The 121896-nt window shown below is 40.9% G+C and overlaps 1 protein-coding gene and 2 pseudogenes across 1 annotated transcript; all 3 read left to right on the top strand.

Moving 5' to 3' along the window:
* The first annotated feature begins 46547 nt into the window (after positions 1 to 46547).
* Positions 46548 to 116915, top strand: ARHGAP20 (Rho GTPase activating protein 20). Its single transcript, XM_032472423.1, is given in 19 exon segments — positions 46548 to 47356; positions 58996 to 59078; positions 73289 to 73450; positions 77169 to 77318; positions 82015 to 82056; positions 82971 to 83055; positions 85928 to 86005; positions 91409 to 91475; positions 93845 to 94033; positions 101151 to 101323; positions 102730 to 102891; positions 106192 to 106275; positions 106277 to 106302; positions 109034 to 109223; positions 110389 to 110503; positions 111659 to 112143; positions 112145 to 112312; positions 112314 to 113168; positions 113170 to 116915. Coding segments are annotated over 19 exon segments (3558 nt in total). The 5' UTR covers positions 46548 to 47254; the 3' UTR covers positions 113512 to 116915.
* Positions 59133 to 62069, top strand: LOC102524250 (annotated as a pseudogene).
* On the top strand, positions 87397 to 89658 carry LOC102518909 (annotated as a pseudogene).
* Positions 116916 to 121896: the final 4981 nt, after the last annotated feature.

Here is a 121896-nt window from a genome sequence, read left to right on the forward strand (position 1 = left end):
CCCACTCCTGGGCATATATCCAGAGAGAACTGTAATTTGAAAATATATACACACCCAATGTTTTCATAGAAGCACTATTTACAATAGCCAAGACATGGAAACAACTCAAATGTCCACTGACAGATAACTGGACACAGAAACTGTGTTATATTTATACAATGGAATACTACTCAGCCATAAAAAGGAATAAAATAATTCCATTTACAGCAACATGGATGGACCTGGAGATCATCATTCTAAGTGAAGTAAGCCAGAAAGAGAAAGAAAAATACCATATGATATCTGACAGAAGACTGAAAGACTGGAAAAGACTGAAAACAAAAGACAAATGAACTTATTTACAAAACAGAAACAGACTCAAAGACATAGAAAACAAACTTATGGTTACCAGGGTGGGTAGTGGGAGGAAGGGATAAATTGGGAGTTGGAGATTTGCAGATACTAACTACTATAAACAAAATAGATAAACAACAAGTTTATACTGTATAGCACAGGGAATTATATTCAATATCTTGTAGTAACCTATAATGAAGAAGAATATGAAAATGAAAATATGTATGTATATGCATGACTGAACTATTATGCTGTACACCAAAAATTGACACAACATTGTAAATTGACTACAAAAAAAAAAAAGAAAAAGAAAAAGGAAAAAAAAAAAGAACTGTGGGGCTGGCTAAAAATCTAGTAGGCACTCAATAAATACCAGGGAGTTTGCCTATGTGATAGAACACTCCTGAATTTGACCACTACCCACAGCATTGCTTTTAAACACCACCTCTGTTCCCCTGCCATCTTCATCCCCACCCACGGCAAATTGAGCTCTTAATCAAAGAGCCTGAGACAGTGAAGAAGCCATTTTTATCTTTTTTGTTTTGTTTTGTGTTTTTATCTTAATGTGAGGTTTTAAGTTCTCCAGATCTGAGGGATCTGACATACTGTTTCTTTGTGGTAAGACATTGTTTTAAAGAATGTGTACACTGCATACCCCACGGCAAGGAAACATCCTAGGATACGACAGGAATAATTCCTGATGTCAGTAAAAAGCAAAAATGAATAAGCCAGAGAAGAAAGCCCGTTCCGCAGAATATGTGCAAGTTACTCATCGGCTTGATGAGGTGGCCTTTCCTATATTATTTTAAAATCTTAATTTCATGCCAGGCACATCAAAGTTACAATTTTGCTGTAATCTTTAACTGAGAATTTATTTTTCAAATATCTTCACTAAACTATTTAATTCTCTCATGTGTGGAGACTTTGCTAAGTCCAATTTAGCAAATTTTTAAAGGTTAGGGCTTCAGAGATAGGCTATTGTTTAAGTAATAGGAACCAAAATCTAATTTATTGAATCCAAATTTTAAAAATAAGGGTTAACTAGAAAATTTGACTTAATTTTTCTAAAGTTAAAGAAAATAACTAGAAAAACTTTTTTTCTGAATTCTATATTTCAGTGAATTATGCAAACGACAGCAAAACACGGTGATATAAGACATTTGTTTTTCAAAACAGGATTTTTCAAACTATAGGTCACAGTCCATTGATAGGTCATGAAATCAATTTAGCAGGTCACAGACAGCATTCTTTCTTAAAAAGGAACTAGAATAGAACAGGATAAAAACAATCAGAATGCATTACAGCTGGTAAGTATTGTTCTGCAAAATTTTTCTTTCAACTATTTACGTGGATATGCGTGTTTATTGGTAATGGGCTGTAGTACAAAATGTATTCTTGACTGTGGGTTGCTGTAAAAGTGTTTGAAAGCTCCTAGAGCCTGTCCTGGAATTAACGCATCTCCCGCCCATTCCCCTGTCCTGTGTACGTCCACAGTTTAGTACAGTCAGTAAGTATTTCTTCATGCCTGCATGAGAATTGACATTCTTGCTCATGATTCGAATTATCTCAAGATTCATTTAAGTTCACCATCTTATAGTGAATTTTAACATAGATCAAAATAAAAAAGGTATTCAAGTTAATTCTCAGGTAAGCAAAAAATTAACTAGAAAACACCATTGTTCAAACATACTGGCTGTTATTTATAATAACCCTTTGGAAACACAAAGCTGAAAACTACTTCCTTAGCTTTTTTTCCCCCATCCTGTGCACACACTGATAAGTCATTGCAGGGCAAGGAGTGTTTGGGGGAGGATGTGAGTTAGCATAGAATTTTTCATTCAAGGGAAAAAAAATCTGTTTGTTTTGAGAAGAAATGTCACATAAAAATTAAACAGATTCAAAACGTTTAAGCAGTGTATGCTTCCTGAAACTTGACAATGTCTCTTTTGGCATAATTTCCCAGTCTATTTAAATACCATGAACTTTTACCATTGTTTAGAAAATTATTTTCAAGTAATTCCACCTAAGTTACACAGATTCACCATCATGAACTTTTTAAAAAATTTCCTTAGCCTATAGCTTACAACAGCACCAAAACTCACTGATACTGTAAGATTCTGCATTTGTGGGGGAAAAATTTCAATTAAAAAAAATTAGCTGTGTAAATTAGATAACTAAAACTTTAATTTCGAGAATTATAAATTATTTTTGGGGTGCCTCAAGTACTTTAATGAAATATCTCACACAAAGTAAGCTTTCAGAAAATGTTGATTAAATGGTATGTTTGGAAAATTAATAGTCAAGAAATAACATTAAAAATCCACTAAAGCATATTAAGCGCTTGCTGTGGGCCAGGAGCTGGGTTAAGCACTTTACATGTGTTATCTCATCTAATCTTCATAAATCATGGAGGTAGATACTAGCATTATGCCCATTATACAGATGAAATAACTCAAGGTCTCACAGCTGGTAAGTGGCAGAATGAGATCTGGGATTTGAAACAGGAAATGAAATTCAACACTGGCTTTAAATTCTAACAGTCTTAGGTGAACTCCTTTGAGATGCTTTGTGCTTATAAAAGAGCCTTCCCACCCCACCCCCAGAACCAGAACTTTTCCCCTATCCCTTTTATGAATCTTGAGAAATTGAATTATATATTTGAGAGAGAGAGTTGTGTCTTATCTAAAGGAATAATTTTGTTTGTGTAGAGGTGGGAGGATGAGCTGTGAGACTTGGAGAGGTGTTCTCAAGCTAAGACATCGATCTGCTCAAAGCAATCTCCCTCCCTCATGCTCATAACACCTTGACACTTAAGTGTTCAGAATCTGTTAGTCATTCCTCTTCTCCTGGAAACCTGCAGACCCTCAGTGCTGCCAAGAGAGGAAGAGCCAGGCTGTTCTCTGCAAAGTACTGGCTGCTAGTTGACTCAAGGGTAGGTGGGCTGGACCAGTAACTCACTAGGTGGATTAATTCACAGAGCCTCACCTGGGGTAGTAATGGTTAGCTAAACCCGCCAAGCTAAGCTCCTACAGGATTTGACCTGCAAAGAACAGAGAAGAGAATGGAGAAGAATGTGGAGAGAAGCTGAGACCAAAGAGCCGTAATTGTAATTGTAATTGTAATTGTAATTGTAATTGTAATTGTAAGAGCTGGTTTTCGGTTCCACCTCCAGTCCATGCACTTATCCATGTTTAATTTAAAAATAAATTTTTTAATACTTTTTTTCCCTTAAGGGATTTACTAAGTTTCTTCTCCTAACCAATCCACTGAAATTCTCACTGTGGCTACGAAACACGGAATTAAAACCATAAACACTACCCCATAAGTATTTATTAACAATGATCTCATATTAACTGTGTCACCCAGACTTTGTCAAAGGTTGAGAGAGGCCTGTGTTTTTTCCAGAGGTTCCTGGTATATATAAAAAATGTCAAAACACTTTTGGGCAAGTTGCAGAAAAGTTAACGCTTCCCACTGGACTTTTTCTTCCTCAGGCTTGTCAGTGGCTCTCTGTGACCATACAAACCCCATCCAGAGATCACAGCAAAACTCAGGACTTGGGGCTCTGAGTGAACAGGAAGCCAAATAATCTTTTGGTTTCCCACTCTGCTAGACCTCTTTGGTATTATTTTAGGAAGGAGAGGACAGAGCCAGTACTGGCGGGAAGGGAACACAGGATGGACATGCAGGACACAGGGGTATCTGGTTCCAGGTCTGGGTGCAGGAGACCCTCAGCCGTGGCTAAGCACAAGCACTGGACATCCGTGAGAAAGACAAGGTTAGGAAGGACAAAGAAATGCCTAGTAAAAGCTGTTTGCCTCCAACAGGAAGCAGGGAAATTGAAACTGATCCTTCACATTTTTGTCTGGTAATCATAGCACAAATATACACCTTTGCCTTCAGTTTCAGTCTCCTGACACAATCTCAGAACTCAGATCTTATAACAACAATATCATACTTTACAAACAACTTTCACTCACACACGATCATACTTAATTCTTACAACCTGCAAAGTGGGATCATATTGCTATCAACTCCATTTTACAGACGGTGAAACAGAGGCCCCCACTATTAACTTTGGACAGCACAGGGTTGAGCCAACTCCACATCCTGGGACCTTTTCCATGATGCCACTCTGGACCCAGGAGGTTGAAAAGCCTCCCCTAGACGTCATCACCTCTGCCTTTGCCTGTCTGAGATCAAGACAAGAAAAAAAAAATGGAAATCTCATTTCTCTGGATATAGAACCTTAATTCAATGTAGATGGATATTTCTGCTGCAGGCACTTAACATCCAGGACCTTTTAAGGACTTGCCCTCAGAAAACTCCATCCCTTCTTAGTGCCTGACTATATATATCGATTCTTATTTTGACATGAAAGATGAATATTTCACTTAGGTAGGATGATTGAAAAGAGTAATGCACTATCTTGGTTGCCCTACTTTAAAAGTGAATTTTTTTATGCTTTCTTTAGGTTAAAAATAGCTTGATTTTGCAGCTAAAGCTTGATGCAGCTCATCCAATGTAGAAAGTGCATCGGATTAGGTCCCTGGAACTGAGTTCTCTCTTTCCCCAGTCTGGTATTTTCTTTCTGAATCTCTACCCAACTGCAGAAATTCTTGATACAAAACAAATAAATGTATCTTGTGCTCATTTTTTTTTTTTTGGAATCTCCATAAAAGTATGTGGGATTTTTTTTCAAAAAGAATGACAACTAGCATATATTTATAAATTCAGGGTTTATAAAACATTTTTAAAATACCCAGAAAGTATTATTTCCTTTCTAATTGTTGATACTCAGAATTAGGAAGGTTGAAAAACTTGCCCAAAGTTATTGGCAGATTTGGGATCAGAACCCAGAATAGTGTCTGTCCAATATTCATGCCAATTTCTGCATCGGTAGGAAATCCAGACAGGATAACTTATTAACAAACAAGCAACAAAACCCTATTCACTTATTAATCCATTAATTCATTCATTCAACAAATATTTTGAGTCCTTGCTATATGCTCTTTTCTAGGAACTGGGGTATGGCATTGATAAAATAGAATCTCATTTTCCAGTTGTGGATACAAATAATTATCCAGGGGTTTGTGTGTGTGTTTCTGTGTGTGTGCATAATGCTAAACAGTGATGAATACCAAGGAGAAAAATTAGGCGTGTATATAAGAGGGACAAATTCTTACTCATGTGCACCAGGAGAATAAAAGGCTGCTCATGTCTGCTTTGATTTTATGGTTTTAATGTTTGTTTTCATGAAAATAGATACTGTGTAGCATATTCAGAGAATGAAATACTATACAGTAGCAAAAATGAGTGATCTATCCCTAAGCTACAATATTTATATCATAATTAGTATATAATTTTATATTATAATTTACATGCAATTATATATGAATATAATTATATGCAAATATAAAATATATTACCCATAAATCATGTAACTATCATATAAATTATGAGATATATTAATATTTAAATATGTAATTAATATATAACATTGTGATTAATGTTGTAAGCTAGTAATACTAATAATTAAATTTTTAATTTTAATAATAAAAATATAATATTAAATGGGTAAAACAGGAAGTTTCACACTACACACAGTATGATGTCATTTTTATAAAACCAATAAACAAGCAAAAATGAACATTTTGTTCAGGGCAGGCATACATACGTGGTAAAGCGATTTTTGAAAGTTAAAAACACAAACTCTAATGAGAAAGCAGAGGGTTGAATCAGAGAAAAACATACAAGGCTGTTCCCATTATGAATTATGTTGAGAATGTTCTAGCACTTAGGATAGATGGTGGATTTGTAGATGTTTATTTTTATTATTATGCTTTAAAATTTATGTATATGTTATATATATTACATATCTATCAAAATTTATATAATAATTGACCATGAAAAATAATCTTCCTGGTACAGGAAGAATACTGAGAATTATGTCATTCTTGATAATTTCAGATTGTTCATATCACCAAGTAGCATTTTATGTTTGAGTAGCAGAGGTCCAAGGATATTTGTACAGTACATTGAAATTCACAAAGGTCTTCCCCATTAATCGTCTTTTAAAAATCTTGTACAGTAGTAATTATTGTCCCTACCTTACAAGTGAGTAAACCAAGAGAGAGCTTAAGTAATTTGTTTAGTTTCACATAGCTCGTCAATGGTAGAGGTGTCTTAATGGTATGACATTAGTCTTCTTGTAACCATTAAGAAGTATAAGGCTTTCTTGTTGAATAAATGACCAAATGAATCCTAGAATGATACAGCTGGAAGCAGCTTAGAGGTCAGCCTTTCTAATCTCTTCATTTCACAGATGAAGAAACTAAGACCAACACATATTAGGGATTTGCCCAGCATCACATAGCTAGTTTAAATGGAAGAAAGGATCGTTGACTCATGTCTTCTGACTCCAAGTTAAGCCATTTTTCATTCTATCAGACCATTTTTAAGCAGATAAATATTATTACTTTGCAGCCAATTGGCTATAAGAGAACCGAAAACTTGAACTGTGAGGGGTGCACAAGTGTTGTTGTTCTAATGGATGCTGGAGAACTGTGACACACAACAGAAGTGCTGTAACAAGGAGCCTCCTGGATTCACCAGCATTCTCCCTTGTAAGTCCACTTATCCCAAATAGACCATGAGTTCTTTGAGTGCCAGGATATCTGAGAGTCCACGGCAATGGGGATTCGGTAAATGAGTTGCTGGCATATTTTGAAGGATGGCTCATGTGTGCTTTCCACATGAGAGGGTGGGAATAGACAAATATCTGCATAGAAAATTGCTTTAAATTAACAAGATTATTGGTACATGGTAGCCAGTATGTTTTCCCACAAACTTTGCCATTTTCCCATAAATCCTGTGTTTTGTATTTTGTGAAGCAATAATTATTTTAATTTGGTAAGAACACACACACACATACCCCACCCAAGAATGAGAGAGCAAGACTTAATCTCAAAAGCTGATGTGTGACTAGTGCTCTGGATGCCAGTAATTGCCAGAACAGAAAAAACAGAAACAAAGTTTTGTTCAGGGTTTTAAAGATTCTTTCTTTCTCATCAAGAACTTTTTAAACTGAATTCATAGATACCCAGAGCAATAAACCTAATGCCAATTTCGCAGATATTGAAGTTTATGACAGCATCTTTCTCTTGGTTTTGGTTCTTTTCATAATTACACTGCATTATTATTAGATCTTTGATCTAGTCCATGTCCTCTAAGCAAGAAAGTTGAGAGTAAATCGTAACATTAAATCCAGAACACATGGTTTGAATTAGAAGCCGTAGGAAGATTTTATCCCCAATATAAAGTCATTTGTAGGAAAAATATTCCAAGTACTGTATGTGTAAATTACTAACAAATGCATTCCCAGTGAATCTTTGTCACTCTTTTGGTTCAGTGAAACAGCAGGAAAAAAATATATTGCCAATAGAAATATTTTTGTAACTTTATTTTTATTCACTTTGAGATATATCTCAGAGTACAAGTTTTTGAGAAGACCTCCAGCAAAACAAGGGCTATATGTATATGATAGATGCTAACAATTATTATATGCTTTGATTTTGCACAAAAGAGGGTAAAACCCACATATCGGAGAGTTGGCATTGATATTTTTGCAAAGAAAAAAAAAAAAAAGCCAAGTGGTTATCCAATATTACTCTAGGAAAGTTTTCTGGCCTGAGGGTTTAAAAATATTTTTATTTGTATAAAAGTACAAAGTAAGATCAATTTTGTTTCCTTTTCATTAAATAGCAGTAGGCAATTTGTCTGCATCGCATTTAAGAGATACTTGCCTTCTTGCTTTTGGCAACATATGAAATTGTCTTTAAAAAGATTGCAATGGCTAGGAAAGATGACATCTTTTCATATTTGCATCATATGTTGGATTCTAGAATTGACTCAGAACTGATTTTTGACTTTCTAAAAAGCAATCTTCAGTGCCAGCACAGAGTGGAGGACTGAAAAAGTATCCAGTAATTTGAACTCCAAATAGTTGGCTTGGATAATCCAAGAAGAAGACACTTCATTTACTCACTCTTCCATTCATTCATCCTGCAAATGTTCCCTGAGACTCGCCAATACCAGGCAAGTGATATCAGCCTCAGAGACACAGTGAGAACAAGATGGGCACAGCCCTGCCCTCTGGGTGTTAAATGTTTCTGTTAGGACTTTCGCTCTTCCCAGTCATAAGAACATCATGTTCCATTCAAGGATGGGGAAAAGGCAAGCCAGAAAGCCAGCCAAAAAAAAGATAATAATAGTAACAGTTCTGTAAGGCGTGCTTGTGCTTTACGTTCTAAAATCACTTCCATAATTACATTACTAATTAAATAAGCCTGAAAGTTTATTGCTTCTAAATCAGGAGACTTCAAAGTCAATAAAGCTTTTTATTAAATGACTGTACTAAGTACAGTCACCATTAGCATCAGTTCAAGTTTCCAAGGAGAGCCTTATAGAATATTTTCTTGTAGACAGAATCCTTCCTACTGGGGCAGCTGCCTGCAAGGCAAGGCATGGGAAGCCGAGCAGAGCATCCAACCTGCTTTTCTTGATTCAGAATATATGTATCACTTAAGAAAGACTGCCATACAGCGCAAGATCGAGGCAACCTATGTAACGTTTCTCTTTTATCACTAAGCTGTAATTGATGGTAAATTGTAGTTTATCTCTATTCAATTCAATCCCAGTCTTCCCTGTTTCAAAGAGAAAATGCTGGCCTTAACTTTTCCTTACGAAGTCCAAAAAAATCCTGTTTGTACCCACCCCCTGGAGTCTGCAATCCGAGGGCTGCTGCTCCCTTTGTGAGGCTGGCTCTGACCGCCCACACGAAAGAAGCTTACTAGTGACTGCCAACTGTGTCTCCAGTCTCTGTCCTCATCACAATTTCTTCCAGCCTGGTAATTAGCCTGTGTCTTTTTGCTTCCAATGGCAGAAACATGAAAAGAAAATTTCCCTGTGCCTTGAAAGCCTCATTTAGAAAATGGGATTAATGCGGATTCCTACTGCACCATGTGTGGCTCTCCTAAACATAGTAAGTACTGGTGAACTAGAAAATTCTTATGTACTTGGAGTAAAAGGTTGGCTTACACCTCTCCAATAACTTTTTTTTCAGGGGGATATTTCTCTATATAATTTTTAAAGGTTACTTTTCATTTAGAGTTATTACAAAACGTTGGCTGTATTCCTGTGTTGTACAATACATCCCTGAGCCTATCATATACTCGATAGTTTGTAGCTCCTGTGTCCCCACCATCTATCGCCCCTCCCCCACACTGGTGACCACTAGCTTGTTTCTGTATCTGTGAGTCTGCTTATTTGATGTGAAATGCTGAAATATACCAAACACCTACAGCTAAATTTTTAACTATCAACATGGGATTTTCCTATTTCGGCATTAGCACTAGTAAGTTAGCAAATGTATTTGTCATAAAGTGTTACACAGGAATTGGAGAAAAAAAATGCATTTAGTTAACACATTTCTCATACTGATCTCAAAGATGCATGACCTGTTTACACCTGTCCTAAAGTCAAACATTGTAGAGCAGTGCTGATTCAAAAGAGAACAGGATGACTCACTTCAGATAAAGCTGGACAAATCTTTACATAAAAGAAAGATTTATAGACCCTAACAACTGACTCCTTAAAAATAATAATAGTAGTGGTATGTAGTAATAATATCATATAATGTAATATAAATATAGCAATAGCAGCTAACATTTTTGAGCAGAAAATATACACCTCACGTTCTATGCATGAGATCATTTAATAAGCACAGCAACCCTACTGAGGAAAATACTACCATTGTCTTCATTTTACATATAAGTCATTTGTCCAAAGTTATGCAGCTAGTAAGTAATGGATTCAGGACTCAAACCCAGGCAGTCTATTTTCACTATGCAACAAAACAAACACCCAGAAGAACAAAAAATTCTGGTACTACTATAACATTTATTATAATTGAAAGAGGCAGGGTAAAAACTAAGTTAAAGAGAGCTTACAGTACCTGGAGGTGAGGAAAGAACTAAATGTAGCATCTCTCAAACATTGCTTCATAGGAAAAACTCAAAACAGTTCCATGATTTGATAAGTTTGTGAAATACTGGATTAAGCCAAGTGAAACAATGTTTCTTGCTAGAGTGTGTCTCAGAGTCTAAATAAGCAGATATACACTGAGAATCTCTGAAATGCAGAGATGGAAGGGAGAAGTCATTTAATCGAGAACATTTTTTTTTTAAATGGGGCATGTCTGAAGAATTGCACTGAAGTTTTCCAACTCAGGTTTGAGAAAAATTGATCTGATAGAGAAACTAGGGAAGCAGAGGCTGGGTGAGGGGAAGGGCAGTAGATGCCAAGTAGAGAGTTTAATGGAGGGTCAGCAGGGGAGCTCAGTCACAGTCAATTTATGGGTGGACTAAACAATAGGTATTACTGAAATGCGTAACATAACATAACATACATTACATAATGTAATGTAATGTAACGTAACGTAACATAATGTAATGTAACATAACATAACATCACTGAAAGCTCTGTAGGAATCCAGGAGGTCAAGGAGTCACTCTTTTGGCAGTTTCTTCTCTAAGGGGGAGGGAGGGAGGCTGTTTACCCACTTGAGCATGATGATGACATGCGTCTACCTACTGACAGCCAAAGAGACAGCAGCCTGGTACCTTCCGTGCTGGAGGGGACAGATCAGCCACAGCAGAGGACTGCAAAAGCAGAGACCACTATCCAGTTAGGCTTGCTGTTTCAAAGGATCCATGGGACCAACATCAGAGGAGATGAGGAGGCAAAATGGGAGGATTGCTGCTATTTCTGGTGGATATGAGAGGTACCAACTGGAATGTGAATATATATACAGAACTCTCCTGAGGGCTTCCTGAACTGGTTCAGAGGAATGTTGAGTGTGGCTGGAGTCTCCTCAGTTCTGAAGCTGAGCCAGAAAAATGGTAATAATTGTAGATACTAGTCGTTGAACCCTTAACCAGGTGCTGGGCACTATTGTTAATAATTTCACTTTATTTAATCCTCAAACAACCCTATGATGTAGGTACTATTATTATTCTCACTTTACAGTTAAAGAAACCAAGGCAGAGTTCAGTTTGCTTGTACAAAGCAGAGAGCTAGGAAACCAGGACCAAATAGCCAAGTTTAAAATGTAGCCCCTACAGCTCTTGCTTAAACCCCTCCATGGTACCTCTTTCATCTCAAGTCAAACTCCTTATCCTGGGTCAAGGTCAGAGTCACCTGGCTCCAGCCTGTCTCTCTGTTCTGGATATCATTTGCTGAGATACAAAATATCCCCAAATGTAGTGGTTTAAAACAACCACCATTGAATCCTATCTCACGATTTTGTATGTCAGGACCTTGGGCAAGGCTCAGCCAGATGGTTCTTCCGTCTCATGAGGCATTGACTGGAGTCACTCAGTGGCATTGAGCTGGCAGCTAAGCTGATCTGAGATGCTTTCCCTCATTTGTCTGGCACCTTGGCAGAGACAACAGCTGGAGGTTGGGTTCTGCTGGGCCCCATCCTTTCCCTGTATTCTTAGAGCCTCTCCACGTGATCTGTCTAGGAGGTGGTCAGCCTTCTTACATGTCAGTTTAGGGCCATGGAAGATCTAAGATGGAGTGTCAGTCATCCTAAAGTCTAGCTCAGAACTTGCCCAGCATCACTTCGGCCACACTCTGGAGTTCAAAACAGTCAGAGTCCAGCCCAGATTCAAGGGGAGGAGAAACAGATCCAGTTCTCTATGCAGGGGGTGCATCTCACAGTCTGGGTGGTCATCCTTCATCTGCCATACTCTCCAATCTCACCTCTTCCTCCTCTTCCCTCACTCACAGTGCTCTAGCCACACGGGCTGTCTTGCTGCTCCTCAAATGGGCCAAGTTTATTCCTGTCCCAGCACCTTGCACGCCTGTGCTGGGAGGGCTCCTGTCCTCCTGCTTTCTTCTTGTCGATCAGTTCTCAGCTTAAATGCCACTTCTTCATAGCGGCCTCCTCCTCACCATTTTGTGTAGCCTTCCGTGGTCACCCAGTCCAGCTTCCCGATTCACTTTCATGGCATTACTGCCATAGCTATGAAATAATCTCTCTGACTTTTTGCTTTTCTCGCCCCCATCTCCTCTCATTAGAATGGAAGACCTGGGAGCAGGGGCCTGTCCATCCTGCTGACCCACTTGTTCTCAGCACTTAGAACCATGCTTGGCACAAAATAAGTCTTTGGTAAATATCTGTCAAGTGAAAGCATAGTAGTGAATTGGGATTCAAAACTAGCTCCGATTGACTCCAGAGCTAAAACCAAGCTGTCTTTGTAACCCTTTGAATTCCAGGCAGATGTGGGCAGCCTAGGCCCTCAGGCAAAATATTACATAAAGAAGACAGCTCCATGGACACAGGTAACAAAAGAGCTTTACCAGCAAGGAGGCTGCAGCTAGGCCCAGCTACACTGCAAATTCAAAGAGAAAACTCCATCCCAGCAAAGCCCAAACATTTCTTTACCTGATTTCATTTCAGTCATTTTTGTTTTGACTCTTGGAGATGAAACATCCCCAAGGTGTGGTGTTGCCTCAAGGCCTCCCGCAGCCCAGGTCTTGTTTCTGGCTAGGGCCCCTCCAACAATCCACTTCACTAGGGCCACATGACTGAGCTTTGCCCCATTCCATCTGGAATTGGGCCACAGCCATGTTTGTGCTGAGGCTTCAGGGAAACAGGGTTTATAAATGCTTGTTTCCTCTGAGTCACTGCACAGACTTGTCCCTTCAGTACAAACATTCCGTTTGGTGTTATAATTGGGGAAGGAGGAGGTGGGAGCCAAGGCTAATTGGATCGAGTTTGAATGGAAAGGGGAAGTGAGAAAATTTAAATAGATTTTTCTATATTGGTGAACATCACAAAGGAACCCTTATCAGGGTTTCAGAGGCATGCACAGAGTTTCATCTCTATTTATTTATTTGCCTTAGTGAGAGAAAAATTTCACAGAGTAACTTTTTCCTCTTAAGCTTCCATAAAAATGCTGGAAACATGGCAAAAATTTTACAAAAACAATTTAAGAACAATTAATGCATGTACAACCTTTTAAAAGTTTATATTAAAGACTCTTTACTAAACAAAAAAGAATTTTGCTTCTAATTTCCAGGCATTGTTGACTATACTAGTTTTTCAATAACCACCTATTAGTTTTTAATCATTATTAAGTTTTCTATGACATGCATTTCAGATCGGAAAAATTAATTCTTTATTTCCTGCCTTTTAAAGAAGTCATTCTACCCCATAACTTAGTGCCAGGCTTCTCATCTGTAGAATTTGGCTTATAACAGTAGCATTTGCCCATAAATAACTCAGAAAGTGATTATGAAACTCAGGTATAATTAATTAAATAATGGATATAAAAATATGACTTCTAATTCATCCATTGAGGGGAAATGGTTCCCACACCACCAAGCAATTCTCGGGCACCAGTTGTGTGTCCTACAAGTCAACTCAATTCTCGCACCATCTGCCAGGAGAGAGCATTGAGCCCCACAGCTTAAGGGCTTAGTCCTGCAAGTCTGTCCCCACAACCCCCACTTCAAATGCCAACCGCAAGTCCAGGTTGTCGCCTGTGCCACCGTTTCCTGGCATTTCCCCATGGGAATAAGCTCCTGTCCCCCACTTTGGTGGCTGGTATGGTAACACACCCCTTCCTCACTGCCTTCCCTATTCCTTTATCAATTCCTTTCCACCTGCTGGTGCTTCATGGAATCACCTCCCAAACGGAGTATCTGCATTTGAATCCTTGTGTTAGGAATTACTTCCAGAGAAAAAACCACACTGAGGTAGTTTTCTTCCTTACAAAGTTATGCTTATAAGGCCCAGACAAGCCAGATAGCTTTGTATAAAATAAAAACTCCACTTTATTACACATCTAACTACCTTATTCATCTTGGTTATTGTTGTTACCTTATAGATATCTAAAATATAGTAAGAAATTTATATTTTTATAAGTTTTTTTAACTTAAAAATTTTTTTTATTTTTATACGATTTTTAAAGCCTGCTTTCCATTTACAGTTATTACAAAATATTGGCCACATTCCCCATGTTGTACAATACATCTCTGAGCTGGTCTTACATCCAGCAGTTTATAACCCTCTACCTCCACACCATACCGTTCCTCCTCCCTCCCTGCTGGTAACGACTACTTTGTTCTCTACATGTGTGAGTCTGCATCTTTAACATGCACTGCGTCATTTATCTTCACGCACAGCCCTAAGAGATAGAGAAAAGGCTGGACGAGGTTAAAAGGACTTGTCAGAGTTACAGTGTCAGTAAGAGAACTGGACCTTAAGCCATAGTCTTTTTTAACAACAGATTCTGAGCTTTTCCCACACCCCCTAGACTGCTGGGTGAGACAACGTATGGGGTTGAGAGCTGACTTCTCTCCGTTCATGGCAAAGTGACTCTAAGTGCATGTCCTTCTCTTAGGGTCAGGAGTACCATCTCTGTATAAAAAATGTGAACTTTTTAAGCTGTCTTTTTATATGAGAGAATGGTCATCCCTTAACACCCCCAGAAAGGGCTTGAACGGCAGAGTTCTGAGGAAAGAGACGAAGCGGACACAGAGCATAGTAGTCTGATTTTCACTGTTAACACTCAGGAAGGCTATGGAGGTGGAAGGCGTCTTGGTCAACTCTGAGGGCCTGCAGTCAGAGGCATTGACAGGTTTGGGAATGTGGGTGAACTTGGCAGCTCCCGATTGTTCAGGCATTCTCCTTTTTCTTCTAAGAAAAGCTCTAGTTTCTCTTCCGTGAAGCAAGGCTGGTGTCATCAACCTCTGTTACCAATGTTTCTTGCTATGTGAGAAGATTTAAGAGAGAAATGCTTGTCCTTTCTTCTTAGTACGATCGCGTACCCACTCTGCCACCGTTGTAATGCTGGTGAGCTCAGCTGCAAGGCAAGCAAGACGCTCAGTCATGTGAGTCAGTGAAAAAAGTGAGATGCTGGAGTCAGGACTGAGGCAACAGGCCCCTGACCCTTGGAGCTGGCTGTCTCAGTGCCAGTGTCCAGAACTACAGGATATTCCAGAACAAACCAGTGGATGGACCCAGTGCTGAGGGGGTCTGGGTAGAACTAATATCACACTCAACTGGAAAGGGGCAACATGGCTCAAGTCAACACAGACTTGCATTCAGAAGCTGGGTGAGGTGTAGATCAGAGTCCAGCCTGGCATGGATTCCACAGGCCGTCAAAACTAGATTTCAGGAAGGGGATTCAGCCCTTGCTCAGTAGTCAAGTGGACTGTTGGACAAGAAATCAAAGCATATACTTAATTTTTCTGATGGAGGAGGACTTCAAGGAAGAGTATGGCCAGGTGGGCAAGTGTCCAGAGTCCCCTCCAGGCATATCCGGAGGGTCGATGGGTTGATGTCGATGGGTCAATGTAGCACAATGAATTCTAGAATATAAAACTTGATTGAGATGGGATGTAGGGCAGTAGGGGCAGGAAGCCTCCTAAACTACTCTCTACTTTGGCCTAGGTCATTTCAGGAATCTCCATGGAGATGAGCTGGTATGTTGCTTATGGTGAATGGGATGGGGGAAGGAAAGAGCTTTGTGAGGACAACAGAGGAATATACGCTGTGGTCCCTGCCCTCATGGAGTTGGTATTCCTGTTAAGGAGCCAAGCTACACCTCCATTAAAGAGTCAAGAACAGTTTCAAAGAACTCTGTAATTGAAGGACAAAATTGAACAGCAAGTGAGAAAGTGATTACTCTGAGCTGGAGTAACTGGCAGTGGCTTCAAGGAGAACACAGCCCTTTAGGCTGGGCAGTCTTGGAAGCAAAAGGTGCAAAGCACATGATGGTTACACTAAACAGCCTTATTTGCAAGGCTTATTGACTTGAAGACCTTTGGAAAAGTAATTGACTTGGCTCATTAATGTTTCCTACGAATATGAAGGACCACAGTCGTTCCCACCCGCAGCTTCCTAAATATGCAAAGTGTCATTTAATACATACCCTGTCTCTCCATCGTCTCCTCCCCTGAGATCTGAGGAGAACTGCAGTGGGATGTGGGCTCTGAAGACTTCTAGATTTGGCCTTAGATCACTACTTTGGGGTGTTCCATTGATTGCCCAGGAAAGACTCTAAGGATGCACTCTGGAACAGCTCTTTGAGGAGGAAAGTGACAAGAATGCTATTTCCCTCACCCATGAGAAGACCTGGCACTCGGAATTTGCCAGGGGTTTCTTTGGGTTACTATGGAGACCCAAATCCCATCCACCCTGCCTTCTCCCTAGCATTCTCATATGAACACAACATAGAGGAGCCTTTTTCATTGTCATCTGAGCCATCCCAAGACTTTGGAGGCAGCATAGGGAAATGGAAACCTCAGGGGGAAATGGAAATGACAGAGGCGCTAAAGTTCAGAGGCCGGAAATAAAGTTTCTGCTTAGCTGAGTGCCCTTAGGCAAATTACATAATGTCTCTGTAAAGTGAGGAAATTATTTACATTTGAAGTTAGGAGAATTAACTGAAATAATTCAAGTAAACATTACAGAGCAGCTTTTATGTTACAGATTTGGAATTAGACACTGAGGATGCGAAGATTTATTCATTCATCCATTTACTCTTTCACTCATTCTGAAAATGTTTACTGAGCACCTACTATCAGCCTCGTGAATAAAATGAAGCTCCAGCTTATGTTCTACTGCAAGACATAAGCAAAAACACAGAACCTTATAGATGCATAATGTGCCTGAAGCACAATTAATTAGTGCTATAAGGAAAAACAGAGCAGAATAAGGGGACAGAGACTGATGGGGAGGCAGGTAGAGAGTAGGACTATTCTAAACAGAGTGCTTAGGGAAGGCCTCTCCCAGGCCGTGACATTTAAGCAGAAGCTGGAATGATGTAACGGGGCAAGCCAAGTGGCTACCTGGGGGAAGAGCATTCCCATAGAGGGGGTGAGGAGTTGTAAAAAGGCCAGACTGTGTTGAGCCTTGGGGGCATTGGGAAGAAGTTCTGAGTGTCCTGGGAATCTACCAGAGAATATTGACCAGGGGAATAACAAGATATGGATTTATATTTTCAAAGCATAACTGACTATTGCTAAGAGGATATACGTGAGGATGGCAGATGAGAATGGAAGAAGGAAAAGTTAAGACAGGCTAGGAGAGAGAATGATGACTAGGACTGGGAGGTAGTGATAGGGGAGGTAGTAGATAAAATTTTAAGATAAAATTAATATAATTTTCTGATGTATTGGATGTGGGTACAAGAGGACTCCATAAAAGTCAGAAGGGACTCCCAAGATTTTTGATATGAGCAATTGGATGAACATTAGCATCATTCATTATGATTGGCAAGAAAAAGATTTCAAGGGAAAGGAAGTCAAAAGTTCAGTTTTGTACAGGGTGGGATTAAGACACCAAGTAGAGATGTCTGGTAGGTGTCTGGATATGTGAGTGTGGAGTTCTGGGGAGAGATCTTGGCCCGTGACATAAATATGGGAACCAGCAGAATATAGACGGCATTTAAAACCATGAGCTCACCAAAAGTTAGTACAGATGGAGAAGGAAAGAAATGCAAAAAATCAAGCCCTAGGTAACTCCACTGTTTAGAATTTGGGAGAAGAGAAGAAAGAGACAAAGATGAGTAAGTCTCACCCTCAAGGAGCTCGCCAGTATATAAAGGAACTAGCGCCGTATCTGGGACGTATCAGAGGATCAATACACATTGGTTTTCCTTTCTTTACCTTTGATAGAGTCACTGGACTTTAAGGAGAGGCAGGTAACCATGTGAATTAAAATGACAACACCTAGAGAGAAGGGTATAGCTCAAGTGTTAGAGCGCATACTCAGCATCCAGGAGGTCCCGGGTTCAATACCCAGTACCTCCTCCAAGCGGAAATCAATGAACAAACCTAATTACCTCCCTTTCAGAAAACAAACAATACAAGTAAAATGACATCTATTCCTCCTGGGGCATATCTGTGCTTTGGGGGAAGAAAGCCTGTGTGCCTTGTTAAGAGTCATGCTCTTTGTCTTAGGCAGCCCAGTAGTTGACAGCCATCTCAAGACTGCTTGGCCATCTCACTGGAGCATCCATTCATTGCAGGGCAGGAGAACAAGATGAGGTGATGGTGGGAAATGGATTGAAGGTCAAAATGCTTGCTGATCTGTTCACAGAAAACATTTCATTTTAATATATGTTTCTTCTTAAGGAGCCACAGAAGTGTGTAGGAAAAAGGGAACATATTTCATATTCTTGTGTTTGTTCCATAAGGATAATGAGGTTGGAAAACAGAAAGTAACACTGGAGGATAATACAGAGCACTAGGTTTGGAGTCAGAGAAATTAGATTTGGCAAGTCTCTTAAGGTCTCTAAACCTCACTTTCCTTCTTTAAAAATGGGGGTAAGAATAGTAATATCTACTTGGCAAAGCACTGATGAAGCTCAATTGAGAGATTGTATATAAAATACATTAGGCAATATAAAATGCCAACTATGTGCTTTTTAGAAATTTCTCTGCTTATTATGTTTTGAAGATATGAAATGATGGTTTTCAAATATGTCCAAAAATTCTTTAACATTCTTTCTTCAAAAGGTTGAATCTAGTCCTCCCCTCCTTGCATGTGTGCCAGATTTAGTGAATCACTTCTAATAAATCAAACACAATGGAAGTGACTCTATGTGAGTTCTAAGTCTAGATCGTACAAAGGAGGGATTCTACCTGTTTCTTATTTTTCATGGTTTGGGAGAAACCTGCCACCATGTGATTAGGATACTTAAGCAGCCCTATGGAGAGACCCACATGGAGAGAACAGAGGCCTCACACCAACAGCCAGCACCAGCTTCAACCTTGGAAGTGGTTACTCCAGCCCCATTCAGCCACCAGATGACTGTAAGTCCAGCCAACATCTTGGCTACAACCTGAGAGACCCGTGAGCCAGAAATAATCAGTCAAGAAGCCTCTGAGCTCCTGATTGACAGAAACTGAGAGAAATCATCAATGTGTTTTAAGTCACTAGGTTTGGGGGTAACTTGTTACACAGCAAGAGATGATTAATGTACATGATCACATCAGCCAAAGTCTTGTTAAAGAATGAGGTGTGACATTTTTCAACAGTAGCTTGAATACATGGGTGATGAAAGTGAAGTAGAGAGGAAAGAACACTGAGTGAGAACCAAAGCGGTATGGATTCTGGTCCCAGCGCAGCCATGAGGTAATGGTGCCAAAGGCAACTTCACATTTTCATCTCCAGTCTCTTCATCTCTAATAGAAGGATACTTTCTGGGACGCTTCTAGCTCTCTGATTTCTCATTCTCGGAAGGCTAATTTGACTCCTGGGGTTAAGATAAGCCATTTCCTGATCAGAATACCATGTGCACACGTGAACAGGTTCCATCCAAGTCCTTCTAGTACTTTCTTGTCTTATAACCTGTCAATGTATTGACCAAGGTCTACTTCCTCCAACCAGCTTACAGATACACTTGAAATTCCACAACCAAGAATTGATTCCTTGGCTTTGTCTAATATTAAAATGTACATTCCAGCAAGATCCCTTTACTGAACAGAATACTGTAACAAATTATCACAAACTTAGAGGCTTAAAAGTACCCACCTTTATTACCTTACAGTTCTAGAGGTCAAAAGTCCAAAATTAGTCTCAGTGTGCTAAAATCAAGGTGTCAGCCAGGCTGTGTTTCTTCTGGAATCCATTTCTTTGTGTTTTGTGGCTCCTAGAAGACCCTGCATTCCTTGGCTTCTGGCTGCATGTTACTCCAGCTGCTGCTTTGTTGTCGTATCTCCTTCTCTGATTTTGACCCTCCTGCTTCTTCTAGGACCCTTGCAATTACACTGGACACACTCCAACTGGAAAATCCAGGATAATCTCCACATCTCAAGATGATGAGCAGCGCATCTGTAAAGTCTCTTTTGCCATGTGAGATAACATATTCCTAGGCTCTGGGGATTAGAGCACGGACATCTTTGGGGACCATTATTCAGCTTCTGCTTTCAGACTCTTATTTTGAAGTTATTTATCCGACGATCTCAATTATGCAAGCCCTAGCCAAGAACTTGAAATTAGTTCAAAGGAAGCCTTTAAGACACCAAAATATAAAGTCCATACAATTTAATCATAAGAGAGCTCCCTCAGGCTTTCACTCAATTAAGTTCAATGAATAAAGATAAACCATTTACTATATATAATATTACTAGATGCTCTAAGGAATACCAAGAAGTCTAAAAATTAGCTTCTGCCTTTTGAAAGACTTGCTAGCTAAGAAGCATACAACAAGAGCATAAGTAACTGCATTACACGGCAAAATGTGGTCAAGCTGCCTCCTCAGTACAATATTAAGTAGGAAAGGGAACATAAGGAAGACTACTATTAGACGGGGATTTGAAGGAAGACGTCAGGGGGAATGAGGGGAGGAAACAAAGATGACATTAAGCATTCATGCCCAGGCAAGTAAATAAAATGAAGACGTTGCCATCAATATGATCACAGAAGTCGAAATGGTTACAAGGAGACGGGTGGTGCTAGTCTCAGGCATGTGATGGGCACAGACTCACAGACAAAGTAAACAATCTTATGGTTACTGAGGGAAAGGGGGTGGGAAGGGATAAATTTGGGAATTTGAGATTTGCAAATGATAACCACTATATATAAAAGTAGATTAAAAAACAAATTTCTTCTGTATAGCACAGGGGACTATATTCAGTATCTTGTAATAACCTTTAATGAAAAAGAATATGAAAACAAATATACGTACATATATGCTTGACTGGGACATTGTGCTGTACACCAGAAATCTGACACACTGTAACTGACTATACTTCAATTTTTTAAAAAGCCATACTTTCTAGCAGGAATTACAAAGAACTCCATGAGCTGGTCCCGCCATACCTTAGCTCCTATAATACTCCCCTACTCTGCATCCACCTGGTAGTAAAATATCATGATTAGGGGCACCAGCTATGCAGTCAAGGTGGACCTGGGTTCAAATACACATTCTGCTGCTTATCAGTATTCAGTAACTAAGCAATCTTCATCTGTAAAGTGGGACTAATTATACCTACCTCACAGGCTGTTGTGAAGCTTGATGGAGATGATGTCTACAAAACATTTAGCAAGTACTCGATACCTAGTTTGCAATACATTGTATGAGCTGTTCCTATTTGATTGGCCATTGTGCTCAAATGTGCTTATGGTTTTCTGGGCACAATGTGCTTCTCCAGGATCTGTGCCTTTGCCAGGTGGGTGAATTCCTGCTCATTCTTTAAAATTTAATCCAAACATCTGGTCTCCTCTGTCAAGTTAGTCATTCTGTCCTCTGTGTCATCACCAAGTCATACTTCATCGTGGCACCAATCACAGGATAACTTTGAACTGAGGAGCCCTTGAGGGTGGGGACCATGTTTTATTCATCTTGGCCTCTCTAGTGCCTGACACAAAGTAGACACAAAATAAATGTTCAATTGGTGGGCATATTAAATAGGAAAAGATAAAAATTTAAGTGAAGGAAAGATTTGAGATTCTAGAGACTTCAAGTTTTTTAAATGTTCTTGCCATTTGATTCAGTAATTCTAACTCTAGGAGTTAATTAGGAAATAATCCTAATTAGAGAAAGCATGTAAATATAAAAGGGTGTTTTTTTTTGCAAGGCTATTTACAATATCACAAACCATAATAATGAAGCTAAATATCTAATAATAGAGACATGATTAACATTGAAAATATTCATAACTACTTGACAAAATATTATGCACTCATTACATATATTGAGTATAAAAACTACACAATGACAAGGGAACACGCCACTGATATAAAAATAAGTGAAAAAGGAAGAATGTAAAATTAAAAGTATTATCTAAATGCACACAAACATACATGCATGTGCACACAGAGGAAAGGACTGAAGGGAACCACACCAAACTGCCAATCAAAACATAGGTTTTTAGTGACATTTCCTTTACTGGGAAGACACCATTTCACAATTCAACTTCTACATTTCTATAAATAATGTATTACTTTTACAAAAGTTTTAAAATTATAATGTGTTATTCAACATGGATTTCTGAACTTCCCTAGGAATGTTCAGCAGGGGCAGGATCAGAGGAACCTGATGGTCAGGCTTCCTCAGAAGTGAAGAAACTGGGGGGATCCTAATTAAAGAATCATAAGCTTGGCTCACCATGAGGTCCAGTCTGGGTAGGGAAGCATATTAAAGCAGAATAGGGTCATGGTCTGAGAAAATGTGGTCAGAGAGAATTTTAAAGCTTTATGCCTTGGAAATAAAATCACTCTGAATGCCAAGCTGAAATAAATGGATAGCTTATTTGGTCTTATTTTAAGACATCATTTTAATAAGCTAGTTCATCTGGTTTCACAACCCACGGAAGGTTAGAAGCAGCTAGTTGAAGGAGGAATAGTAAACCAGGTTGGACGGTCCAAACTGCAGGATTGTTCTCCAGAGATGAGGAACAGGAGCTGACTCTACAGAGGTGGCAGGCACAAAGACCCAGAAAGCCTCACAAACAAACAAGGACTCTGGGGAAGGACAAATGACTTACACTCGTGAGTGGGCACGAAAGATATCACTGCATTACAGCGCAGTATGAATTACAGTGTGGCAGCTTGTACTTGAAAAAATGATTCCTATAGTCGAAACAGGAACCCAGTATCTTCCCTTTAAAAATGTCGAAATCAATGAGAAAATGTGAATGAAAGCGCTTTGTAATGTGTAAAATGCGACACAATTGGTTAATTATTTTTTAATATCCTCAGCATAGGAAGATAGTGGAACACAACATTTTAAATGCATCTATCCAAGCCAATTAATTTATAATTGGTGCTTAACAGTATAATTGTCATTTATCTGGAAATTTTATTTATGTAGAATGCCTCATCATATAATACTGCTGAATAAAAAAGACATTATTGTCCCACTGGGATGATGTCTCAGAACTTAGAACAAATGAGTTATTCAGATTCTTTCCAGAACAAATTTTGAGAGAGAGAGAGAGTGAATATAATAGCTCCGGGCATCTGGGGGGAGGGGATGCCACAGATGTGGAGAGAAGGAGCAGAAAGAGGCAGTAGGGTTGTCTAAAATAAACTTTCCTTACTCCCCACTTTCTCTAAATGTTGGCCAGTGACTGGCTGGCAGGCTGCAAGCCAAATTCCAAAAGGACAACTAAATAAACAGTTAATGCGAGTTCTTCTGCAAATTTGCACATGTCCACCCACACAAGCACTAAATCAAACTTTCCCCAAGTGAGATCAGGCTGCAGGCAAATTAGAATTGTTACCTATTCTTTCCTCATTAGGTGTCCTTACTGTGACTCTGGCTCCGGAGAACAGTTTGGCTGTCAAGCAAGCCAATGGCTAATTGGATCCCTAAGTCAGATCCCTTCCTGAATATGGCCAACAATACCTACTGTCCTCGAGGAAAGGCTACAGTCAGCGTGACAGCGGTGTAGTCAGATTTATGCTCGCAGAAAAGAAAACAAGCCCGTGTTCTCTGACATATGTCTTAACTTCGACCAGCTCAGACTGGGTTGGATTGCTGTTTGATTTCCAGAGGGCCATGTGCCTGGCCGCCCAGGGGAATAGACAGTGCTCAGAATGAATATTGAAATACCGAGTCATTATTTGCTCTGGGGGACTGCCAGAGCAGCCTGCTGCCTGGGTTTTAGGGGAGCAGAATAAAGGGTTCCTATTTTAAAGACCCAGAGTAAAAGAATTCTCTGTAATCCGTCCCAGAAAGAACAAAATGAAGCCACAGCAAACAGGAATGAATCAAAATAATATGTAGGATGAAAAACAGCATTATTTATGGTTAGCAAAAAGTGAGTGGTAGGGCCTGAGATCAAGAATTCTAAGTGGGTCCCTCACCTGCCCTAACACTTGTATGCAGATTAAACTAGCTCAAAAAAAAAAAAAAAAGCCAAGGGCATATTTGAAAGGGGACAGGGAGTACATATCAGCCCTACCAACAATCTTCAACCCCTGTCTGAGTAGCATGAGTGGAGGGGTAGCCGACTGTGGATGTGTAAAGCTTATGCCTGTTTGAAAGCTCACAGCATCTGAGCCGGTGCCTCTCTGAATGCTTAATTTATCAAAGGCAGAGGCAGCAAGGCATCTGATCAGAAGGATGGGCTAAGACTTCCCCAGGCACTTTTCTGAAGGCTGGCCATTCTGAAGGTCATCCTGCTACAGTGTGGGAAGTAATTTCACAGGCTGGTGGTGATTCTGCCTTGGGTTATGGTAGACAAAGTCGAGACCAACAAAGATGTTTGGGATCCTCCACTGTGGCGTGATGAAGGAGAGTAATTCTGTTGAATTCTGATAACTTTGGAGGCACAGTGCAAAGAAAACTAATTTTCCCCTTGGAGGGGATGGGCTCACCGTTTGAGGAAAATGGCCCTCGCTGGAAGTGGGTCCCGAGCTCCTGTTAGGAATGAATATCCCGTTTTCCTTTCAGGAGGTGGCATTTCACTTAATTATAAAAGTATATCCTAAAACATTTTTTTTAATAGGGCATCCTTACCCAACCCCCGGCCCTTGAAGACTACACCATAAAGTTATGGGTCCCTGCTTGGATAGGACCAGCTTGGAATGCTGGGTCAGAGGGCAGCATTCACTGTGGCTAAAAGATGGGACCTTTGATTTGAGTGAAAGCCAATTCTGGAGTGTCCTGGAACCATAGGAACCAAATCAGAAGCACATACTAATGATAAGCAAAAAACAATTGGCCGCCTGCCTAGACATCACTTAGAAGCATTAGCTTCCTGAGGTAAGTCCCGCACATAAAGAGTCTTCAGGATGACGGGTGTGCAGCAGGCACCCAGGGCAGCAGCATTCATTTGTTCTCCCTGAGAAAACCACTTCCCGGGTGGCCATGCCGCAGGGGGCTGCACCAGGGGTTGCAGATACAGGAGCATTATGTGAGAGCAGGGAGCAGCACCTATCCCTGGACTGATTTCTGAGATTTGGGGCCTCTTTCTTAGTGTATCCCAATTAAGGATTTACACATCCCTAGTATGGCCTTTATTGTAATCCAGCTGCACAAGTCCACTGATAATCTAATTCGCACTGCAAGTCATATCAGGGTAGGTCCAGACCCATCAAAAGACAAGGCACTGCTTTCCCATAGAACAGGTGGGGTTTCAGGGGCCCTACAATGGAAATTTACAGATCCCCAGTCAGATTAGGACCAACAGCAAGATGTGTGGAACAGAACACCAGCTTTAGCTTTGGAAGACCTGAGTTCAAGTATAAGCTCCCTCACTTACTTCCTGTTGATGTGCTCAGAGGATTAAATGAGATACTGCATCCCAGGACACTTGTCTTGCCCCATCAGAAGGCATCACTTTCCTCTGTGCCCACATAGCCCATTTTATTTATGTCTCTTATAAGGCACCTTACAGTTTGGCCCTTAACACTCATATGTAAGCCCAACGCATTGAACTGCGAGCTCTTTGAAGGCAGAAATAATACCTTATACCGATTTCTTCACATCCCCGATCCTGAACATAGCTCACTTATATGAATTAGCACATTTATGTAACTTATATTACAAAGCAGTCAATAAATACATGTTTAGCCGAATTTAATTCAAGTAAGTTGAGTTGAATTGAACTTGTCCAATTTGCCCCTCAGCTACCACTTCCTACTGGGAGTATGTGGACTGGGCAGTAGGCAGTGCTGGGCAGCTTGGGCAACGGGGACTCTGGAGTGGATTCTAATCTGAGCTTGGGATGGGGTTGAAGCAGCAAACCATGGCACTGGAGGAGTTGTGTCTGCCATGACTTTCTGTACAGGCTGAGGGTGTAGAGTCAAATCCAAACATTGGAGCCATGCTTCTGGTGCCATGAGTTCTTCTTACCTAGCTGAGATGACCCTTTCAGTAGCTCCACTTTCCCTAATTTGTTTCTCCATTTCTAGATCCAGGATGTTGTCTCTAAGAAAAACTGTATCCATGGCTAAGACAAGAAAGATGGGAAATGACTTTGGGGGTGGTAAGTGAATTTGCATCATCCTCTTAATACTTATTTTGATTTTATGCATTTTTAAAGACTATATCTGCCCTTGATCTTTCACAGGCGAAATTACTGAGATTTTATATTGGAAAGAGTATTTGTAAACTTCAAAAGATTTTGCCGAATTAAGTTGCTGTTATAAGAATAAAAATGGAACACGGCTTCAGTTGCCTCTGTTCCATCACTTTTAACTTAAGGAATTTGTAAACTTGGATCCATGTCCTGGAGCCAGCTCCTGTGTCCAGCTGTCAGGAATGTCACAGCTGTGGGGCCATCCTTGCCACCCCAGGATCTCCTCTCCATTGCCTGGGCCACCCATTAGTTGGACTTTTGCCTGCCTCATACTAATTATGCCCTCAAGCATAGGATAAATCTAAACCAAGTTCCTTTGGGTGTTTCTAGGGGTTAGACATTCTTGACTTTGAAATCATGTGGTACTTCATTATCTTCTATGAGCATTGCTTCTGGGGCCAGCATCACTCCAGGAAGTGTAGAGCACCCTGGCTAAAAGTGAGTCCTGGAGTGTTTCCAGTTCTTCTGAAAGAGAAGTTGATGTTTGAGTAGTATCTGGCATTCAAGACTTTGCAATACAAGAAATTCAATCTTTCAAAAACAGGGGTCATAATAATATCAAACACCTTATAGTACTTTCCATGTGCCAAGAACCATTCTAAATTATTTCTGTCATATGTATTTAGTTAATTCATACTATGGACCCTGTGAGGGAGGCATTTTTAGTAACCCAGCTTTACCACGAGTCAAGGACACAGAGAAATAAACACCTTGCTCATGGTTATACAGCTCTGCGGTAGTACTGGTTGCATCTGAACCCAGACAATAAGGTTCTAGACTCTTATTTACTAGGCTATTCATTGGAAGGGAGCATAGAAAAGCAAAAGACACAAATCCCAAAATCTCATCACAGCAAGTAATTTTAACAATTTTCCCCTCATTAAACTCTTCCAAGATGTAAAGTTTTGTCACGTAAATTTTTTTCTCCTAACATCTTTATGATAATGATCAGCAATCGTATGTTTCTACTGAAGCCCAGTATTTGCCAGGAATTGACCTCATAGTGGAATATGAGCATAAACAAATTATGTTCACAAATAATTCACAACCTATAAGGGAAAACAGACATATAAATAGTAGGTCAATGTATTAGAGTAGAAATAATAAAGAAAATTGTTCTTTGCAGGAACACTGAAGAAGAATTGTTAATTTTGCCTGGAGGCCCAGGAAGTCAGAAAGAGAAAGAGAAGAAATGAAGATTTGAAGACTAGGAATAGACTTACCATATGACCCAGGAATCCCACTCCTGGGCATATATCCAGAAGGAACCCTAATTCATGATGACACCTGCACCCCAATGTTCATAGCAGCATTATTTACAATAGCCAAGACATGGAAACAGCCTAAATGTCCATCAACATGTAGCTAGATAAAGAAGATGTGGTATATTTATACAATGGAATACTACTCAGCCATAAAAACCAACAACGTAACGCCATTTGCAGCAACATGGATGCTCCTGGAGAATGTCATTCTAAGTGAAGTAAGCCAGAAAGAGAAAGAAAAATACCATATGAGATCACTCATATGTGGAATCTAAAAAAACAAACAAACAAAGCATAAATACAAAACAGAAACAGACTCAGAATATAAACTTGTGGTTGCCAAGGGGGTGGGGGTGGGAAGAGATAGACTGGGATTTCAAAATTATAGAATAGATAAACAAGATTATACTGTATAGCACAGGGAAATATATACAAGACCTTATGATAGCTCACAGAGAAAAAATGTGACAATGAATATATACATGTTCATGTGTAACTGAAAAATTGTGCTCTGCACTGGAATTTGACACAACATTGTAAAATGATTATAAATCAATAAAAAATGTTAAAATAAATAAATAAATAATAATTAAAAAAGAAATGAAGATTTGAGAGTTTAGAAGGAGATGTGGATTAACTCCAAATAACTCAAAGTCCTTTCAATTCAACAGGTGTTTGCACAGAAACTACTATGATTCTAGCATTATACTAGAGGTGAAAAGAATTTGAAGGCTAATATGACAAGGTCCCTACCTCAAGACATATACAGTCTTCTTGCAGGGATAAAAGTTATACAGTCATCCCTCAGTATCTGCAGGAATTGGTTCCAGGACCCCCCCCCCCAACAGATACCAAAATCTGCAAGATGCTTAAGTGCCTTATATAAAATGATATAGTACAATCAGCACTTTGTATCTGTAATTTTCCATCCACTGGTTGGTTGAATCCAGGGATGTAGAACTGCAGATATGGAACATAGACTACACCCATAACGTTTTAAGAAGTCTATGATAAAGTTCCAAGTGCATCATGTAGACGAGAAATGCAACAGGAGATGAGAGGAGGGAGCTACAAATAACGGAGTTAGGCAGTCACAAAGAATTTCATGGAAATAGGACCTCAGTCTACGTGTTTTGTGTACTAACCTTACAATGACTCCACCTCATGTACCTATCCTTAGCTCCTCTTAGCTGGAACTTTTTTTCATTTTGTTACATTTATTTTTATAAGCCAGTTTAAATCATTTTTTGATAAAAGGATAAGGAAGGAGGAATGACAGAAGGGGAGGGAGGAAAGAAGGAAGTGAAGAGGGAAGGAAAAGTGTCTCCATTAACCGTTGAACCTTATTATGCCCCAAGCCATGCAGTCCAATAGCATATTATTATGAAAAGAGCAGAGTAAAGCAAAGTGAGTAAGAACCTAAGCTTATGAGCTGGACTTCAGGGGTTCCACTCTTAGCTCTGCCACTTACAGGTGTGTGACCTTGGACAAGTTACTTGTATTTTTAAAGTCTTGAAGAGAGAGGTCTGAAACTATTTCTATACAAAGATTTTGAATGTTTCTGTGTATTTTGCTTTTCTGTGCCAATCACTTCATAAACCACATATTGAAGCCTCAGTTTCCTCATCTAGAAGATGGAAATAATAATTGTACTCTCCTCAATGGGTGTATTAAGAGGATTAAATGCATTAATTACATCAAAGTGCTTACGGCAGCCTCTACACAAAATTATTATTCATTAGTCATTCAACAATTATTTCATGACCATTCACTGTATTTCAAGAACTGAGCTAAATCTTGGGAATATGTAAATAAACAGCCCCTACATTCAAGGATTTCACAATCTAGTGGGAGGAACACTAAACAAATAATTTTAATAGAGTTTGGTATTTGCTAAATTAGCAGTATGCATAAGCATATCTTCATATTATGCTTTTACTAGGGTAGCACAGAATACATTAACTTTTTACTAGTCATATCAAACTATTGGCTAAAATTGAGCTTGAGGTCAACCAAAACTTCTAGATATTGTCATAGGAAGTATTGCTTATTCAAGCCTTCTCCTCCCTGTACCATGCAATCAAAAATTTCTATACTCATATATTTTTTTCTGTATTACATCTCATTTGCTTTAAGCCTGTCATTTTGACTTTGTAGGAATGCTTTATCTGTGTCATCCCTGCCCTAGTTCTCTCTCCCAGGTTTCTGTCATCTGTAGATTTGATGAGTGTGCTTTCTACATCTTTATCAGGTTTACTGAAGAGGACAGTCGTGGACAGAGCCCCATGGTGCCATGAAAGACTTCCCTTCACAGTAGTACTGAGTTATAAATCACCCTTTTGATATGCAACCAACAGTAAATTTTATCTACTGTGTTATCATTCAAACCATGTTTTTCAGTTTCGCTCACCAGAATATTTTACTGAGGTACCATGTTAGGTAATAAGAAACTAAGGTGTTTTGCTAAAATCAAGATATAGGCCCTGGTCTACTAGTGCAATAACCCTATCAAAAAAAGGAAAAATCCTTTTTCATGATTCATTCTGACTCTTGACAATCATCACGCTCTTTTCTAGTATTAAACTACCTAATTATCATACCTCTCTAGTTCCCCATCCCACCCCTTCCCACCTCCTAAATTGTGAGCTTCTCCAGGTCAACACCAAACTCTTTGTCCATGATGCCTAGCATAATTCCTGATATATGACAGATGATCAATAGTTGTTGAATAAATGAATGAAACCTTCTGTCCTATTTGGTTATAGTTCAAGTTTTATCCAGGATATTCCTTTGCTAAATTGCAATTACTATTTCAGGACAAGTATGTGGTCACTCTTTTCTCAATTTATTAAGTTATGGGTTATTATTAATAATAACAATAATAGTTTTAGGCATTTAGGGTATCTAATGTTAATAAGAATAGTGTAATGTTAATGGATAACAAAGAGAAAATAGAACTCAACTTCTATTTTATTTCGGCCTTTTCAAGGAAAATTATCTCCATGTTGAAAAAAGATAGAATAAAATGGCTGAGGTAGATACTGAAACTGTGAGAAGTCATCCACCTGCTCCCTGTGAGTTCAAGTTCCTCAGTGAATTAAAGCCAGGGAACTCAGAAATCTTGCAAGCAAAATCACTGTACCCATACCAGTGAGTTCTAAAGAGAAGCAGAGTAGGGGTTTTAGAAGACATAATAAGTAAAGGCAAGTAGCATTCTAGTTTTCTAAAGGGGAAATAAAGTGGATTGGCATTTTATTTGTTTTTAATTTACTCTCTTTGTCCGAATTTGGTATCAACGCTATTAAATACCATAAAATGAGCTGAGAATTTTTTCTCTTTTTTCTATTATCTTGAAGACTTTGAATAAGATGCAATGATTTGTTCTTTAGAGTTTTGTAGAACTCACCTATAAAATCACCTGATAAGATGTTTTCATTCGAGGAAGGTTGTTGATTACTGATGGGATTTTTTAAAATATAGGACTGTTTAGGTTTTCTATTTCTCCCTGACGAATATGTTCATTTTGTATATGTTTAAATTTTATGGCCAAAATATAAACATATTATTCTCCAACTAAGTCTGCTTATACTGTATTATAACTGCTCTTCTTTCCTAAGATTTTGTGTGTTTTAGCTTTTTTTTCTAAGATTAGTTTCATCAGAGATGGGCTTATTAATTTTTGGCTATGTTGATCTAAATTATTATATATTTATGCTCTGTTTTTCTAGTTTCTGCTTTTATTATCTTATTACTTTTGCTTTCTTTAGTTCTGCTGTTCCTTTTCTAAAATGTTTTACCCTTAGCTCAATCCAATTTCATTCTGTTTTTAATGAAACTATTTAAAGCTATAAAATTCTCTATGCCCACCTTTTAACTATATCCCACACACTTTTAATTATATTATTTTTATTATTATTCAGCTCAAAGTATTTTCTAAGCTTTTTGGGTGGAGGACTAAGGCTAGTTTGTACTTTGCACTGTAGACGCATAATACAATCTGTATGACACTGATCCTTTGATAGTTGAGGAGGTATTTTTTGCCTAAAGTGTGGTCAGTATTTGTAAATGCTCCGTGTGTACTTGAGAAAAACACAGTTGATCCTCATTGTTTGCAGATTCCATATCTGTGAATTCACCTCCTCACTAAAACATGTTTATAATGCCAAAAGCAATACTCAGGATGCTTTTGCAGCCATTTGTGGACATGCGCAGAGGAGGGAAAACTTTGAATTGCACAACGTGCTCGCTTCCAACCGAGGTCAAACTAGGTAACACTCTGCCTTGTTGTTTCAGCTCCCATTGCTCTGAACAAGTGTCCTTTTCACCATCTATGTAGTGTCAGTGTTTTTGCATTTTAATACTTTTTGGTGGTGATTTTTTTGTTACCTAAGACAAGCCTCCAAGTGTGGTGGTAAAGTGCTGTCTGGTGTCCTAAGGACGAGACAGCTGTAATGTGCCTTATGGAGAAAACACATGTGTTAGATAAGCTTTGTTCAGGTATGAGTTATAGGGCTTTGGCGTTGAGTTCAATGTCAATGAATCAACAGTTTATATGAAACACAGTGTCTTTAAACAGAAACACACATAAAACAAGGTTACGTATTTTAGTAGTCAGTAGATTAAAATGCCATGATAAGAGGTTCTCAGGAACTTCATCTTGTGTTTCTCTTAGGACTAGTGATTCAGTATTCACTAATTTAAAGTGTTGCTGGGACTTTATAACTACCAGGAATAATAACAACCAACCACATAAACACTACAATTGCTGGGTAAGAATTTCTAAACATACCTATTAAATTTTTTAAAAGGAAGATGTGACCATAGTGTCAAAAACATGATGAATGTGAAAAATAGTGAGCTATTTTATAAAGTCTCTTATAACTTTTGGGATAAGATTAAGGAGGCCCACAGGTAACCTTTAAACAATCCTAGTCAAAGGGGGTTGATTAAAGGGTCGCCATCTTACACAGAGGGGTCTTCCAGTGGCTGGCTCTCCAGCTCGGCCCTTAGCCCTGCCCCCTTGTTGTGATATGAATAAGAACAGTTCAAGAATAAACTCTGAGAGCAACTTCTCTAATCTGACTAGTTTTCTGTGTGTTTCACTTTCTTGGTCTACATATTTAAACTCAAACCCCACTCACTTCTCCTTGAAACTGTTCTTCACTCCAGACTGACTGACAGAGTGAAATGCAGTAGTCACCTCTTCTCTTGCTATTTCTAAGAACCAGTACACAAACCTTCCTGTTTTAAGCATTTGGGGGTATTGTCACTACAAGGAAATAGTCACAAGACAAATCTGAGAAAGTTATCATGCTTTTCCAAAGAACTACTATGGTCCCTAGTTGGTATTTAATTCATTTTGATTTAACAAGCACACTTCTGAACATCTAGTATACGCCAGGCAGTGTGCAAAGTGCCTCCGGGGACATGAAGAGAACAAAACAGCCACCCTGCCTTCAAGCTAGCTGATGCTTCTTCCTGCCTGCAGGGGCCAGCGATCCTGGAGGTACCCCTCCCAAACCCAGCTTGTGAGCGTTGGCTTTTCTGAGGACCTCAAGCTGGCAAGATTCTCATGGCAAAGGACCTCAGTATAGTGAGGGAGCAGTAGTCCCTGGGGCATTTCTTCAGTGTTTTTTACCAAAATATGGATGACCAAAAAACACACACACCACCACCACTACCACCACCATCGCCACCACCCATGATAATGTGTAGGTGGGTTGCATTTGGAAGAGAGAGCAAATATGTGAAGTGACACAGTTAGAATCCAGTCCCCAAATCCCAATATAACAAAATAACATAGTCAGCTGTCCACAAGGCAAGCGTAAAACTGTTTAATATTTGATTATGTCACCTTTACACTAGTTTTTTTGGTTGGCTTATTTTTAGAAATAATTTGTTACTTGAAAACTATACCGGGGCTGGAGGAGGAAGGAAATGGGGAGTTATTGCTTAATAGTTTCTCAGTTTTGCAAATTGAGAAGTGTTCTGGAGATGGATAGTGGTAATGGCTGCACAGTGATATAAATGCTTAATAACACTGAACTATACACTTAAAATGGGTAAGCTGATAAATTTTACATTATGTGACTTCTACCATAATTTTGTTAAAAACTGAAAGGGAAGAAAACTATACTCAATGTTGAAGACAAGGCAAATACACGACTTTGAAGTTTCATTTCCACTGTGTGGGAAGCTAATAAAATGCTGGACCATCTACTCTAATACTATTTACCTGGACCTCTATGAACAAAATGCATTTGCTGGTGATTAGTGCAGAGTTCTGCTTTTCAGATTGAGGACCAACTACCCCTACAGGAAGGAGAAATTTAAATTAACAGCTTTAGGGGTTTCATAAACTCCATAAAACCTTAACACACAGCGCTTAGACCATATAATGTAGCTACTAAAAACATGGACTTTGGACAAGTCAAATTGGTTTACTTTTCCACCCAGACTCTTACCCCTTCCTAGCTGAGTGGCTCTGTGAGCAATTACTTTAGCTCTCTGAGTTTTGGTAAGTTATAAGCGTTTAACGTCTACCTCTTGGGATTGTTATAAGCAGAAGTTGAGAGAGTGCATATGAAGTGCTTGGCCCATAGTAAGCTCCATAAATAGTGTTGATTATTATTTGCACATGGTGTTCTTTATATCCAAAAAGTTTGCTCCTGTCCACACTTACCCTGGCTTAAAAAGTGACACCTGGAAAACCTTACTGACCTAGGCATCCCACACCCCAGTCCCTAGTGAACTCCGAATATGCTGAGCTCTATAATTGCTCCTACCACATGCACTTTAATTACCTATGGATGTATTTCTCACACGAGATTGTGGACTCTTTGAGGGTAGATACTGTCTTGTAACTTTATATCCCAGGCATTCAGTAGTGCTCATCACATAATCATAAAGAACAATGTGAAATGGCTACTAAAAGATCTAATATAATCTTCAGAGGTATGCATAGAAATAGTGTGTTCTCTGTCTTTAAATTTTTTTACACATAAACTCTTTGGCCTTTGGGACAGGAGCTTGCATAATATTATCTGCATGGCTGGATTAGATTCATTGTTGCCAAGTGTGTGAGGGTGTGGCAGGCATGGTACTAGGACATACATTTTCCAAGCATTCTTTCTTGGGAAACTATTCTGAGACAATGTTATTATACCCTTTTGTGTTAAATTGTTTTCTATGAGAAAGTAAGGAGAAGATGATAGTAGATGAATATTTAAGGAGTGGAGAGTGCTAGTTTGGTTCAGTTTACTATTCTTAACTGACAAAATAAAACAACTGGCAACTTTTCTGTTCCACATATCCCAGCATTCCACAGTTAAAATTTTTTACTCATCAGGGAAACCAAAAACCCAAAAGCAGGTGAAAAGTTCAGGATATTTCAATCCTAATATTCTGATTGTGATACAGAATTGTGTCCTCTAGAAATAACATCTAAACACACATTGGCCCATTTCAGAAAACTGAGAGATGACTCCCCAGACTCATCCCACCAGCTTCTATTAAGCTTAGGTCATGCCTTAATGATTTGAGGCCTGTGATAGATCTTTGGAAACTCACTCACTCACAACATTAAACTCAAGCTTCCTTGTCACCGGGAGACTGCATTTCATAAGGATGAGCCAAGCATGGAAGCCTATGGGGTCCTAAGATAACAGGCATGCTGGTAAAGTAGATACCTCTGCAAGCTACAATAAGCCACAGCTGTTAGGTCAATTTCATTTTCCAAAAATGAAATTTAGGCAAAACAACCAAAGCCTTAATCAGCCATTCTCTAGAAGAACTGCTGCCACAAAGACTGACTTCTTTTCCCAGAACATTATTAAGTCATCATGTGCTTTTCTACTATTTCCTTTCCCATCACTCCTACCAAGCAAGATGCATTTTAATAAAATTGGCTCAGTAGTCAGATATTTCTCTCACTTTCTTGTTACTTTAGAACTGTCCAAAGCCAGTGTTCATGATATTTCAGCCCATCACATGGGAGTGATGGTGCACACACTGAAACTGGCTGATGTTAAATAGCCAGATATGAATGGGAACTTCGGCCAAAAGGTTAGGTAACCAGTAAGTGGGGAGGTGGTGCGAAGAGGGCATGATGGAGTTCGGTTTAGAGAGATTTTGTGAAACAAAACTAGTGTTAAGCATTTAAACATTTCTAGTATTTTTAAATAATCTGGAGGACAAAGCTCATGCCTACAGATTCTGACTTTGCAGGATTAGAATAGGGCTATTTACCATCCGTTGTGGGACAATCCTGCCCCTGTGTTTCCCCCAAAACAGTCACACAGTCCTTAACAAGAGGAAGACTACAAAGGGTTCCAGGACTGTGTTTTGCCAATAAAACTAATTTATAATATTTATCTTGACAAGAGTAGCTGAGGACAGTCATTATACCTAATAAGAGTTACTTAGAAAGTGTCAGAAGACCCGATAATTAAACCACTTATCCTGAAAACTATCCTGTTATATTTCCTTAAGAAATACACCCTTCTACTCCCTCAGGTGTCTATTTCAAATCTTCTCTTCTCTCTTCAAATCTCTAATTTTTCCTCCTCACACCTAAGGATTTCATACTTCTCACCTCATATTTCATAGGAAAATATAAATGCAGTAGAAAAAAGAACCACCTCATTTCCTAATGATCCTTCTGCCAACTTCCTTACACCTTCATCCTTTTCCCTTCTGCATAAATGTCTCTGTTTCTAATGGATCATTCTCACTGACATGCAAACATGCCTTAATTGAGGTCGCCCATCTTAAGAAAATACAAACAAACTGGACTCCCTTCATTCTACATTTCTCTAGCTCCACTGTTTCTCAGCTTCCCTTCGCAACAGAAACTACTCAAAAGAATTATCTGTGCTCCTGTCTCTTCTTACCTGCCTCAGGGCCATTTCTCAACCTCTTCTAATTGTGCTTTTGTTCCTGCCACTCATCAGTGACCTAACCTAGTCAGTACCCAATTCTCCATCTTCATTTTCTGTGACCTCTCAGTAGCATTTGATGTGGTCTCTGAATATCTTTTTCTAAGCATTTTTCATGCCACAGGTGCTTAGTTTTTCTCCTCTACCTGATAGGATTCCCTTCTTCCATCAAATTTTAAATGTTGAAGAAATATGGGGCTCTGTCCTCCATTCTCTAATCCTCTCTGTCTACACTCTCTAGGTGATCCCATCCAGTCCCATATGTTTTAAGATAAAGACTCTGAAATGTGCAGCTCTAGTCCAGAGACTCTTAAAGTTTGGTGCCATGAACACTTTCAGTAATCTGATCAAGCCTAGGGATCCCACCACAGGATGATGTTCTTAAATGTATGACGTGAAATACGAAGCATTGTCAAAGAAATAAGCTGTGTAGAAATGCAGTCATCAAACATAAGAAAACAGACTTCTGACATTTAATAAAAAGTCCTTTTTAACTCATTGAGTAATCTGATACAGCAGTCTATAATATCTGTAACATTAATGCAGTAGTGAGTATAAACAACATTCAAGATTTCTACTTTAACTGTAATGAAATATGAAAACATCTCAGTTTTCCCAGTGAATATATCACAAGTATTGATGATACTACTGTGGTTTGTTATCTATAATCATAATGGACGGAAATATTAAATTTCAATAAAAACCAAATCTAGTAGTATGTAAGATAATAAATCATGATAAAGTGGGATTTATTCTAGGAAAATGAGACTAATTCACTACTGGTAGAACTAGTAACTGTAATTCACCACATTAAAGAGTAAAGTGGGGAAACATATAGGTCAGTGGTAGAGTGAGCTGCTTAGCATGCATGAGGTCCTGGGTTCAGTCCCCAGTATGTCCATGAAAAATGAATAAAACAAACCTAATTACCCCTCCCCACCAAAAGTAAAACAAAAACAAATTTTAATTGAAAAAATATAACAAAACAATAAAGGAGAAAATTATGCAGTCATCTCAAAAGATTTTTTTAAAGTGTTTGAGAAAGTTCAATATCTATTTATAATTCAAAAATAAAACTCTTATTAAATAAAACTAGAAACAGAAAGTAATTATCTCAATCTGATAAGAGGCATCCACCAAAAAACTGCAAATAACATTATACTAAATGGTGAAATATTGAACCCTTTCCTGACCAGAGGGAAGTAAAGAATGTTTGCTCTCATCACTTTTATTCAATATTATTTTGGAGATCCTAGCCAGTAAAACAGCCAGTAAAAAAAATAAAGGTATAAATGTTGGAAAGAAAGGGATATAACTGTTTTAATTTAATTAAAATTATTGACTATATAGACAATCAGAGAAATCTACAAACTATCTACCAGATCCCATAAGCAGGTTTAGCAAGGCCACAGTATATAAGGTCAAAACACACAAATTAATTCCATTTCTGTATACTAGCAACAATCAATTTTTAAAAATTAAAATTATACCATTTAAAAATTACAAAAACATGAAATGCTTAGAGAGAAGTTTAAGAAAATATAGACATGTTGAATAAAAATTATTAAAATGTTCTTAGAAAATTAAATAAGATGTAATAAAAGGTAAAGGCACCATGTTTATCAGCAGAAAGAATTGAGCTTTTTTTTGTTGTTTATATACATTTTTATCGAAGTATACTCAGCTTACAATGTTGTGGCAATTTCTGGTATACAGGATAATGCTTCTGTCATACATGATCATACACATATTTGTTTTCATATTTTTTTCACCGTAAGTTACTACAAGATTTTGAATATAGTTCCCTGTGCTACACAGTATGAACTTGTTTATCTATTATGTACATATTAGTATCTACAAATCTCAAACTCCTAATTTATCCCTTCCCCCCTGCCACGGTAACCATAAGTTTGTTTTCTACATCTATAAGTCTGTTTCTGTTTTGTAAATAAGTTTGTTTGTCTTTTTTTTTTTTTTTTAGATTCCACATATAAGTGATATCATATGGTACTTTTCTCTTTCTAGCTTACTTCACTTAGAATGACAACCTCCAGGTCCATCCATGTTGCTGAAAATGACATTATTTTATTATTTTTGTGGCTGAGTAGTATTCCATTGCATGAATATACCACTTCTTTATCCAGTTATCTATCAATGGACATTGAGATTGTTTCCATGTCTTGGCTATTGTATATAGTGCTGCTGTGAACATTGGGGTGCATGTATCCTTTTGAATTAAAGTTCCCTCTGGATATATGCCCAGAAGTGGGATTGCTGGATCATATGGCTAAGTCTATTTTTAGTCTTTTGAGGGATCTCCATACTGTTCTCCACAATGGCTGTGCCAAACTACATTCCTACCAACAATGTAGGAGGGTTCCCTTGTTTCCTGGAGAAAAGGGCACCACAGGCTATGTCTAACTAATGCAGTTAGGCCTAATCTTTTTCTACCTTCCAATCATAGGTTAGTCCTTCACATACTTCTTAGAGGTTTGGCAAACTAATGCTTATTTGTATACAACTTCTTTTCTTTCTGCTTCCTGTCCCTTCCCTTCCCTTCCTCCTCTTCCTCCTTCCCTCCCTGCCTCCCCTCCTCTCCTTTCCTTCCTTCCCCTTTCTTGGGCTCTTTCCTAAACATGATTTGGACGCTTGAAGGTCAGCAAGTTGACTATGACAGTTAATGGTGTGTGACTGTGTAGGTGGGGGGACGCTTGTCTCCAATTCTGTGTCTGTGTAAAAAGACACAAAATAGATGTGTAAGCCATTAGCCAATAAAATACTTACATTCTGAATCCCCCAATTTCTCTACATGTATTTCATTAGCATTCGGAAATAGTGTTAGTATTCAGTTAAGCTAAGCCCCACTGCTGTTCTTCTCATGGTAACATAAAAATGCAGTATCAGCTGTAATTGTATCTTGTCCCCTCTTCATGTCCCCCTGCAGAGCAACCGTATGCCTGCAGCAACACAGTGTGTGATAAACTGAAGCTATCTTTACTTAGTGTTTTCTTTCTAGAAAGCATTATTTTCTCATCTTATCCTTGTATTCAATGGTGCCTAATGTGTCTTCCTAAGCAAAAGACTTAAAAGAAGATGTATTACTGCTGTAATGCAGACATTGTATGTTCCTTGGAAAATGAATGTGTATTTCTCTCCTCTTCCTGCCACATACAGTGTGCAAACAAAAGGCTGTCTGATCGCCTTGACCTGATGGGGCTAGCCCTTAAGCAATGCTACGTGCTTAAGCACATTTCTGCAAAATTCAATTTGCTAAAAACCCCATTAAACATACATGTATACTTTATTTCTTTCCATCACTCGATGATTGCCAAAGCATTTCTGTATGTCGACATAAGTATTTTCTTTTCTCATCATTCTCCTCTTCCTTTTCTGTTCTTTGAGCTATGGTGTCACTCAGTAATTTAACATCAGTGTATTTTATCACTGGACCTGTGGAGACAACCTTCCATACCTTAATGATCAGCTCACATAGAAAAGTCTCCTCAAGTGTAATTTACAGGAGAGTGATTTCCTATTGTTTCACTGTTATTTGCATACACTCTGGTTTTGTAAGGCCTTTTGGTGTGGTTTGGGAAAGACGAATGGATGGGTCATTTCTCTCCCCCCTCACCACCCGCTCCATCCTCTCATCTCAGGAACATGGCCAGTAACTGCCACAAGATTAGAGAGTCGAGAGACTGCAGAATTAACCTGAGGCACCCACCCTAGAGCTCAGGTTCAGGAAATTCACATCTGTGCTAAACTGAAGATGACAATAAATACGACTTGTGTAGCTATTTACATTATTCAACAAACACTGCAGTTTTTCTTCTTGATTGTTTTGGAATAAAACAGTTTTTAGGATTCATACTTCAACTATAAAATCTCTCTTCAAATGGCCACTTCATAAAATGGTTTTGTAATTCCAACCTAGCTATGAGAGGAATGAAGCCAACAGATTCAAGGTTCATTGCTATTTAAGTGTTCCTTACCCAAAGACAGATCTATTTGCAAAGCTATAATCCTAGAGCAGTTGCCTCCCTGAATCAACAAATAGTCAACATTTACTATTCTAGGAAATTGGATCAATTTTAACTTTAATTTAAATATGGCACAATGAACAACAATAGCAAACAAACAAACAAAAAACCTCCACTAGCATTAGCAAGCAAAATGAACACATTCTCTGTGGTTTGGGATTCTCTACACTTTGGATCCACTACTGGATAATCTAAAATTTACTATCTTACTTGAAGAACTTTAAAAAAAAATGTCTTGTGTTTCTAAAATTTCAAAGGTGCACCCATGATATTTTTTCGTCTATGACTCTATAATTCTTACAGCATATACCATTCCTGCCAAGAAACTAAAGACACAGTTCAAAGCATGGTGAGAGTTTCTTTCCATGGCCCATTACCTTAGAATGTGGGTTCATAACACAGTAAAATAAAATCAGAGCATATAGTATTAGTAGCTGATGTATTGGTCTCATTTAAAAAATAAAACCTATAGTCATTGATTTGCTCATCCCTGAAGCAACCTGTCTGTACTACATACTACTGTACACATATCAAATATTCTTATTTCCACATAACCCACTGCAAAGTAATCGCTCCTCCAAAGTTTTCTGTTTTCTAATTCACAAATACGAGCATTTGGCTATTTCTTCATAGAATCATACTGTAAAATGCCTCCCGATCTGGCCACCTTACAGTAACTAGAAACCTTCCATTCTAAATATTAAATAAATACTTTTTTTCCTCAAAAACACAACAGAACAAAGAATAAGAAGTATCTCAACAGGCAGTGAAACCAGAGCTTATTAGGTTTGCTTTGTTTTCCATAGGAAAAATTATAATGGGATTAAGTAGAACAACAGTGTTTAGTTCTATTGCAAGAATCTCACCACTGTCTGCGCTTCCCCCGCTTCTTTGGTTTCTGAAGCACATCTAGAACCATAAGCTCTGCTGCCATAAAGTTCAGTTCTGATCTTGAATGAGAATTGCCTACGGTATGTCTACTAGATCATAAAACTGGATTAAGTGAAAGTCTTAGGAATCAATAATGCTATATTTCTCTGTATCGCATGTCAAGACAAGGTGAATAGGTGAGAAGAATGGACAGAACAAATCAAGTTAATTATTAAACCTAAGCATGCGTGTACGTACACGCGCACACACACACACACACCCACAATATTAAAGGTTGGTACATTGAAAAGCCCATGATTGATGCAATCATATAGGCCTGAATTAAATCCCAGCCCTACCATGTGTTGGGAAAATTATTTCTGCTTTTATACTTTAGTTTTCTTATCTGAGGGGGAAAAATCATCCACAAAAATATTACGAGAATTAAATGAATATAAAAGACTTTGAAGTCATACTAGCTGGGTTATGTTCCTGGCTCACACAATCCTAGCAAGTGACTGTATGTTGTAGGACCTCAGACTCCTCATTTTTTAAAACAGGAAGAAAAACAGTGCCTCTTTGATAGCTTTATTGTAAAGACTGAGATAATATATAAAGGACTCCGTTCAGTGCCAAGCCCAAAGTAGGCATTCGTGAAATGGTCATTCTCTTTTCCCCTTTCCTTTAGTTTCCAAATGTAACTTTCCTTCTTGTAATTATTCTTATTAAACATTCTAACAAGTTAACTTTTATCAAACTCTCCACTATTAATATTTAGGAATATAGGGCAAAATTCATCTTAAATTCCATTCTGCAAGTGGAACTTTTGCTAGATTTATGCCTAAGTATTTCATTTGGGGGTGCTAATGTAAATGTTATTGTGTATTTAATTTCAAATTTCACTTGGTCATTACTGGTATATAGGAAAGCCATTGATTTTTTTATATTAACCTGGTATCCTATAACCTTGCTATGTCACCTATTAGGTCAAGGGGTTATTTCATTGATTCTTTCGATGTTCCACATAGATGATCATGCCATTTGCCAAAAAAGAAAGTTTTATGTCTTCCTTCCTTCCTTCCTTCCTACCTACCTCTTATATCCTTTTCTTGTCTTATTACATACCCAGTAATGTTCTTATAAAACTATATTAACATGTTAACTATATAGAGGCAGAAGAAAAGGTTAATCAGAGATTAAGGAGGGTTTTTTTTTTAACTGCAGAATATTTCAAAGATTTAATATACACATTTCATAATGTACACTAGGACATCAGCAGTATTTCCCATGGAACCCTCGACTGTGGAACCCTTCTTTTTCTAAAAGCATCTTAAGAAACTAGTGTTGCATATGACATGCTTTGGAAACTATGTTTTAAAGTAAAACTTCTTTCAGAATGTTTATCTCTAACTTCTTATTTGACACAAGCACTATTAAAAAAAATAAGCCATATGTCTCTTTAATTACCAGTACCGTTTTCTGTTATTGTATACTACAAATATGCAACAGGTGATTTTCATTGATAATTCAAATAGGATTTAAGGGAAAGAATTTAAGTCACACAGTTTTGAGAGTAACAACTGGACTAGAGTGCTGTTCCACCACTTATTAGCTGAGCAATCTTGCACAGCTCACCGAATCTACTCACAGACTGAGCTCCCTAATAACTCTGCCACATCAGCACAGACAGTAATCAACTGTGCAGCAGATCTAGCAGGGAAATAGGAGTATAATTAAAAGAGCAAGTTTCCAGAGATCTCTGGAGAGGATTATAACATAAACATGTAGGCAGAGCTAAAAAAAAAAAAAAAAAATGCAGTCAATTGAAATGCCTAAAAAAAAAAACAAAGAGGAAGAAGTTTTTAAAAACCCAAAGTGACTTGTTGGGGAGAGAAGTGTCAAACATTGCGCTTACCCTTGAAGAATGGGCACGAGCATGAGGCATGTGGTAGACAATAAATGATAATTAGTTAATTAATTAGGTCTGGCTCAACAGAGCAACCTAAACTTCGATGGAAAACAGACATTCCTCGTCCTTTTTGCTGTTTCTTATTAAAATATCAAGTTGCTTTGTAAAATACATTTTTTTAAAATGATTAAGCTGAGCCTCTGACCAGCAAGCAAGCTTATGTGGACAGAGCAGAAGGGATCATAACAAGTTTTATCTCACATGAAATGGATGCAGCACAATTTATGCACTCATAAGGAACTAAAATAAGACAATACCATCAAGTGCAGGGGTTAAGGACATAGGCTATGGTGTCCTGGGTTTGATCCTGGCTCTTGGACTCAGTAGCCATATAATTTCTGACAAATAGCTTAGTATCTCTGAGTACAAGGCCTTTGCATAGTGGGCATAAAACTACAAGCCATTAGAGTTGTTTTGAATATTTTAATAGTGCGTAAAATGCTTAGCACAGCATTTGACTACCTAATCCATGTTTCCACAAAGTTAACTCTTGACGTAGGAGAGATTTGACTTTACTCAATTATCAAGGTCAGACGTGGGGCTTGCTTTCTTATCCTTGGTTGGAATCTCAAAAGAGGCTACTTCCTTAAAGAACAGAATCCCAGCTCTAAGAGTGGGAGCTCATGAACTGGAAGACACAGGAATTCGGGAAAGGAGGAGGGAAAAAATGGAGGATGTTAGGAGCTTAGGCTGAAAAAAGAGGTAGGGGCCAACTATGAAGGATTCCATGGTAAAAATATGGTTATTTTTTAGGGAAAGTGGTAGAAAGGGTACTGGCATCTATTGAGGGCCTGCTGTGTGTTAGATATACCTTACATACATTATCTCATTTAACTTTGACTATCACCAGAGATGTGGGCATCATTCTACTCACGTTAAATGTGAAAATGAGGCACAGAGAAGCTAAGCAGCTTTCTGAGGTCACACAGCCAAAATGTGATAGAGCCAAATTTGAACCAGATCTGATTGAATCTAAAGGACATATGCCTATGATGTCAACAGTTTTTATAGTATTATTCACAACAGATACCATTCTATGCAAATCAAAACTAACAAATTTTGAAATAAAAGCACTTACAAATTAAGAAGTAAATGTGAGTTTTCCATACATGCAGTATAAATAACACTTCAATTGGGAGCATGAGGTATTTATCTCAAAAAGAAATACCTGATAGTACGAGTGAAATTACCAACTCTAGCTGGGCCGTTCTGGATCTATCTCATATCTTTTTTGTGTCTCATTCATTCATTTAATTAAACAAATATTTGTTGTGCCAGACACTGCTCTAAGGCACTCGGGAGGAACAACAACAAAGGTTCCTGCCCTCTGGAAGACAACAATAATAAAATTTAAATGGAGTAAGTAAATCACATGAAATATTAAAAGGAGATTAAGAATTATTGAAATTTAAAAATGAAGCAGAGTAAAAAAAAACTGAAATCATACATTCATGGTAGGAATCATCATAGCACAATTTCAACAATGAAAGGAACTGGAAAAGCCCTCTGCAGTATGAAGTGTGAAATTCATGATAAACTCTAGGATGGGTGCAAAGTCTTATCTCAGGACACCGGTCTAAGCAGCAGAAAGAGAATCACCCTGAAAAACTGTCTGTATATATGTGTGTATATATAGATATACACATACATACACACATACACACATATATGCACATACATATCTATTAGCATGACATATAATTATATGTGTGTGCGTGCATGATTTATAAAGCCTGTGTAAGCCTACTTTAAACCACATGATATGGACAAGGCTTAAAACGGGCTGGAACATTTTCCCCCCATTACTTCCACAATAAACAATTCCGGGGTTTGGTGTGGTGGTGGTGGGTGGGTGTGTGTACGTGTGGGTGTGTTTTGGACAGCAACTCCTGTTTGGAACAGGAGGGCCAGAACCTTGTTCTTCCACAACCTGTCCTGATAACAGTCCAACCCGGCAGGAACCTCGATCTGTTTTTTCTTATCAGAAAAACAAACAAACCCCTTCAACAAGCCAGTATCATAGAGTGGCGTCCTTCATCACTAATCCGCCCTTTCTGTAGTCTTGACTCCAAGGGAAGAATGCCACCTACCGAACCATCTGCACCAGTCAGCCAGTCCTGCAAAGTGCAGCAACGCTCAACTCAGCCCGGGTCCGCTCCAAATCCCCTCCCTCTGATTATTCTTTGGCCTTTAAAAAATTTGCCACTATTTGAGCTGACAGGAAGTTATGCTGTCAGCGCACATATCTGATAAACACTTCCACATATTGTAGCCTTCTCAACAGCAAAGCCAAATTTCGGAGTCCTCTCTCTGCCTGCGTTTTCCTTAATCGCGCTTGCACGTTTGGAATGCCCAGGTCTCTGCAGCCCGCAGACAGCGGAAACCGCCGGTGCAAATTGCGCAGGGGCTGCTGCCCGGCCCTGCGGCTGCAGAAGCCGGCGCGGGTCCCCCGGGGAGGCTAACGTGCGGGACTGCACAGGAGGTCAGCCGGTGCTTCCAAACCCCTCTGCGACGCGCGACTCCGTCCCGGGCCTCCCGGGCGGGGCGGGTGGCGGGGGACCCCTCTGCGGCACGGAGAAAGCCTGACAGGCATCACCTGCGCTCCTCCGTTCGGTCTGAGGTCGCCACGGCCGCGCCGATGCACGGGCTGCCGCGGCGCCTTTCCCGCGGGCGCAGCGCGGGAAGGGATGGGGTCGGGCGCGAGTGGGCTGGGCGGCGGGAGAGACGCGCACCCGCGCGCTAGAGGCCCGGTTAGTGACACCGGCCGGTGAGTCCCTTCGGACTGGACCCACTTGGCATCGCAGACTGAGAAGATCAGTCGGTGGCCGGTGTCCTAATTTATATCTGGAAAGGCACGCGGCAGGCCGGGCCGCCGCGGGGAGGGCCGCGGCCGGAGGAGGGCGGCCGGGGGCGGGCCCGGCGCGGGGCGCCCGGCTCGGAGGGGCGGACCCGAGGCGGGGCGGCCGCCGCCGCAATCGCCTGCAGCCGCGCTGCGGAAGGCGGGCTGCGGTGCATGGCCCCGACGGGAGGTGCGCAGCCCGCACCCTGAGCTCCGCGAGCCTCCTGAGCGCGGCGGCTGCCTCGGCGCTGCGCGTCCTCGGCCGTACGGCCGCCGCTGCAATCGCCTGCAGCCGCGCTGAGGAAGGCGGGCTGCGGTGCATGGCCCCGATCGGAGGTGCGCGGCCCGCACCCGGAGCTCCGCGCGCCTCCTGAGCGCGGCGGCCGCCTTGGCGCTGCGCGTCCTCGGCCGTCCGGCCGCCGCCGCAATCGCCTGCAGCCGCGCTGAGGAAGGCGGGCTGCGGTGCATGGCCCCGATCGGAGGTGCGCGGCCCGCACCCGGAGCTCCGCGCGCCTCCTGAGCGCTGCGGCCGCCTCGGCCGTCCGGCCGCCGCCGCAATCGCCTGCAGCCGCGCTGAGGAAGGCGGGCTGCGGTGCATGGCCCCGATCGGAGGTGCGCGGCCCGCACCCGGAGCTCCGCGCGCCTCCTGAGCGCTGCGGCCGCCTCGGCCGTCCGGCCGCCGCCGCAATCGCCTGCAGCCGCGCTGAGGAAGGCGGGCTGCGGTGCATGGCCCCGATCGGAGGTGCGCGGCCCGCACCCGGAGCTCCGCGCGCCTCCTGATCACTGCGGCCGCCTCGGCGCTGCGCTTCCTCGGCTATCCGGCAGCCCTCCCGCGGACAGGACTGCGTAGCCTCCCCTTGGACTGGAACTTGCTGAAAGTCTTCTTCATGGAAGCGATGTCCCCCCAACAGGAGACACTAAGGGGGCAGCCGGGGCGCTCCTCTTCCCTGACAGGAGTGTCTCTGATCGCGGGCGGCTGCAGCACTAAGGTAAGGACCCAGAGCAGAACCCCGCGCCCGCCGCCGCCGCCGCCGCCGCCGCCGCCGCCGCGGCGGCGGCCCCATTCCCGGCGCGAGCCCTCTGCGCCCGCCGCCTCCAACGTTCCAAGCTCGCGTTCGGAACCGTTTGTTCCAGGCCATTCCCGCCTTACCCGCCCTCACGCCCGGCGGCGCCCCCAGCACCTCCTGGCCCCTTCGCGTCTAGTCTTATACTCGCTCCACACAGGACCCCGCGGCAGCCCATCCACCGCGACCCCGGCGGCCCCGCTCCCGCCCCCGGCGGGGGTGAGGGCCGGGAGCCGGGCAATGCCTTTCCCCGTCACCTCCTGGCGCCGGATCTCGGCGCCCCGCCCGAAGTCCCCCGGGCACTCACCGCTTCTTGACCGGGTCAGCTCCGATGTCGTTCAGGCCGGCCGCGTCTGGCCGGGCGCGGCTACCGCGCGTAGTAAGGTAGGCGGCCGCGCTGCGGCGCCCGCGGGGCCCAACCTGGACCCCGCGGCGCGGCCGCTCCGCGGGATTTGAGGGGGTCGGGGAGGGGGTCCGCGCCCCGCACTGCGCTCCGGGAAGGACTCAGGGTCTTCGAGGCGGTGGGCAGCCTCCTAGGTGTGCTGGGGATGCTAACGGTCAGCGCCACGGAGGAGCCTGGGACCGTGCTGGGTGGGGCCGGTGGGCTGCAGCGGGGGGTCGTGAGGTCCGCGGTGAAGGGCCTTGGCCCTGCGCTCGGTCCCGGCTCCGGGGCTCGGCCGGGCTGGGGAGGGGCCGGGTGTAGTGTGGGCGTGCGGACAGCGCGCTTGGTCCCTGTGAAAGCTGGGAGGAGGGATGCGGGCCACAACTTGCAGCGTACCATGCCGATCAACACAGCCGCCGTGCGGCGTGTCCATTCTGATCGGGTCAGGTTTCCTTGGAACCGTTCCCTCCGCAAGTGCACGTGGCCACGAGCGGTGGCCTCTGCCGCTTGGCTTTCTCTCCGAGTGATTGATTTGGGTGTTTCTAGCCTTGCCTGCTCTCGCTCCTCCCCTCCCCCAAGACCTTCTGCTATTTGGCCATTTTTACTCTGTGTCCTGGTGGTGCCCTTCCAGCTTCTGTGGAACCAAACTGGGATTCAAGGGATAACCTAACTCTTCCTTAAGAAATGTCTTGAGGCATTGTATTTATATCTTTGGAGCCCTAAGGGACCGTGGAGGCTCCCTGATGTCAGAATCTTAGAGCCTTTCATGATTCCTCTGACCAGGATCCAGGTGGGCTCCAGGTCAGTGGCAGAGCGGTGAGATCCGTGCGTCCGTGCGCCGAGTTCAGAAGTGTGTGTGAGCTCCCAAGGACCATCACCATGTCAGCAAGTCATCTAGGTGTCGGTGAACTCGGTATCGCTGTAGTGCAGGCTCAGCCTTTGATGTGTTGAGGCTGATGTTTGTCCTTCTTGCTTGTCCGCTTCAGAGATGCAGGGATGGGGAGGGGAGGAGGGACTCACTAGGTTAGAGCTATATTTGGGAAGGTACTTGAATGTTCAGTAATTAGCATTTTAAAGCATTTTTATTCTAGTAAACTTAAGGAATTGGGAAAAATCAAATATTTCTATTCGTAAACAGATCTCTTCCTTTTTTACTAATGGTAATTAGGCGTACTGGTGAGGGGAGAACGCATTAGAGGAGCTTGCTCATGTATCAATAGTACTTGTCCAATAAATGATAGGTTGCTTTGCATCTTAAGCCATTGTCCTAAAATGCTGTCCTTCATTATAAAACATAATGGGTTGTCTCGTTACCAATCCAGTCTTTTCCTTTTTAAAAAAAAGTAAATGGATGTTGCCAGTCTGGTCTTTTGACAGCATTTTACTGCCTATAGAGCAGGAGTAAGGTTGAAGAACTGTTTCATTTTGCTTTTAACATTTTTTTTTCCAGAAAAGTGCGTCTCTGCCTGTTCAAATATTAGTAGGCATGTCTATTTGATTTCAGACCCCCAGAGCAATAGGAAGTAATACTAATAAAAGATTATTTACAAAAGCATAGCTCAGAGAACACTGCCATTTACACTCATGGACCACAATTTTCATGTATCCCAAATACTAAACAGACTGATCTTTTTTAGATTTCACCCCACCATTCTAGTGCTTGGTTGTCTGACTAAGTCATGGGATTTATTTCTAAAAAGTCTACTATGTGGTTGTAGTGTTAATTACTAGGACTTGGATCAATGTTGTTTAAATCACCAGTTATAATCAACATTTTAAAATGAAATAGAAAAGAAAATATTAGCAGGGTAGTAAGGGTAAAGACTGTTTTGTGTAACTTCTTTTTCTCTGTTTCACATATGTATATGTATTTTGGGTAGGGATGTAAAATGTATTTCTTACTGAATGGTCAGAATTTTTAAAGATAGGTTTATTGGCCAGACCACTGCATGGGATGAGTTCACTTGGCTTTTAGTTCTAGCTCTATCACTGTCTCAGTAATCTTGAGAAAAATCACTTAACATGTTTGTTTCCTCATCTGTAAAATGGGAATCAAAGAGATAATGCTGGAGCAAGTGCTTTGAAAAGTATACACAGTGGACAAATACATCTTTTACTCTATGAAAATAAGATGCTCTTAAATAATAGGCCTTAAAGGAACACGCTAAGCAGTAAAGCAGTAGGGTCTTTCAAGCTAGTCATCCTGAGAGTCTGTGAATTCAGTGGTGTTACCAGTGCCTTGAATGTGGTTGCCAAGGACGCGGCTTTGTACACTGTGATGAAATTTGGAGTGTGATGACCTAGGTTCAATTCTACATTGTATCTGTCCTAGCCTACTGACCTACTGAACCTTTCAGTTTCCTATGTGTAAAATGAAAATAACAATAGTACCTAACGCCTCAAGATTTTGGGGAAAAATCGAATGTGAAACTGAGTGAATATTGACATATAATAAGCACTCAATAGGTGTTAGCTCTTATTGTTTGTACTTAACGTGCACATCTGCTGTAATTCATAGTACTATGCCCCAGTGGTTCAAGCCAAAAATCTAGGATTCATTTTCAGCTCCTGGCATTTCCTCACTCTATAGCAACCATCAGAAAGGCCAGCTGACTATCACATCAAAACATGTCTTGAATTTCTCCACTTCATCTCCACTGTTGTCACTGTAGTCCAAACCACCACCATCTCTCTTGTACCTTTGCAGAAAGCCCTTAACTTGCCTGACACCTTTTTTCTTGCTCTTCCCTGACCCAGTCTCCATTTAGAAGCACCAGAGTGATCTTTAAAAAATGTAAATTGATGCTGTTGCTCACCTGCTTAAAATCTTGTAGTGGCTTTCTGTCATATTTAGGATAAAATTCAGACTCCTCTTCTTGGCCCCCCTTTACTTCACCCACCTCACCTGCCTTCTCTGCCTTGTTTGTGGATGCTCCAGCCACATGGGCCTTCTTTTTCACACGTCACGTCATCAGATTCATTGTGTCCCGAGGCCTTGGTGTTGCTGTGCCCTGGGCTTCTGCCACAGGTCTTTGCCGTGTGGACACTTCCGTATTGTTCAGATCTTGGGTCCTCCCCGAGACCCGTCCTGACTGCCTAAGTAGGAGTTGCTCCTCAGTCATGCTCTATGCCTTCTGTTTTATTTTCATCTTAGCATTCATTCTTGCCTGATATGTTCTTATTTATTTGTTTGTTGTGTTACCTGAACCGCTCACCAAATTGTGAAAACCACGAGAAGAGGGACGTTATAGTGTTCAAGGCAGCCTCCTCAGTGCCTAGGAATGCTGCATTTAACGTATTCATTAAATATTAGCTGGATTGTGTACAGCAGCGAACAGGGACAGATACGCCCCTGTGTTCAGACTTTGTGACTTAGGGCAGGGTCAGCAATCCTTTTCTGAGAGGGCCAGGTACTGAATAATTCAGGTTTGTAGACCATAACGTCTCCATTGCAGCTGCCCTCTATGCCATTGTAGTGCTAAAGCAGCCATAGACAATGTGTAAATGAATGAGCATAGCTGTTTTCCAATAAAACTTTATTTAGAAAAACCTGCAGTGAACTCCTGGTACACAGTTTGCCGACCCCGGTCATTGAGCATCACAGTTGACTAGAGCTTTCTGGGGTGACAGGACTGCTCTTTATCTGCAGTGTCCAATTTGATAGCCACTGAGCTCCATGTGGCTGTTGAGCACTTGAAATGTGGCTGGTACAACTGAGAAACTAAACATTTTTTAAGAGCTTCTGGGGGTATAACTGGCATACAATAAGCTGCACATATTTAAAGTGTATAAATCAGTAAGTTTTGACATGTGTATACAGCTATGAGACCATGACCAGGACAATGATCGTACATTCCCCAAGTTTCCTCGTGCCCTTTTCTAGTCCCTTTGTTCCCTCCTCATTCCTAGGCAGCCACTGGTCTGCTTCCTATCACTATAGGTTAATTTGCATTTTTAAGAATCTTATCTAAATGGAATTATACTATGTATTCTCTTTTTGGTCTAACTTCTTCAATTATCTTGAGATCCTTCCATGTTTTTATGTGAATCAGTAGCTCATTTCATTGCTGAGTAGTATTCCATCATGTGGATAAACCACAGTTTGCTTATCCATTCACCTATTAATGGGCATTTTCTAGGTTCCAGCATATCTAAATCTGACACAAGCATTGTAAACTGACTCTAACCCAATTAAAAAATAAATAAATAACAAAGAAAGAGGAAAGATAGCCAAGAGTAAAAACATTTGTTCCTTAACCTCAGAAAAGAAATTATAACCATTTTCAGTAGTCTGTGCTGTGATGACGTTTTAATTAAATGCTCAGACTGATTCTGAATGGGATGATTATGAGTGAATAGAAAATCATACCCGTCACAGTCCAGACAGACAGCAGGTGGGAGCCTCAGCTCGCCTGGTGCTCAGAGCCTTGTTGTGACAACAGGGCCTGGCAGCAAGGGGCAGGGGTAGAAATAATTTTCTTGTGCCCTTGTAGGGCCACTGTCTTTGAGGTGTGTCTTCAAAATAAATGTAGGCACATAGGGAAGTCGAGAAACTAATAGTCAAGAAAGAAATAGTTTATTGTTCAACAAATTGTACAGATTAGCTACAAAGTATTAATAGTCAGATTTGAGTTAAGATAATTTGTAAATTTGATTAAGCTTTTTTTTATATCCTTGAAACTTTAGAGCTCTTAAAAGCTTTCCTCGAAGCCCTTATTTCAATGCTGTACTAATTTTAAATGTTTGAAAGTGACTTCAGCACATCTGACTTAAATTCAACTGAAAGGCTTGAATTTTTTTCCTTCATAAAGTCACTGGAACAAAACAAAGTATGAAAAACTGCAGTTCATCTGACTTAACTTTCATCCTGTTTCTCTCTTTTGATAGGCTTTTCCCCCTTTAAGTCTCTGTGAAAATTAAGAATGACCAGATTCAGAGAGATTTAGAGCTTCTAAAAATAGTATTGTATCTCCTGGTCCACATAAAGTGAGAGACTACATACAGGTTTTTATGTAAACAGTGTTTTCCAAGTTGTTGAAAACAAAACAAAACTTTGTTCTTCAGTTACCTGTTTACAACAGTCCATAGGCACACCTGTGTTACCACCTTAAACTCACAGATATAGGTTGCATCAGTTCATTGATTTAATGCACAGCTGTTAAGAATTTGCAGCTGGAAATGCTGAGTGCGGCCCTGGAGGAGTAGGGAGGCGTGGAGGCAGATGGGCATCTTTCTGAGCTCTCGGGGAGCCACTCAAACATTTTGTACAAAAACATGTTGGACAGAAAGCAAATAAGTAATTTCCATTTTCATGTATTATACTTCAGATGACTGTTAGATGAATAAGGAAAATTACAGCTTCTGGCTATGAACCAGTTTGCTGGGATGGAGCCCAGTGTATCAGTAGCTCGGTAGTTAGTTTTTTGTTGTTGTTTTTGTTTTTTCATCTTAACAGCTTTGTTGCAATATAATTTCCATGTCATACAATTTATCCACTTCAAGTATCTAATTCAGTGGCTTTTTGTGTATTCATAGAATCGTGCACCCATCACTACAGGCAATTTTAGAACATTTTCATTACCACAGAAGAAACTCTGCTGTCCCCTTAGCCGTAACATCCCAATTCCCTGATCCTCGCCAAGCCCCAGGCAAGCACTCATCTACTTTAAGTTTCTACAGATTTGTCCGTTCTGGATCTTTTATTTAAATGGCATCATATAGTATGTTGTCCTTTGAGTCTGATTTATTTTAATTAGCAATAATGTTTTCAAGATTCATCCATATTGTTACACGTACATTACTTCTTTTCTTTTATTGGCAAATAATACTCTATTTTATGGATGTACCACATTTTGTTTATACATTCATCAGTCGATGGACATTGGTGTTGTTTCCACTTTTTGACCATTAAGAATAATGCTGCTGTAAACTTCACGTGCATGTTTCTTTGTGGATGTAAGTTTTCATTTTTCTTGGTTACGTACCTAAGAGAAGTTGTGAGACCATATGGTCACTCTGTGTTTAGCCATTTGCAGAACTTCCAAACTGTTTTCCAAAGTGACAGCACCATTTTACATCCCCACTGGCCAGTGAGTAAGAGTTCAGTTTATCCACATCCTCACCCCAGCACTGGTTATTTGTCTTTTTTGTTTGCCCATCCTGATGTGTAGTACAAACTGGTATTTCATAGTTTAGATTTACGTGTCCCTGATGGCTAGTGATGGTGAGTACCTTTTCATGTCCTTACTGGCCATTTGTATACCTCCTTGGAAGAACTGTCTATTTGCCTATTTTAAAACTGATTTATTTGTCATTATTGAATTGTAACCATTTTTTAAGTATTCTAGATATAAATCCCATGTCAGATACATGACTTGCAAAAATGTCCTCCCATTCTGTGGGCTTTCTTTCCACTTTCTTAATAGTGTCCTTTGAAGCAAAGGAGTCTTCATCTTGATGATGTCCAATTTATCTGTTTTTCTTTTGTTGTTTGTGTTTTTGGTGTCATAGCTAAGAAACCATTGCCTAATCCATGGTCACACATACTTATGTCTATGTTTTCTTCTAAATTTTTTATAGTTTTGGCTATTACTTTTGGGTCTTGGATCCATTTTGAGTTAATTTTTGTAGATGGCATGAGACAGGAGTCCAGCTTCATTCTTTTGCATGTGGATACCCAGTTGTCCCAGCGCCATTTGTTGGCAAGTAGTTAAATTTTAGCATCAGACAGGTGTTTACTGTGCAGCTCACTGGTCATGTAAATGTCAGCACTGTGTCAAAAGAGGCTGTTTGCAGAGAATAAGGGTGACTCTTGCCGTCCAGCTTCATAGCAGGCATTTACATTTTTTTAGCGACCGCGTACCAGGAGATTCCCTTATAGGTTTATTTGTGTTTCTGCGTATATGTGTTTGGAGACAGTGGTATAGATGTGGAGAATGAGTGAATTTTAAAACTCACATAAAACCTTCATTTATTGAGCATATTGTTTGTACCAGGCATTGTACTAGGCTTTAGGGATGCAAAAATAGGCCTGCTACAGAGTGAGTTTCAGTAAGTAATTGTTGAAGGACAGGAGAAAGTTTGAAAAGAGGATATAATCTCTGCCCTCCAGAAAGGAGCAGAAAGATGATTGATACAATATGAAATGCTGTAACTGAGGCGTATCAGTGAGGCAAGCCAGGAACACAGGGAATTCAACATTTAATTCATTCAACCGATTAAAGAAGAGTTGACACAGAAAGCACCTTGCAGATTAGCTGGTAATGTTGCTACAGATTTATGTTATTAGTGAAACATAAAAGAAAAATGAATTCTAGTCCTTTGGTTCACATCTTCAGTTATGGCCTCTATTCATTTACTCTTGCCTTTAATACTGCATATAGCCACAGAGGAGACAGCTTAGAAAACCGAAGATCCAACTTCTCTCTAGAATTTGTGCTGCACTTTCCTAACAAATGGCTATTAGTACAAAGATGTCAGTTTTTAAAATTTAATCACTATTTATTCCCTATTACAACTTCTTCCAAGCTCCTGCTATCTTTCCCATTTGTGAGCAGAAAGGTAAGTAAATCTGCTTCATATTTGTTTGCTTTTTTAGCTCATGTAAGGATCTTCTTTAGTTTTGGGGGGGGCTGCTTAAGCCCAGGTAAGTGGTACAATATCAAGAAAATCATTTCCAAAAAATTAATGCAGTTGATTTTTTTTTTTTTTGCCTAATGTGTAGTTTATCAATTTAGAAAAAAAAAAGGTTACCTTTTTAAATATACTTAGTTTCAGAATGTCATCTAATCTTTATGAGGTCATCTCAGTAGAAGCATCAAGCACTTGGGCATTCTGAAAAGCCACACTCAGGCTTGTGGCTTTTGAGCTTACAAAGAACACATACCCTGTTTTCAATCTATCTTCTGTGTCCTGTGAGGCACAGAGTCATAGTTTTCCTCGTCTCTGAACAACTGGGAAACTTGTTAGTGCTGGGTGTAAGCACAGCCTCAACCTGTCCTGACAAGTTTGTACTATTATACATTTATAAGGGAATCAGTAGTCTCCTTCAGGCTCTGTGTATTGTGTTTCACACAGTTGTTATAAACAAAAAGAAAATCCCAGTATTCAGTGCAGAGGAACAGATTCTTAGATAGATAGAAAAGTGAAAATTTTTTCTGAAGTCACCAATGGCTCTTTGTTTTGCTACACTTTTGAGCAAAAGAAAGAGATGCATATTTTGAATGAATTAATACCTAAATCTATTTATAAAGTCCTTGTCATATTGGCAGCTGTTAAGACTCTTTTATTACTTGCAGGAGAACTGAATCCTGTGTCTTTTAAATTCATGATGTACATAATGTTTATTTTCTTGCATTTGGTGGGCACGTGACATGATGATGTCAGAAGCAGAAGGAACCTGAGGGACTATGTGGTCCAAATTTTCTCAATTTCTAGATAAGGAGCGGGGGGCCCAGGGAAGTGTCTGGATTGCCTTGATTTGCTCATCTCATTGGTAACATGGCAGTAGAGTACGTCTCTACCAACAATAGGACCTTAAATAAGAACAATATTCTCCCCGTAGTTTGATGGCATTCTCTTGAGTGTGAGTCCACTAGATGAGGTAGGCATACTCCACATTTGACTCCTCACACATCTGACAATTTTATACCTAAGAAAACCGTCTAATCCCTGTGTGTATATATACACAAATGGTCCTCTGCACTAGGTCTCCATGGAAACGCCTGTCTTAAAAGCATCTTTACAGAAGAAAATTTGCCACCCTTCTTTGATTTATCTATTCTCATGCTTAACAACCATTACTCTCAGAAAGTTTTCCTTATAGCAGAAAGTTTCAATTCTTGGGATCCACGGATCCCTGAAGAATCCATGTTAGGGGTTTCTGAAGCCCTTGAAGTTAATGTGCATAATTTTGTTCACAGCTTTTGTGAACTTCTCTGAGAGCCACTACCCAAGATCAACCTGGATTCTCAGTCTACAGTTTGGCCACATTTCTTTTTGCCTTATTTTCTTTGAAAGATGCTTTCTATCCTCTGTATTATAACTCTGCATTAATTTGTATATGATTACTGTTTCTAAGTGAAGAATTTCAGGTCATTTTAACTTCTCTCATTTGAAATCATTTTGATGGTAATCTTTTGAACCTTTTCCAAAATCTTTATAAACCTGAAAGTCAAGGAGCTCAGAATTAGAAATCACATATTGATGAAGACCTAGTTTAGGAGCTTGGATCTGCTGACAGTGTCAGAGGGTTAGAGCAGCAGAAGTTAAGACTACTGAGATAGGCCCGGGATTGTGGCCCGTGCTCAGGTAGCTAGGCAGACCCTCATGATTAGAACAGACAGTGGGCAGGAGGCCCAGGGCAAGCTTAAAGGATTGGGCACATTTCAAAGTTCAAAGCCTGGTAAATAGATCCTGAGTAAAGGGAGTCAGGATAAGGAGCAGGAATCAAACCCAGACCTGAAGGTGGAACAGAATCCTGCAGAAAATCTGCATATGAACGAACTGCCACCTTTTTTAGTAAAATCAACCTGATCTTCCGAAGTTGAGACCCTTTATGTGGAGACAGGCTGCTGGACCTTGCAGTACAAATACTAGTCTCCCATATTTCCCTGGATCCTGCAACCTCTGCACCCAGAGTGGCCACAGGGTATCAGATCCCTGAGTGGTACATTCCCTAGAGATGTGACTAATGGAAGCAGTGCAGTGGGGCTTATAAGCTGTAATATATAAAACAGTTTATCAGGATCACTGGGCTTGAAAGGGATTACAGATTCTCCTGGGAATCTGACAAAAACTGCGGGCTTTCCCTTCAGAAGGGAGGCACCAAATATGTATCATGTAAAAAAAAAAAAAAATTACACAATCTAACCTGCCCTGAAACGAATTCATGGTTAATAAGTCCTGATTGAGTATGGTGTTCTGCATTTCTCACCCGTATGTTTCCTGCCTGTTATTAATGTTTTATATAATTGTTTCAGTTGCTATCTGAGCTGTACGAAGAAGGTTTGGGCATTTAGTTTCTACACATGAGCCAAAAGACAAATGGGGGAAAGAGTAACACTGAGACCATGGCACTGGTGACAACAGTAACTTGTGTGAGATCCCCGGGGCACGGTAAATCTGGAGGCAACGAAATGGGCCGAGGAAGTCCAGTATCCCCTTCTCACTGGATGGTTCTTCCTCTCTTCCTTAGGATCTAGGTTTTATTTTACTAGGTAAGAAGCAGTTCCCTTATAAATCATGTAAGGAGATCCTACTACTGAGCCAGTTGGTCTTGTGTGTGTGTGTGTGTGTGTTTTAAGAGCAGTATCCAGTCCCAGGCATGGCTGGCCTAGGCCCTCAGGTGGTGGGTGGGTGAGACCTCACCAGGATAAGGAGAGAGGGTGGAACAGGAAGAAAGCTTCCGTGACCCAGCCTGAACTTCACTCACAGCTGTTTGTGACTATATTGTAAATTTTATACATCCAACTCCAGTGGCAGGCCCTCAGACTCTGTCTAGAGGTGTTAGATATGTAACATTAAAAATTTAGGGAGTAATTATCTGGATAATTCAAGTTGAATAAAACCGCATTTATCACAAATTTTAGGTCCTCTGAAGCACAGGGTATCTGAATTATCCAATTAATCCTATATTTATATACCACTTAGAAAAGAAAAAAGCGTTACTTTTTTTAAGTTACAGGTAAATATCTATTTGGAAGAATAGATTCGCAAATGTGTAAACATTTAAATTTAAAAGTCTATTAAGTGTGTATGAATCTAGTCTCCATCTTTGGCTTTAACTACGTCCTTTCTCCCTTTTCTTGATCTCTTTGAATTCTGTTTTCCCTTGAAGCCCACTTTGGGGCCCACCCTGCCTGTGAAGCAGAGCTAGCAGAATCACTCCGATGATATTCCGGAGAGGAAATGAGACAGTCTGGTCCTGTCCTCGGCGTAGGGCCGTAAGCCGTGAGGCCGCAGTTGATGCTAATGGTCGGGATGCTCTTTCCCGAATATGCTGGTCAACATTTAAGCTCCCTGAAAAAGACTTAATGCTTGTACCGCTTTTTGGCACTTAGCTCTCCTGGTTTAGATGTTATTATTTTATGTCCATGGTAAGATTGCGAACTGGTATTGAAAACTGGCATTTACTTGCTTTATAGCCACGTGGTCTTCATTGTGATTTTTCCCCCCTCAACAGAAAATGAAAACACTAGCAGAAAGGAGAAGGAGTGCCCCATCTCTCATCCTGGATAAAGCCCTGCAGAAACGGCTGAGTACCAAGTAAGTGCGGAGCTCTGTGCCTCACATTCGGCATGTGCTGCATTGTTTTGCTAAATGTGTGAGGTTTGTTTTTAATCAAGACCAGGATTCTCTGTTAACTAACTGAAAGTAGGACTTCTGTTCTGAGGTAATTTAATAAGGCCTATTCTTTATGTGAAACATAAACATAATGATATACATAATTAATTCCTTGCATTTTCCTTTATGTTACTGTTAGGCTATTTTATTGACACCTGTTCGTATTTTTTTAAATTGAGGTATAGTCAGTTTACAATGTTGTGTCATTTTCTGGTGTACAGCACAGAGCTTCGGTTACACATGCACGTACATATATTCAGACACTTTTGAAATTCTGTTAAGTAGCTGTGAATTTTGTCTCAGGAAAGAAAAGGAGGAATTGAAATGAATGGATAAGCGTAGACACATACATAACAAAGGGACATTGGGCCTAATAGAGTTGAAAGTGACTAAGAGAGGTGAAGTGCCGGGTTAGGGAAGAAGCCAACATGTGACTTAGTGGGGTGGTTTTGAGTTAAGAGAACCAATATGACAAAATTGCAACCATGATCCCCCCCACTCCAGCCTCCCCATCACCTCTGCAATAATCGGTGCTCACATTGGAGCTGGTTCCCCAAATTCCTGCCTCACAGATAGTGAAATATGATGGGTTTTGTGTCAAAATAACCACAGGAAAAGGTTTTAAGTTGAAATTGTATATGTCTCAGTCTTCAGCTTATTTCCTATGAGTTTCTCTAGGTCAGTAAGATGAGTACATAGTGCCAGAGAACAGGACTTTCACCTACAGGAATAATGCTTTTACTCTATGTAGTATCGGGTGGTTAATATTTGTACAAAAAAAAAGGTATCTTGGGTGTTGAAGGTGCACAAGTATTTGTAAGTAGCGTAATCTAGTAGGATTGGAGAAGACCTTAAAGGACATCTAGTCTGGAGGTTTCCAAACTTTTCTAAGTCCATTCTCTGCAGTGAGACCCAGACATCTGCATATTTGTTTAAAAACTCTTCGTAGTTAATTCTGATACACTTTGGGCGGAGAACCACCCCCGCAAACTACAGAAGAATCCTTTCTTAAAAGAATACTGTGGGCGCGGGAGTCCATGTGGGTGCCGATGGACTGCCGAGCCGTGTCAAGTCCGGGGTGAAGACGGCCCCCGAGTCCCCACCGTACAGCTCGGGGAGCTACGACTCCATCAAAACCAAAGTCAGTGGCTGCCCTGAGGACCTGACAGTGGGCCGGGCCCCCACCTCAGATGACGATGATGACCACGATGACCATGAGGACAATGACAAAATGAATGACTCTGAAGGCATGGGCCCAGAGTGCCTCAAGGCCTTCAGTATGTTCGTGCGTCTCTTCGTGGACGAGAACTTGGACTGCATGGTGCCCATCTCCAAGCAGCTCAAGGAGAAGATCCAGGCCATCATCGAGTCATGCAGCCGGCAGTTCCCTGAGTTCCAGGAGCGGGCCCGCCAGCGCATCCGCACGTACCTCAACTCCTGCCAGCGCATGAAGAAGAACGACATGGAGATGACCAGACCCACCCCACCCCACCCCACCTGACCTCGGCCATGGCAGAAAACATCCTGGCAGCTGCCTGTGACAGCGAGACAAGAAAAGCAGCCAAAAGGTTGCACCTGGAGATCTACCAGTCCTTTTAGGACTAGCCCATAGCCCTGGACAAGCAGCACTCCTGGGACTCCGCAGCCATCATCCACTCCACCTACTCACTGGCAGCCTCCTCCTACTCCCAGGACCCTGTCTACATGAACGGTGGCCTCAACTACAGTTACTGCAGTTATGGGGCCTTGGGCAGCAACCTGCCTCCCTCCAAACGGGAAATCACAGTAACGGGCCCACAGACCTCAGCATGAAAGGCGGGGCCTCCACCACCTCCACCACGCCCATGCCCACCTTCCAGCAACAGCACCAGCCGGGCCATGCCCACCGCCCAGCTCAGCCCCACGGAGATCAGTGCTGTGCGGCAGCTCATCGCTGGCTACGGGGAGTCTGCTGCCTTTCTGCTGAGCTCAGCAGATGAACTGGAAAACCTCATTTTACAGCAGAACTGACCCTGCGGCACCTGGAGTGCACTACCCTAGGGAAGGAGGCCCTCCCAGCCCCGGACCGGCTTCCCGCCTCACCAGTTGGTACCTTTTGTGTTTTGAAAGAAGTGGATCCAGAAGAGCTGTTTCTAGCCACACTCCAAGCGCCTGAGACTCTGGGCACAAGGACACTGTTTTTTGGAGTCTCACCACATGGTACTCTGACCTGCTTGGAAGAGGCCAACGGGGCAGCTTTGGAAGGGCTGGGGCTCCCCCAACAAGGTGTTGGGGCCGCAGCTCTATTTAGAATCATCTTCGTGGACCCTGATGTTAGAATCCCACCCCCAGATAATTACCTTTCAAGTCTTAGGTGAGCAGAATTGAATATTTATAGAGAAAAACAAAGTGGACCCTTTCTTCCTCTCCCCTTAGTAATTTATTTTTCTGAAGATGGATTCTTTTGTGTTTGTATACATTGCCAGTCTGTGTCTGATCAGAAGGATGTGTCCCTGTGACCTAACATTCCGTTCACTACACTGGCACGGGCTGGGGGCCGGCAGGGCGGGGGGCTGGGGGGGCACCGGGCTGGCTGTCCCTCTGAATTCCCAGCACCGCCAGGCAGGAGGGCCTCACCCACACCCACTGCAGAGCAAAGACAAACGGCTCCCCCACCCCCATTCCAGACGCCCCAGTCACATGGTCACCTGTATTCCACCTCACACTCCAGCGTGGGCTTTCTCCAGGATGTGTCCTGAGCCTGTTGTGAGCGGCTGTCTCCCAGCTCCCTCACACTGTGTGTCTCCTGGGAGGTAAGTCCAGGTGGGAGGCCAGGAGCTGGAGCCCAGAGAGTACCTTGGCCCTCGTGAGCAGCAGCTTGCCCTCCCCTGGCCTCGGCGTTTGACAGGACAGAGTGCTGGGAGATGGCAGCCGGTCAGCAGGGCCCTCGCCCTTGCCTTGTCCCCAGGGAGCCATGTCCAGGCCCCTCGGACACCTGCCGGGAAGGGCCCGTTTCTTCCAGGGTGAGCCCTGGCTGTCAGGCAAGCATGGAGCAGGAAAGGCAGCTGTGAGCTCCCAGTGGACTGCAGCTCCTGGTCCCCTCCCGCTGTGGTTGGAGTAAAGGGATCGTTAGCAGAAGTGGAGAAGCCACTGGGATTCTCCTAGGACCAGCCCTTCTGAAGGGGCCAGTCCTGGAAGAAACCCATAAACCCTGGAGTGTGAAAAAGGGCAAAAAGGAAAGGCTGGCCTGGTTTCCTCCCCCCCCCCAGTGGGCACTTCCTCTTGCTCAGTGCAATACCTACCAGTGCTGCTAAAACCAGGGACTTGCCCAGACCTCACAAGGCCCACGGGGCCTCTCCATGCAACGCTCCGTAGCCATGACAGCAGCCCTCTGCTGCCCGCCCCTGCCCAGAGCTGGCAGACGCCCTCTGTTGCCTGTCCTCCCTCAGAGCAGAGAGGTCCCAGGGGAGCCAGGCGGCCCTTAGCTTGAGAGCCACTTGACAGCAAAGCAGGCACCTCTTCCCAAGCCAGCTTTTCTGCGGCCAGCTGCCTCCTGGCACTGAGGCAGACCTGCCCTCAGGAGGGGCGGGGAGGGGGCGGCCTCCAGGGTGGACGCCTCACCGCCTCGGATCCAGAAGCTCTGAAGGGTGGGGTCCCCTGCCCCCTGCTTGCTTCCAGGCGCTAGAGGTGGAGGGTGGTCTTTTCTCTCTCAAAGACCCACCCCACCCCGCCACACCACCTCTGCCTTCCATCTGACCAGTCCCCAGGCCTCCAGCTGGGGCCAGGACCCCAAGACCCACCCTTAGCACAGCACAAGCTCCAATGCCCGAGGCCTCTCCCCACCCCTGCCGTCCACGTGTCCGGCCCCCACCTGATCAGTACTACTCCCAGACGTTTGAATTTGTGTAAATGTTTATTTTTGTGTGTGAACAATACTACAAAGTAATCAATAGATCTTTTGCAAAGTGTTACCCCAGGCACTTTGTGAAAATCTTAATGTTGAAAGCTGGCAGAGACAATCATCGCCTTAGAATTCTGGATACCAAATGCTTAACAAGTCATTTCTCCTCCTGGAGGCAGTACCCAGGCCAGGCACAAACGGTTTGCTTTTCTAACAGACAGTAGTAAGAAAGACTGGGGAAGGGGCTCCTGCCACCCACCCCCACAAGGGATTAGACCTGAAGATCACCATAAGCTACAGTTTGAAGTCGTGTTTTTCTGAGTCAAGCTTGTCCTAAGTGACCACCTCCACCCGGCCTTAGCACCGCGGTAAGGGTGTAGGTTCGGTGTATTTCCAAGAGAAGGGAAGTGAATGCTAGTGGTGAAGGTCCACGGGGGCTCCCGGAGCCTCTCCAGGAGGGTGGATCCCATCCCGTCAGCCCCACCCCTTGGGGAGGGGGGCTTCTTCCTAGTGAAGCTGCATGTGAAGCCCTGGTGGTGGCAGAATCAGGAGCAAGTCACGGTGTGGAAACAGGATTCCATTACCTAGTTTGGTCAGGGAAGTTGTTCAGTTTTGCTTTTGTTTTAAGAGATGCAGCTTCAACCCTGTCCCTCTTCTTCTGACTTGGAGAGCACCAAAGAGCTGGTTCTGCTGAACCTAGCTTGCTGCCATCCCCGGTTGCCCTAGGGGACTGCCTTCTCCCAAAGGGAGTGTCCAGAGCCCTGCCCCACAGCCATTTAAAGTTTTATGGAGGGCCTCAGGGCACAAATTAATCATGTGGGATCCTAGGTTTAAAAGGTAATGCAAGAGAAGAATACAGCAATTCCCAAGTCTTCACAGGGGGTGAATCCCACGAGAAGGGTCGGAACAGAGGAGAAATGGGACCCTGGTCTTAGTAGTGGTGGATCATCTGGTAGACCAGTAAGGGTGACCCCATCTAAGATTCATCTTACCGTCACCACTCAGACAGTTTATACCCAAGGACAGTGTGGAGGGGGAGGAGGGCAGGCAGGGGGCTAGAAGGGTTTTAGAGGATTGCAAACAGGTGGAACCCAGCCATCCCTATACCCAAGGGCCACTTACAACTCCAGGGGTGGTTACAGGATTAACTACCAGTTCATTTTCAGAATACTGCTTTGAACTCAGAGGGTTGAAACTTTTAACTTGTAATTTTTTGTAAAACTTTTTACAAGATAGTAAAGTATTTCACCAGAATACCAGTTTCAATCCGACCATGGTCTGATTTTTATATAATTTAGTGGTGCTTTAGTAACTTTGTTTCTGTTATGAGCTAAACAGCTCAGTCCTTTTTTGCCTGTATCTACCTAAGACCAGTGTGAACCTTTGTATTTTTGCTCCTAATTTTGGACTTAGTGAAAATGTACTGTTTTTCATGTACAGATGCCCCGGTCCCTGTGTGTCCTGCAAGACTCGCCCTTGAGGAGGAAGGTGCACCTCACTAAGCTCATCTGCTTAGCAAAGCCACAAAACCAAACCTCTCACTTTTTACCTGTTTCCACCTAAAAACAAAAACAAAAAATCTACACCACACAGAACTCAGATTTGCTGAAAAGCACTTTGATAAGTTCAGAAAAATCTGCGTGCAGCAGATGGCCCACACGCCTCTGTCATGTGGTCCATTTGGGAGCAAGGCTCAGAACGGAGACTTCCTGTGGGCCACAAGTGGGTGACTGCATGGACTCGTGAAAAGTGAAAGCAGGACTTGGCTGCAGAGCTGGGGCTGGAGGGCGCTCTTTCCCAGCAGCCTGGGAGTGGGAAGGTCACATTGACTCATGGGACCTTCAGGGTCCAGCCACCTAGGATGTAAGGACAACCCAAGAGGTTGCCAATCCTCTGGCATAATTTAAGACATGTTTGGGAAGAGTGCAAATCCCCTAACCTGAGATGAGCCTTTAAGACTTTCCAGGGCCCCCTGGAGGCAGCTCGTTCATGAGGCATCACTTCTGAGGAGGGGCAGGGGGCTCCAGACAGTAAGCATATGGCACTTAAGTCAAACAGGATGGCACCAACTTTTAAAGGTGACTCTTTATTACTTAATCAATGGCTTCACCTCTAAATTATATTTTTACAGATATGCACCTATGCAACTTAACGTGGCTCTTCTAAGCAGATGAGGACTTCCTCCTCAATGCTCTATAAAAATTATTTGTGTTCTATATAGTGAGTTTTTCCAGTAAATGTGGCTTAATATTTTAATTCTTAGAATGTGTCTTCTCTATGTGATGCAACTAAATTCTGTTTTGTTTGTGGAATGACTAGCACAGGCCAACTCCCTCTCCCCTCACTTAACAAAAAGACCAATGAGCTGTTAATCGAGCTGTTATCTCTATGGTATTACTTGCTAAATGCACTGATTTCATAAGTATGTGGAATCCTTTTTCTTTTGAATCTGTATATCATATATAAGACTGAATCTACTTAATAAACACTGAATAACAAAAAAATTAAAAATAAAATAAAAAGAAACTTTACTGTCTGTTTACAGGTAATATCATGGGAACTAACCTGTAAAAGATTTGTATACAGTGTGGGGACAGAGCGCAAAGAAATTGAAGTGTTTTACTTATTAGCATTGCATATTTCTTGAAATAAATAGAGTCATCATAGCATTTTCTATTTCTTGAATTAAACCCGTATTTGATTTTGGCTTTGTGGTAGAACATTACTATTTCTACTTTTGTCCCCTAGTTAAGGTGTTACTTAGTAATTAGTGGCTTGTAGGTACCTGGTATTCAATCATTATTTGTTGGATGAATTAGTGAATGAGCAAGTGACTCCATTTCCAAATTAAAATAGGAATTTAGTAAGTTAGCACAGTAGTTTTTGACTTTTCTGCCCTCCTTTGAGTAGCCAATACACAAGAGACTTTCCTTGTTTGTTGGTGTTATTTGTGAAATTCTGCCTAGGGAAAAATGTAGATTCGTTTTAACAAAATGATTCTGAGTTTCTGTTAAGAAGTTATTTCATGCAGCAAAATACCACAGGAACGCATGTATTGGTCTGGAAATGCCACATATATTGGCGTTCTTGTTGTACTTCGTTGTGTACGTAGGGATAAACTCAAGTCACACAAACTTTTCTTCCAGAAAGTCACCTGTTTTGATATGGTATTCAGCCCACCTTGTAAAAGTTACACCAAAATGTACCAGTTTGGTTTTACATTACAGTCTGTTAGCACTTTGACTTTGGTATTCACCTATCCATCCTCACCATCCAAACTCATTTATTGTGTGTGTGCTGTTTGCAAGACATCGTAATAAGTACTTTACATATATTACCTTTCACCTCTGCTTTCTGCTGCTGCTGAGGAAAGGCAGTGCCAAGGAAGCACTGTGGCACAGCAGAAAGGGCTTGGGCTTCGGCTGCAGTCCAAATGCTGGCTCTCCATCCTGATTTTCTGTGTCACTTTAGGTAAATTACCTAATCTCTGAGTCTCAATGTTTTCCTCTGTAAAATATGAATCTAATGCTTGCGTCATAGAATATGAAATGAGAAAATAAGTGAAAATGCTTAGAAATTTACATAGTTATTATTAGTTGCCTTTTTCCTTCCCTTGGGTATATTTCATTTGCAAGGTTTAAATCTCTTGAATTCTCCGGCAAAGTCAAGTTTGTTAAGGAAAATCCACTACTTTATCATCACAGCATCGTATGACTGGAAACACTTCGAGCCTGGCTCAGTATGTAGTGGAAGCTGAGTCATGACTCGAGGATGACTTGCCCTGGGTCACACAGTTGGTTATAGCATTAGAGAGGGGAATGAAAACCCAGGTCTCTGATTTTGATGGAATGTTCTTTGCATTGCATAAAGACAAGGAGGATGATACAATGTCTAAGATAATGGATTCTGGAGCCAAATGGCCAGTTTTGAATCCCAGTACTGTGATTGTGTGATCTTGGGCATGTTTTTAAGCCAGGGGTAGTAATAAAACCTACTTTATAAGGCTGTAAGAAAAACTGAATGGCTCTTCTGTATGTAAAGCTCTTAATGTAGCTTCTAGCACGTAATCAGTGCTGGAATAAAGTGCCAGTCTGAAGGCTATTAGTAGTAGTCATAGTAGCAGCAGCATTGAAGTACAATTATCCTGGAATAGAGACACTTTCAGGACCATGGTAGATGCAAAATTTAAAAAGATGAAAGATGCAGTCTGGAAGCCAGCTCGACTCTAACATTAAAATTCATTTTAGCAAAACAGTTATATTTCTAGGTCACACCTGAAGTGAGATTAGTTCAGAATATTTGAAATTTATTCTCGGTAGACCCTGACAATTCTTAAGGTCTCCCTAGGCAGAAGTTGAAAGTGTGCCTGGAATAATTCTGGGAAGTTAGGGCCTGAGACATGGAGGATTGACCTGGTTTGCTTGGCCACTTGAGATGAGCAGACTCCAGGGGACTCATATGTGCCAGAGCTGTGAGTCAGGGTTATCAAATTGGCTGGTTTGGGGTAAGGATGCTTGGATGAGAGGACCACAGCAGAAGGCATTGGGGAAGGAGGAAAGCAGCCATTTGCTAACTGACTTCTTCCTCCTGGCCAGTTCAGTCCTCTTGTGCGTGGCTACACACACACTGGCTAACGTTGTCCTACTCAGGCTGTCCCACATTGTGTTCTACAGATTCTTCATTATTCCATTTACTGTTTCTTTGTCTAGCATCTAACATCTAATTAGTCTAAAGTGGATGATAACTTAACCATACTTTGAAATGCAAGGAGTACATTTATACTCTCAAATGGTTTACTGAGGATTATGTTCAGACCTGCTTTCACAGCACAGTGAAACACTGCTTCTACCTGCAATAGATTGTGAACCTGGCAGATACCATCCCTGAAATGAGCTGAATGACCTCACAAAGGCCCCTTTCATGATGAGTCTCTAAGATAGTTCTGTAACCTTTTGACACAATTTAAAGGAAAAGTCAATTTAAAAGAGATGTCACTAGACTTTCCTTTTGGAATTCTATAAACCTTTTGTACCTAGGTACAATTTCTTGGTACAGAGAATTTAAAATTCCTTTTGAATTTTAAAGGAATTTAAAAAAATCTTTTAAGACCGTTTCAAAATTGCAATGAACTATACTGACATGTTATGTTAGAAAAAAACACCTGTGCCAAACACTAGTCATTGTGCTGCCTTGCATTACATGCTAGTTGGCTGTGCATAAGGCCTATTCCTACAGTTCTGGACAATGTGTTCTGAGGTTTTAATTGAGAAACTGATAGATGATTCAAGGTATGTGATGAGCAGAACACAAAGTAGAAATTTAATACACGAAGATGGTGAGCATCCTACAGGAGCCCTTCTTTCCGCGCAGGGAACATTTTCCAAAGTTGTAAAATTCAGATTCAAAGGAAAGAGATAACAGCTGCTTTGTATGGTGGCAAAATTGGTAAATTTTTACCAAGCGGAATTCATTGCTTTGTTGAGCAAAAGACTTCCGCAGACCCACATATCACTTTATTCTTTTTCAAACAACTTTTCATGTGCTTTCAAAATGATCAGATACATTTGTTCCTGGTGTAGTATGCTCTTTTTCCTATGGTATGATTCTGAGAGGAAACTGTAGAAGATTATATTAAGTCTCTCCACATCCTAGTGAGCTTTCACAGGGTCAAAGTAATTTATTTTTGTACTTGGAGATTGGTACATCCATTTAACTTCTTCATTCCAACTATAGCCTAATTTGCTCACTGCAGTTATGACTCAGTTTTATCTTTAATTTCGGCACTGGGAAAGCACTGCCTCATTGGTGATGTTTATTCACTTTTCCTCACCCCTCTCCATGGGGTCAGCAGGCTGCCCTAAGTCATTCTTAACTGTTTTAGGCTAGTTACTCCCTTCCCTTGTACAGCTTGAGAGATTTATCAAGGGAGCTTTAGAATTCCATGATTGGCTTTCCTTCAGTAACCCAGAAAAAGGACATGTAAAGGAAGCAGAGGAATAATTGTTACTGTTATTGAGAGCCTTCAGACTATTGTCTTAAGGAAGTGCTGACCGGGTTTCAAACCTAGGTCTATTTGTGCCAAAGTTTATGCACTTCATTGCCATCCCCTGTCACTCCCCCAACCCCCTGCCACATCGTCATCCCTAAACACTTCTATGGTTTATTTACCTCTCTTTGTCTTAAATATACTCCCTTTCTGCTTCTTCACTTGGAGAACTACGTCAAGGCTTAGTTAAGTTTATGGTTTGTGATATGCCTCCTGGGCAGATTTTCCTGTCTTCCTTTTCCAGGCTCCCCTGATTCCTCACACTAAATTCTCATGTTTTTTCACTTAGGCTGTTATATCTCTCTCACCACACATTGTAACTTAATTTTGTCTTGTCTGTCTCTCTCAAAGGCCAGTGACTACCTCACAGCCAAATTTAGTTTTTTATTCTTTTCTCTTATAGCTCCAGCCTAAATTTATATTTATTTCCCATCTTTGATAATCTCAGAATCTTAGAAATTTAGAACTGTAAAGGACTTAATACAAAGAAGGAAGATTTAATTTACATCTTCAAGGACCAAAGGTTGAAAAACACTACATGACTAATAACTGCTGCTTTCTTTAATAAAATAAATCCTCAAGAGACCATCATTGCCATTATAACAATGAGTAAAAGCCACATAATCTTCAAAAGTGTAACTTTTCTTGTACCCTTTAGTGAGCTGAGTTTGTAAGACAACCAAGTGAACTAAATTCCAAAGAGTGACAAGACCCTCTAAAAAGAGATAGGACTCACAAATTACTTCATTTTTGAAATAGCATAAGATGAAGATGTTGACCATCGTCAAAGTGGGTAAGAAGAAATCCACAAAAAGTTTAATGCATTTCTTAAAGGCCAAGTGTGTTCTAAAGTATCAATTTAAAGTAACTGAAAGCCCCAGGAGACGAAGGGAGTGAACATTCACCGGTAGGCTCTTTCATGGGCCGCCACTAGTTTTTGCACAAGAAAGAGTCGAGGTAGTCAGGAGGCAGAAAAGAGCCCACCTTAGTGTCACAGGTATGCAAACATTGATTGGTTGCCTCTGGGAAATAGGCATGAAACACTGCCTTCTTCCTAAGGACCTTTTTTTGTACAAACCAGAAGCCTTAAACCACCAAGGGAGAGACAGCAAACCCTCTCACCCTCAGGGCTCAGGTGGAGTCCCGTTGCTCCCTGGGAAGGGGCAGAAGCAAGGCCTACCTGCCTGTTGGAGTTGGGTTTCTCCTTCGCCTGTAGGACACAGGCAAATATCCACTGCTTCTGGACCATCTACCCATGTGGGAAAGGCAGAAAAACCTCTTGGTCTCAGGATTCTGCACCAATACAAACCAGAGGTCTGCTGCCATTGAGGGAGAAGCTAGAAACTTTTTTTTTTCCCCAAAGAGCTATCACAAATTCAAGGCAGAATTAGGCTGCCATGGGGATTGAGGAAGGGCAGGACTATGAGAAGACCCTACCTCAGAGGCCCAGGTGCGTAGACTCTGCCTAAAATTGAGACAGGTCAGGAGGACTGAGAATCCCGCTTGTTCCCACAAATCAGGTCCCTGGGAGGTGTAGAATACAGAGTAAAGAATTTGCAAGTGAGGGAATGTGGTGAACCAGGCAATCAGAATGTAGGCCAAATAAAACATGACTGTGGGCTGTGGTTCTCAGCCTCTGTTACAGAGTGAGCTGAGCAACAGTGACGTGATGTCAGGTAGGTGCTTTGTGGCAGAATCAGACTCAGCAGTTGCGTAAGAGTAGAGGGTAAGTCTAACTTGTTTAACATGGTGCCTAGCCAACACACACAGATGCTCAGAAGGCATTTGTTGGATGAAAAATAAATTAAAAATAAGTAAATAAATAAAGACTGGGCAGTAAGTCTATTGTATTCCTTTTCTCAGCCAAGTCGATCTCCATTTACCCCACCCCCAACTAGTCAGTTTGCAATTTTAAGGATCTATATTTTTAATATCTCTTGAATATGTTTTTTTTTCCTATATCCTCTATCCTTTTCTCACTGCCAACTCAGGTCCATGACATTTCTTTCCTGAGATTACTGCAACAAATTCCTAAAGGTCTCCCTTCCTCTAAGCTTGCCCTCATTTATTCTCTTCAACATATTGTAAACCACAGTGTCCTGCTTAAAATCCTGCAGTGCTTTCAGATGGAGTCTGAAGGTGGTGGGGAAAACACCTGTAATACACAGCCCATTCCTCGTCTGCTGCTCCTCCTCTTCAGACCTTTGTCACTCCAGCATCTGTTAACTTCCCAGGGTTACTGATGCACACCCTCCTGTCTTTGACACGCTCTTATTTTTCCATAGAATGCCCTTTCGGCCTTCGTTGTCCTTCCATCATTTAAGACTTTGGTTCCTCCAAGAAACTTTCCTAACCAATTGAGTCTCAGAGAGGGCCTCCTATTTTGGCTTTTCTCTGTGCCCACAGTGCCCTGCATTTCTTTTATGTCACTTACCTCTCTGGTGTATCATGATGTTTACTGGTCTGATTCCCTTGTCACATTGCTAACTCCCTGAGGCTAGAAACCACATCTATCTCCAGTGCCTGGCACATGGCAGCCACCCAGCAAAGGCAACACTGATCACTATTACGAACAACTAATTTATTATATGGTGATCACACACTCAGTGTATTTTAAGTGAGAATACTTTTAAGAGGTTCAAGGTAGGATGTAAGTGTTAGGTATGTAAGAGATGTTGATCAAGAATTCAACTGAGAGAAATTTTTTGTGAAATAGATGGTGTTTGTAATGAGCAGGGACCACATGTTAGGCTTTGAGGTTATCAGGACCCTACCTAGTACTGGGGCCTGGTACTACCCAGCCATCAGTAGCCATTAGTTGATTCCCCCTTATAAACGCAGACATTTCCAGGAAGCATTCTGAATTTTAGTTTATTTTCTTTCGTGATTTAAGATGAAGCAACACTGCCTCTAAAACTGTACCTGACTGTGTACTCACTGTTACAGTGAGCTTCAGGGATAAATATCGGGATAGTAGTGTGGCCCAGCCTCATGAAGGCTGTCATCTAGTTTTAGTGAAAAATGATTAAGGTCCTAAAACAGCTTTTTGCCTTTCAGAAGTGGCTTCACAAATGTATTTGAAGATGGAATGTTAATACATAAGAAGCAGGCAGCAGGCTGACTCTTAGACTCCCCTTGTACTTGTTAGCTTGTTTCAGAGCGCTCTTAAGTATAAGTTGTAAATCGTAATCAGGCTGTATTGAGAGGCTAAATAGAAGGTTGTACTCTTACCCTCCTCCCTATTTCCATATCCAAGAGACTAAAATAAAACACATATATCTGCATTGCACTCAATAAAAATAAACACTTAAGAGTCACATGATTGAGAAATACATTTTTAAGTAGGAAACGCTGATTAAGATTGTCATTTTAAATGAGTGTGTATATGTCCATGTATGACTGAAAAATTGTGCTGAACACTGGAATTTGACACAACATTGTAAAATGATTATAAATCAATAAAAAATGTTAAAAAAAGATTGTCATTTTAAAAAATACAAAGGTTATTTGTGTTTTTGTTTCCTTCTGTAAAAGATGTTTTTCTTTTAAAATTATGCGAGAGCTGAGATGTCTATTTTTACTGTGGAGTGCTAAGTGTAGGAGTTTTTGTTTTTTGTTTTTTGTTTTGATCAATACTTAGATTGCTAAAATCATGAGGCATCTCTTGCCATGCTTATTATATGTAGATCTTTAAAAATGACAGACTGTAAAACATGTACATTGATAAATCCACACTGGAAAAAAAAAGATTTTAACTTCATTGTGGATTCTCCCCAGACACTGCCATCAAATCTACTTATTTAAAACTATTATTGTAAGGTGGGAAATGAGTTGTTATGTATTAAAATCCTTTGGGATTGCTTTTAAATGCAGAACATTTTTAAAATAACTTAATTAACCTTTGGTCTCTGCTAACCACAGCAAAAAGAAGTTTGCAAGGTTGGGAAGCAACTAAAATTCTCCAGCAGCCTTGTTGAATATGTAAATTGATACAACCACTTTAGAAAATTATCTGGTAGTTTTTTATAAGATTAAACATACACCTACTTTGTGCCCCAACAATTTTGCCATGAGGTGTTTACCCAAGAAAAATGAAAACACAGGTCATAAAAAGACTAGTAGAAAGCTGTGATTTTTGTAGAAATTTTGTAGAAAGTCTATATTTGATCACCTGACCAAAGATCTGTGGCGTTTGATCTGCTGCAGGGAAGGCCCGTCTGCTACCGTGGACACATGTACATTTCTGTTATCCATGTGCTCCAGTAGGACCCTGCTAATTGACGAACGGGTAGACATCAGAAGAGGCCTGCACAGGCAGGAGCGGCATCTTTTTCTTTTCAATGACATGTTTGTTGTGGCCAAAGTCAAGTGAGTATACTCTATACACTCTCCCCTGGTTATTGTTATAAAATTGCATTTCCACTGACAAAGGCAACCTTTCTGTTCTTTGCTTACTATGAGACTGTCTGGACTCTGTTACCATAACTAATATCTGAAGTGAGTTTTACGTTTGGTTTGGTTTGGTTTTGAACAGAGTGTTTCAATTATTTATTCATTCAACAGGTGTTCATTTAGACCCCACTCTGTGCCATGTTCTCTATAAATATGGGATGCAAAGAAGACTGTGATGGACATGATCCCTGCTTTTGTATTTTTATGTGTAGACATTGTCTTCATTGTTACTTTTAGCAGTTTATTCTTTTAAACACTTTTTAGAATCCTAAGCGTTAACAGTTTGGACTCCAGACATTTTCTCCCAAGACACTGAGGTAAGCCTCGATTGCCCGAATGTCCTTTCCCTTTCCTTTTATACACTGTGGGCCTCTAAATTCTTACACATCAACAAGGACTCCTTTCTCTGAGTCGTTGTGCAGAGGTGGAAACGAATACTGTGCTTCGAACACATGATGTAGAACTCAGCCTGATTGGCCAACCATTTTACATTACACCTGTCACTGTTACTCCATAATCAAGATGCTGTCCAACTGGCTTGTGAAACATTCACTCTGCCTACTTCCAGTCGCCCAGCACTCTGGACTGAGTGTGTAGTGTCAGTGTGGTAGCCTGGGTTCAGGTCCAGCACAATTTGCTGCAATAACACAGAGCAGTGAGAGCCGACTGGCCAGTATCCCATTTACTGGAGGCCTAGTCCACAGCTCTGCAGGTCTGCATGGCAGGAGGAATCAGCTGCCCAGTATCCGAAGTGATTTCTTGGGGTCAGAAGAGTCTCTCTCAGTCTCTGCTTCCTTGATACTTTCATTCTAATGTGTGGGGGCAGACATTACAAATTGTACTTAGTGTTGAGAAGAAAATAGGGTGCTAGTTGAAGTGAAATCTGGGATATATGTTAGGTAGGTTTAGTCAAGGGAAAAAAAAATCAGTGAAGGATAAAAAGCAACCAACCATTAAGATATTAGGAAGATGGGCAGAGGAGACAGCAAGTACAAAGGTGGTGGGGAAAGCTTTGCCCTTTGGAAGAGTTAAAAGAAAGCCTGTCACTGGAGCATGATAAGCAGGGGAAATAGGCAAGGATCAGCTTATCAGGACCTTTGGGGGCTGCTTTAATTGTCTATTATCATATAACAAATTATCCCAAAACACAACAGCTAATGAGTATGAATGTCTTTGTACATTTTCTCTGAGTCAAGAATCTGAGCGTGGCTTAGCTGGTGGTTCTGGCTCAAAGGCTCTCATGAGGTTGCAGTCAAACTGTTGACTGTGGTTATAGTCAGGTCAGAGCTTAAATGGAGCTAGAGAATCCCCTTCCCGTCTCACTCGTGGGGGCTGGCAGGCCTCAGGTCCTCAGCGGCTGTTGGCCCAGGGCTGTAGGTCTTCTCCAGGTAGGTCTCCTCAAAGTGAAAGATCCAAGAAGGTGAGGCAGAGAGTACATAAGGGAAAGACCCCCCAAAACAGAAGCTGCAGCCTTATAACCTGTTTCGGCAGTGGCGTACCATCATTTCCAGGGTCTGCTGCTGGCCACAGAGACCACCCTTGGTGCAGTTGGGAGGGAACTACACAAGGGTATGAATATCAGGAAACAGGTGTTATTGGGGACCATCTTGGGGCCCGGGTACCACAAAGGCTATGATGGGAGTTTGGATTTTATTCCAAAGGGTTTTAATTAGTTCATAGTTTTAAAATATTGTTCTGGCTATGACAGATAATGGATTAGAGGGTTGGCAAGAGTAGAAGCAGGGAGACTTGACAGGAGGTTATTGGCCTAGACCTGATAAGAGATAGTGAGGGCCTTAACTGGGGAAATGGCAGTTACATGAAGGATACCGACATATTTGGAATATACTGTAGAGGTAACCAAAAGAATTCACTTTTCACACAACACTAAATGCCAATGCAGTTAACATCCAGCCTAGAAAACAGTGGTTGCAACTTTCTCCATCCCCCATTCTCATTGTTTATGAAACATCATAAAAGGTAAGAGTCGTTTAGCAAATCCAATCTCATCAAAGAGATTTTTAGTCACTAAAGAATAGTAAACACTCTTTTCTACTATCCACATCCTCACACTTAAGTTACGCAGTGTCATAGATAAGACATGGGTGGGGAGGAGATCCAGACAGTGGAGTAGGAGGACCGTGAGCTCATCTACCCCTGGGAACATGTCAAAAGTACAGCTACATGTGAAGCAATTCTCACTAAAAAGCTGGAGACTGGCAGAAAGACTTTTCTACAACCAAGGCTGCAAAGAAAGATCTGCAAGGAGTCAGGTAGAAAGGGAGGAGAAGCAATCAGGTTGGGGCCTCCACCCCTTGGAGGGGACACAGAAGAAGACGGGGATCTCATGGGCTTGCAGATCTTACCTGGGGAGTGAGCAGTTTGAACCATATATTGGGCACCCTAGCCAATACCAACAAGACAAGTCCCTTTGAAAACCAGTAGGAGGGCTGTAAGAAACCGAGAGTCCACTCATGTAGAATGAAGCCACTGTGCCACAAAGCACTTTACTGTTACACTTAAGTGGTGTGCCCTACAGGAAGCGTAGATGAGGCTTTGAATCTAGACTGTCCTTCGTGTATATAGTTCCTGCAAAATCCCCTTTCATTTTATAAATCCTGCTGAAGAATTTTAGCTTTTAAATATTCCATGAGGAGTTTTAGGGTTACTTTCCTGTGAAGTATCTGGGATTTTGCTTTAGCTTCTGGTGTTTCCACAAATGGCTCTGAATGATAGGAAGTACCCAGGTTTCCAGAATGTTCTTTTTATCCTTCCCAATGCCTTCCATTTAAGTCTCGGGTTCATTACGAGCATTAAATCTGTGAACTATGCCAAGAGATATAACGGTTTCAATACCAAGGTTCTAAGGAGGATTAGGTAGAAATTGTCCGAAAGCAATTTCATTGCCATCTTAAAGAAGATCAACTTCTGGGTCTCCAGGGATAAATATTAATTGTATCAACAACTTCTTGGTATTTTTTTCTTTTAGTTTAATTTAGAGTCTATTTTTAGGCTACAGTTTTTCAATTTTAGTAAAAATATATGGGGAAATGGTATGGACAAAATCTTAAGAAAGGAAATTTAAAATAATCTTTGTTTCTAAAGACTAGAAAATCATATAGCTGCCCAGTTGGAAATGCATTATAAATTTCTGTAATTAATTCCAGGTTATATTTTTTAGTGTATCTATTGCTCTTAAGGGTGAAAATTTTATAAACATTTTTTGAATAATTTTTTTAACTCTTCTGTTCAACCACTAAAATATTTTTGGAAGTAAGCAAGTTGTAAATAGTAAATGAATTAATTTTTTGTAACAGCAGCAAGTTTAAAATTAGGGGGTTTGATCCAAATGCAATGCTCAATATAGAAGAATAAAGTCACAAGTGTATGACTATTTGCTGTCATAAATGCAGACATTAGGACTAATACACCAAACGTCTCAAAGGCCCTTTTGGGCCAAGGTAGCCAACCATGTTACCATTTACCGTGGTAGGCACCGAAGATAAAAACAGCGAATAAGACATTCTTTGCCCGTGATTAGTGAGAACTGTCCTCTTATCACAAGTGCAGAAGTTGTCATAAAATTTAACAAGCCAAATTACAAGAAGTCCCTGTCTGGTTTTTATCTTTCTAGATACAACAACAATCTTAAGATTAAAAAAACAATAAAATTAAGTGACATGTGGGTAGCAAGCCACATGGATGAAGTGGAAGAAGGCAGCACCAGCGCCATGGAATCCTTTATCCTGGGCTGGCCCACCATCAACTTTGCGGTCTCTTTCAGGTGAGTGCCGTGGCCGGTCCATGGGCCGGCTGCTGTGAAATCCCGTCAGCTATGGAATGTCCAGGGTGGAGGAAAAAAAAGTAATCAAATTTTGTTCCAGTTTTGTTCTTCTGAGTTTTTAAAGGAAATATTTTCTTCTGATTGATCTGTTCTGAAGCCAGTGACTCATCTTTTGACACACCCTACTGAAGGCTCCCGTATGCCTTATATTTTTTCCCAAAGAGCTTTTTATTAAAATATGTGAAATACATTGGTAAATACTGAGAACTCTTGGAATCATTATCTTGGTTTGAGTGGTGATTTCTAAAGGGGCTACTGAAACATCTCAAGCACTGTGGAAGAGGAAGGGGGTGTCAGAGCTCTAGGACCCCCTCTCCAACATCCCTTCCCTCGTGGTCAGGTATTGCTTTATATATTGAGCTTTCAACTTGGCTTTTCAAACCACTGAAGCAGACCTTTACTGAAAAAAATTTCATAAAATACTCCAATTAAGTTTGAATAACTGGTTTATACTCCCAAATTTTCTAAAAAAAAAAAATTAACTATAGAAATGAATTTAGTGTCATGAAATAATGTGGTTCCTGAATTGTAAATCATGTTCTGATTTAGCGCCTATAGAGATGTGACAATCAAAAGCAAATACATGATACAAGGAGTGAAAGTCAGTTTCCTAAGACTCACTCCTTGGTGGGGATGGAGTCAGAGAATGTATGAACAGAGAATCTTTGTGCTCTCATTCTGAACATGCTAAGTTGGCACTTTTCACATCAAGGTGAGCCGACCAGGACTCTAACTTGTGATTTTGAACAACTGCATCCTCAAGTGCAGTGTAATGTTGAAAGCTTGAAAGAGCTGGTTTTCATCTCATGCACACAATGTTTTCCTTTCTGCTGCTTCTCTCCTCACTACCATCAAACCCCTCAGACATTATCTTAAAGCTAGAGAACTAAAAATTTTTAAGCTATTAATTGTTTGATAAAGGAAGAGCATGCCATGAAATTCTGTTATGCACAACTGGCCCACCAAAAGATTTTAAGAACTTATTTGGAAGAAAGCATGTGTTTTTATCATTCTCAGCATATCTTCTTTTCCATGACAGATTTCTCTAGATATTATCATTTCCTATTGTTTAATCTCCTTGGAGTTTACAGCTGAAAGGAAGCGATTTCAAGTGAGGGCTGGGACTACATGGCATCTTTAATCAAGGAGTTTTTTCATGAAACTTTTCTTAAGAAGAATGGAAAATGTAGAAACAAGTTATACAATACATTATAATTCCTGGAAAAGTACAGCAGTTTAACCAAATGGTTAAGTTAACATTACTAGTGATGTTGTGTGAATATCTGCCCCTTGAAGAGCAATTCACTCCTGTAGCATCTCTCCCCAAAACCTCAGTCTAATCATGAGAGCTGAATCAGAGAAGCTTAAATTGAGGGATGTTCTGTAGGGTTACCTAACCAGTAAGCCTCAAAACTGTCAAGGTCAACAACAACAAAAACAGGAAAAGACATAGAAACAGTCACTAAGGAGACATGGTAACTAAATGCAATGTGGTATCCTGGAGTGGATCCTAGAACAGAAAAAGGACATTAATGGGAAAACTGGTGAAATCTGAACAGTCAGGATTCCTGTAGAGGAAACGAAAGCTAGGCATGAGGTATACAGAGACTTTCTGTACTATCTTTGCAGTGTTTCTGAAAATTTTAAATTATTTCCAAATTAAAAGATTACTTTTGTTTAAAAAAAAAAGTAGTGTTGAAGAGTTCAGACTCTGGTTTGGCAGAGTGAGGTCTCAACAGACTGACCACTCTACAGATAACAGTTGTAAACTCTAAGCAAAATACAAACAGCAACAAACCACCTGAGGGTCCTGAAAAGTGAGCAAAAATTGGCACATTTTGGAGAAGAAATGAACCTTGGAATGAGGCAGCAACTCTGGGTGAGTTTCCTGTTTTTAAGGCATTAGCTTGAGGGCAGGCTGCAGTCACATGGTGGTGCAGGAAAACCAAACCGACAAAAAGCCACAGTCTTTCTGGGCTCAAACCGAAGTACAGAGTCTGGGTCAGCCACCACCATAGGAACGTGAGGGAGGAAATCTCAGAAAGGGGAGTATCAGAGAAGAGAAGCTCCAGAATTTTTGTTTAGACTGTGCCCCAGCCTCTGGCTGAAGGCTGAACCGCACATGCATGGAACAGACTTAAAGCAGTCTGGAACTAAGGCTAAAAAAATCGAACTAAGGTGCTGCTCAACACAGGTGAGATAAAGTTTTCAGCTTGAGTCTAATAAAGTTAGTTGTCTGTTAAAACAAAAGCATCAACAGTATTTAGCAAATATAACATAGCTCAGAGTCTCCAAAACAAAGCATTCCTAATGTCCAGAATGCAATCTAAAATTTCTTAACATAGGAAAAACCTAGAAAGGAAAAGATAATAAAAGCCAGTCCTCAGATAACTCATATGTTGGAATTACCATAAAAGAACTTTCAAGCAGCTCTTATGACTATGCTCAGTGGGTAAAGGGAGAAGCCAATTAAAATGAATGAAAAGATGGGAAATTGAAGCAGAGAAATAGGAAATATTTGTAAAATCCAAATGAATAATCTAGATCTAAAGCTGTAATATCTTAAATTTAAAAAAAAAAAATCCCCCCTGTGGCCTTAGTTGCAGAATGGAAATGAAAGAGAAATGAGTCAGTCAATTTGAAGGTACATTGATAGAAATTGTCCAATCTGAGGAATAGAGAAAACAAAGATTTTTTTAATGCCTTGGTGCTTAGGAAGAAGCCTCTGCACCTGCTCCTTATAACCATTTCCTCTAGGGTCTTCTGTTTCCTTAGGTATCTCAACTGAATGACATGTGGTTTCCAGCTAACTCTTAATCACCTCCCAAATTTGAGGGGATCTTCCCAAACTATCTTCCCCTTTTTCTTTCTCTAAGATACACTGCTGGCTTCTCTCCTGGCTCTTAGGTGTTTATGAAACACTGAAATAACCTTGATTTGGGAGTACTTCTGTTTTTAGTTCTACAAAAATGCCTGAGATTAGGAATTACTAGGGAAGGAGAAGCCCTGAATTCTTGCTTAGAGCAAGAGCTAGGGGAAAATGCAAGAAGATTACCAAAGTAATCTGAGTGAATTAATTTGTTTGTTCATAATTTGTTTATTTTAAAGTAAAGTATGCTATGTATTCAAACAATGGAACACGAAGCAGCACTGAGGATGAATGAGCTAAAACCACGTGCAGTAAAATGGATAAGTCTCACAAACACAATGTTAAATAAAAGAAGTCGGGTATAAAATATTGCATGCTATATGGTTATATTTATATAAAGTGCCCAAATAAACAAAACTATTGTGTTTTATTAGAAGTCAGGATAGTAGGAACTAGTGCCTGAAAAGGAACACAAAGAAATCTTCCAAGGTGGTTTTCTGTTTCTTAATCTGGGAGCCTGTCAAACGGGGTGTGTTCAATTTGTGAAAATTCTTCAAGCTGTACAATTAAGCATTGTACAAGTTCTCTCTGTGTATCTTATATATCAATAACAAGTTAAAAGTTTACAATACTGATTGTTTAAAGGGACAGTTTTATTTAATTGCTTTGAAAAAGGTACAAGTCTAAAGAAAAACTTACCTAATTTTTTCAACATAGATTTTTTTGCCAAATAAATGCAGTATTTGACATAAATGAACCTAGAAAATCTCCTGTTCAGGAAAGGAGAAGGCGTCAAAGATTGTAAGGGACTATGAAAGATGAAAATTGGTCAGTGGCAAAGAGATGTAATGAACTTTCTGATGACCAATCCTGGGAGATTGCTCATGGAGAAAATTGTTAAACAACAGAGTTAGAAACCAGTTACAACTATCTGTTAAGTGTATTTTCCTGGAGCAAGAAAGTAACTGAGGTTTCCAACTTCTCGAAGATTAGAAATATGATTTTAAAAGCTACTGAGTAACAAGACTATGTAGAAATAAACTTTAAATTATTTTTAACTTTAAGAATTAAATGCAGCAGTGACTCCAGAAAAATTATTAATCAGTAGTAATTTAGTTGTAAATAAGTTGATCTTAATCAGAGGATTACAGTAATTAAGAATAAATTTTCTATGAACTAAATAACTGAATTATAGTTCTGCCATATGTATAGAGAAATAAATGTTTCCTTTCCTGACAACAAACTGGTTTCTGAGCCAAGATATTGCCATCAGTATGCCAAATTTCTCCTTAATCTCTTTAATCTCAAATTAAGCATATTTTCTGTTTGCATGGCACTTAAAGCTACAAAAACACTCTTGAGATAATTAGCCCAGTTTTACAGATGTGGAAACCAAAGCTTAGAGATAATAAGTGATTCGCCCATGAAAATATGTCTTGCGTATATTTTTGAAGCCAGGTGTTGGAATTCCAAATCAAGTACTTTCTCCACTATAAGGATATTACTTGTAAGAGAGCCATAAAGAAAGAAAGTTGATCTTTCTTGGATCCTTCCAAGAAACTAAAACCTGACTGTGTAGTTTTTCCTAACAGGGATTTTCACTTCTGGGTTCTCCAGAGCACAGGTTTGCCCAGGGTTGCAGCAGTACCGTGCACCCCCATCAGCAACAATGGGCTGTTGATATTTTGTCTGGATTGATGCTCTTAATTTGTTAGGATAAGTATTCTACACGGTTTAATTGTTCTCTCCCATTTTCTTTCATTGCAGTTCCCCAGAACAAACGGGCAGATGGTTCTATCTCTTTCAGAGGTATTTTTTCAGTATACTTATTTTTAATCTTTCAGGTGTAGTTAAATGATTAAATTCTTCTCTGCAGGGATGTGCCCCAAACTATTCCCCTTCCTCTTAGTGGAAATTGTTCATTTGTCCTCAGAATAATCTGAGGTTTAGACTGTATGCCAAGCTATGTGCTGCAATTAATGTTCTCTCATTACATGTATTTCTTACTTTCTAGGAAGGAGAACATTGAGGTCTGGATCATATTAGACAGAATTTAGTTAGTAATCTCTCCCATCTCTTTCTTTGTCTCCAACCTGTCACTTGCAGCTAACAGTTTCCTCAAAGCATGTATTAAGTTTCCACACATGGAGGGTTTTCTGCTGAGCACCTCAGAATTCAATTATTACCCCTACCTCTGAGCATACAGACTAAAATGGTCAATTTAGGTCCATCTCTGATTCCCGTGGACCTTCCCCCTTCCTCCCTGCTCTCCCTTTCCAAGCACTGGAGATAACCAAGATGCACACTCCCCTGGAGAGCTCAGTGAGAAGGGAAAGGCCACTGCTTTGGTTTGGTCTAATAAAGTGTTATAAATGCTCCTGCGCCGATGAGCCAGGTTCTGGGCCTGTCCAGGGAAGGCAGGGAGGCTTTGACGATAAAACATCACCCAGAGGTGCCTTAACCTGACTCTGCTTCTCAAGCCTCGCTTGGAATGGATCTTCTCTGTTCTTTTTTGTGCCCATGCCTAATGTCCTGAGAATTTTTAAAGTGATCTTCCAACCCATAATGTAATCTGACTTTGCTGAGTCTTTCCACCTGTCTTTTAAAAAATAGCATATAATTATATTGAAAAATATTAGCAAAAATAGATTGATTTAAAAATAAGCTGTTAGCAAAATCCATCTGACTCAGTGTTGTTTTGGGTTGTTGTTGCATTTGATTAGATACATCAATCTAGAGAAAGAAAAGGACTACCCGAAGAGCATTCCGCTCAAAGTCATCGCCAAGGACATTGGGAATTGTGCCTATGTAAGTGTTTCTAAGCCAGAAAAAATTAAGTTCCAGGTCCCTACATAAGGCAGAATGCCATGGATGAAAAGAGAGACAGGCAGGTAGACAGAAAGACAGACAGACTGTGTGCATTCTATGGAAGGTAGGCATTTAGAAATATAATGTGGGGAAGTGCATTTTCCTGGGTGTATGTATATCTTTGTATAAGTGAAAAGCAACCCTAGAGAAAATGAAACAAGAGAAATCCTTGTTGAACATTGACACTTGGAAAGGATATTGCCTGTCAGGTGTCTCTTGCCTTCCTCTGGCATCCGTGCTTCTCTGGGTCCTTCCAAAAGCCGCTGCAGAGGCTTGTAGTAAAGCCATTTCCATAAGGAGATATTTCCTACTAGTATTAAGCAACTTTTTTCCAACTTGTCAGAGATAAGGAGAGAGTGGTTTTGGAAAGTTCTCCATTCTTTGAGTTTTTAGGGATTGAATCCCTCGGGTTATTAATAAATGGATGAGCTGGGAGAGATGGTATTTTTATGGATCAGCATGTTTCTTCCTCACAGTTATTATCATATTGGTCAAGAAAAAGTCTATTTAGCCCTAGTCATTATGTGGAATGTGATGACTGAAATACAGCAAAGTGCCATGATGTTATATCAATGTGCCATGATGTGAGCAAAACGGAAACATGAATATTTCTGTAATACTGTGGATTGTCACACATCACAGGAGCTCCAGATCACACAGGGTAGTTTTGTGTGTGGACAAATATGTAGTACAAAACAGATACATTCTGGGCAAAAGTTATGCAAAGGTCTGATAACGAGTGCCAGATGTCACTGCTTGAGGGAAATACTCAAATTTTTCTCTTCTTTCACCTTCTCTTCTAAAACCAGTTCTTTCTCAAGTACACACTTTCCATACACTGCAAGTGTTTAAAAAATTTTTTCAAGGTATTTTTCCATGAAAATCCTGAATGTAACCAGCTGCCATAACTACTGAACGAAAGCCAGCAGGAAAATTGTGGTGATTTTTCTCCCCCTTACTTTGCTACAGAAGGTCTCTGCAGTCTCACACCATAAAAATTTGAGTGGTTGAGTTACTAGTGGACCTCACTTAGCTTTATTTTTATATCATATTGTTTGTGGTCGGGTTGGGTGCTCTGTTCTATCACTAGACCCTGGTGAAGTCCACAATGATGCAACACACTGTCCTTTGCTCTCTGAAGTTGTTTCATGGCAATAGTCTCCTTTCGGGGAGCCCTGCTGCCAGAAAGAGTGATTCCCCCAAACAGGAGTACATGTACGAGAGTGTTCTTTATCCTTGGCCTTCAGTTATGTGCCACCTGCTAGTGACTTCTGCTAATATGGGAAAAACAGCCACATTTTCAGTTTTGTCTCTTTATTTTGTGTACTAGCCAAAGAAAACTTGTCTGCTAAAATTCATTTGTTTTGTCTACCAGAGAGGCATGCAGGGAAAAATACACATCCTATAATTACTGTTTTGAGCAGATGTCTCTAATATTAAGAAAAATCATCATCTTAGAAACCAGATAGATTGCGGGTGATTATTAGTATTACAGGATAGATGCTTCACTTTACAAAATATTTTATATTGAGTGTTTCTTTATATGAAATGGAGAGGTTGTTCAGACTTTAAAGTAAAAAAGCAGAAGCCTTTCATGAGAGTCTATCTCAAGTTTGCAAAAACATCTCTGACATTCTGGTACAAGATGAACACTGAGCCCTCCCTGCTGGGTTCTGAGACACTTCTGCACCAACCGTGGAGCTGCAAGGAACACAATTTGAAATCAGTTAACAAATTTAAGCAATTTGTCATGTCAAGTAATTGGCTCATAGAGAAGAAATGCTCTATAACAGAGGGATGAGTGATGAGTTATTAGTGGCTTTCACTTAGCTTCATATTTATACATCATTTTGTTTCCATTTATGCTGCCTTATCTGTGCCATTTAAGCCCCGTCAGGGACACAGCCCTAATTGCTGATTTATCTGATCATTGTAACATGTAGAACCTACCTATAGTAAATACTTATTTTTTATAGCATAGCATTGTCTTATATTTAAATAATGCCTTGGAATTCAGTGAACTCTATAGATATTTCAGAATCTTATTCTCTTTGTTGTGAACTGGATTTTTAAATAGTCATTTCTCACTGTGGTTTAGCACAGAGCTGTTACAGATACCCTGTTTAATGGCAAAGCTGGTAACAGGACTGAGCTTTCTGAAATGTTCAGTCTCTTCGCTAGACTCATTGATTTTAAGGCCGCTCCAGATTTCAGAAATGAAGATCCCGGTAGCCGCAGTGCCTGACATAGAGAAAGTGCTCAATAAACAGTGGGGCTTTTTAAGTCTAAATGTGAAATGTCTTTTGTAACCAGTTCTAATTCTGATTTTACGTAAACTGACTTTTTACCATGCAAAGAAATAAAAACCCACACTGAAAATGGTACACAAGAAGAAATAGGAATTAATCCAGCTCAGTCCCTTCTTTACTAACATGCTGCATTATGGAAATAGTCATGGGCTGGATGATCAGCCTCACTGATTTTTTTTTCTTTTGGTTGGGAGGGTGATTCATGTAATCTCTCTGAAATATTTTATCCTTTTTCTGTCTGGCTTAAGGTCTTATATTCTGTGAGCCACATATTCTTTATTTTAAGAGAAAGAGATGCTGTATTAAAAGGCATCATATATAATAGAATGAAAATAAATTATAATCAAGGGTTTGTGTTCTACTTAGGCCATGTGCTCTACTCTTTAAACACTTTAAATTAAGATTTGCCTGTAGATAACCATTTGATGATAATTATTTGTGCACCTGTTTTAAAATTCTGTATTTATAGCTGTGTTTTTTATTTGTTTTTTTTTTTCCTACAGTCTAAAACTGTAACAGTAACAAATACAGATACTACAAATGACGTTATCAACGCGGCCCTACCAATGCTAGGGATAACTGTAAGTTACTCTGCTAGACATTCTTAATTAAAAACAAACTTTGATACTTTAGATTCATGTAAATATTATCCCTTCCATCATAAGACAGCTGATTACTAGAGATACTAAAGTCCTGTTTTGTCCCCAAAAATGTAGAAAATAGGGACAGTAGATTTTTTTTATTCTTTTTGAGGGTTTTGTTTGTTGTAAATTGAGCTATAGTTGACTTACAACATTATATTAGTTTCAGGTATAAAATATGATGATTTGATGTTTTTGCGGATTATATCCCATTTGGTGTTACTATAAAATACTGGCCGCACTCCCTGTGCTGTACGCTGCACCCATGTGTCTTGCTCATTTTATGCCCAGTATTTGCACCTCTTGATTGCCTTCACCTGTCTTGCCCTTCTCCCTGCCCATCTCCTCATTAGCAACATTAGTTTGTCTCTGTACCTGTGTTTCTATTTTGTTAGACCCATATGTTTGTTTTATTTTCTAAATTTCCACATATAAGTGATATTGTACAGTTTTGTCTTTCTCTCTCTGACTTATTTCATAGGCATAATATCCCCCAGGTCTATCCATGTTGTCACAAATAGCAAAGCTTTCATTCTTATTTTATGGCTGAATAATATCTCATTATTCACACACACACCCCCCACGTACTCTATTCATTTTATCTGTTGATAGACACTTGGATTGCTTCAATACCTTTCTACCATAAGTAATGCTGCTATGAACATTGGGGTGCATGTATCTTTTAAAATTAGTGTTTTTGTTTTCTTTGGATATCTATATACCCCAGGAGTGGAACTGCTGGATCATATTAGTTTTTTGAGGAACCGCTAAACTGTTTTCCACAGTGGCTGCACTAACTTACATCCCCACCAACAGTGTGCAAGTATTCCCTTTCCTCCACACCTCAAGAACATTTGTTATTCATAGACTTTTTTTAAAAATATTTTTTATTGAGTTATAGTCATTTCACAATGTTGACTTTTTGATCATAGCCATTCTGACAAGTATTAGGTAATTTCTCATTATTGTTTTTATTTGCATTTCTCTAATAATTAGTAATGCTGAACATCTTTACATCTGCCTATTAGCTAGCCATCTGTATGTCTTCTTTGGAAATATGTCTTTTCAGGTCTTCTGCCCATTGTTGGATTGGACTGTTTGTTTTTATTTTTGTTTTTGTTTTTTTGATACTATGTTGTATGAGCTGTTTACATATTTTGATTTAACCCCTTGTCAATCATATCATTTGCAAATATCTTCTCCTATTCTGTAGGTTGATTTTTTGTTTTCTCAATGTTTTCCTTTACTGCACAAAAGCTTTTAAATTTAATTGGTCCCATTTGTTCATTTTTGCTTTTATTTCCTTCATTTTAGGAGATGGATCAAAAAAATATTGCTGTGATTTATGTCAAAGAGTGTTCTGCCTATGTTCTCTTCTAGGAGTTTATGGTATCTGGTCTCACATTTAGGTCTTAATCCATTTTGAGTTTATTTTTTATATGGTGTTTTATATGCTCTATTCTTGTACAGTTAGGGGATTTTTTTTTTTTGTATAAGATTCTTAATAAGAAAATTTCAACCTCCTTCCCCATTCCCCTCTTGTCATTGTATGACTATTCTTTCCCTGTTTCCTCTCTTAGTTCTTCTTTGGTATCTATTATTCTCTTTATTATCCCAAAATTCAATTCAGTCTTAGGATGCTGAATTCTGAAGGATTTACTCTAGGATTTTTACATAAAGAATATATAGCTACTCGCGATGCTCAGAGAAGCGCGCCGGGAGCCGCGAGCAGGGCGGGCAGACAGGCGAGCCCCGGCGGGAGGGGACATGATGGCAGCGCAGGCGCTGCCGCTGCTGAGGGAGGTCTCGCGGCTGGAAGCGCCGCTGGAGGAGCTCCGCGCTCTGCAGCCACCGCTGCAGTCGGTGCCGCTCAGCGAGCTCCGCGAGCAAGCGGCGGAACTGCGCCTAGGCCCGCTTTTCCGCCTGCTCAGCGAGAACCCCTGGGAACAGACTGCTTTGTGTGTATCCATCCTGGAGAGGTTGCTCCAAGCTTTGGAGCCAGTTCACGTGGCCCGGAACTTCAGGAGTGACCTGCAGAGGGGACTGACTCATCCCAATGATTCTGTAAAACTCCTTACTCTGTCCCAGGTTGGAAGAATTGTTGAAAATTCTGATGCTGTTACTGAGATTCTAAATAATGCTGAATTGCTAAAACAAATCGTTTGTTGTATTGGTGGAGAGAATCTATCTGTAGCTAAAGCGGCCATTAAATCCCTGTCAAGAATGTCACTGACCCGAGCTGGCCTGGAGGCTTTCTTTGAAAGTAATCTGCTGGATGATTTGAAAAGTGTAATGAAAACAAATGACATTGTTCGATACAGGGTGTATGAGCTAATTGTGGAGATTTCTTCTGTGTCCCCAGAATCTTTAAACTACTGTACCACTAGTGGCTTGGTAACCCAGCTCCTTAAGGAACTGACTGGTGAGGATGTGCTGGTCAGAGCCACCTGTATAGAGATGGTGACATCACTGGCATGTACTCATCATGGACGACAGTACCTTGCTCAGGAAGGAGTAATTGATCAGATTTCTAACATAATTGTGGGGGCCGATACAGACCCTTTCGCTAGCTTCTATTTGCCAGGATTAGTGAAGTTTTTTGGAAACCTGGCTATCATGGATAGATAGCCCTCAACAGGTCTGTGAACGTTATCCTTTTTTGTGGAAAGAGTCTTTGAAATGATATGAAGTCAGGACCCCACCATGACTGGTGTAGCAGTGGACACGATTGGAATTCTGGGATCCAATGTTGAAGGAAAACAGGTTTTACAGAAAACAGGAACTCGCTTTGAACGCTTGCTCATGAGAATGGGATATCAAGCAAAGAATGCCTCAACAGAGCTCAAAATTAGGTGTTTGGATGCAGTTTCATCTCTCTTTTATTTACCGCCTGAGCAGCAGCAGACTGATGACCTCCTTAGGATGACAGAATCCTCCTGGTTTTCTTCTTTATCTCTGGTGAATGATTTTTTTCTAGAGTCTTCACCACTTATTGACCAAAATTTTTCCTGAGTCTTCTGACTCCATCTGTATTTTACAAAACAGAGACTTTCCTCCCACCAGAGTTATCATGGAGTATCTAATGTAACTTTATCACCAACACTGGTTGTGTTTCTACACTGAAATACAATGTAAATCCAGGAAAGCAGGCACACTTGGTCATTGATCCAGATGTTCTTCAGACTCCTTTGACTGCCTTAATCTTTGCAAGGATATGGAAGTTTTGTTCTCCTCCCAGAAAGTTTTTGTGGACTTATCACTGCCTTATTTTAAAACCCACTGCAACTTAAATGGAACTAAGTTGTTTCTGAATTCTCTTTATCACCTTTTTTTTTCTTTTGATCCTTTCTCCACTTTTGATTCCACTTTCACAGTCTTGGATATAAATATTCTTTGTAAAACAAATATATGCAATCTTAAAATTATGTTCCCTATGCTAAGAATAAATACTTTTAATAAAAAGAATATATAGCTAGAAACCACATTCACTGGCTACAGGTTCAGAGGATGAGAAGGATGGTACCTCTGATGAACTGGTAAATTAAAAAATAAGCTTTGAATTAGATCATGGATTTAAAGATCTTTAGTATGCACACCACACTTTCCCTGTTCAGCTTTTAGCTTCCACTTATTGCTTTTCATGTTCAATGGTGAGTTTTTAAAAATTTTATTAGCGGAGAAGATTGGAATGTTTGTGGATGAGGTAGGGAAAGAGCATTGGAGAGTCCCATCTCCTCCTTACCGGTGTATCAACACCACACAGTGGGTCCTCGTATTAAAGGGAATGCCTTTCAAAAGGATGGATGCTAAAGGAAACACTTGGACAATACCATTTCTTGCATGAGATTCTCTATAAATATGAAGACATGGTGTTACTATGATGTGACATGACATGTATTTAAGATATGTCATAGTCTTAAGTATTTTGATTTGCTTGTACACATTGCTATCATTAAGCCCTTAAGAAAGAACCAAAATTTAGAATAAGATATCTGATTTATTTTAATTCAACTTAGTAATATATTTAAGATACAATTAAGTATATATGCGCTGAGTAAAGCAGACCCCTCTGCATTGATTTCTAAGCCTATAGAGTTATACATTGGAAGAGAGTGAGTAGTTTGAGGGGAAGGAAGGGAGGTTAATTAATGACATGACTCATTTTCTTATTTATGCTTTTCTTTTGGATAAGTGATCAGTCTCATCACACCAAAAGTATTTCTATTCAGTGTATAATTAGGAATTGAGTCTCTCTGGTTATACTGCTCTAAGGAATTATTAATGTGTACGGTACACTACATGAAAAGAAAGGATTTTTACTAGATTGCTCTTCCTGTTTGCAATAAAAATGTTTGACTAGAGAATAGAAAAGGAAGTGACAAAGTAGGGGAGGAGACTTGGCAGGATAATCTCCTAGCCAGTTCCCTTCATTATAAGGTCAGGGTCATGATTTTTAATCAGAAGATGAAGGCAAGAATATTAAATATTGCCATTCTGTTCTGGCTTCATTTTAAACATTTTTGCTTTATCCTCTTCTAGAGGATACAGCAAAGTCTGTATAATTTGGTATTATTTCTTTCAAATGGGATTTTTAGTATTACTGGGTTGTAATTCTGCCAGTGAACGGTTTCATTGTTTCCCATAACTGGGCCTATTCTCTAGACAGAATTCTTGTCCTTTCTGTCCCCAGGACTGGACTTGCCCAAAATAAAGCCAGTGTACACTGTGCCAACTACCTGTCTCCTCAAAGCCCCTTGGTCAGTCTTTTCTTTCCACTCAGAAGCAGCTGAGTTAATAATCAGCCTTTGAGATTTTACTTTTTCATCACAGACACAGCAGTGTTGTGGTTTTCTGGGTAACAAGGTTGTCTTTGCAGGGGCACATTGGAGATTAATTCTAGTATTTGCTAATAGTGCAGAGACCTAACAGAAGTCAGGACTCTAAGTAAGATAGATTGATCTTTTAGTAAACCAGGAAGGGTTTGGGGTTTTTTTTGTTTGTTTGTTTTTTTGTTTTTTTGCTTTACAAAAGGGCATGTATGTGATTTCACATTCTGTAGGCTACCCTATTTATAATACTGAGAGCCTGATTCCACTGAAGTTCATGGATCCCTCGTCATCACTAGGGGAAAAGGGCAAGATTTCTGAATCCTCTGTTAGGGGCTAGAGGAGAGATGGGTTGTAGGAATCAGCATTGCCACCTTCAAAAACCATATCACCCCCATGAACCATGAAAGTATTTATATTGGCCCTATGTTTTTGCAAAACATAGAAATGCCAAAATATATGTCTTTGTTCAGTTACCAAATGTGAGAGAATGATTGTTAATTCTTTTATCTCCAAGGGCTCTGAGAGAGAATACCGCTTATGGGTGTATTCGGGCAGAGAGGAGGCACCATACCAACTTATTGGTAAGTTTCTGTGAAAATATAAGATGGATTGTGTTTTAATTATAGTTGTAAATGTCTCAGAGAATTGGTCATATGGTCCTAAATTTAAATACTATTAAATAATAAATCCCGTGTAATATTCATTTAATAAATACATATATCAAGTATGTCCTATGTGCAGATAAATGATAGCTCTTCATTCAAGCAACTAGTGGTGTAGAGGGGAAGCGAAATGTTAATTTTCCTTTTTTTTTTTTTTCACTTTGCAAACAGAACTGTTTTGTCAAACCTTTTAAAACTTTCTTTCTAAGAGAAAGCAAGATGTGCTGGCATTCCGTTTTCCCTGTATATTTATTTTTCATATTTAGTTCTTGAATCTCCTTTCCTTTTCCTACCATTTGCCTCTATAGAAAACCTTCTATGATCCAGTAATGCCTCTTAACCTATCAGTGAGTATTTAACACCTGCCCTGTACCCAGATCTTTGCTAGGCATCAAAAAAGAAAATGAAATTAAACCATTTAGATTCCTAAAAATCTTTATTGACTTATTTAGCAATAAGTACTACCTTACCAACTAACTACTTTGCTGTTTCTCCAGCCAAATTTCCCAGCATCTGTTTTGAGGAATTACTGGTAAATAGGTCACATCTCACCTTATTTAAATCACTTAGGTAAAAAAAATTTCTTGATCAGTGAAGTCCTTCAGTATAGTTAATGGAAATAGGGCAATTAAAATAAGGGACGGCATCTGGAGCAAGTCTTGAGATGTTGACATTGATGATATGACAATTTCTGTTAATAATTTTTAAATGCTTGCTATCTGCCTAGAATTATGCAAAGCATATCACATGAGTTATCTCATGTAATCCTTTCATTTACCTGTGAGATCACTACAGTGTAATTCAGGTTTCAAGTGATCTGAATAATCTAAATCCAAACTTTTCTATGAAATGTTTATTCTCAAGCTTTAAAGCAAGCCATCATGCACATAGCTGAGGACAAAATTCCCTGCATTTCCTGTTTATTTCTTAATGTTGTCATTTGTGTAAAAGTCAATGAGCAACAATTAAAGCTGTGATGAAAATTCAAATAAGTACTTAAAATAGTTGTTTTAATAAAATACATTAATTTAATTAAAATTATGTAGATAGTAACTTTCAGGCTTAAAACAACATGAAGCTTCATTTCTAACTCTCACTTTAAAAAAACAAAAACAAAAAAAACCATAGGATATGGGACATGGTTGTTACTTAGCAGCAATTCTCCATTATATATTTTACTGCACCTTGCAAATTTCAGTTGTGGATTAGCTACTGGCTATTTTGGTAAATCAATTTTGTTTTATTGCTGTCATAGAAGTCTTTTTTATTTTTCTGCCTTAGTCCCTGAAAGTTGCTATAGTACTTAATATCAATGAAACATTGACACTGTATGCCTATGCCAGATGAAAAGGAAAAGTTCACTGAATTAGATTCAGTGATAAGTCTGGAATGGAAGAGACCTTACTCTCTGTACTTAAAAAGTAAACAAATCTACAGCACAATGGTACTTAAGAATTGAGAAAATGAAATTACTCAGCGTACTAAAGAGCAAAAACTGATATTGCAGTCAGGTGTCCAGGGTTTAGTTTTTCTAGTTTGGAAATTCCTCTTTGAATCTTGTTTTTGTGTCTCTCATACCCTGCAGTCTTCCTTCTAACTATTGCCTGTGAATAACGGCCTCAGAGTGGCGTGGTGGGAGGGAAGCGTAAGTCAGACAAGCCAGCCCTTGAGTAACTCAATTGTGTATAACTAATAAAGAGTATAAAATGTCTTCTTTCAGGCAGATATCTTGTACTGAATAATAGTAATAATAGTGATCTTTGAAATATATAGTTATTTGCCCTTTGTATTTAAATACTATTAACCACTGAATTTTACTTATTTGATCCTTATAATAGTGTGTGATGGGTAGGATAAATATTTTAAATCATGGACTTAAGGCTGAGAGAGGTCAAGGATTTGCTGAAAATTTACAGAGGTAGGAAGTGTCAAAGGAGAAACTAGAATGCCTTTCAGTATTCTCAGATGTGATCATAGGAAAAGTCAACATGATGCAACTCACAAACTAAGCTGTGCATTCCCAAACAAGATATTCTTTAAAGACTTTTTTCCCTTTGTTTCTCCTCTCTACCCACCCCCAAAAAAAACTACTTTGGTGGGGCCACCTGCATTACACAGTGGTCTCCAACTGTAAGAGTGTGCATGGCGATCGCTCAGTCAACAAAAGAATTCTTTATACCAAAAGTCCCAGGAGCAAATTGCAGGACATTCCAGTCTGTAGCACACATGCTCATACTGACACAGTGCCAGTCAGCCTGAAGTCTACATTTAGATTTTTCTCTGTGTAGGACATGAATTCCCCTACGGGATTACAATGAGTCACCTCCGAGACATGGCATTCCTGATGCAGGAGTCAAAGGACTCCCCCACAACTTCCAACCTCCAAGAGCCCTTCTTCATGGAACAGCTGCCCCAAGAGATGCAGTGCCACTTCATCTTGAAGCCCAGCCAGGTGGCTGTGGCCCAACAACTGGGTGGTGAGTTTTCTCCCTCTTTCATGAGAGCCTTTTTTTAGCAAAACTTTTCATTCCTGAAAACAAAGTTTTCAAAGTTCTTTGCCTTTATACAGGCAAAGACCCAAACTTCCAGCCAGATGAGGTATTTTTTTTCTTTTGAGTTTTCTGTGTTTTGAAAGGAAAGATGGAGCTTTAGAAGATGGGTTAATAAATCAGTGGTAGGAGTGACTGATGGGTAATCAGCGGCTGGTTGTGGTACAGTCTGTTCTTTCTTTCTTCACTGTCCTTCCCCCTTTAACCTTATGCCCACTGCAGAGTCAAAGGCACCAGGCAGTGCTGCAGGTGCTTCAATGCCTTCTTTGTACTGTAATGCATTGCATTGTGTGTTCCCCCTAAATGATCACATTATTAAAAGAAGGCCGTCAATGATGGGTGTCAGGAGACACTGGTGCCCTACCTGGATCCTGGTACTGATAATTATGTGAAGATGAAGGTAACTTCCACAGAAATCTCTCCTTAGCCTGCTAAGCTAATCTGAATTCCCTGGGAACATAGCCATCTGTTACCCTCCCCATAATAAAGACTCCAGAGTGATAAAAAGTGGTGTTCAACATAGGAGGACCATCATTAATTACCCTAACCCGTGTTTGAGCTTTAAACCCTCAGTCTGAAAGTAAGATTGTATAGAAATAAAAGCATATGTATCATATCAAAAAGTGTGAGTTGGGGGCGGGGGGAAAGCCGAAAATTGATGCTGAATGTTTGGAGCTGCTTCTGTAAACCTGAACAAACTGGGATACCCCATGGACAGTGGCCACTGTTTTATGCTCATCTCCACACACATGCATGTCCAGCCCTGTCTCTTTCGGTTGATGACCTAGCCTCAAACTTTATACTTTATTGAAATCACTGGTTAGGACTCCTTCATCCTGCCAACACCAGCGATAAAAACTGACCCTGCATTTGCACCAGTCCTTCTCTCTCCCACAGAGTTAAAGTGAGTTTTTGAACTCTAAGGCTGTTTACTCACATCTTTGGGGTGTTATGGAGATATTACAGTTTTCCATCCCCTGAAACATGAGCTCCATGAAGGCAAAGAGTTGAGTCTGTTTTGTTCACTGCTATGTTTTCAGCACCTGAAACAGTGTCTGCATATATAAATTGAACTCAATAAATATTTGTTGAATGAATTATTTTATTGACAGGTCTGTTGCTGGTACTCATTGAAGACACAAAGGGAATGTCGCCTTTATAACTAAGCTGAGGAAAATGGTGTTTTACTCTTCTATCTTTATACCCATGTTGTTCAAAATGATTTCTCTGGGTCCCTTGTCAGTAAAATAAATTTATTTTAACTGACTTGACCAAAACAATCAGGGGTCAAGAATCCTAAGAGTTTTACCCAACTTTGTCAACAGCTTGCTTAATTAGACTGTAGGCATCCTCTGTGTGTTAGTCCTCTGTTTCTCTCTGTTGGAAGTTAGGATGATATTGGTTGCAGCTGTAAGATGATTCACGCTAAGGGAATGGAGTGACTACAGACCCATGGTGGCAACCTACCTGTGAAACTGAAAATTTAACAAGCGAACCAGTTTTGTATTTTTTTAATACCCAAGATTTTGATGAACAACTGCTTTGGAAACCACTGACTTAGACCAGGGCTCAATAGACTTTTTCTGTAAAGGGCCAGATAGTAAAATTCGCAGATCAAGAGACAGAATTGACGGTATTACACAGGTACTTAAATAACAAGAGGAAAAGCAAATTTTAACAAATTTTTTTATCGAGGACATTCGACACATAGTAATAGAGTACAATTTTGTGTAGTACAGATCTACTAATGAGAGGAATTGGATTGTTTTGGGGGAATAACATTTCGCTTAATTGAAGTGCAAAGTTAGTATTCCAATTGTCACCATTGATTGGAAAGTGTTCTGATACATAATTAGGTTTTATGTATTTCATCATCTTTGAAAATACCTTTTCACACAAGTAGGTACTGCCAAATACTGAGATACCATGCTACAAGTGTACAATTTTAATGGAGCATGTTTCTCTCTTCAGAGACATTTGTAGAATTTTGTTAGATTCTTCTTTTGATATTTGCCTTTTGGCATGTCGTTTCATTGCATAGTAATCACTTCCACTTGAAAGTTAGGTAGAAGTGAAAGGCTTTTGAAACATGAAATTCCTCTTTGCACAGGTTAAAGGATTTTCAAATGTAGAAATATCCTTTGCACTTACATTGAGGCAGGTAAATACTGCTAGACGTGTAGTTTGAGCTCAGAAAATACAACTGCTGCAGTTTTTTTTTATGGGAATGGAGATCTTGCTTCTTGTTTTGACTTTAGACGGCTGAGAAAAGTGTGAAAGTAGCTTGACATTACTTGATCACTAAATGTCATTAAATGTCAAAGTAGTGTTTTTGTTTTCTTTTGATAAATACCCAGCAGTGGAATTGCTGTGTCATATGGCTGCACTATTTTTACTTTTTGGAGAAGCCCCCATGCTGTTTCCCATAGCGGCTGCCCCAAGTTGCATTCCCACCAACAGTGCGTGAGGGTCCCCTTTCTCCACATCCTCACCAACACTTGTCATTTGTGTCCTGCTGATAATAGCCATTCTAACAGGTGTGAGTTTCTATCTCATTGTGGTTTTGATTTGCATTTCCCTGAGAATTAGTGATGTTGAGCATCTTTTCATGTGCCTGGTTGCCATCTTTATATGTTTCTTGGAAAAAGTCACTTCAAATCCTCTGCCTATTTTTAATTGGTTTTTTGTTTTGTTTTGGTTTGTTTTGGTTTTGCTATTGAGTTATATGAGTTCTTTATACATTTTAGACGTTAACCCCTTATCAGATATGTGATTTGCAAATACTTTCTCCCGTCAACTTACTGAAGTAGGTTGATTTTTCATTTTGTTGATGGGTTCCTTTGCTGTGCAGAAGCTTTTTAGTTTGATGTACTCCTTCATTTTTTTCTTTTGCTGCTTTTCATTTTTGGTGTCAAATGCAAAAAAAAAAAAAAAAACCTATTGCTAAGACCAGTGTCAAGTAATTTACCCCCATGTTTCCTTCTAGGAGTTTTATGATTGCAGGTCTTATAGTCACATCTGATCCATTTTCAATTAATTTTTGTGTTATGGTGTGGTCCAGCTTCATTTTTCACTTACTGCTGTCCAATTTTTCCACTAGAACAAATCATAATAAAATTTATACAGAATCACAAAAGACCTAGAATTGTCAAAGCATTACTGAAGAAAAAGAAGGAGGCTGGAGGAATAACCCTCCCAGACTTCAGACAATACTCCAGAGCTACAGTAATCAAAACAGCATGGTATTGGTACAAGAACAGACATCTGGATCAGTGGAACAGAATAGAGAGCCCAGAAATGAACCCACATCACTTTTGAAGAGACTGTCCTTTTTCCATTGTGTATTCTGGGGGGTATCCCAGCGGCCCTGCCCCTCAGACCAGTGCCTTAAAATTAGGGAAATGAGTCTCTTTAACATGAAGTCAGTGATTTGGAAAGAACTGCTTCTGCCCTGAGACCTGGGGTGGGTAGCGTGCACACAAGTGCTCTAAGAACTGTTCCCCAGTCCACCACGGACCACAGATCTCCTGAGCAGTGAGCTCTCTTGGCCTTCAAAGCGAGATGTTTTAGGGGCTTGTCTCAGGTGCCAGACCTTAAAAGTTGGGGTGACCTATGTGGGGTACAAACCTTTCACTCCTTCTGGAGAAGGTCCGGGTTTTGAGGAGATTTTAAGTTCCCTCACAACTGTAGGTTGTTGCACCAGGGGTGGGGTTTATGGTGAGATTGTCTCAGCCTTTTCTAGCCACTTCCCTCTCATTTGCCCAATGTGACAGTCTCTCTGCCAGTTTTTAGGTTTTCTTCCAGAGAAAACTGTCGCATAGGTAGCTGTAGATATGGTGTGTGCGTGGGAGGAGGTGAGTTCAGGATCTTCCTATGTCACCATCTTGCTAAAATCTCTCATTAAAGGGTTTTTTGTTGTGATTATTCTTTAACAATCTATGAGGACAGACTTCTGAGAATTATACTTTTTAATATTCAGCTCCCTAATTGAAGCATGGAGAAACGCCAGCTTGGACCTTGTCGGGGCTGTCTGGGATGCTAGGCTTTCCTGAATCCCACCGGCCCTGCATTTACATCTCCCTTACAGTTTTTATAGCAATTGCATGTCTTTTCATCAGTCTTTGACATTTGGAAAGTAAGAGCTGTGCATTAAAGCTCTGCAAGAAAGTAAACTTTAATGAGATTTTTTTTTCTCTCAGTCCCAGAGGGAACGTGAGCTCTAAAATTGAGTGTTGTACGTAGTAAAAGACATGGCTGCAGCTGAAAGTATTTATAATAAAGTTCAGGACTCAATTTCTGCTTTATCCTCTGTCTGCACTCATAGGATAGCTGGGCATATAACTTTATGATAGAGCATTCTTCCTAAGAAGTGTATGAAAGCTAAAAAAAAAAAAATCAAATAAATCCAATAGTTTTAGAAATAATGAAACCAGATTAAATGTGAGGAAACTGGACTGAGTACAACTACTCATCATTTGTAAACATACATACTCAACAAACATTTGCACAGATTAGCATTGCTGGCACCCAGGAACCCTGTCCTGTATTTAAGAATGGGTTCAGCTTCCTTTCCTGTTCTTTAAGATGGTGCGAGTTGGGGATGTCAGGACAGGAAGAAAGTGCTTTAGTTAACCAGAATCTGGTATTCCTTCCTGTCCGCACACTTCCCGAAGGCTGTTAAACAAGTGGAGAATGGATGTGGGGAGGAGGTCCTCTTTCTGGGGAGGAGATTAGTGTCTTGGCAGCTCTGTTCAAGGCTGCTGTGGGCCTATGCCCCAGGCAAAGTAACACTTTTCAAACATTATCCTACTTAATTCAGTGAGGCTGTGAGCTGTAGGTGGTGTTCTCATTTTAAAATGAAGAAGCAGGATAAGTAACTTACACAAATAAATGTCTGAAGTGGGAGTCTAGCTGGGCTCCTGACTCCTGAAACAAAGACCTCTACACCTGGGTGTATGAGCATTTATGATGCACTTCCTGTATCCTGAGGAAGCCATGGGTGGATGATGGTCTAGATGCTGTTCAGTAAAATGTTTCCTATTTGATTATCTTCCCATGACGTGGCTTTTTCAGTATTTGGTGTATGTTGGTTATGCTGAGGAAATAAACAGTATGAAACACTTGATTGAAATGAGCACCGGGCACTGCTGACCATGCCCCCCCCCACCCCCGGAATCATCTCCTTCGTGTCCCCCCGAATGTTCTCCTAGGTGTCCCCCCCCGGAATCGTCTCCTCGGTGCCCTGGCCCCTGAGATCGTCCCCTTCGTGCCCCGTGGTCAGAGAGAGCTGAGGGGTAAAGCACCATCTCTGGCAGCATGGTTGGCTGTCAGGGCCTCACAGCCAGAGCGTGACGACCAGTTTCATGCACTGTCCCTGGTGAAAAATGTAGTCAGACTCTATGTGGGCGCCACCTGGGGGCCCATTCCCCTCAAGAGCTGTTTCGCATCTGCCCCACGCAACGCAGGCTTCGGGGGTCAGCCAGAGGCTTGGGCAGAATTCATGCCCATTATTTGGGTTGGGGCTCCCACTAGTCTGTCTGCTCCTTCCTGGGGCTCCCCCTTCACCCTCCAGCTGCTGTGGTCACCTCCATCTCCATTCTCTCTAGTTTTTTCAAACCAGCAAGAGAACAGGTTTCTCTCCAAATTTTAGTCACCCCTGCCACCCTGGGGCCTGTGCTCATGGAAGAAGCTGTAAAAAGGGGAAACTCACCCAGCGCCATGCCATTCCCTTCTTCCCAGGTGTAAAACTGTTACCTCCACTCTGTGCCTTCCTTTGGTCACTCTTTAGCGTCTTCAGGTCGGCTCTTGTATCTTTAAGTGTTGCCTGGAGTTTATAGCTGTTACCTGTGTGTATTTGTTTAGGCCAGGGGGTGTAGGTGGCAGAAAGGTCAAAAAGGACCCTAAAGAGCTGTCTTTTTAGGTTATCAGGTCCTGTGCAGATCCATCCATTTTTTGTCTTAAAATTAGATGCAGATGACATCAGAACTGTTTTAGAACTATGATCTCACAAAACCGTGATTCACTGCTGACCTTTCTCCTGCCTCTTTTGTTCCTGCTGTCTTTTTCCACCTAAATGTCTGCTCAGCTTCAATTACTGTTCGAGAATGATTTATTGATTACTTACTAGACATGAGGGATGATGCTGGATCCTCTACCTGTTGAAATCAGTGTTGATTCAAAATTCCCATCCAATGCAGGTGCCTGCAGGACCGCTCCCTCTCTCCTGACGGGGAGGCAGATGTGCTTCATGGTTCTTCTGAACTCCTCTGGTGCCTTGTTCCTCCCTTAGGACGTCTTATTTATTAATATACTTGCTCCCCCCCACCCACCCATCACCAGTCTTGTCCCCCCTGTAAGATTATAAACTTTACCTGTGGCAAGGGTGAGTCTCACTCATGTTTTCATCCATCCATGCTGCCTTAAACATACTTTTTAAAGTCAGAAACCAAAAAGATACATGAAAAGTCTGCAGTTGGAGAGAAAGGGGGGGAACAGCAGAGCATTAGCTTCCTGCCTCTGTGCTCGACAGCAGAGTGGGGCATCAGGTAGCAGAGCGTTCTTGTTCTCAGAGAGCACCTTCATAGCGACGCCTCCTCCCCTTCCCCCAGGTCTCCTCCCTCCCCTTTTCCTCCTCCTCCTCTTCCTTCTCCCCTTTCCCCTCTCCTTCTCTCTCCTTTTCCTCCTCCTTCTTCCTTTCTTTTTCTCATTATTGAGTTGTGGTCTAATTTGATCTTCAGCTTTTTTGTTCACTTAGTCTCCTCTTTAAAATGGCCTGTGTGTTGGTATGAAATGCTTTGTGCTGTAAGTTCAGTAAAGGGGGAGCCCTTCTTTCACCTTTGGAAATTTGGTACCAGAATTCAAGCACATAGATCAGTGACTGTCCCCAAAATTGGGGGGGGGGAGAATAACCCAAGCGTTTAATGTTTCCTTACCTTATAAATTGCTGAGCCGTGGTGCTGAGCATACTATAAAATGGAAACTATAGAAATAAGATTAAGTGAATTAAATTAGTTTTGCTAATAATCTCACTTCTTCCTTGATTCAGGTCAGAAGACGTTTAAAAGAAGAAGATCTATCATTAACTGGGCCTTCTGGCGGGGCTCGAGCACCCACCTGGACAACCAGCCCGTGTCACCAACGACTCCGATGCCGGGACTGCTCTTCGGAGTGTCTTTGCCAGAAATCTGTGAGAACGACAATCTACCCAAACCTATCTTGGTAAGTCTTGTTTTGGTCTGTAACACTTAACAGGAAAGGTGAGCTCCGGAGGGAAAATATACCCCAAATGGAAAATTTGTGGACACTCATGGCTTTGGCTAAGAACCTTTACTATTACTTCAAAGAATACAAATCTTGACTAAACTATTGCAGCATCATAAGGCAGATGTGATGGGGAGAGATGGTCTCGTCTGCTGGCGGCAGGAAGGAGCAGCGTGAACCTGCTCAGATCAACTAGAGTCTGTCTGCTCCGTGAACAGAGATCGCACTTTATCCCCACGTTCCTCTCACATCCTTTCTTGAACCCTGTGTTGTTCAGAACATGACTCTTTTAGTCACCTTAGCAGCAGGAACTAAACCTCATACTTTTTATTAGTATTCTAAGTGTTTAGGCATGAAGATACATCCTCTGGCATTTAGTTACCTTTTTATGTACAACAGATCAGGTGAAAGCCACTGAAGTGTGTATGGTCTTCAGTGAAGGTAGTAAATGAACCCTGTCAAGCAGCATTTTTTGAGTGTCCAGTACCCTTCAGGCACCGTCCCGGATGCCTGGCACTTCATGCTCTGCTGTGTGTCTGTGAGTACCAGACGCTAGTCTAGTCACTTTATCGCTTGTCTTTCGCAACAGATTTAGAGGGTAGTTGTCACCATCGTCATCATCACCATCACCATCTCCATCATTCCTACTTTACAAATTAAAGCCCCACTCCCCCCCCCAAAAAAACCCCTCAAGTTTACTGAAAGTCACACACAGCAAGCCTGAGCTGTAACTAGGTCTCAGGTCCTGTGGGTTGCATGTCTCCGACACCCACTTGTTCCTCCTCTGCAAGCATAGGATGTGCAGCTGGAAAGGAAGCAAAATGAAAGACTGATTGGAATGGAATGGGACAGAGAAAGCTTCCTGGAGGCGATGATTTTGGAGGCTGATTTTAAAAGAAGTCAATACAGGAAGTAGGATGAAGTGTAAAGTCGCATGAAAAGCAAGACAAGCAAGTGGAGGATGAGTTAGGCAAGAACATTTCCATGTCTGGGGACAAGATTTCGTGTTAGAGAACAGTGGGCAAAGAATAGTGAGACAGGAGGGAGGACGAGGTAACAGGTACCTTGAAGTGACTATTGGATCGCTGAAAAAGGACAGTCACATGAAAGCAAGTGTTGAAATGTAGCGAGAACAAATGGGAGAAAATAGATTTAGAGACACACACACACACACACACACACACACACACACACACACACACAAAGTGACTTTAATCCTCTGGCAGCCTGTCCAGCCCCAGCCCTTCAGTGCCTCCCGCCGGGCAGCCCCGGCCCCTGGCAGCCAGGGAGGGCAGCGGTGTGTTCTCCGGCTCCTTCTGCAGTCAAGTGCCATTTTGATTTTTGTTTCCTTTGTTTCCCCGTAGGATATGCTTTTCTTCCTTAATAAGAAAGGACCCCTCACAAGAGGGATCTTCAGACAGTCGGCCAACATGAAATCCTGCAGAGAGCTGAGAGAGAAACTGAATTCCGGAGTTGAAGTATACCTAGACTATGAATCGGCTTTCGTGATAGCCTCTGTCTTAAAGGTGGGGAACGCACGCCCTTCGCCCCCCCCCACAGTGGAGCTCTGGGGGAAGACAGCTGGGGTCCCTCATTACGCTATCCACGAAGAAGCGTCATAGTTAGAGTCTCACAGCCAATTAGCTATGTGGTAAAAGTATTTGTAGCAGAAATTCTTGTGGCAAAGATGTCTATGGCAAATAGGTTTACTTACGGGAAAAAAAAAAACCTGGAACCCAGCCCCATGGTCACTTAACTCACATCCATAGTTGAGTTAGACTTCTTCTAAAGTGTTTTCCTCCCCACATTCTTGAAAATGCCTCACGTCTTTGCAAAACCTAAAGTCAAAACGAGCTTTCAGCAGCACTCTTGACCACAGCAATGGCTTCTGCAGACCAGTGTCAGGCTGCCGTCTCTCAGCAGGCTTGGTGTGCGCCCGCACCAGGGGTAGGGACAGGGCCCCAGCCTGCATCCCAGGGCCTGAAGCATAAAACCCAAATTCCGGAAAACGTGGTGAAGAAGGCTCTTACGTGTCCCTACTCCCAGGCAATTGCTTACAGAACCGTGCTTTATGAATTTAGGAACAGTCAGATGTCTCTCGGTAAAAGGGCCATGTCTGCTCTTAAAACAATCCCTGCCACAGACTTTGACAATAAAGTATCACTCAGAAGAGCTGGAGAGTGGAAGCGGGGAGCATCTTGTCTGTTTTACACAGGGTTTGCACTTGCCTTTCAGTCGTGGAGCTCAGTAGAGATATGTGTGGTGCGCTAGCTGAGCGAGACCCATGTCAGGGATGTGTATGCATGGTGGATTTTTCTTTGCTTTTTTTTTTTATCATATAATTAGGCTTTCTCCCATCTCTTAATTTAAGAAGTTAAAGGCTATGTTTTAGAAGATTTTCCTAATTCTGCTATTCTTCACAGCACCATACTCCTCAAAATTTTGAACTAAATTGTTGAGGCTGTTAACAAAGAAGTTTGGATGTAAAAGAGTTAAGCTGCATTTCACATTGCAGAGAAAGTAATTGTACAAGAATAAGCAAAGGGCAAAAAATAATTCAAATGATTGGAAAGTCTGGTTAGATGGGTTCCAACTAATTAAAGCTTTGTGATCAGTGGAACTGTGCTTTACTCTCAATTTTTTTCCAAGTGGTTGCAGGAAAGGAAGTACTTTTTGCCAAAAGTTATTGAGCTTTAGTTTTGTTTCTTGTTTTTGAGACTATTTGGGAGTGGTACTTAAGTTTTCCCTTAATTTTTCACTTAGGCTGGTTTTGCTTAAATATAAGCTTCACTCTGAACTATAATTGGAATAAAATTGCTTGAGAAAGCATAACTTTGACCCATCAGACATTTGAGGAAAAGTTCGTTTTTTAATCCTGTAGGAATCTCATCTCAGATTAATCTGGGAGCTCTGCTGATGGCCAGGGCTCTGCCTTTGGAGGGGAGGAGACTTTGAGTCGAGCACTGGGTGCTGGCAATTGTAATTCAGAACCAGCTTTCACATCCTTCTCAGCTGTGATGGTTGTTATTTCGTAACTTGTTATTCCAGCTGTGGAGAGGTTCATTGCGATGTTACGACTTATCTTTCAAGTGTAGGTTTTAAGATTTAATGATGTTTTTCTTCAAGACAGATCATAAATATGTTTTCCACTGAGGTTTAAAAAGAGAGCTATTGTCACTGCCCCACTTTGAAATAACTGATTTCGGCTCTTCTGAATCTGACTTGTCAAGTAGGTGCAGCACTAAAATTAGTTAGGAATTATGAAAATTCGATAGCTTTCCCCCCAAAAAAGGTAACTTTTGTGATGACACATCTGAATCACGAGTATCCAGGTACAGTCTCTCCTGGAAAATACAATAGAACAGAGAAAGACTTTAAATCAGTCACTTTCCTGCTTACTAACCACTCCAAAAAATTGTCTGATAATAGGTAACATGACCACGAAGAGGCTTTTAAATTATTTGAGAGCCTCAGCTATAGTTAGCTGGCCTTCCCTTGTCCCTCACTAATATTTGGCCATAGGACATACAGCAACATTTCAGTAATGACCCCTGCTACGTCTGCGACTGTGCTTGGCGTTGAGTGTATGCAGTGAAAGGCAAGGGTCTGGTCTGGTCCTGCCCTGAAGTAGCTCGTAGGCTCGTGGGAGACATGCTCACCTAATCAGCTGACTGCAGCACCGAGGCCCAAGGCTTCCATGTTAGTCACAGAAACACGACATGTTTTCTGTCACAAGTTGTGTGTCGCCTTTGGTAAGGCACATATGTAAGGCTGCTATTTGATTTTCCAGCAAGAATTAAAATTACTCCATTGCACACCTGTCTCCGTGTTGTAAGCAGGAACTTGCAAGAGGGTGGTCAGCCATGGGTCCAGCACTTAGACATAGAATTGGGTTTTCTCTGCCTGAAGTTTCCTAAGGTGGAGATCAGACTTCGCAAGCTTGGCTTGTTAGGACCGTGCCAAAAGCAACAGAGAGTGTTGGCCTAGAAAGGAAAGGAACATAGGACCAGGACCAAAGTGTGTTTACTTTTAAAGCTTTTTTATAAACAAATGTCAAACAACAACCTCCCTTGGTCAGATCCTACTTGTGTCATAGTCTGGTTTCACCCACACCCAGCCCCACAAGTGCTCTCAGCAGGAGTCTCGAAGGCCGAGAAGCATAATGTACCAGGGACATGTTATTTAATATACATTAGGGATGAGGGTGCTGCCCCAGGCTCCCAGAGCCAGCCATAGCCTGGAATGCCATCTCCCCTCCTATGAAGAATACAGAGAGACACTCCAGACACCTCTGGATGGAATTAGTCACCAATGCCACTGGAATCTAAAGTTCTAAATTACCAGGGACTTTGTGTTATTTACTACCCTGTTCCTGGCACCTCAAACAGTGCCTGGCACAGATGAGTAAATATGTGTAGAATGACTGGATGACTGACTACCACATTATGAATCTCACAGATACCTTCGTGCATTCCTTTTAACTAGTGATTTGAGAGAGAGAGAAAAAAAAAAAGATTAGGATGGTTTGCCAGACCCTGCCATGTTATACTAGTTTGCTAAGATGTATACAAACAGGAGGTTTCAGCCCAAACAGGTTGTCCTTTATCTTTCCCACTGTACTCCAGACCCCAATTTCCCTCTGGTTTTTTGTTAGAAAAAAAATCAAAGCATATTTTTCTCGGTGTGCACATCACTGGAGGGCTGGCGCAGAGCTCTGTGTGTTCCAAAGAAGGGAGGACTGAACTTTCCAATAAAGTGTCTTCTTTCTAATTTCTCCAATACAAATTATTAGAATAACAATTTAAATTTTTTTCCCTCTATGTAAGGATTTTCTACGGCACATTCCGGGAAGCTTATTATCATCAGATCTCTATAATCATTGGGTCTGTGTAATGGACAAAGGAAGTGACTGAGGAAAAAATAAATGCAGTTCAAAGGTAATTATTCCAATTTGGTCATTTCTCAAAAATACTTTTTAAAAAAACTTATTTTATAAGCTTGTCTGTTAATGTAATAATAACTATCAAAGTCATATCCATAGGGGCCAGTTTAAAAATAGACTTATGCTAGCAACTGTTGTTGTTATTATTGGTTTTTTTCCTAATCTTATTAATGTGGAATACTCAACCATTGTACACCTTCTGTATATTCTAATCTGATAGGCACTGAAACCCATTCAGACTAATAGCTACTACTGTAGACCCAATCTACAATTTATGACCTTAATTTTGGTAAATATATAACTAACCAGATGATTCCTTATACACTTCATTTAGGAGCCGAATTCATACAGAAAATTCCTTCCCCTCAAGGAGCTCACAGTCTAGTAGAAATAGACAGATAAAACCCTAGAATTCCAGTGCAGCACAGTCAGTGCCGTGACAGGGGTATGTGGAGGAGGGGACGTAAGGACAGTCCAGAGAGACAGTCAATTAATTGAAAAGTGTCAAGGGAAAAGGGAGTTGCAAAGCCTCAGCCTGATCACAGAGATTGCATTGTCTGTCCTCATGGAAAGGGAAGTGGCCGGCAGAACCCAGCACCCCCATTCCTGAGTATAAAATCCCACATCATAAGAGAATAGAAGAGAAGTGTCCATTAATGAAAAGCAATGCTTGCATTTCTGTGAAACCCAAGAATCCCAGTATCATTTAATTGCAAACGCTTGTTTAGTGCAGTGTTATCTTGAGCAACTTTCAAATGTAAATCATTATCTACATGCAGCTACTGATGGTGTAAGTGTTGAAGACACCAGACTCAGAGCCATGAACAAAATGCTGTCTCTGCTTTCGTGACAGCTTGGTGGGAACCGTTCAGAGACAGGGAACCTGAGATTCTGTATGTTGTTGCTCATTGTCTAAAACTTTATATTCTAGAAGCTATTAAAGGATGATTTTTAAAAGGACAGAATTATGGCTCTCATATAAATATGCACACATAAAAGAAATTTTATTTAAAACATGAATTAATAAAGAGAAGTACTAAGACGTTACTGCCGCCGGTTCAGAGAAGACGGTTAACTACTACAAGTTATAATAGTTGAATCAGAAATGCTGAAATGAACTTATAAATAGATATAAAAACCAAAACTGGCTTTTTCTGCTGGGGCATGAGGCAGTGCAAGTAAATCACGTGTCTCTTCACCAGAGAGAATTTTCAGGTCTATGGACAAGTATTATGTGTCCATATTGCTGTCAATATTCTATAGTTTACAGAGGTGTAAAATAACTCAAAGGCTCAGGGCCCCCTCAGAATCTGACACCCCAAAAGAGCACACTAGGCAAGGCCTTAATTCTCCACTGAATACATTCAGTAATCTTTTGGCCCATTGTAATCTGTCATAATTTGTCCCTAGAAAACCATACTCATTGTCAGTCTGTGGTGCTGAAGAAGCACCTCTCTGGTATTTATGCAACAAGAGTCAGATTACCTGATTTTCTTCCCCAGGTTGTGATACAGGAAAGCGGGGCACGAGAGGAGGGCTGTGTCCCAGGTCTCACTTGAGTCCCTGGGATGCGCCCCGCCAAGTGAGGGTTGTTGGCTTCACGCAGGAAAGAATTCAAGAGCGAGCCCTAGTTGAGTAAAAGTAGATTTGTTTAGAGAGATGTACACTCTGTAGACAGAGTGCAGGCCAGTCTCAGAATGCAGGAGAAGGGCAGAGGGGAGCAGGGTTGGGTGTTTAGTTTAAAGGAGAAGTAGACACACAGTCCATAGACAGAGTGCCGGGCATCTGGGAAGGTGAGGGAGCAAGAGAGTCCATGAGGCGCGGTGTTGTGAGTTTTTATACGTTAACAAGTGAGAGGATTACTCCAACTGCTTTGAGGAAGGGGCGGGGATCCCCAGGAATTGGGCCACTACCTTCTCCTTGACTTTCATGATCAGCCTCAGAGCTGTCATGGCACCTGTGGGTGTGCCGTTTGCGGTGCTAGTACATTACAGTGTGTGTGAGGGAGCTCAGGGTCCGCTGGAGGTCAGCTCTCCATCCATCCTGGTCCTCAAGGTCCATCAGGAGTTGACTTTTCCTCCACCTTGGTGCTAACTGCTGTGTCATTCCTTTAATGGCTGTATCCTGCCCCCTTCCCTCCCGTCTCAGTTACAGGTTCTTGTTGGAAAAAAGTAACAACCATGAATATATATATATGTACACACACACACACACACACACACACATATATATGTATATATATATATATACATATATATATATATATATACATTTCCTGGATGGTAGTAAATGATGGTGAATGATAATTTAAAAATTCCTTATCAAGTACAAAATCGGAACAGTAGGAAATATACTGTTATAAGCTTGACTGACGTGTGAAAGTGGGACCACTGAGATAAAGAGACATGGGACAGAACTGACCTTAGAAGCTGGTAGAGCAGAGTGTAAGCTCTCAGGATGGAACTGGGTGTCTTTGTGGCTGAGGCTTGAAAGGTTCTCACCCAGAGACAGAATATACAAAATAAATGAATAATCCCCCTGAGTCTTACTCTCTCCCCTCTGTAAGACAGTCCTCGCTTTGCACGTACTGTATGAGCTGACACTCCTGCATACCTGAACTATGTTTCTGCTTCGCGTGGTTCCCCATGAAAAGCGAAGAAAGGTTGCCCTGTCTACAAGTTTTCCATGAAATGTCTTGCTTAAAGAGCACCTTTGTCTGTCTTTAGGCTATTAGACCGGCTCCCAGGAGCGAATGTTGTTCTGCTAAAGTATCTTTTTGGGTTATTGCACAAGATTGAAAAACACGCGTCATCGAATCAGATGAATTCATTTAACTTAGCGGTGTGCATCGCTCCAAGCATCCTTTGGCCTCCTGCTTCCTCCAGCCCCGAACTAGAAAGTGAATTTACAAACAAGGTAATGAAGTTTTTCATTTTTCTGCCCTGGGGGACTGAGTCCCCGTTTTGAACCTAAAGTTTGGGGTATTAATTCTGAAAGACATGTCCTTAAGTACATCTTCTTATAAGTCTGAGTTCATCGAACTGTTCCGTCCTCTCCTGGTAGACTGCAGAAAGGTGATTTCTTAAGCAAAGAAAGTGATAGTAATTGGGTTACTTCTGTTTTCCCTTTAAGGAGGCAAAACAGCTGTGACTGACTGAAACCATAGAGGGGGAAGAGCAGTTGATAAGATTTTAAAAAGAAACAAAAGACTTTGAAATTGAACAGGCGCAGGTGGAAATCTCAACCCTCCCCACTTGCCAGATGTACAGTCTAGGGCAGAATTAGTTACACTGATCCACAGTTTCCTCATCTAACACAATGGAGGTGGGGATGGTACCTCACTCACTCAGTACGTACTTGAAATCACACTCCTGCAGTACCTGGTGGTTAGTACAAGGATGGGGCACTGATTCCTCTTCCTCCCAATGTTCTGCCTGCTCCTTTGCCTCAGCTACTGGGGCAAGAAGACTATGGAAAGGTTCCAGTATATCTCAGTGGAGGCACAGCGCTCCCCAGTGAGCTCTTCTCCAAGCATCTCCAGTTCTGGCTCCTCAGGGAGGGAAACGCATAGGAAGAGGCTGGTCAGGGAACATGTACGCTTTTCTCTCCAGCCGTCTCTCTCCTTCACAGTAAATCCACAGAGGATGCCCACCTCCCACACTTATGACACCTGCCTTTTACATAAGAAACATATTTTATAAGTCTTTATCTAACGATGCTCCATGAATTTTAATAAGAAAGTATATTTCTTCATCCCAAATGCCCTGTACAGAGAATATTTAAATTACCCTAATTTTAAAGACAGGAACATTAGTATCAAAATGTTAGCATTAAACCAAGGCCACAAATAATAACTTTAAGCCACTGATTAAAATCGATTTCTATACTCAAACTACTCTTGTTTTTTTAGGGGAAATGGTTCTGTTTAGTTTCTAAGCAGACATGAACTTTGAATTTTTCTCAGGATTCTTTCGCTTTTTTTTGGGGGGGGGGGGTTTGAACCAGGATTCGTATATGAAGTGTGATTTATAGGTGCACTATGTGAAAAGTAGCCCTTCATTTTTGTTCCTTTTTTGTGCAGGTTTCTCTGCTTATACAATTTCTGATTGAAAATTGCTGTATAATATTTGGAGAAGAAATCACTTCCCTTTTGGAAGAGGTTTCAGTGACATGTGATACGAAAGAGAAAGCCTCAGGTATTGTGAATAATGGGGTTGTTTTTGTGTGTGAGAAATAGACACACATGTGAAGGTCAGTGAGGGCACCGGTTACCCTGCAGCCCAGAGCAACTCGGGTGAAGGGGCCTCTCACCTGAGTCAGGGGCTGAGGGCTTCTGCCCCTTCCTTAGAAGGCCTGCTCATAGGTCAGGCTGTGTTAACACTGTGGTCGGGTTACCTAGTGTATAAGACAAGGTTCCCAAACTCCAAGAAGTTGTTAGTGGCAGAATTTTAACTTTTTTTTTTTAATAAAACCTTACAAGGATATACAATAGAACAATTAACAGACTTACAATATAACAATATTGTTACAACATATTGTTACAATATCTTACAATATAACAGAACTGCTGTGGTTGAAACTGGAGTAGGAGACCCAGAAGCAGGCCTGGTCTGGTTCCTCCTCATCTTCCTCTCCGAGGTCCCTGACACCTCTCAGAAATCCAGCACCCTGCAAAACACTTGAGAAAACAGCTAGCTTCATGGGGCGGGGCAGGGTGTGTGGGGCTTGAAGACATTCAGCCTTCCAAAATATGAATGCCTGTACCACCAATTCTTGGTTATCTTTGAACAATTATTCTGTGCCACCATAACATTAGTATCTTCTCCTGTAATTGTGGGAAACCATAACATCTAACTGGTATGATTGCTGTAAAGAATAAACAAAGTAATAGATATTAAAGAACTTTGTCAAAGGGAAATTGATAAGGTTGGTAAATGGTTTCTCTGAGACTAATAGAGTTAATTAGGTATATCCACCAGCTAATCCATTTAAAAGACAGTCTTATTCAGAACCTGAGTGTTCTGAATAAGTGCATTAATTTCTTCATATTTTTTACCATTACCTGGTATTATGACATGTCTTCATTGCTTTGAGGAAATCTTACTTAAAGAAAGGCTATTTCTTCAGGGACTGAGGTAAATCTAGTATACCCCAAGAATTTACTTTTAGTTTCTGCACTAACAACTAGAAAGATTATGCTTTCTTTCTTGAGAGTAGGAATTTAAAAAATCTGCATGAAAACAGAATTAAACTGAACAGCATAGTTGTTTAGTTTTTTTTTTTTTTTTTTTAAGGCAGCGTGTATTTGAGGCAAGTGCAAATGTTAATCATGGTTTGATTTTTTTCGACAGATAACTCTTTCTTCCAGCTGAATGACTCCTCCTATGACAGCCTGGAAAATGAGCTGAACGAAGAAGTCGATGCTCCGTGCAGTGACTTGGTAAAGAAACTCAGTCTGGGCAGCAGAAGCATGGACTCCATGTTAACCCTCAGTGACTATGACCTCGAGCAGCCTGAGGTGGAAAGCATTTTAACCCTGAGCGACTTTGACTTAGACCATCCTGAAGATGAGGACGTTCAGGTGGAACAGCCCGGTGAGCCCGAGCCGGTGACCGTGGCGGCAGTGTACAGAAAGGCCTCGCTGCAGGACCAGGCCAGTGCCCCCTCTGGCATGAGCACCCCCAGCCACCTGTCCGCAGCTATGGAAGATGCTCCAAAAACCCCGAGGCAACAGCGGCGCTGCTCGGAGCCCAGCATCGGCTACCTGGGCTCAAAGCTTTCCTTTCTCAGGGCGTTTTATCCGAAAAGGATACGCAAGTCGAGCTGTGATGCAATTCCTCCTGAAAAAAGATGAGAACCATCTGAGTCAGAATCCACCCCTCCAGGAAGAGGGTAAGACAGGTTTTAAAACAAGTTTAGTCACAGACACTGATGTCAAGAAAAATGCCACTGATAAAAATGATAAGAAGAAAAGCTGGTGTGATAGCGAAGGAAATCATGTAAAGCCTTTTTCCTAAATCCAAGCCAGTGACCATTTCTCACAGCCACCTGTCTTCACACGATCGTCCCAGGAACCAGCCCTTCACTGTGGACACGGCTGGGTACTCCCCACCATGCACAGCAGAGCCCCTCAAGGGCTCAAGGAGGCAGCGGCGCTGCTCAGAGCCCAGCACTGATGACCGACGCTGCAAACTGACCTATCTCAGGGGACTTTATTCAAAAAAGAAGCAGCACAACACGAGCTGTGACACCAGTCTCTTGCACAGAGAGGAGGATTATCTCAAGCAGCACAAGTCTTTGCAGATGGAGGGGCAAAAGCTTATCAATCAGAGCTTGGTCATGGGGATCGAGGTTGGCAAGAGTGGTGCCGCAAACCAGAACACTGAGAAGGTCTTCCCTCCAAGATTAAACATTTGCCCGAGGAGTAGCTGTTCCAGCTTGTCCTCCCCGGACACGTCCCCATCTGGCTCGCCAGTAAGCTCCCAAGACAGCGCATTTTCTCAGATTTCTGAACAATCGGTGTTTACACCCACTGAAACATCCTCTCCAATAGATTGCACTTTTCAAGCTCAAGGAAAACAGGAAGAGCTTTCTTCTGACTTTAGCAGTTCCAGCCTCATTTCTGGAATTCCCGGTCCCTCATCAGGGCAGGCCAGCAGCCACCAGGCTCATACAAAAAAGGACAGCCTAGAGGGGCATTCACAAATGCGTTCTGTAAGTCTTCACCCCAGCACATGGTTGAGAAATGGTATAGCCAGTTTGAAAAATTGGTCTCTCAAAAAGAAGGCAAGGGCACCGAGACCAGAAAACAATAAAACAGGTTCTCTAAAAGGACCCACGGAGCCACCTCCACGTGCCTCCTGGCATTCCAGAAGCCAGCGCACTGCAAGAGAGACAGACAGACATTCCCCAAAGGGCAGCCGAAGGGCTTGGAGCTGTGCAAACAGCCCAGTCCTGTAGTTCTTACCCCAGCCAGGACTCAGAGAAGGATGGTAGCTCTCCATCCAGCCTGGCAGAAGACGGACTTGAGCTTTGTATGAAGTCGCCTGAGGAAGGAGAGAAGGATGGGCAGTGCTCTCCTGGTACTCTGCCTCTAGAAGGATCCTCACCCAGCTCTTTGCCAGTGGATGACGTGTCCAGCCCAGACTCAGGGCCAGCAGTGGTTTCTGATGTTGAGGACACGCGTGTAACCAAAGACATTTAACCACAATCAGAATCTAATATCTGCAAGGACAGAAACCGGGCTACTAATAACATAAAGATAATAATTACTATGACCCCTGTGTATAGAATAACCGAGACAGGTAGCATCGGGGTTATCACTGCTGATACTTAGAACAACAAAAGAATCCTCTTTGTTGAGACTATTTGGCAAAAAGTCAAGGCTAAAAGATTTTATCACCTAACTGGGAGGCTTTTCCTTTTTGGAGCATGGATTGATCCTGTCATGCATTTTAAGGGATCCCAGCAGAGGGCTAAAGATGCATCATCTTCTCTAGAGGAAACATGCCTTTGATGACGCTAAGAAGGCCAGGATATCAAAAGTGAAGAATAAAAGCCATGGGACAGAGGGGGAAGTCTGCAAAGAAACCATCCACATTCCATGAAATGTTTGTAATAAGTAGCAAGAAAAATGCCACCAATCAAAGCATTAAGAAGGAAAGCATGTCAGATGATCAAGGAAATCACGTCAGACTTTTCCCCGAAACCAAGCGAGTGGCCAGTTCTGAGACATCTCATAGTCAATCACGTGCCCTCACAGAATCATTCCAGGTACCAGCCCTATTAAGGCAGCTAGTGTGGAAGAAACTCGAGGGATTCGAGCCACGAGTACCATGACATCATAGTTTTTGTTGGTCAGTTTGTTTTTCCATGAGCGTTTCACTGCTCTGCAGAGGCCCCCGGACACAGCTGTGGGGAGAAAGAAGGAAATGGGTGCTCATTTCAGTGTTCTTTCCAGAGGTGCCTGAGCCAGGAACATTCTCCAGAAATGTACTTTTTCCTCCTAGGAGGTGCCCTCCTGGACAGCATTGGCTGTTCTTAGTGAGGAGGAAGAGTCTGCAAACAGTCCTTCCTTTGTTACACGGTCACTGTTGCCAACAGGTGATCAAAGCAGGACTCCTCTTTGCTGAAATGTTTTTCTGCAGCCTTGCCTCTTGGATTAATCAGCCAGAAAAAAAATTGCTGATAAATCCTCCTTTTCTGATGGCCATTTAACAGCCGAGAGAGCAGTTTTGAGAGCTGGCAGGTTGTAAAGAGTCACAAAACAGAAGAGCCACCACAGTGGCTGTCTGGCCTTCTTTCAGATACTCCTTGACGCTGGATTTTCTGACCTCCAGAAGTTTTTACATCATTTTGTCCCAAAATGATTCACGGTGTATACCCCACTGGTTTATTCCAGCGGGGTACACACCACCGTGCGTACCCCACTGGTTTATTCCAGCGGGGCATACACGGTGGTGTATACCCCATTGGTTTATTCCAGCGGGGCATACACTGTGGTGTATACCCCATTGGTTTATTCCAGCGGGGCATACACGGTGGTGTATACCCCATTGGTTTATTCCAGTGGGGTATACACTGTGAATCATCTTGGGACAAAAAGATGTAAAAACTTCTGGAGGTCAGAAAATCCAGCGTCGAGGACTGTCTGAAAGAAGGCCCGACAGCCACTGTGGTGGCTCTTCTGTTCTGTGACTCTTTACAACCTGCCAGCCCCTCTCTCTCAAAGGTTACACCTCTCCTGGATTACCTCCATGGATTATTAGGCCTTGCCAGACAGTACGAAGGGACAAGCAGGAATGGCTGCGCACCTTCCTTCATTTTAAACACTTACTTATTAGAAATTGCTTAGAACCCATTTGACCTCTTTAATTCAAATTCCGATGGCCCTTTCTCCCACAAACTTGCTTATTCCAAATCACTTTTCTTAGCCACCCAGAAACTTTCATGCCAAATATGCTTTCCCTGTTGTCCTAACGATTGCATTTTTTCATTGTAAAAAAAAAAAATATTTTTTCTGTAAGCTAGAAGTCCTTTCAGTATTAGCCATAGGTGCTACCTACCTCTTGGGGACATGGCCCTTTTTGTCCTTAGCAGTATAATAAACCTTTAGAATTCTGTGTCCAAAGAGCTCCTTTATGACACTGGCCATCTCAGTCACAGATGTGAAGTAGATTTTACCTTATCACCAACCACTCCTATATTTAGACTAATCTAAGTGTCCATATGCATCTCACGTGATACGATATATGAGAGCAGCAGGGATTCCCCTCACCCTGCGGGCACACTACTGTCAGAACTGCAATATGTGAATGAAGCTCTATGGCTTGGAGTGTCTTTTCCAGAAGCAAACTGCTTCTCTACTTAACAAAATAATAGTTCTAGCCATTTTTTTTTCTTTTGTAGTGGCGAGAGAAAATCATACGCCCAGTTTGAAGCAGAGAAAAGAATAGACACTCGAGTTCTTTAATAACCATTTCTACTCTGTGTTCCCTTAGATACTCCTTACATACTTAATGTGAATACTTAATATTGCTGTAAAGTATTATATTGTATGATTTGAAGACAGACTACATGTCATTTTATTACACTCTTGTCAATCTATAATATATCAGACTGATGCTTTATCTAAGATGCTTTTGAGTTTGTATAATATATCTTGACAAATTTTACTACATATGTTATGTAAGAAATGTGTATTTTTGTATTTGCAGAAACCGCTGCTAAATTTTAAAGTTGTTTGATTTTTCAAGGCACTGATAATAGATATGTATGAAGTCCATGCAATGTATTAAATGAAACACCATTCTTCAAAAGTTAACAATCCCTCCAGAGTAATACTGCCCTTTGTGCAATTGTTTTAGCTAATGAACTCAATTTCTGCTTAACATTGAGGATTTCATAAAATGTAATTAATGATGAATTGGAACTTTGAACTTTTCGTCATAGGCCATGGTCAGTCTTTCCAGAAAAAGATATTTTTCTAATCTTATCATTTACCAAACAAGTCATGCTTTAGACACAAAGTCTTCATTTTCTTAGGTATTACATTCTCACGGTGCTCCTAGAATCAGATGCACATATAGTCTACATTCTTATAGCAAAAAAAAAAAAAAAAAAAAAAAACCAAAAACTCGGTTTGATTGTATAAGATTTTCTTATCTAAATTTGAACCATTCTGACCAGAGTGTCCACTTGATTCCAGACACATCCAGGCATCCCAGGATGTCTGGATCCAGATTCTACAAGACATCAGTATTTCTAAGGTCATGTAAACTTAAGCAGTATTACTGGTTTCTTGTGACTGCTGCATTTTTGCCCCCTCAAAGTTCACGGAGTTCACTCTGTGTGAGTCTAAGCACCATTTCAAAGAGATTCAAAAATATATATACTACCTTAGTCCAGAAAAAAAAAACTGATTTGCTTTGAGCAGTAAAGGCCTACAACCCACTGTCAGAAATGTCACTGATTAAATTTGGGCAATGTACACATATACTGATGTTGATTTCTCCTTAATGTTAAACAAATAATGTATTTGTTTGCTTTTAAAGAAGAATCTCAATCTACTGTGAAACCATTGGATTGAATAAACTATCTCACATTGTATTTTTCTGCTTTTCATGGTGTGATATTGAATTGAAAGCGTCTAATGTATCCTTGAACCAGTAGCATATTTTGTCTGTTGAAAGGTAACTGAGACTATTATGTATCTTAGTCCAACTTATGGTAGTAAATGTTTAACTGATCTTTTCATCCCTGGTCATGTTTTAATCACTTGAGAGGAAGTCTTTGGAAAGTGTTTATTTCAATACAAAGAAAAAAAATTGAACCATAAAGTTGGGTAAAATGTTGACTTTTTAAAAAAATCATCTGTTCTGGTTATGAGGATATCTCATAAGCTAACTTTCCTGCTTAAAGGAAGAGTACTCTTGAGTTCTGGGTTTTCTACACCAATCATGAATCTCTCTTATCTCTGAGCCACTTATGGGTATAAGTCCTTCATGTTTTGTTTTGTTTTTTAAGTAAACTCCTTAAGCTTCCGTTTTGCATGATGTCAGGTGTGTGATAGAATTGGCAGAAGGCTCTGGGGTGTGATTTGGAAAGTTTTGCTTCCAAATCCTCCAAAAAATATACACAGGATGGTATTAGATATATATTGTTATTTAATTTGTACAGCATGTGTGCTCATTGTGCAGTGCCAGAGTGCACGTACGTACGTAGGTAGATAGTTCAAAGTGCTTCTCTAACCTATTTTAATTTGTTAAGGCAAAGTAAATGTTTTCTGGAGTTTGATAATATATGACAACGTGAGATGCAGGTTTGGGAGATGTTGAGATTTAAATGCTAGTTGTTTTATCTAGGTTTGATTTTTAGATTACAGCAACTTGGAATTCAATTTAGAACTCCTCACAGCCTCTTGATCTGCTGTGAGGAGTGAATAAATTAGCTAAAAACCTATACTTGTGAGGCAGGCCCATTACTTTGAGCAAGTAAAATAGATATTTTAAAGAAATACCCCATCTTTCCCAGGTCACAGGGATGGTGATTATTACTGCCTAAAATTTTCAGAAGGAAAAGAAACATTCTATCTTTGCCCCAAGAATGAGATGACTAAGAAGCAGAGAATCTTCAAAATACATGAACACAGAGAAGCTTACTGTTTGAAGGCACAGCAGATGAATAGAGGGGGAGGAAAGCCGGAGATGAGCTAATCCAAGCAAGAAACTGAATCACAAGGAGTTAAAAGAAAATTGAGAAAAGGGAAAGAATATGGCCAGAAGGAGATAGAAGTGTTACAAATGATATAAATGCCAGTCAGACAGTGTAATTTTTATTGCCAGGTACTATTCTAGACCCTAGGATACAAGGTAAAAAAGGATAGATTGTTTCTGTCCTTGAGGACTTTAAAACAACTTGGGAAAATTAGGCTGCAGAGAAGAAGGGGAGCAGTAAACAACCACTGGGCACTTACTGTTGCCTCTGTGCACTGGTGATCAGTGCATTGTTTTATTTCACTTAATGTTCACAATACCCTATGTGGTGGGTACCTTCAGAACCTCACTCTGACTCCAGCCTCTTTTTTTCACCCTTTCTTAAAATAGGCATGATAATACTTCTTCCATAATAAAGCAGACACAAGGCGTGTACATGAGGACCCATCCAAGCCTTACTAAGTTATTGTGTCTCAGCTAAGTAACTCTAAGAAAATCCCCTCTCCCCTCCATGCGCCTTCCAACAGAGACACCTGCTGATGCCACACGTGCACTCAGAGCTGTGGCAGCAGACAGAGCAGCAATTGGAACTGTAAGAGGGGGACAAGCAAACAGAGCCCCTCTCAGCCGGGCTGGGTCTGAGGGATGCTCTGACCTAAGGCTCTACCTATCCCCGACCTGGCGTCCAACACAGGCCACAGGTGACGGACAAAGTCAGAGGAGCTGATTTCAGTCAAGGCAGCTCTCCGCGCCCTGTCACACTAGATCAACCAGTGGTTGGGCTGGTGTCATGTGGAAAAAACAAGTCTTTGATGAGTGAGTTTTTCACTTCCCTCAGCTCAAGTCAGCATGAATGCCTGCCAAGTATGTGGGCAAATTGGGGCCCCAAACATGTTGCTGTTTGCCATGCTGGAGGCAGCTCCGCTTTCCCACTGCCCTCAGAGGGGTTTGGTTTGGAGTTGGGGGCAACAGAAGGAAGCTAAGACTGGGAAACTGACAACTAGGATGGGGCTAACCTGAGAAGGTCTCAGGGGTTTCCCAAGTTTAGATACCCTCTTGTCCAGAGTGGGGTTGGCAGAGACCTTGACATCACCCCAGCGTGTGCCTGTGTGTGACTGACCAGGCTGTAACAAAGGCTTTCTCAGAATCTGAGGTTAAGAAAGATGAAGGGCAGGGGCCGCCTGTCTGTCTGCAATGGGCATGTTGCATAATAATAGCTTTCTCTGATCTTTCTTCTGCCTGTTCGTGGTTTCTCTACTTCCTTTCAACTTTGTAACATGACACCCAGCTGCTGGCTTCTTATCTCTGCTACCTGCCCCCACCTCCCAAATCTCCTCCTCAGACTCGCACAGAGAACAGAGACCCCTCCTGTTTTGAAGCCTGGAGGATCACACCAGTTCCCTTACCATCCCTCTGTTTGCTGGACTCGTTGTTTAGTGATACTGTAGCCAGTTGAGGACCATTCTTCCTGCCTCCAACCTTAGTCTAAGGTTACTTATTCAGGCAGGTCACATGCCCCCGTAAGCCAGGAGGACCCATCTCGTGGCCAGGATAGAACCTAGATTTGAATATTTTGTCTGAAGTTTTTCCACTCCTACATAAACTCAGGAGATGAAAAACAAGACCGCTGACTTTCTTAGACTGATGCTTGGAGGATAACAAAGACCCCTGTGCCATCAGGCTGAGCCCAGGAGAGACGGCATCTCCCGGGGCTGCACAGCTGGTGGGGGGGGGCAGATTCGGGAGCAGGTGGCTTGGTGATGAGCTATAACAGGGCCGGCCCAGGTCAACACTTTCTGGGTCTGAGGACTCCTAAGCTGCTGGCTCAGTGAGAATGTAATGAGAGTGTTTTCCAAGTGTCCCAAGTTTGGAAACAGATCATTCCCATCAAAATAAACAGATTACTTTATAAAGAGATTCTCTGCCTGCCTTTTTTGCTCCTTCTAAAAAGGAGAACTGTGCTTTGAAGAAAAAAAAAATGCCCTCTGCATAGGTTTTCTCAAAGACACTGATGAGCAGGAGTTCCCTGTCAGGGGTCCCCAACTGCCTGGGCCTCTCAGAAGCAGAAATGGAGGCACCCACATAATCTCAACAGTGAAAAAGCCAATTATCAAACTGCACAGGCTAATGACAATATTAGCAGCAGCAGCATCCTTTACTTTTAGATCTAATTCCTGAACTTAGTATGTTAACTTTGGGGGGAAATAAGGTCTGTGTCCTGACAAAAGAAATTATCTGCAGTCACATAAGTGTGTTGGTTGGTTTTTGTGGGGGTTTTGGGGAGGGGTTGGTGGAAAAGTATATTAAAAATTTAGAAAAGAAATGAGAATCTACAGGAAAAGGAAAAGCCCACTAAGAAAGGCAAATACGTAGTAAGGACTGAGGATCAACTGCTTAAATGAGCCAGTACATAGTTTAAAGACAAAAAATGGCAAAAGCAACTATAACTATAATAAACAGATAAAAGATAAGCATGAAGATGTAAACTATAACATCAAAAACAAATGTGGGGGAGGGCAGTTAAAAATGTAGCTCATTTAGCGTATGTTTGAACTTAAATGACTATCTTGTTTAAAACAAGTAGATATAATTATAAGTCAACATATATGAAACCCATGGTAACCACAAAACAAAAAATCTACAATAAAACATAAAAACTAGGAAGAAAGGAACACAAACATTCTGCTAAGGGAAATCATCAAACCACAAGGAAAGGAACAGAAAGAAGAAATGAACATAGGAGAACTACAAAACCAACTGGGAAACAAACAATGAAATGGCAACAGGTTCATCTCTATCAATAATTTCAATGAACTAAATGCTCTTGATCAAAAGACAAGGGTGGCTGTTTGGATAAAAAAAAAAAAAACGAGTCATCACTATGCTTCCTAAAAGAGACTCACTTCAAAGCTACAGACACACACAGACTGAAAGGGAGAGGATGGAAAAGGTATTTCATGCTAACAGAAACAAGAAAGCAGGGAAAGCAGTATTCCTATCAGACAAAATAAACTTTAAAACAAAGGTTATAACAAAAGACAAAGAAGGGATCAATACAAGAAAAAAAAGTATTACATCCCTCAACATATGCACCCAAAACAGTAGCATCTAAATAAATATAAAAGCAAATACTAACAGACATAAAGGAAGAATTGACAATAATATAATAATAACAGGGGATTTTAACACCTCCACTTAAATGAATGGACATGCCATCCAGACAGAAAATCATTAAAACAGCAGTTGTCTTAAATGATACGATAGACCAGTTGGTCTTAAGAGACATTACAAGACATTCCATTCAAAACCACACCGATACACCTTTTATTTTTTTTTTTTTTTCAAGTGTAAAGCCTTGCTCAAGACTTGAAGCAAGCAGGTCAGAAGAGCTGAGAATTCCAAGAACAGACCAGGAAAGGGGCTCATCGTGGGAAGAGGCTTCCAACAGATCAGGCATCACCCAGGGGTCCCAGGGCTGGGTGTTCCCCAGGGCTGGTGGCAAAGGTTTTGAGGAAAAAACCATGCCAGATGCTGCTCTCTGAATGAACCCAGGCCTACAAATAACAAAAATAATGATAAAAACTGCATCTTCCCAAGAGTTACGGGGCAGGCACTGTGGTAGGTTACTTGCAAACATCACTTTATTCCTCAGAAATGAATTGGTACCTGATTTTCAGGTAAGGAAACAAGACCAAGGCAAAGGACACAAATGCATTTCAAGCCTTTGCTGTGTCCCGTCAGGTGGCCAAGCTCAACATGGATGGGGAGGGAGGAGCTGCCCGCAGCCAGAGGCCAAGCAGCTGCGGGGCAGTGAGTGTGGGTGTCTAATCCTATGACCAGGGAATGGAGAATTAGAACTATTATCCAATGTACCG

The sequence above is a fragment of the Camelus ferus genome, chromosome 33 (genome assembly GCF_009834535.1).
Source record: "Camelus ferus isolate YT-003-E chromosome 33, BCGSAC_Cfer_1.0, whole genome shotgun sequence".
NCBI lineage: Eukaryota > Metazoa > Chordata > Mammalia > Artiodactyla > Camelidae > Camelus > Camelus ferus.